This window comes from Arachis hypogaea, chromosome 6 (assembly GCF_003086295.3).
Source record: "Arachis hypogaea cultivar Tifrunner chromosome 6, arahy.Tifrunner.gnm2.J5K5, whole genome shotgun sequence".
Classification (NCBI taxonomy): domain Eukaryota; kingdom Viridiplantae; phylum Streptophyta; class Magnoliopsida; order Fabales; family Fabaceae; genus Arachis; species Arachis hypogaea.
The window spans coordinates 109096090-109209312 of record NC_092041.1 but is presented as its reverse complement, the minus strand read 5'-3'; the positions used below and the strand labels follow the sequence as shown (position 1 = coordinate 109209312).

Here is a 113223-nt window from a genome sequence, read left to right as displayed (position 1 = left end):
GCGAATGCCACAACAGTAGGGCCAACCTCAGATTCTGTGGTGAGTAGGGCTGGCAATATATACCTTACCCGCGGGTACTCAACCTGGACCAACCTGTTCGGGTAGGGTTGTCTACCCTACCCGTTGTGAGTAGGGTAGGGTAGGGTACGAATTTGCCTGTGGATAGGGTAGGGTACGGGTTTAGGGTGTGTGTGTGTGTGATAATCATATATGTTAGATTTCTTTAAAATTTTATTGTTTTTAATTTAATTTGAACTTAGTTTTTTATTTTCTACGTTATATGTTTAAAATTTGGAATGGTTGAATTTTATATTTGCTTAAAAAAAATTTATTTTTTTGCGGGTAGGGTAGGGTAGGGTAGGGTTTAGAACTTTAGGGTGCGGGTAGGGTTAGGGTTGAGAGATTCTCAACCCGCGGGTAGGGTAGGGTTAGGGTAGAGTCCAAACCCTACTCTACCCTACCCATTGCCAGCCCTAGTGGTGAGTCTATGGTTTAGGTTTATATGTTACACTAATTTTCTTGCTTGCTTTCTATAATATATTTATTTTTGTCATAGAGTAAGGTGAGAATAGCTAAGAAGAAACTACCCAAAAAGTCAATCAAAATTGGCACATCGACCCAAAATCAAAGAGAAGAAATTTTAGTATCACAATTTGCACCACCAGCTAAGAAGATCATTTTTTTATTTTTCCAAAAAACAAAACCTATTTTATACAAGAAATTATTACATTTCAATCCCTTAAAATTTTCATTCATATAACTGTTAAACCTACCTTGTTACAGGTTGTAGAAGAAAACTCCAATGACAACCCTACACCATTTAAGGAGAAGCACCAGATTATTAGGCCTCCAACTCCATGTTTCGTGCTTCCAACCATACCAGCACCGGAGCCAACATTATGGTTCAAATCTCAACCTTCCCAAGTACCAAACCTTATGCCTCACACCTCACAACTCCAATCAAATGATTCAATAGCTAGAAAGACTACTCCAGGAACTAGTCATGATGCAATTTCTAAAGAGACGATGGTAGCTGCAAATTTAACTACTGCATCAAGACTTTTGAAATTTGTGCCAACACCCAGTTACAGGCCTTTAGGACTCAGGCCTCCTAAGCAGGGGTAATAGTGCTAATAGAGATTTGGATATATGATACTGTTACTTTGGTATTTTGACAGTTTAATTTGAAAGATATAATTATTTCAACAAATGTCTAATTATTCTTTTGGTATTTTGGTATTTACAAATATGTAACTTTTATTTAGGGCCATGTTGCCTCTGTAATGATATTATGACTGTGAACATATGAATTACATGCTTTTTGACAATATAAATATAATGGTATGAATTGCTATGCTTTACAAGGTTTACTTCAATCCATGTTACATACATAAATATTTGCTGCACTAATTTGCATTAAGTTCAGGTAACAAACTTTAAACAATCATAATAATAATTCATCTTCATATAATTTATATTCACAATGTTTACATATACAATTTCATCTTACCACATAATTCTTGGATACCCTAAAATTATTCATTAGGTTGCATACATAATTGTCCTAAATAAACAAGCAATCATAACCCCAATAAAAAATGTAAAAATACTACAACCTAACCCCAAGCATCTACTTTCACCCATTTTTTTCTGCTCTTTTTCAATTGATTTTCTAATCTAATCAACCTAATTTCTAACTCTTCCACTTTGTCATCCATCGCATCGCTAAGGCCTTCAAATCGATGCTGGTTCTGCGACAATACCCCCTTTGATATTGTCTTCGAAACATGCTCATTAAAGGAAGAAATATAATCATCTAGCCATACAAAAAAAGAGTAACATCCTTCTACAGTCTACATATAGACAAATTCAAAAAGGTTAAAACCATGAACATACCTTGAAGTAAGTATAGAATCGAACACAATCAACACAATTTTTTTATGAACATACCTTGAACTTATTAGGGCAACGTAAGAATAACCTATCCGGATTATTTTTGTTTCAAGACATGAGCAGAATAGCATCAGACCCGCATTAACATTTTGGGGAGACCCATCTCTTCTTCCTTCTACCTACAATACTCTCATTAGAGTTCATATTATAACTCCAACTATCGCTAGCTCGCAGGTGATGGGAGGATGAGCAACGTTCTCCACTTCCAATCATAGTCCCCTAGGGTTTCGTTATTGTTTAGAATATGAATAGTTTGTGCAGATCGAGGTTGGGGAACAAGAAGATAAAGTAAATGTTTCCTTCTTCTTAACTTAGAAACAGCGTCATTTTTGAATGTGGTAAGGGGACAAATCGACCCTTGTCCATTCCCCCTCATCCACATTGGCACTTAACTCTGGACTAACTGCCAGATCAGCGCCGGTAAGTGCCAGATCAGACTTTTCCGTCAATTATGGACGGGGGATACAAAGGAGGGGGCGCGATGAGTTATTTTATGCACGGACAGGGACTGACGTGGGTTACTTTTTTGGTGAGGGATCGCCTTGTCCTAATTTAAAATAGATAGGAATCGGATTGGGTGTTTACTCAAAGAAAAAAGTATTATTTTCTCCTCAAAATTTGGGTTAAATCTTAATTTAGTTCTTAACGTTTTAAATATTTTAAAGTTGTCCTACTATTAAATTTACACAAATAGTTAACAAAATAATTGATGTAGATGTTAACAACATTATTATTAAATCATCTTATAATATTTTCTCTTTTTGATCTTCTCGTAAAAAAAATTATAAATAATTTTATCAATCAATCATCAACGCTTTAGAATAAAAAAATTATATTAGAGATCATTAATAGATCGATTTTAGTTACGTATTGAATTCAAATGTTATTGATTCTTAATAAATATCCTAATTATTCGTATCAAATTTAACCGTACAAATATTAAATCGTTTAAAATTTTTTGCTGCTAAAACAAAATATTTGAGCTTTTTTTTTTGGAGATTAAAACAAAATATTTAAAACGCTAGGAACTAAATTATAATTTGACAAGGCCAAATTAATATTTTATAAAAATAAAAAAGAAAGAAAGAGAGATAATATATCCATGCTTTTTCCTCCACCGTGGTGCAGCTAAAGTTATGTGCAAAAGTTTTGAGCTTAGAGGGTAAGTCAAATATAAGTTATTACCAGCAAAAGGATCATTCACAACTCAACTCGCAAGAACGATTAATATTTGAAATTATTAGTCTTAGAAGGAATTTTAGTTCGATACTGTTGTTTCTAATAAATTTTAATTATTAAATTGGTTTCTAATTTTTTATTACGTTAGATAAATAAATTTTTATGTTAGAGTCTCTTGTTAGAGGTTAATATATATATATATTCTTATGCAATTGAATATCTTATATAGTAACATACCAAACACTATATAATATTTAAATTTGATCAAATTGTATAAAATCATATCAAGTGTGATACACATTGCTTGAATTCCAATTGATAGATAAATTTCATCCTTCATTTTAGAGAGGAAACATGCCACTAAGATTGATCTAATAATAGTGAATATGTATAAGTTTACCAAGTATTAGGTTTAAATTTCATATTTTCATTGGCGTCAAAAATAAAATAAAATGTTGAAACAAGTCCTAGCTTGATGGACGCCAATTGTTATCGTAAGTAAAGTATTGTTTTAGTCTCTAATATTTGTGTTAAATATTAATTTTTGTTCTTAATATTTAAAATATTTTATTTTTATTCTAAATGTTTTATTTCATTTTACTTTTATTATGTAGTCAAAGTTAAAATTATTTCGTCAATGAACTATAACTCAAATGGTATAGTCTCTTTATATTCACTTAGAGATTGCGAGTTTGAGTCTTTCTATCTTTGATAAAAAAAATTAAAATTATTTCTTTCAAAAATATTATTTTGCCTATTTTAATTTTCTTTATGTAACGGTAAAAAATATAATTGTAGTAATTATAATAATAGAGAAAAGTGATATTTTTAGAGAAAAAATTTAAATTTTAACTAGAGGATAAAAATATTACAAAATAAAATATTAAAAAATATTTTAAATATTAAAAATAAAATTAAGACTTAACTAAAATGTTAGGCGTCAATATTCAAAGAAAAAATTTTGAGGTTAAAACCAACACTTAAAAAAAACATTTTATAAAATTTTGGGCTTTTCTATCATAATAGATACATAGCTTTTGTGTGATAGTCCTCCAAAAGTTTTGTAGTTTATTATATTGATGTTTTCGATTCATTAAGAGTTGGTATATTATGAGTTTCAAAATGCTAATATCTGAAAAGAGTCTCATATCAAGACATCAACATTTAAAAGAGAATCTTATAAAATCTTAGACTCTTCATTCTTTGGTATTTTTTTTTAGTATTATGATATCTTATAAAATAAGTCTTTGGTATTATTATATTGTTTTTTCTTCTTCTTATTTTTAGTTCATTGTTCATTTAATTTTTTTTTAAAAGGAAAAAGAACCTTAAACGAATCTATATAATCCTATCCCATTCCATTGTGGGATAGCTAGCGCATTATGCACGATCTTACTCACACAACTCACAATTGAGCAAATATATAGGAGTATTTTGCTAACACCATTGCTGTTATCCACTAAGATCTTAATTAGGCTTTATTTAGGGGAAAAAACCCTAATTTGCATTGATGAATAATCTTTTGGTGGGGGAGTGTAATCCACTAATTAAAGCTAATTTTTGTTCCCTCTAATCTTTTAGTGTTAATAAAATGAAGTCAATTGGAGTGTGGCTCATTAAGGGAAGTAATCCATTATTTCTAGCGAGCTTTTGCTTGACATTTGGCGAACATTTATTGGTGGGGCGGTTTGCTTATTTAGCATTCACTTTAATTGCTATGGTCATGGCCTTATTAATTAAATAATTAGTTTGAAATTCATTTCATATCTGAAAATATATAAAAAATCTAATTCAATCAAATAAAAAAAATAAAAATAAAATAAAAAGCTAATTTGTTGTATGGCGAAGTTATAAGTTTGTTTTTTGGAGTTTAACCATCAATCAAGGTCTATTATTAAAAAAAAATTAATTTTGATACACAGTCACTGTCAGTGTAAAATAGTTTTATACGTATATCTAATTACATAATGTCATATTAATAAAAATAACTATATTTTACATTGACTACGTGAATAGTCATCTAACAAAAGGATGTAATTATTGTACATCAATTATATAAAACAGTAAATCAAAACTAAACTCTTAATAAAAATTTCACAAATTTAATTTGAATAGTTGTGACAATTTTTTTCTGACATAATTTTTCCTTCTTTTAAAATTGACACTTAAAACAGTTGAAAAAATAGATAAACTTATATATCACTTTACTAACCTATTTTTTAATAAAATTGTGATTGCATTACCTTTTTCTCCCCTACAATTATTTGCAATTCCATGATTTAACAATAATATATACAATTTAAAACTGTGGGAGTAAATAGTTTGAAATCCACAGGATACTATATATTCTCATCACGTATATCTTGTTGGCTGTTGAAATTGGTTAATATTATCACTTTCGTATGCTTTTGCTACCCAACTTTTCCTAACCCTTTTTTAGTTATTTTAATTTTTTTTTCTATCCGTAAACTTTTTTGATATCTTATCCAAAAAGATTTTGCTCTCTCTAATAAATAAAATGTAAGATTAGTCCGATCCATTATAAAGTGGTGACCATGATTAATTTGAAGATCAATTAGGAGAGTAGTAGCTCAATAATTTAAGTGTCCAACATATTATAATTTGCATTAAAAATAAAAATAAAAAATAAAAGTGCAAACCAAACAATGCTGCCTTAAATTTCCATTCTATAGAATGACCATAATATGTATAATTTCAACAATTAAAATTATAAAAATATTATGTGCATATTAAAATTAATTATTAAAATTAGTTATTATATATTTTTATGTAAATATATTTATAGTTTAACTTATTTTTAATGTAAATTTTATATTTTAATATATATATATTTTATATTAAAAAATTATTTTAGTGATTAATTATAATATATACTTAATATAATTATAAAATTATGACGATATTTACAACCGTAATTACAATTTAAAACTTAGCTAGCTGCATAATTGGACACTAGTTTCATTACATTTTTCCTTTGAAGAAAGTAGAATGATGAGAATCAGCTTTATTGGATGTATATCATATAACATCATTTTGTGTGTGTATAATATAATAATGATTGAGAAATAATAAAAAATTAGTTCAAACAATTTAAAATTATTTTATTTAATATTTATTAATTATTATTAAAATAATTATATAATTTTAAATATAATAGATATATAATTATAGATATTATGTATATAAAATTATAAATATTATGTTTTTTTTTTAAGTCAAAACAAACTCAATATACTAGGTGGATTATACAAATAGGAAATAGACACGTAGTAACTTTTATGTCAATTCTGACATAGCCATCAACAATGAGTTTGTTTCGCACTATTCTTTAGAGTTACAAAACGATCTAGCAATATATTTTACTATGATCGTTGTCTTATTCTAAAAAATAAGTTCATTTTTACATAATCAGATATTTCATATCACAGAGAAAAATTTCACTAATAACCATGTTTTACGCTTCTCTTTTTTCAAAAGCATTGTCTTCCAACTCTCAAAGTGTTTTCTGATGGATCTTTGGGATGCACCAAACCCGACCTACATGAATAATCCATGCGCACCATACCTGCCAAGCATACTCACACGTAACAAACAAATATTGCACAGATTCAAGTTCTTTGTTGTACATCACACAAACATTATCATTCTGATCAATAATGCCGAATTTACTCAAACGATTCTTTGTATTAACTCGACCTATTAACATAAATCAAGTAAACAATTCAATTGGAGGGAGTACTAGTCTTTTCCAGATTCTATTTGTATACCTGTATCTAAAGATATCATCCGTCAAAGTATGTTTCTACAAGACCTGCACAAATGAGTTAGTAGTATAAATGCTTTTCTTGTTAAATTTTCACACCACTCTATCTTGTATACCTAGTATGAATCTCATAGCATACAAGATATTAAGCATTTAATTTAAGCTATCAATTTTCTATTGACATAATTTTCTCCTCTATTAAAAGTTTCACATTCATTTTATCCCATTTTAAAATACACCGTCTTTAATTACAAATCTTTTGTTATTTAAAATTAAAAAAAATTATAAAAAAGAATCTTTCAACTTTTGTTTATTGTAGCCATGTATCTTCCTAAAATTTGATTAATCTATTAGAGAATTGTCTTTTTAGTATTATCCGGATAATATATATCCGAACCAGAGACTGAAGATTAAAACTGATTGGTTTATTATTATTATCCAAACTACATATACTATTTGTGAAAAAAGATTCTTCTAATTGATCTAATGTTTACCAAACTTAGCAATATTCATTATTTGTATTCAACTTTCATTTATTGGATTGATCATCATTTGTGTCATGAACACTAGTTTTTGTATGTAAAGTAGTTGAGGTTAATAGGGGAACCGGATAATGAGAAATGACTCATAAATGAGTATTTAAACTAATTGGTTTTTAATAATCATCATCCAAAATTTTAATTAATGTCGGTTTGAAAGGAGGATTATTCTTTCAATTGGTCTAATCTTTATCAAACAGACAAATGTTTTTCGAAAATATTTATATTTTATCAGATGTCACGTCTTGAAAAAAAAAAGTTTATAAATTCATCACCTAACACTAAATCTTTTCTAAAAAATTTATGAAAATAAGATTAATGGTACAGTAGTTCAACTTATCCTTCCTTTTTTTTTTTTAAGTGGAACTTACATTTAAAATTTCAACATGATGCTTGTAAACAAATTAATTAATTGAGTATTGCATTAATTTATTAATATCTAAAAGAATTTCAGAAAATTGATGCTTTAAATCATGAAAAAGTTGGCACCCCACGCCTGTCTAATAAAATCTTTGAGAGTTTATGTATGTTTAGTTGAGAAGTGGAGAACATGCCCCATGCCTCATGCTGATGTTGCTCCATACAATATAATGGGTGGAAGCAATGATTTTGCTCAAAGTCACATCCATGCCTCTCGATTAGTTTCAATATTTATTGTACAAAATTAGTAAGTTTTTCTAACAAAATAAAAATAGTAAATGCTTATTGTTCATCAGTTCGTTGAGTCGATTGGTTAAGTAAATGGTTGATGGTGAGTAGCGAGATTTGAAAACGCTCAATACAGAAAAGAATGATAACTATGAATGTCAGTAGGTCGACGGGTGAGGTCACATGTAAACACATACTAAAATTAAATAAGTATTCATATGAAAAGATGACTAATTAGGGTAAGTGTGTGCCGTACCTTGAGGTACATAGAATGTGTTGATTTTAAAAGGTAAAAAATTCGCCGAATTAAAAATAAGTCGAATGAATCACCGATACTTATTAAACTCAACCAGAACACTTATTAATAAATAATAAAATATTTCGGCTTTTAATTTTTTTTCTTCAAAAAATTAAGCATTCTCTCACCTTTCAAAAATATAATAGATTGAATCCTAAACTCCTAATCAATATAAACCTTAGACAAATTAGTTTTTAACAACCGAAAATTAACAGAAACTTATTGACACATGTTAGTTAATGGGGCTATATATAAATTGTTCACTACTTTTGGGATAAATTATTCCCTACAATATTATGAGACTACTACTTCGTTTTGCAGAGATTAATTTGTCTCAAAGATTATAAACTATTTACACGTAACCCCGTTATGTTGTGTCTAACGTTTGTGTTGGTTTCTGACCAATTTGTCATTTTCAAAATATTGAGAGCATTTAGTCCGTTTAAAAAAAAAGGGGTTAAAGATTGCAATAATGTACATTTATTCAAGACCAAAAAAAATATATTATTTTAAAATTTAATTTTAATACATTGTTAATGTAAAACAATTTTGATGAAAATTTATAATTTTAAATACAATTATTTTTAAATAAAATTGATAATTGAAAGTTACTATATAATAATTTAATTAAATATATCAAATTATTTAATATTTTTAACTAAGAATTTTATATAAAGAGAATTACATGTAAGATTTTATATTTTTATAGGTATATTTAATTATATAAATGCATAATATTATATCGTTAAAAATAATTATTATTTATATTAATTGTGTGAATAGTCATTTTAAAGAATAAATATAATTAGATAATTATATGAAATATTTTATTTTATTAGTACATCAAAATAAAATATTATTATTTAATTATGTAAAAATTAATATTAATTTGACATTTACTATAAAATTTATTTTTGGTATTAAATTGCAAACGTCACCAAATCTAATATAAAATATTATTTATACACTAAAATTATCCATTAAAATCAATTACTAATGTATTTGTGTATAAATATATGTATAATTTAATTTATTTTTAATATATATTTATATTTTAACATATTATATCAATGACTGATTTTAGTAGCTGATTTTAATTTAGCATCACTCAATCCAATGATATTGCGGTGGAAATATTGACAAGAGATAAAATATTTAAAAAAAAAAAACGATTTTCCTTTCTATAGTTAACCGCTCATGGGTGCTGCCTTTGCTTAATTGCATGAGATTTTCTGTGTGTTTCTTTTTAGGTTTGACACTTTTTGCAGTTCTTGGATTTTTCCACATTTCCATATGAAAATGTCTTTATCATAGAGATACATGCATCATATTCATGTGTGCACAATCATATCTGATGGAATATAAAGTGTGTTTGCTCTTTCCTCTCTGAAAAGTGCCACTAATTAACGGCAACTCTGTTCTCATCAGATGAAGAGTGCGTGTGTGAACTTATATCATTTGATTTTACACATATTTTCCAAAAATGACTGATTATCTCTATTTGACAAAATGCATTAAATATATATATAGAAGACATATTCTAAAAAGAAATTTATATATTTTGATATAATTATTTAAAAATTTGCTTAAAAATGAGATATATATTCTCATTTAATTTCGAAATTTTGAAATTTTACAGCAAATGAATTTTTTTTTCTTTAACAATATTTGTTATGCGAATAGCCAAAATTCCGGAGAAAATGAAAAATGGGTCTAAAGATCAAAATTTTTTATAAATTATTTTTTATACTTTTTGAATAATGATTCAAATATTTTTAAAAAATAGATCAACATGATTCTTTTGTCACTTATGAAAAAAAAAAGCACACTTATATCAAATTAAGATAATCTTTTTGGGAGTCCAATTAGATGTTTTTTTTTGTTGGTATGTGTGTAAAAATTAGTTTTTTTGAATTAAAAATAGTAGTTTCCTCATCTCGCTAAGATATAATTAAACACTTGTGACACATTGCGCGTGTCTAATCTTATTTGCAAAGTTTTATTTTTTTAATAAAAAAACACAACTAAATACATTAATTTTTTTTGTTGCATACAATTTTTTAGTTCAATAGTCCAATGATGAGTTTATTATTAATTAATGAATTGCTGTATACAAAAGATAAAATTCGAATTTTTGATACTTGTTTAAGCAAACGAGTAAGTTGATCACTCGACCAAACTAAATTGCTTAAATACGTTAAAATTAAATACGCATTTTTTCTGAAAAATGCATGTATTAATGTCTATAATATATCTAACACTTAAATTAAATAGGTCATTATTAACTCAAGAAATAGTCCAAACTTCTTAGACTCATTATCCCTTCATCAACAAATCCAGGGCTACATTTGACTCTGAGAACCATTCTCATCACTCATGCCTATGGATGATGATTACCACTCATCAATACCATTGACACCAAAGGCACACTAGTAGGTACAAGACATAGGAGCAAATTCAAAAGGATCACTAATGGAATCTTGTGCTTGATGTCCCTTTAGGAACATCCAATAAAGTTGGAAAAATATATATAATTTTATATCTTGTGATCGACTTTTCCTAAGAATAATATAATACCTTAAATTTTTAACAAAGATATATAGTACTCGATTATTAAGATGTATATATGACTAAATAATGGGGTTCAAAATTTCAATTATAAGAAACCTATGTACATTATTCTGTTGATCATACTTTAAGATTTAGCTTGAAATGGAGTGTAAATATATAATAATAAAAAGAGTATTTACTCATTTTAGCCGTCAAAGAATTTTAGATTAGACACTTTAATTTTTAATTAAAAATTAATTACTCGATTGGTCCCTAACAATTAATTTCGTTAGTCACTTAGGTCTTTGGCTCCATCAATTCTAACAGAAAACAAAATGATCTATGACAACTCTAACAACGGACAAAATGATCCCTGACCCCTTTGTTCGAAAACGATATTGTTCTTTCCCAATTTTCATTATATCTCGCATAACCCTAACATTCATGCTCTCCTTCTTTATCTTTACAGTCTTCTTTTTCATATTTTCCTTCCTCCTCTTTGGTTCCAAGATCAAGCCATAGTGTAACTGCCACGCATGTCGCACCTACCTCAATATGTCATGGACTACATACTTACTAAATCTTTGTGACCGATACAGTCATCTCCTCCGCACTTCACCCACCAGAAGCATCCACTTCCACGTCCTCGATAACAGCATCACCTCCAACCCCGACAACGTCCACCACATATTCAAGACCAAGTTCCACAACTATCCCAAGAGCACGCTTTTTTCCACTCTCTCCGGCAAACAATATAGTTTATTGGACATTAGGACATCGTGAGAAGATTATTCTTCGATATCATATGCAAACTTCTCATTTGAAATGGACCTCGAGTGCTTCATTCCTTCTCTTCTGGAGTCTAAGATGGCAGACAGCTTCAACCTCACATCCAAGCTATCAGTACAATGATCAATGTCGCCGTTGCCATTCATATGAAAACTGAAGCGATTACTGAATATTAGTTCGGAGAAGAAGTTGAAGGAAACGATTAGAGTGGTGGACAATGTGGTCATGGAGATGATAGGATAGAGGAGGAGGGAGATGGCGACAACAACGACGGGTCTTAACAAATTAAATCAGACTTGCTGTATAACTTCATGGGATCCATCGAAGATGACAAGTACTTGAGAGACATAGTCATTAGTTTCCTGAGTATGAATTGGTTGAGAACAAGTTGATGATTTTTCATCTTGTGAACTTTGAAGTTGCAGAGAGTACATTGTGTAGCTTGAAGTTATAGTGTTAAACTGTTAGTGTTATGCGAGATATGATGAAAATTGGAAAAAAACAGTGTCGTTTCCGAACAAAGGAGGTCAGGAACCATTTTGTCCCCTGTTAGAGTTGTCAGGGACTATTTTGTCTTCCGGTAGAGTTGACAGCACAAAGGACCTAAGTGACTGACGAAATTAATTGTTAGGAACCAATCAAATAATTAATTTTAGTTAGAGACTAAAGTATCTAATTCAAAATTCTTTGAGAACCAAAATGGATAAATACACTAATAAAAATCCATCTCATGGAATAATAATAATTCCATCTCTTTCTCAGGTGGTGTGCAATCTGTTAAAACTTCAAAGTGAAGCTATTACTTTAACTTCGTATTTAATTAAATTTATACATTTTGAGATGCTTGTCATGCTAAATATGTCGTCTTGTAACTTGGGATATTAAATTAAACAATTCAAGTGCTTATCAGAACTTTTTTGAGTACTTCCAAAAGCCACCTATGTCTCTGCTTAGTTATTATTTATTTATTTATTTAATTTCTTTTTGCACATGTCCCCATTCAATTCTATGATGATTAGATTTAATTTTGTTATTACGCATTTAGTAGAGAAAAAACTATTAACATATTAAGGGTGTGATTTTATAGGATGATTTCATAATGCTTTCGGTTTTGTTAGATGCGTAATCAAAGTAAATGCACAAAAATGTCAACCCAAAAACCAATTTTATAATTACTTAAAAAAGCTTAAATAAAGTACTACTATGTGCACGCGAGTATGAGTTTTTCTATACCTATAATTATTGACATAATTACTTGTTTCACCACTTAAATTAGCACTTAACCACCATGTTATTTTATTTCTCTTTCTCCTTTTGGTTCAAGTTTCACCACTTAATGACACATGCATGCTGATATTAGGTTTTTAGGGTGGGTGTAAGTGCATGTAATCAATCCACTACTACTATGCTCATTTCCCTTTTGATTTCAACTCTCACCTTAATAACGATATGATTGGCCCATTAAGATGTTAATTAGGCTTGCAAGTGGATTTTGTACACTAGCTAGCCTATAAGGCTAAACATATAAAATCACTCATAATCCCTAGTTTTTGCACTTTTAAATTTGTAATTTTACAACTAATATTCTCAATATTAGGATAGCAAGAGTGTAAACTCTCAAAAAAAAAATGAAAATATTGTCTATTTTAATATTCTGAATTTCAAAATTTTATTTTTATGGTAGAGACATAGTAAAACTTGACACTCATCTATTAAAATGTGTTGACAAAACAAAACTCTTTAAATTAATTTGGTTAGCCTAGTGGTTATCTCACTAATTTGTTTAAGTTAGTATATATTATGATTTGAATTTTGTTTTTGTGCATGCAGCAGCAACAATTCATTGTGCATTTACCAACTATAAACTCTTAAATGGAGCTGTGGTTTATTTGCGACAAATTAGTTTTGTGTGCTAGACTAAAAGGGCTGCGTTTATTTATGAGAACAAGATAAGATAAGACATTGAGAATAAAACATAAAGGACAGAGATACAAAATTTTGTGTTCTTTGTATTTTATTTGGTGATAAAATAGAACAAATTATAAAAATTTAATTTATTCTTATTTTTTTCATTCAAAAAATTTGAGACGAAAAATATAATAATAAAAAATATAATTATAAAAAATTAACAAAAATAATAAAAAATAAGTTGTGTCCCTTATTAGTATTTCTGTTTTCTATCAAGATGAACACAAAACACACTAATTCAGTATCTCTGAATACATTATCTCTATCAAACTCAGCCAAAAATACCATTAAAAAAAGTATTCACATTTTTATAAAATATGTTTTGTTCCTTCTTCAACCAATATAAAATTTTCCATTTAATTATGGATATCTTTAAATTAGGCGTTTGGCCACGCAGGGTTTGAGAATTAGGGGTGGAAAAAGGTCAAGCGGCCTGTTAGGGGCCTGCAGCCTGGCTTGTGTTTGGCCTGGTCTGTTATAAAATAGGTACCTCTTTTAAAAGTTTTAATACATTAATAGGCCAGGTCCAGGCTTACTAATTAGCCTTATAGGCCTGTCAGGCCTGCCTGGACTTGTTAAAATATAATTAAATATATAAATAATTATTTATTATTAATAAAATTATGAGATATTTTAAATTTATTATATTTTATTATAAATATTTTGTATATTTTAAATATGTTAAAAGTTTAAAATTTTTATAAATATTAAATATATGACATATTATATATAACTATTTTTATTAAAAAATAATTTTTTAAATAATATTTTTATTTTTGTAAAAAAAATGATCAGGCTTTTTAACAGGCTTCAGGTCAGGCCAGACTGAATAACAGGCCAGACCTAGTACTTTATAAAGAGCCTATAACAGGCTACAGACCAGGCTCAGGCCAATCAACTGTATGACAGACCAGACCTGTTAAGAACAAAGCCTGACCTAACCTAACTTGTTTCCACCCCTATTGAGAATATCTTTGAAAAATCCTTATAATTAGTGATCATAATAATACCACGAGGCCAGGATTATTTTATATATGTGGCTTGTTATTACATCATATTCTAATTAGTATTCCTTCTTATAATGAAGCTTACATATACTTATATTACTATCTTTAGGGGCCCTAATAGTCAGATTAACATGATTCAACTAAGGAATTATCTCACACAAAAGTAATAATATTTTGACTTAACCATTTGAGGAAAAGTGATCGAGCGAGGGACAAAAGTAAATAGCAATAGTTAGTGGTAATTAATAATTAAAGACATATATGTGGGTGTGTCAATTTACCAATTAGGATTGAGTGATTGGAATGTCTATGAAGCTTCCAAGTATGTCATCATCATAAGATTTCATGTGGGCTCTATACTCTAGATATGCATTTTTTGTGATGACCTAACTAACAAGATTGCATTTAAGAATAATACAGAGGAAACTGTCTCTATGATGTAAAATGAATGGATAAATATATGGGAAATAATAAAAGTACCCACTAATTAGTTAAGACAATGGATATTGTCATTTTTATTTTAATAATATTAGTTTTTTTTTCTTTTACAAATTCATATATACATATTTACAATGCAAAAAAAATATGTGTAGAAGAGTAGTATTATCAGAAATAATGAGAGTGAATTCTATTAGTTAAATTCATTCTGATTACTGAATTTTATTATTTTTATTTTTTAGAAAATAAATAGATATAGGATTAATCTCTACATACAAGTGATTTTGTTATATAAGTCTTACAAGTCTTCTAATTGATATTACGCTCAAACGCGCTTGTTATGCACATATGTTTCACACGCTTCTAACAAATTTTTAATTTTTGAAAGGATTTCGTTTCCTTTTTCGAATTTCTTGCCTTCTCTTTTTCCTTCTTCATTTACGTGCTTTTTTCTCTCTGTTCTCTTTCTTCGTTATTCTCGATTTCCATTTTTTTTGACATCAACCTCTGAAATCATTTTCGAAGATAATGGATAATAATTCAACTTCAGATTGTCAGATGAACCAATGCGTGAACCTTGTCTGTGAAATTTGCTGTTAATTCTTCCTTATTTGAATTGAATCTAATGTACTAGTTCTGATTATTAGAATTAATATAATCTTGTCCATTTTATATCAGACGTTCGGGTGTAGATTATGAATATTTGGGTGTATTTTTATAAAAGTTTGGGTGTATTTACAGTTTATAATTTTTCATCTGACGGAGGGTGAATTGTCTTATTCTTTTAGTTGAATTGTTTTAGTTTCTGTTTAGTTATGATTCATGAATCTGGTTTTTGTTATTTTTTATGATGGTTTTATAGTTGTATTTGCATTCTATAGTTTATGCTTGCTTTAATATGGTGTATTTTGGGTGTATTTTGCAGCTCTTGCTGACCTTGGTGGCTGATTTTAGTGTACACGTAACATAACTCATTTCTGTATCTGCAGCAAATTTGGGTGTAAAACGAAGATATTTGGGTGTAATACGAAGATATTTGAATGTAAAACGAAGATATTTGGGTGTATTTTTATTCTGATGAGTTCTGCATGATTCAGAACTATTCCTCTTCCTCCTCTTCATCTTGTGCTGCTTCTTCTTCTTCATCTTCTTATTTCATATTTTCATAATTCTTTTTTGGAGGAAAAAATCAAACAAAGAAGAAAAAAATACATAATGTTGCAAAATCAAAAGAAGAAGGAGGAGAAACGCGACGATGAAGATGAAACACGCGAAGAAAAAGGAGGAAAAACACAAAGAATGAGGAGAAGAAGAAGAAAGAAGAAGAAGAGGAGGAGAAACGTGAAAAAAAATGACAGTTGTGGTTTTCATCGAGGAAGAAAAAGAAGAGTCGTTCATAATGGTGAGTAGCGCGCTTTGGAAACAAGAAGTGGTTGAGTAACGTACGTGTATTTACTCTTGAATGTGAGAGTGTAAATCGTATATATTTTGTTGGGTTTATGCTAACTTGTAAGACTTGTAAAGCAAAAAAAACTTGTATGCGATAAATATATATAATAAAAATGATGAAGATAGAACAAATAGAAGTGTACTTTATAATAATTTCAAGATTTTAAAATATGACATTTTTTTTTGTTTCAATGCCCTGTCTTTATTATTCTTACCTTTTAAGATAAAAAGCACATATATTTTTTTTTTGTTTCGAGAAAACAAATACTTCTTCTATATATACTTACTATATTATTTATGTGTCCGATATATATATATATATATATATATATATATATATATATATATATATATATATATATTGCAAGAAAAAAAATACCAAGTCATTATAACAATAGAGATAAAACTAAAATAAAAGTGTTGTCTCTATTTATGTTTCTAATTATTCGGACAAACAAAATTTATTCCAAAACAAAGTTATTTATTTATTTTTATATCTATTTTTTTGACAAAAAATTATTATATCATATAATATCTATGAATTTTTGTAGTAACACAACTACTAGGAGTCGTGATTGACTTTCGAAAAAAATATTTATTTTTTTATTTTTTAAATATTTTTTTAATTGATAAAAACTATTTCACATTTAAATAAATTTTTTATAAATATTTTTCAAATATTAAGAATATCTTTTGTTTCGACTTATTTTAAAAGTAAGGTACTATTAGTTTTTAAAAAAGATAAATAATTTGTTTTTTAACAATTTTTTTAAAAAAGATATATCTAAATATATTTAAAATTTAATAAAAATACTTTATTTTTGATAAAAAAAATAATTTTTTTACTCGAATAAACAAATTCAAATCAACACTAAATAGCTTCTAATTAAGTGGTACTAAGCCTACCAGCATATTGATAAAATTTTCCAACAAAACATTGTTTATGCTTTGGTAAAGTAGGCACATAATGATTAATCATATCATGGAATGAACCATGATAATACATGCTTGATTAGACATCCACAACTCTCCCAACCTTCTGGTGGCGAATATAATAAATTTAAGTATATCTTTAATATATAATTAAATCACTACTATACTAAGAGGCATAATTCATTCATTGCCAAAATAATACACTTCACTCTTGTACTGAAAATTCACACTCTCAGTGGAGGGGAAGAATATATATATATATATATATATATTCTAGAAGAAAATGCATATATAAGTGGGTGAATGATACCTTTATTTGGATCTGCAAATAATGCAAGAGATCATAGAAGTGGTATTTCATGCATCTAATTGGTTACTGTTATTCCTGCTTTTGTCTTGGCTTATTAGTTATTGGGTTTTTCTCTCTTTGTTGTTCTTCTATTGACGCCTTCTCAATATAAAATTAACTATGTTTAATATTGATGGTAGTGTGCCTTATATTTATTAGAAAAAATCTTTTAAAATAAAAAAACTATAAAATGATAAAGTGAAAAAATTAGTTATTATTAAATTTGTATTTTTAATCATATATAAATTTTATTATTTTAATTTTAGAATAATTAATTTCTCATATTCTTACTTTATTAACTTTTTTCGACATAAATAAAAAAAGTGAAAGACAAAAAAATTAAATAAAATAAAAATATTAAAAACAAAAAATATAATTAAATATTAAAAAATTATGAAAATTAAAGACAAAAAAATATATATTTTATCTATTTTTTCTTCTTCAAATTTTCATCTACATCATATCAAGTCACAAGAATTTTTATAGGTGAATTGCACCTAAAATTAGTGAAATTAAGGTAGAATAATTGTTATTGATTAATTTGGGCTTCGAAAATTAACTTTTCAATGGCCCCACCTCAGAATTATTGAATGACCTAGGCTTTTATTTTTGTTGTAAAAAAATGATCATTTGTTGTTTACGCATTTTTTAGTGCTACTTAATTCTTTAGAAACAAGATAAATACTACCATAAAAATTTTATAATTATTTTTATATAAAAATATTTTTTATTATTAATAATAAATTAAAAGTTCTAATTTTAATATATTATAAAAATATTATTTTTTTAAAATATAACTAAATAAATAAAATATTTTTTAATAAAAAATCTTCATAAAAATATATTTTTAACATTTTTATTTAAATAGGTACTTAGAAACAATACTAGATCAAACGAATCTGAAAATATATAGGACATAGTCACATAGGGTCATAGACTAGGTTATAGGTTCAAAGTCCAGTTCCCACTTGGGACTAAACCAAGGTTACTAAATATGGTATAAGCTTTTTTCTTTCTATTCCCATTTGACCATGATCATAGATTAAGCTTCAATATGTCGTATTCCCTCTACATTGGAGATAGGCTCTATGCCACAGCTTAATTAATTCATAATAGCTTTCGGTTTTTCACCCATTCCCCCCCCCCCCCCCCCCCTCTTTTTTTTACTAATTTGTCCTTTTGTTTTTATTAGGAACTAGCTTGTTTGCTATTCTAAATTATAAGGGACCGCTTTGCCAATTTATTTTGTTAGGAATTAAGTTATTCAAAAAAATTATTAAACACAAATTTAATATTATAATTTGTTATTTTATATGTTGTTTAATTTGTTAATATATTATATAAATTAGTTTGAATAGTATTGTACATAAATTATTAAATAATTATTTTTTTAGTTAATTATATTGATAGTTAAAACTTTTTGATAGTTTAAAAAATGAGAGGTTGATTCTATAGTTTTTTTTTTTTATTTTGAATAATAAGTTCTCATACCAGAAAATAAAATTTTACTTCTTTTAGACTACGAGAATGATTATATAAGAGATAATTTTATTTTTATCTCATAAATTATGAAAAATATAATTAGAGTAGGGAATAAGAAGATGACTCAATTATGTATTATGATTCAACTATTTTTTGTAATGCAATCGACATTTAGTCTCTACTATAATAGTGGTAAAATTTTTACTATCTTTTCAAGTATTACATACAGCAATTTTCAAAGATTCTACCCAATCCTATATCAGGGACAAACCAAACTGTAACATAAACTTGACTTAGCTAGATAACTTTCTAGACTCTTAACACATTAAGTACTCACCCAACTTAGTAAGAGATACTTCTCAGCTACATGATACAAAGAAAAAATACAATTAAAAGAAATAAGACATAAATCTTGACTTTTCTTTTCAAGTTCCTCTTTTTACCTTTTCTCTCAATGGCTCTTTCTTAATGTCTCACGTATATATCTTCTATCACTTAATAGAAATAAAGAAAGATACAACATACAAACAGAATATTCAACAATAAACTATGAAAGAGATGACATTGAACAGCTCAAACTCTATAAGATTAACCCAGTTTTTGAACTCTCAAACGTATCTATTCATCTTGACAGAATGCTCTCTTTTATGTAGGTGCAATTCTTTCAAGACTTTAAACTTTGATTTGTAAAGTTACTCTCAATTCTGATTTTGGATTCTCTTTCCTTTCTTGCAAAACAAAGTCAACTTGAATTTTGAGCTAGCTGATGACTTACTTTCTTTTTCTTCAATCAGGCCATAAAATCAAGGATTTGAAATTAGAGTTTAAGCAATGTAACTTCATTGGTAACAGATACTCAATGGATTTGATAAATCAGAACCATTAACCTTGTGCTTTGACCCAAAATTTTAATATTAGTCATTGATTCACAGTAGAAAAAAGTAGCTACCACTTTTTTCATCTTATTCGAAATGATTGCTCAGAAGGAAGGAGAAATCAGCAAGTAATTGACTTGCATGTTAATAAAAACAAGTTATTTTTTCCCTTCTGATTATGCTTAATTTATACATGTTGATTTTGATTTGACATAACTTCCTTGATTTATTTTCCTTTTCTTTTGATTTGGTGCTTAATAAAAAAAGTGAAGCACCTTTTTCTTCTTTGATGCTTAGTAAAAAAGTGAATCATTTTTTTCTTTGTGCCTTACCCAAAGTAACATAGCACCATCAGTTGCGGGTTGTTTTTTTTTTTTTTTTTTGTGAATGGCGATGGTTTGGATTACGGACTCATTTTTATTTAGTAGCCTCGGTTGCATGCGACTCTTCTAGTTAAGCTGCTTGTCTTCCTTGTTTGGGATTCACAATGAAATATAGGCCTACAACACTAAATTTTCATATAACATGGCTCTAGTCCAAAAAAATTTAGGAATTTCACTTTCATATAACATGGCTTTAGCCATTTCTTAAAAATTTCTATTTCTTCTTTTCACAACACTATTTTATTAGGGTATTTTTGGACAAGAAAAATTATGCAAAATTCCTAATTCATCACAAAATATTCAAAAATTTGATTTTCAATTTTTTTACCATGATAACTTCTAATAGAAGCGATCTTTAAATCCTTTTCATTTTAAATTCTTTTGCTAAAAACTTCAAAGATTAAAAATACATCATTTTTATGTGCAAGAAATAGAACCGAACCAAATATTGTATAATTATCCACAATTACTAAACTATAATATTACCATCTAAGCTTTGAATTATAGTTGGATCAAAGTGGTCAATATGTAGCCATTCAAGAGGTCTTTTAGTAGAAATATCTTTCTTTGATTTAAAAGAACTTTTTGTTTGTTTACTCATTTGACAAGCATCACAAATGATGTCTTTGTCAAACTTGATATTAAAAAGACCTTTCACTAATTTTCTTCTTACAATCTTATTAATTTAAAACCTGCTAGCATAGCCCAATCTTTTGTGATATAACAATTTTTTAAAATTCTTTGAATGAAAACAAACTACATTTTGATTCCTAAGTTAATCTAAAGTGAGGCCATACACGTTAACACAATATTTTGTCAAAAATAACATTTCATTCGATTTTTCATTCACAACAATACATTTTAATCTTTTAAGAATTACCAAATAACCAAGATCATATAATTTGCTAATACTCAAAAGATTGTATTTCAACCCATCAACCAGTAAAATATTTTCAATGAAAGAAGAGAGATCATTACCAAATTTTTCAAAGTGAATGCTATGGTACCTATCACTTTGTACCTAAGTTACTAAAAAAATAAATAAATAATATTTAATAAATTTTATATGATTTACTTTTTACTTTAAACATTTTATTTTTTACTTTAAAAAGGAAGTTAGGTAATTTAGGCACAATAACAAAAACACCATAGAACTCATCATTTTTCAATAGTAATTATTTTACTTTTACCGTCATTTTCGGAAGTCACAAATCCTCCATCATACATGTTGAATTTGACAAAGAATGTTAATTTTTTTGTCATGTATCTAAGAGCATTCGCTATTTAAGTACCACATGTCTTTTTTCTATTTGAATGTTAGAAAAATCTGCACACATTTTCAAATAATTTTAAGTTTTCAAACTAATTTGGATCATTTGAAGTTAATCCATCTTAATTGTCAAACAGCATTGAAATTATAAACAATCTTATAAATTGTGTTTCCACAATTCTTTTGACAATAAAGTATTGATAGGAGGAATGACCCAATTTATTGCAATAGAGTAATAATTTCTGTGTACATAATGTTAAAAGTGATTAAAAATTTTGAATTTTTTAGTTTTTGGATTAGATGCATTTCTTTTGATAAACTAATTTTTAGCAACAGCACCATTTTTTGCTACACAGCTAAGACCAAAATTTTTTGATAAAGGATTAGTTCTTGACGATGATACATTTGTATTCAAATATGAATTTTCAAAAGTAGCATCATTGTTGGTGAAATAACATAGACCAAATTTTTCAAATAAAGATTTTGTTCTTGAGGTTGATGCTTTAGTTTTAGTAAATAATTTTTTAAAAATTGCATTATTTTTTGTTATAGAATTCATACCAGATTTTTTAAATAATTATCTTTGATTAGCAAGCAAGTTGTCCAAGTTATTGAAATTATGTGCAGATTTTGTTAAATCATTATTCAAACTTTTAATCATTTCATTTAATCTTTCATTGTTAGCAATGAGTTTTTGTGAAGCATCAACTAAGTGCTTTCTTTAGAATTTCTCAATTTCAAATTTTAAAAATTTATTTTCTTTAACAAGATCAACACCACATTGAATTTTTTTCACTTTTTCTTTCAAACAATTATTTTCAACTTTCAAAACTTTATTTTTAGACTTGAATTTATTATATTTATTCAGTAATTTTTTAGAATAATGAGTGAGATCATCAATAATAACATGTAAATTTTTAATGGATAAGTCAAAGTAATTTACCTCATTTAATTGACCATGACTAGTCATTAGATAGATTTGTGCTTCATATTCAGAATCTTCATCTTCATCAGAATCATTTTCTAACTCCTCACTCTTCTCATGAGGCCATAAGTACTTTCTTCTTTTCTTTCTTTGTCTTGTCCTCTCTCTTGAGTTTAACACAGTTAAACTTGAAGTGTCATATCTCCTTATAGTGATGACAAATGACTTTGTTTAGATTCCTCTTTTGCTCTTTTGAACTCGAATCTTTATTTTTTCCTTTACTCCTCATTAGCCTTCTCAATTTTCTAACAAAAAAAAATAATTTTATTATCTGAAAAACTATCATTGGAATCATCATTTAAAGACTTAAACTTTTGATTTTAGAATAACTCTTTTTCTCTTTGTATCTTGGCTAGTGTCTCTGGTTTCATAAGCTATAAATTTTTTTCTCAACTCATCATAGGTTAAAGGACTCAGGTTATTACTCTCGGTTAAAACAGTAGCTTTTGTTTCTCACTCTTTTATAAGAATTCTAAGGCCTTTTCTCACAAGAGTTTGTTCAGTGTGGGTTATACACATAGCATCCAAACTATTTATAATGATTGAGAATCTCTCCAACATCTCATCAATGATTTTTTCATCTTTCATGAAAAATATTTCATACTCTTTTTGTAGTATATCAATCCTTATTTCTTTGACTAATTTGGTACTTTCGTGTGTAACTTGGGGTTTATCCCAAATTTCTTTTGCCGTCTTGCATCTAAATACCTTCTGATATTTTTCGACGCTGATAGCACAGTGTATCAAGTTGATGGCTTTGACACTTAACTCCACCTTCTTCTTGTCTTTATCATTCCATTCGGCGTCTTCCTTTAGAGTCACTACTTCTTTAGCACTTGTCTTGGTAGGAACTTGAGGACCATTCACAACAATCTTCTATATGTTGTAGTCAATGGATTGAACAAAGATCCACATTATTTTCTTCCAGTATGTATAATTCTTCCCATTAAAGAAATGAAGCATATTGTTTGACTAACCCTCAATTAAAGTGTAGGCCACAATATTTGCACCCAAGTTGTTAGTCATTGGACTTTTTCTCCAAGCTGTGAAACTTGATCCTTGAGGACTAAATTTTGATACTAATTAGGTTCTTGATGGCCTAAAGAAGAAAGGATTGAATATATGACCTCCTTTTAATCTTGAATAATGAGTCCACAAAGCAAAAAATAAAATTTTGCTTCTGTTTAGACTGCGATAATGATTATGCAGGAGACAATTTTATTTTGTCTCATAAATTAATGAAAAATAAAATCAGAGAAGGGAATAAGAAGATGACTAAGCCATGTATCCTGGTTCATCTATCTTGTGCAATGCAACCTACATCCAGTCTCTACCACAACAGTAGTGAAATTCTCACTATCTTTTTAAGTATTACATACACAAATTCTCAAGGATTCTACCTAATGTTATCAGGGACAAACCAAGTAACATAAGCTTGAGTTGGTTAGGTAACTTTCTAGAATCTCAACACACTAAGTGTTCACCCAACTTAGTAAGAGATACCTCTCAAGTACATGATACAAAATAGAACTACAATCAAAAGAGATAAGACATCAATTTTGGCTTTTCTCTCCAAATTCTTCTTTTTGTCTTTTCTCTCAATGACTCTTTCTTAATGCCTCACTTATATACCTTTTACCACTGAATAGAAATAAAAAAAAATTCAACATACAAACAGAATATTCAATAATAAACCATGAAGGAGATGACGCTAAATAACTCAAACTCTATATATAAGATTAACCCAGTTTCTGAATTCTTAAACATAGCTATTTATCTTGGCGGAGTGTTTCATTTTGTGTAAGTGCAATGCTTCCAAGACTTCAAGTTTTGATTTGTGAGGCTTCTCTCAATTCTAATTTTGGGTTCTCTTTTTTTTTTGTGAAATTGAAGTGATTTTTTATGGAGTTCTGTAGCCAACTCTAGGATTTACAAAACAAAGTCAACTTCTTGAATCTTGAACTATCTGATGATTTTCTTTCTATTTCTTCAATCAGACCATAAAATCAGCAATTTAAAATTAGAGTTTAAGCAATGCAGCTTCATTGGTAATAGATCCTCAATGAATTTGTTAAATCAAAATTATTAACCTTGTATTTTGACCAAAGTTTTAATATTAGCCATTGATTCACAGCAGAAAAAAGTAACTACCACTTTTTTTTCATATTACTCGAAATGATTGGTCAGAAAAAAAGAGAAATCAGTAAGTAATTGACTTGCATGTTAATACAAATAATTTATCTTTTCTCTTCTGATTATACTTAATTTGTACATGTTAATTTTGATTTGATCTAACTTCCTTGATTTGTTTTCTTTTTTACTTAATGAAAAAGTGAAGCACCTTTTTCTTCTTTGATACTTAATGAAAAAGTGAACTTTTTTGTGTGCCTTATCCGAAGTAACATAGCACCACCAGTTGTGCGTTATTTTTTTTCGTGAATAGCAATGGGTTGAATTATGGACTCATTTTTATTTAGTAGCCTTGGTTGCATTTGGTTCTTCTAGTTGTACTGCTTGTCTTTTTTGTTTGGGCTTCACAATGAAATACAGACCTATAACACTTACACTATGTTTGGTTTAGGAGAAAATAAGAGGAAAAAAAATGATGGAAAAAAAATGAGTAAAAATTTTCATTTTTCTTTGTTTGGATGTCAAGAAAAATGGAAAGAAAAGAAAATTTTAGTGTGGGTCCCACTAAAAAAATTTTCCATCCATTACAAACAAGAAAACAAAAAAAATGTTATTTTTTGATTTATTTACAATGTTACCCCTAATCTATTATTATTAATAATTATCAATATAAATTTAATTTTAATAGTTTTAATACATTATTATAATAGAGATTCACATTTAAACATTATATGTGTATTAGATAAATAATTTATAAAATTATAATATTTTATAATATCTATAAAATACAATAAAATATAAATAAATAAAAATATTTATACTTTATTTTATTATAAGGGTATTAATGTAATTTTATACTATTATCATTTTCTTTCTTTTCACTTTTCGTTTCATTCAAATAAAAGAAAATTTTTTCTCTATTTTCTTTCTATTCATTTTCTCTTCATCCAAACAACATACATATAATTCTACTTTTTTCTCTATTTTTTTCTTCTCATTTTTTTTCCTCTTATTTTCTTTTCTTCTATTTTCTTTTTTACATCCAAACAAAGCCTAAACTCAATTAGACTTTTAACCCAACCACTAACATATTTGTCATTAACATTAATTTTAGTGTTTTCTAAACTCAACAGATAGGTAATTAATTTTTTATTAAAAAATAATTAGTAAATGATATGAGTCGGTAATTTTGATTATCAAAATATTTTATGTTTATCTGAATTGGTAATTGAAAAATAAAAAATTATAAATTTAGATAAAAATTAATTTACTATTGCTAAAAATATTTAGATTGCTGTTTTAATGAAATTACTAACATTTAAAACAAAGCATAAATTTTAAAATAAATTCATTTAGAATGGACCAAAATAAAATTGACCAAAATAAATTAAATTTGAGTATATTTAAAAATAGGATAAATTATACACCCTTTTCTAGAGTAAATAACATACAGAGAGAGAGAGAGAGAGAGAGAGAGAGAGAGAGAGAGAGAGAGAGAGAGAGAGAGAGAGAGAGAGAGAGAGAGAGAGAGAGAGAGAGAGAGAGAGATGTTAGCATCATATGTATAAGGGAGGTCAAACTTTCATATTACAAATATATAGGGATGCATACATACATAGAACAAAAATAGCATGTTTACATAAAAAAAAATCAATTATCAAATAAGCTATATCGTAAATATATAGAAATATTTCGTATGTTTGTATTTGTAGTGCTTAAAAGTTAAAAATATTTTTAAAGATCTTAAAGATAATTTTTTAAAAATCAACTGTATTTATTAAAAATAAGTCTAATATTATATGTAATAAATATCTAAATTTATTATTATATTTAAATTTATTTTATTAATATAATTGATATTATTTATATTTATGAATTTTTTAATTTAATTTACTAAACATAAATATTATTACTTTTAACCAATTATCCTTCAAAAGTCAACTTTAATTAAAAAAAAATTATGAACCCAACCCTAAATATCCCACCAATGTAGGTGACATGTTGGACACAATTCTTTGGTTCCACTAGGACCAAGTTGAGCCGCACCACATTGTCCAATGTCGAGTACAGTGATCATCACCACCGCCTATATTTTTCTGCAAATAAATTACATCCGCTTGCTAATTTAATCATTATTACAAATCAAAGTATAATCTTTCTATATTCATTAAGAAAATTTGAATTCGAATTTCACTCTTAATTCTAAAAAAAAATATATATGCGTTTATTTGCAACACCATCCAACAGTCAAACTAGTAGTAATCTCCTCTCATACGATAGTAACTGCTGCATGTTGGTGGTTTTCACATGTACGAATTCTATGGAATTTTTTCGTGATTATTTATATATGTGCGTTTAACATATAGCTAGGTATATATTGTTTTATAATAATAGTTACAACAAAAATCCAATAATTAAAAGTTATTGTGGTGTGAGCACACAATACTATTCAGTTTACTAAAATTAAGGTATACGATTAATTTCATTTTTTTTAAACAATTCAATACCTCAATTTCTCTCCAAATAAAAAAAAATCTAAGTAATAACTAACACTTTTTCTTTTATACAAAATATTATTGACTCCGGACATTCTCAAGTTAAGTTTTTTATTATTACCTGCAACAACTCGTAATTTGTCGCTTCTAATTTTACCACTTGCTTCTGCTCATATAAGTATATTTCATTGAAGCCATAGGAATATAAATATAGAGAGATGTCACCATCCTTCTCATACTCTCTTTTCTCTTTAATTAGTTACATACTTTTCACTTACACTTAACCCAACGCAACATAAATTCTCAGTTTCTCAATTCACTCACTACCTGTACGTGCAAAATAAAGCACAAGCAATTTGAAGGTATCGTTGATGGATTATTGTGAAAGAGAGCAAGAAGGGAAGCGGTTACACGATCCCTTAATAAGTGGGAAGAAGGCGGAGCGATGCGTGTGGGTGCCGGGTCCAGTGATAGTGGGAGCAGGGCCGTCGGGACTAGCAGCAGCAGCGTGTCTGAAGGAAAAAGGCGTGGCAAGCGTGATTCTAGAAAGATCGAATTGCATAGCTTCTTTATGGCAGCTAAACACCTACGACCGACTTCGCCTTCATCTTCCAAAACAATTCTGCCAGCTTCCTCTCATGGGATTCCCCTCTAACTTCCCCACTTACCCTACCAAGCAGCAGTTCATCCGCTATCTTGAATCCTACGCCGAGCACTTCGCCATTCAGCCCAGGTTCAACGAGGCTGTGAAGGAAGCGGAGTTCGATTCCTCCTTGGGGTTGTGGCGAGTGAAGACAACGACGGCGACGGAGTTTGTGTGCCGGTGGGTTATAGTGGCGACAGGGGAGAATGCGGAGGCTGTGGTGCCTGAGATTGAGGGGAGGGGGGAGTTTGGCGGTACTATAAAGCACACAAGCTTGTATAAGAGTGGGGGAGAGTTCAAAGGGAAGAAGGTTTTGGTGGTTGGGTGTGGAAATTCGGGTATGGAAGTTTGTTTGGATCTTTGCAACCATAATGCCACTCCTTCTCTTGTCGTCAGAGATACGGTAACAAACTAACAATTCTTTCCCCTTTTTTATTTTTTTTTATTAATATCCATTTAATTGAAGTTAATAACTGAAAACTGTTAGATAATTTGACTAATTTGACTAAATTTTTATTTAATAACGATCAGATATTAACTTTACGTACAGTTGATTTCGCCTGAATTTTCACCTTATTAATTGTTCAAGAAAAAAATATGTTTTTACTTGTGAAAATTAAATTGTCAATTTTACATTTTAATGCCTAAAATAGTAATCTAGTATATTTTCTTTTTGGCTTCTTTTTCTATTCTTCTAAAATTATCTAAATAAAAAATCTTTAAAATTAACAGTTTTTAGTAATTTTAGTTAATATTTAAATATTAAATTATTTTTAATAAATAAATTTTATTAATTTATATTAATTATATATATAAATTCTGATAAATATAAATGTAAATTATATTTAAATTTATACGTGTTAATAATATATTTTTTGTTTATAAATTTCTGTGAATATAAATATAAATTATTAATTTAAAATAACAATATTTGCTGATGATGTATCGTTGTTGGTATCTGAAAGTGAAAATAGGTATATATATATATGGCAAGAAAGATTGTTTAAGTTATTTTGGTTAAAAAAAGTTTACATACATTTTCCTTCGGTTTTGGAAGTTAGAAGATTGCTAATTTAAGTAGCAACAAGACACTCCACTTTTCTTTTGAGTGTCTGTGTACGTGTCTTTTTTTATATAAAAACTGGTAGCTAGTATGATATAATTTGTCAAAATCACTAATTACTAATAATTCTTAATCAGAAACATGAAATTTGCAATCCTACTTGTGCTCATTCAAATGTTTAGCCCTCATCTTTTGTTATGTTTTTGTTGTTGTTTTTCCTTTTTTTTTAATAAAAAAATGAAAAACTTTTCTGGCAAATTACTAAACCCACGTTTCAGTTATCTTATTCTCTATTTGTGGCTTCAAATACCAATGGATTGATCAATAAGGTGACTCATCAGGAAGCTTTCATTTTTTTTCTTTTTTTTAAATATTAAGCATTATTATAATATTAATTTTGAGGGCAGCATAAGTAGTAGTATACTAGTATATAAGAATAATAATGTTATTGAAACATTGATATTTCACTTTCTTGATATTCTCATCACGCACGCGCAGCATGGGTTCGAAGCATACATAAGATAGCAAGTGATTTATAAAACCTTAAGATACTTTTTCCCCACTTCCCACGATTTTATTAGCAAAAGTGACACTCATTCAATTCCATAATGTATATAGAGAAAGAGAGCGTGGCCTGAAAAAATTTAAGGCCTACCAATAAGTTCCATAATCCTCACACATCATAAGCTCCTATAACACCTTTTACTCCTTTTCTCTTTCCACTTTCTTTTTCATCAAGTGAAGCACCTGTCTTCACTTTTATAATTTAATGAATTTCTGAGCTGTGATGATGGAGAAACACTTGGATGTTCTCTCAAATCAGAATGTTCGGGAAAAAAAAAATTGTTTCCGTTTTCTATATATATATTTTATAGAATCCTACAAATAAACACATGAAAAGTGAAAATAAATGAAACTTATAAAATTATATATAAGGTTTTTTTTTCGTGGATCCTAAGCTATTGAATTGATGAGTTTGACACCATTTAATTATCTTATGTAATTTAATATTTATAATTTTATGCATTTAATATTCATAATTTTATGCATGTAATATTTATAATTATATATTTATTTATTTAATATTTAATTATTTTAGAGATTATTAATGAATGTAAAATATGATAAAAATATTAACTAAGGAATAAAAGATAAGATAACTTTTGATTGCTTTGGACTAATTTTTTATTATTTTTAAAATATTTTTTTAAAATATAGGGCTTTCGTTATGAGTAATTTAAAAACATTTTTGTTATTGGTTAATTTTTAAGTTTATAAAGTATAACATGAAAACAAAAGCTTAATATGAAAAATAATAACTTTTAAAACATCAGCAAGTATTATCAAGGGTTCATTTTTAACTACTTCTTAGTAAGTAATAAGTATTATATTATTTGTAACTAAATAAATTTTAACTCTTTATTTATTATATTTTATATCAATATTTTATATTTAAAATTTAAAATCTAAAATTTAAAAAGTTAGAATATTTTATTTTTTATTTTTTTTTACCTTTAATATATAATAAGTTAATTATAGAAAGTATTGTACTTCTTGCTTTCTATATAGCTCATTAGTAGTTATTAAGATACTCATGAGTAAAAATTCAAAGAAATAAAAATAAGAAAATTTCTCCATATCATTATGATGATACTTTTTTTTATTTCTACTTTGTTGAAGGTACACATCCTACCAAGAGAGATGCTGGGAAAATCAACTTTTGGGTTGTCCATGTGGCTGCTCAAGTGGCTGCCCATACAACTTGTTGATCGCCTCCTCCTGATCGTGTCATGGCTGATGCTCGGCAACACTTCGCGGTTTGGATTGGATCGGCCTCCTTTGGGTCCCCTTCAACTCAAGAACCTGTCCGGAAAGACACCAGTGCTTGATGTGGGTACCCTTGCCAAGATTAAAAGTGGACATATTATGGTACTTTTTCCTTGCTTCCTTTTTTATCATCAAATTACATTCAATCTTAACTCCCCATCATTATTGCTCTCATCTTATGCATTTTAATTTGGATATGATTGAACTAATAACTGTAATATAAGAGATTTTGCTAGCTAGCTAGGTTTTATCAAGTTTAATTACCAATCAATAAAATTTATAGTTTTTGGTTATCATTTTTTGTCATTAATTTAATTTGTTTAGTCTAAATAATATGATCAAATATTATTAGCCAACACTTTTAAATATTAATAACTAACTACTAATAAAAAATAATAAATTTTACTAACATTCTAACATTTCTCTTAATTATATTCTCATATATATGCATGAAGTATGCAAATTATTATATTGTTAGTTTAATTTATTGTTAAATTTATATTAACCAGTGAAATTTATTGATACATAAGTGTCTATTAATTAAAAACTTCAACGCAAAAAGGCCTATTTGGGGGGGGGGGGGGGTTAATGGTCGTTTATGTTTATTAGATGCGATGAATCAGTGAATTTCAAAATAAAAATATTAATTTATTTTTTTTCTTTTATTTAAAATTTTTAAAATAGCAAAAATAACTAAACGTAGATATAACTTAAGTGCTTTTTTTTTTCCTAATAGTATTTATTTTCTAAATATCATACAAAAATATATATAAATATGATAGGCTTAAAAATTATAATTGAATATTCTAATTAGATATATCGTGTGGCCATCTAAACTTAGATCTAGAGTTTTTTGTATAACTAGTTTTTTTTTTTTTAAGTTAGAAGTGAGATTCGAATTCGAGACCTCTAAATAAAGATGGTATAACTATTTTTTTTTAAGTTAGAAGTGAGATTTGAATTCGAAACCTCTAAATAAAGATAAAAAAAATTAAATTATTTGAGTTATAATTTATTGGTTTCTAGTTTCGTATAACTAATCTTAATAGCATTGCTTTTTTATTATTATATTTCTTTTTTGAATCTCAACTGATGAACTAACATTTTGAGAATATCTGGTCCATAATTTCAATGAAATGACATCTCTATTTATTCAGTTTTCCACCTGCACTTTTAAAATTTGCATCATTGTGCTGTGTTTTCAATCAAATCATGCACATGGTTTTAAGGATCTCCAAGATTTTTCACTATTAGAAAAGTAAATCGAAGGAACCATCATTATGTCAATCATGTCTGGTGCGCGTAATTATGTTCCTTAGTTTTTTTTGTCTGATCTCTGCAGTCCACTTAGTACCTTTCCATATTGGTTGTATACATGAAGATAGTTAAAATTATTTCATATTACAATTTACATAAATATATTGCTTTATTTTTAAGGACTGATTTATTTGAATCAAACCAAATCAATAATTTTTATTATAAGATAGTTTACAAATAATTAAAGTATAAAATGAATTAATCAAAATAACAAGTGAAATTAAACTTTGGGTGCAGATACGTCCGGGAATCAAGCGACTAAGACGTCATACAGTGGAATTCGTTGATGGAAGGATAGAGAAGTTTGATGCAATTATATTTGCAACTGGTTACAAAAGCAATGTGCCCTATTGGCTAAAGGTATGTCACTACAATGTTTTCTCCTTTAACTTTTCCCTCTTTTCTTTTTAACCAACCATTCAAAACGAAATTCTGTGGTAATATTATTTAGATTCTACATCTAAATTGGTTACAAAGAATTTTAGCTTGACATTTTAGTTTTTAACACATTTTTATTTTTTAGAAGTCTTTAAAATTTCTCTTGTCCAACAGATTAATTTTTTCTTTGTTCTCGATTACTTGAGTAAGAAATTTCTAATAAATTTATTATTAGATAATTAGATCTTCAAAAATACTTTCTAATAAAATCATTCTAATGGAATAATCTCAAAATTTTGTAGTAAATAAAAATTTGTTTGCGACCTCAGGATCAGAAATTATTTTTAATATGGAGATAAAAATAGTGTTTTGTTTGAATATTGATATTTAAAGTATATTATAGTATTGTAAATATATAAAAAAGAGTGTTCAACACGCATCATGCTTATTATCAAGATGTTAACACATATCCAATACGTATCTTGTGTGTTGCCTGGATATTGACACATATCCAACAACACGTATTCTGTAATTACACTAAATAATTTTATTTTTAACAAAAATACTAATATTTTTTTTATATAAAAAAATTAGCCCCAAAGGATTCCATTTAAAATTTTTTGGAGATTAATTTAGATATTTATTCTATTATTTAATAAAAACAATTATGTTCAGGAAGGGGATATGTTCTCAAAGGAAGATGGGTACCCTAAGAAGCCATTCCCAAATGGATGGAAGGGAGAAAATGGTCTTTATGCAGTTGGTTTTACCAAAAGAGGTCTACTTGGAGCATCCATGGATGCCAAGAACATAGCAAAAGACATTGAAAGATGTTGGAAAGCTGAGGCAAAGCATAGTACTTTTTCTCTCTCACTTTTGCCACAATCAGTTTCATGAGGAGAGGGTGGTAATTAAAGTTAATTCATTACACATGTTGGACATGGAGGATTTTGTTTTGGTGCATCACACATACATGTGCACTATGTTACAAAAAAAAATTAAAGTGGTGCTCCTCCAATCCATATATGTAATTAAAAGTGGCCCAACAAAAAAGAAAGGAAGGAAAATGGTGGGAAACTAAGCTTAACTTTCATGGATTTAACTGTCAACTTGGCTTTGAGAATGAGACGTTGAATTGCAGTTGAAGCAAAGAAATTAAAGGCCTTTTTCTTTTTGGAAAACAGCTATATGGACATCTTGCACAGTGCAATTAAGGGAAACAAAATGATGAAGGAGGGTGGTGACGGCGGCGGCGGTGGTTAAAGAGGAAATTTTCCATAAAAATTGTTTTGTTAATATGTTTGAGAAATATGTGATTGTTGATTAACCTTTTTTTTATGGGATTTTACTTTTTTTGGTAGTAGGGTATAAACTTTTTCTGTAACTTTTAAATTATGTGTTTTGTCCGACTTTAATTTGAGTTTAAGTTTATTTGTAAAAGTATTACATAATCAGAAACATATATAATCAAAATTTTAATTAAAAGTTAATAATAATAATTTAATTTAATAATAACAAGTAATCATGAGATCCACTTCTTCATCTATTGACCGAAAACAATGTCAAAGCATTTTGGAAATGAATTTAACTAACATATATGTTTACATACTAAAATTATTATTGTTATTATACATTTTTAAATTTTGTACTTTAATAAATAAATAAATAATAAATACATAAAAAATTTAAATTTTATCTACACAAACTTTTTTAATAGGTGATCTTAATATTGATAAAAATAACAAAAATATTTTTTTTCATAAGTAGTAAATAATTTTTATATTTAACAATCAACTTGTGCATTTAATTCAATTGATAAGTTTTTGTAAAAATATTTAATGATTTAGAAGATGCACAAATAAAATCAAAGTAAAATTCAATCTCTAATTTTTTTTTTAAATAAATTTCGATCATTCACGAAAAATAAATTCATCACTTGGCGTAAAATCACAAAAAAAATAATTATTTTATCAAAGATGTCCCTACCTAAATAATTCTCTTCCTTCAGCTAAACTAATATTCACGAAAATAAAATATTTTTCTGGCATCAGTTCTCTGTCCTTGGGATCCTCTTATTTGGCCATAAAAAGGAGAGAAATTGATAAAAAAAAAAAAAAAAACAACTTCGAACTCATCTTCTCTAAGTGATCTTCCCGCATTTGAACAAAGTTATTGTTCTTTCCAAATCAAAATAAAAACAATAGTATTATTGCTCTTCCATCGTCATTTTAAATTGTTCTTGAAATTTAGAGCTATAAAATAAATTATACATAAAGTTATAACCTTTTATTCACATAGTATTTCATTGTTTTATTTACAATACATATGTAATTGAGTTGAAGTCAACTAGTGTATAGCACAAGCATTCCAAACCTTTCTACTCCTCTGCAAAATTTCATCCTTTTCGGGCTTGAGGTTTGGAATTGTGACGACATATTTGGACATGTCAACATATTTTTTGTATTGTTGTCATGTTTGATATTTTGTTAATTATTTAACTTTAATTTCACAGTGGGACTATATTGGAACTAAATAAATTTTTTTTGAATTTAAATAAGACACTTTAAACTTTAAAGATCAAAACAAGATTACGCCGAAACGTAAATGACCAATTTAATACTTTACTCTATTAAATATATGCAAGTTTGTTTCAACAATATTTTTTTTAAAAAAAAACACTAACTAATACATAGCTAAGTCATCTTCTTTTCTTTTTCTATAGTTTGTTTCATAATTTACCTAGATTTAGGAAATATCATGCATAACTAGAAAAACTTAATAGATATTTAGAATTCAGTTAAATATAATTTTAGTCTACTTACAGATACTCGATCTGTTGGGTACTTAATTCGCATCTAAAAGTGACCCGCGTGCTATCTCATGACTTATTGAGAACCTAGCCAGCTAGCGAAAATTTTTAAACGGACAGGTCTAAGAGAAAGGACCCACTTAAATATAGAGTATAAATAAGGAAGAGTACGTCACATTTTTATCCTAATTAGCCGTCTTGTCGTATGAACACTGACTTTAGTATTGAAGTGTCCTTACAAGTGATTCCACTCGTTGATCTACCAACAACTTAGACGATTATCCTACTCACGAAACTCAGACTCGGGTCCAAATCATCCATCTCAACTAGTTGCTCCAACTCCCATACCATCCGAACCACCATTCACTCAAACAACCGTACAGATTCAATCTCCCTCCTCCTTCTCAAGACTTACTAAACCGTTATTAATGTTCTTTTGTTTGTTATGTAGAATGAATTTTCGCTGTTACAATTTGCTATTGTAAACCGTTATTATTAATGGTTTTTTTTTTCTTTGAAACGCACTTAACACAATAGGTTGTGTGAATTTACACAAGCCACCCGGTGTACATCTTGAAAAAAAAAATAAAAAATAAAAATATTATATCCGCATAAAATATTAGTTATTATATATTTTTATTTAATATTTATTTTTAATATATATTTATACAATACATGATTTAGTAATTAATTTTTTTAGGAGCATGAGTATAAATAATAAAATACTCCCTTCATCCAATCTATGCAAAAATCAAAAGCAAAGCTAGATTAATTATTTAGGAGACCATAATTCAAATATTCAAATAAATTTTTATAATTAAAAATATACTTAATAAAAAATATAAATTACAATCTATAATCTTTATGAAATATAAAAATTATATTTTAATTCAAAATAAAATATTTAAAATTTAGAACAATAATATTAGTATTATAACATCAATAATACAAAATTATAATTAAATAGTTAAATAACAAAAAAAACTAAATAAACAAAATAACGTATAATTACAAACATAAAATTAATTTATATAGGTAAATTAAGTAAACAATCAAATATATAAAAAATATAAAAAAAAGCAATTAAACAAGACTAACAGACAAATAAAAGTAATTTGTTTAAATCAAAGAAAAAATTAAAATATACTTTATCTATTCTATTACCTATATATAATATATGACTATATGTCTTAGTTGTTGGTTTAATAGTATTGTTGCAGAAAAAAAAAGGTAAAAATAACATCTTTTTTTTTTTTAAATAGAGAATCACTCATTGAGTTAGAATTTTTTTTTAATTTTCAGAAAAAAAACAAGAATCAAAATCTCAAAGAATAAAAGATAAAAAAAATTAAAGAGATAAAAGAAAAAAATAAAAAATTTCTTTGAGTAGATGAGTGTAATGGGAAGATAATAAAATTTATATTTTACTTTTTAAATAAGTTAGCCTATAATATTTTCTTAACACAATACAAAAATATTTGAACTTTATGTTTATGTTTTCCACTAAATTATTAATGAATTATATTTATAATTAAAAAAAAAAGCTGATTTTTTTATGAAAAAGGAGGTGTATAATATAATTTAAAGGACTATTTGATCTCTATAAAAATTAATTTTTTCATTAACAAAAATTATAGGATTTATTTTACTATAAAATAAAAAAAACTTTTATTTTTCGAAAAAAATAATCACAACTTTAATTTCTAGGATACATTTTTTTTTTGTATTTGAAGCAAGTTAGCCGTATCCCAATGAACTCTAAGTTATTTATAGAGTTTGCCATATTCCGGCGAACTTCACATTGAGTTCACCCAAATATAAAAGTCGTGGGAGAACCACTTCATTTTTCACGTTTTTATTTTTTTTTTCAACTCTTTTCACTCTCATCCTTCTTTCTCTTGAATTGTTGAAGTTTATGGTCTCTTCAGTTGGCCAAATTCAGATAATTCTGTTATTCTATTTTATTTTTATGTTTGATTTGTTGTTGTTCTGTTTTTCATGTTTCACGTTTTCATTTTACCTTTTCACTCTATTCGCTCTCATTCTCTCTCATCTTCGAAGGTGATTTTTTTGATATCGTTGAAGTTACTGATTTTTTTAGTAGTTTTAAATAATTCTATTATAATGTTTGCCTTTTTTTTTATTTGTTGTTATTTATTATTTGAATATGTTTTTTTAGCAAGTTAGATTAAGTTATTAGTTATGTTAATTAGTTTGATTAGCGGACGATACATTTAGTTACATGATTTTGTATGTGTTATTTGTTTAGAATATGTAAAATGATAATGTGGTTATGAATAGATGTTAGGTTAAAAAAAAATTATTTTGATTATTGTTTCGTTTGAACTAACTAGGGTTAATTTTGATAATTTCATTTTTCTTTTCTTTCTTTCATTTGATTATTGCCAAATATGATTAGTAATTTAATATAATTAATTTTAAATTATGTTATTTTATCTAGATAATTGTTTACGTCCAATTGATTATGTTATTTAGATTTATTTTAAACATATCTCATAAAAATTTAGTTAATTTAAAATTATTTTATTTTAATTTATTCTATTAGAGTGTAATTTCATGGAGCAAGAATTATTGGATACGAGGATACCCTTTATAGACTGGATTAAGTTGATCATATTGTAGGCAGACTTGACCGAGTATTACACATTATAACTCATGTCTTTTATGTATGTGAAATTTGAATTTGTGTTATTACTTGTTGAGTCTTTTTTGTTTCGCTAATTTATTTTAATTGGTAGGTGCCTCGGGTCTTGTGTATCAGAAGAAATTTATTAAGATGTTCGCTCGAGCAAATTAGGCCACATCTTAGATGAGCAGGATTCGAGCATCTTACCTGCATGGTAGAGTGGGAGCATGACTAGCCATAGGTCTCAGTGCTGATCGAGAGATGGCGACCCGAGTCCTATACGTTTCACCTGCGGGGAGATGACTATCAACTTGCATAACGTGGCCTACCAATTAGGACTCGTCATTGATAGAAATCCAGTCAGTGGCTGCATCGGCGAGTGGGAGCAGTTCTACCAGGAAAGGTCCATTGAGGACCTGTGTCAGCAGCTATTGGGTGTTGTTTTGGGCCCCAATGATAGACAATTACAGACCAAATGGATTGTCAAGCTAACTTGGTCAGAATACTATTTGCGAGAAGTTAGAAGAGCGCCTACTGCATTATACCAGAGGATATATTATGCAGATAATCGGGGGCATTCTGTTTCCGGATACCTCTGACTCTCGGGGTGCACATTAAGTGAACGTGGTCCTCGACTAATCAAACTGATAAACATTCAGAGTATTAACGTGCTTCGAGTTGAACTCTATGTCCTTCATCAACATATGTGAGAATTCAGTACTAACTTGAAACTGTGCCTAAGTCTTTGAACTTTTCTTTCCAAAAAGTTCATCCAAACGGAAGTAGGTTGACTTAACAAGAGCCGTGATGGCTAGATTATGAGAATCCTTCATGATAGCGTTGATACACTCTGAGATGTTTGTTGTCATGTGTCCAAACTGATGATCTTCATCTGTATATTATGTCCACTAGAAACGAGGCATTTCTTCAAACCAACTTGTGTTTGCGACATTCTCGCCCCTCAAATGACCAAAATAATGATCGAACTCCCGGTGTGACTTTGAATATGCTGCATTGAACTTTTTTCAAATCCTTGTTCTTGAAGCGAGTCATGAAGTTGGCAGCAATATGTCATGTACAAAATGCCTAGAAGACATGTCGCGGTTTCCATAAACTTCCATCGATGTTCAAAGCAGCAGCAATCAATTTGTACCTTTCTGAAATTACTAACATGTCTGGTTAGGGTGTAACATGCTGCTTCAGATACGAAAGAAAAAATGATCGAGCCTCCTTCGTCTCATCCTCGACAACTGCAAATGTAATAGGCAATATGTTTGAATTGCCATCTTGAGCAATAGCCGTCAGCAACGTGCCTCCATATTTACCATACAAGTGGATGCCATCAATAGAAATAAGTGGTTTACAGTGCTCAAAAGTCTCAACACACAGGAAAAACGTCCAAAACACCCGATGAAACATCACAGTATCAGCTGAAGCAGGCCAAGGTTGTATTACAACTTGAACCCAAGTACCTAAATAACCCCAGATGTTATAATACAAGAGAACTGACTACGTTAAGCATACATAACTAAAGACAATATGATGAATCTTACCAGATAAGTACATCTGTATAGCGAATAACCAACGAGAAAGATTGTTGTATGACTCCTCACAGTCTCCATATATCATACTATGGACTATTTTCTTTGCAAGTCAAACCTTTCGGTAGGACACCTTGTAACCGAAGTAATTCTCCACACCTCTTTACAAAACCCTTATGCTGATGGTTGGATCTGCTTTGATCCTCGTGAATATGTGCTGAGCAATCACCTTTGATTTCAACCTTCGATGGTCTTGGCTCACCAATGTTTGCATGCAAGTGTGAGGACCATTGTATCTCCTCACCTCCTATTTTTCTTGTTTTCGACGATAAGATATGCGTATGTTCGATTCACAACTGGACCCAAATTGGATACATTGTATAACATAATTTAACTGGTCACTCTCTATTATTTTATATTCCACAGCCCTCCTGATGCTGTAAGTAGGGATGGAAATAGGCCAGGCCAGGCCAGACTTTACTCTTAACAGGCCAGGCCTGTAATAGAGTATATTGGCCTTAGTCTGGCCTGTAGCCTGGTATGGGCTTTTTAATGAGTACTGAGTCTGGCCTGTTGTTAAATCTGACCTGACCTGAAGCCTCTCAATAGGCCTATTTTTTTTAATAATAATTAAATTTAAGATATAATTTAATTTTTAAAATTATAAAATAAAAAATAATAAATTTATGAATAATATTGATACAAAATACACATATATAATTAAAGAGATAAATAGTTGAGTGGATAAAGGTATTATTATAAGATAGAAGACCCAAGTTCAAATCTTTCTAATAGCATTTTTACTAGTATAATAAAATTCTCTATATATATTTGCAGGCTCAGGCCGGTCTGACAGGCCCAACAGGCTATTTCAAAAGCCTAGGCCTGGCCTTTTAAAGAATATAGGCTTTTTTAATAGCCTGAAACTAGACCTATTTTCTATCAGGCCAGGCTAGGCCAGGCTGTAGGCCCCTGGCAGGCCGCCTGACCTATTTCCACCCCTAGCTGTAAGTCTTAACGTCCAACATGACTTCCTCCTTGTTTTCAAATTGTTGTCCAATCTTAAACTCATTGATGGAATCCTTTTAGGGGCCTCCATGACTAAATAAACAATCTGAAGTCATTGCCTCGAGATTCAAAGTGAAAAAGTGATTCGACCGGTAGTATGATCGAGAAATGGCAGACTGTGTCACCGCGATTTGTGTGTCACCGTAGTAGTTTATCTCTTTCTCCTCTTCCTCATCCTTATCAAAAATTTTCGTTGGTTCAGCCTCAACTTCTTCACCATCATCGGGATTAACCTAATAGAAATCCGTTATCGGGTTTCTAATCGCAAAACTCTCATGACTTTCAACATCAGATTGCATCATACCATCATTAGAGTGTTCAACGTTTGACCCCTCTTGACTATCTTCAGGTGGCATATTTAGGACAACCATCGTCCTTTTAATATTTTTTCTGACTGCTCCACTTAAAGGGGTATCATCCACCTAACTCAACTAAGAAAACAAATAATTCCAACAGATGAATATTTGTCTACCAGTTGTGCCATACCTTTATAAGACATATATCCTCATCATCACGTAATCGATATCTAAACAAAAAAACATCAAATATTCTCAAAAACTAAACTCTAATCAAAATAACAAAAAAAGAAAAAAAAAACACAACATCTATGATATACTTTTTGTAAAACAAAATGTTATCTACTTCCGAATGATAACTGGAATAAATTTTTTCATTCTTTTTGTGTGTTGTTGGTCAATGAAATACAGTATTAAATTCTTTAATGCTGTCAAACTGTTGATTTTGAGTACTAAGTATGCAATCACTAGTTGAGCAACCTTAAATACGATAGAATATTTTCTATCATACACTATTTCATCATCATAATGAATAGATAAAAATGGAATTCCAAACATTGTAAAGACTAAATTAGAAAGGAGAGCAATATCAAAAAGAAGAATGAACTATTAGTATTGAGTTTCATCCTCAAATAATGCTATTTATGGAGGAATTGGGTGGAAGTTTGCTGAAAATACGGCGAATTCTATAAATAACTTAGAATTCGTCGGAGGTATGACGAATTTATTTCGAATGCCAAAAAAAATTGTATCCCAAAAATTAAACTTGGAATAATTTTTTTTCGAAAAATAAATATTTTTTTTAATAGTAGAAAAAAATCCAAAATTATAATTTGGTAGCCATCTTTTTTGTAGAGGGGCTTCGCCCCTGCCAAGAATTGCACAGAACTTAATGTGTAAACCGTAAAAAGTTACCGAAGTTAGTTAGTTAGTTGGCTCCATCTGTGGATTTTACAAAAAAAAATTTCTATTTTTTTTAAATATATATTTGTCTCCATTTTCAAAAGATTTTACTTCTATTTTTCCTTTTAGTTGATAAGAAGAATATCTTCTTTGATTTTCTTTCCATTGGATGTCATAACGCCACCTGTACTTTCAACTCTGCTACACCACTCTCATAAACCACTCTAATCTCTAATTTCGTGCCACTCTGCCTGCACATTCAGCGGGTAATAAAATCTAATATCCATTCTTTTCTTTTTTTTTTTTTTCATTCTTCTGTATTACGGTTTTAAACTTCATTTCAACTGTTCCTGTTTGTTAAAGAACCTTGGTTATGCGGAATGAGAAAGAGAGAGAGAGTAATTGATCGTAAGTTTCTTTAGAGAAAAAAAAAGGATATTCAGATTTCTTGCAATCTAATTTGACGTTCGATTTCTCAAATTTCATGAATTTTTCAGTTATGATCTTCTCTGAACTGAAATCGTAGGAGTGGCAACGGTTCTTGTTCTATAATGAAGTGATTCGAAATTCACATTGAGGAACAGCATTTAGAGGAGAATAATGAAGAAACCTGAAAACGATGATACAGTTTCTGCAACTGGCAGAAGAAATGATAATCAATCTGCAAATTCCAACATGAAGAAAGGATCGTTTCAATCAAATAGCGTCAAGGTACTAAGCTTAATTATGCAAATTGATTATCTTGAAGTGCTGTCATTTGAGTGCTTTTTGGAGTTTTGATTATGTTGTGGCTTAGTTGGATCTATATCAAAGAACCTTCAATATATATGGTTGATTGAGCCTTAGGTATGGAAAAATTTGGTGTCCGGAGAGGCATGCCAACTGAAGAGGATACCTATGGTTCCGACGAAGAAAATAGTTGCCTATCATTGCAAGATTCACATTTTGATTTCTAAGTTGTAACACTAGTTTTCTTTATAGATGGTAATTCTTTCTTGCTTTTGGAGATGTTTACTTGCTAGTAAGGATTTATGTTCTTATCGCTCAAAATCTAGTTTACATCCAGTTCATAAGAAGCTATTACTGATCAAAATTGATTATCTTTTGTCATATAATATGGTAGGGGAATCGTTCTGATGGCAAGACTCAAATGAATAACATTGTTAAGATTTTAAATTCCAGCAGCCAACCCAGCTGCGCGTTCTGCATTAATAAAAAAAGTTGCCGAGTGGTACGCTCGAAAACAAAGCTAATGAATTTTCTGATAGAGAGAGGAAAATCTCAGGAAGCTATTCCCATGTTTGAAAATCTGATTGTAGAAGGGCACCAACCATCTCTAGTAACGTACACGACCCTTTTAAATGCCTTGACCAATCAAAAGTGCTTCAAGCCTATACATTCTATCGTCTCACAAGTGGAAGCCAAACACATGAAGCCCGACCCGGTATTTTATAATGCACTTATAAATGCATTTGCTGAATCCGGTAACATGGATGATGCCATGAAAACTGTCCAAAAGATGAAAGAAAGTGGACTAAGACCAACCACTAGCACTTATAACACATTGATAAAAGGGTATGGTATTATAGGTAAGCCTGATGAATCGACGAAGTTGCTAGATCTGATGTTGGAAGATGCAAGGTTGAAACCAAATCTCAACACATATAACATGCTTATCAGAGCATGGTGTAAGCTGGAGAATATATCAGAGGCCTGGAATGTGATAAATAAGATGACTTGTTCGGGAATGCAACCAGATGTTGTTACTTTCAATACTATAGCAACAGCTTATGCTAACATAGGACAGACTGCTCAGGCCGAAGCGATGATTTTAGAGATGCAGAGGTATGGTTTGGAACCAAATGAGAGAACTTGCACAATCATCATAACCGGATACTGTAGACAAGGCAAAATAAAGGAAGCAATTAGGATTATGTATAAGATGAAGGATCTGGGCCTGCAGCCAAATCTTATTGAATTCAACTCCCTGATTAATGGCTTTGCGAGTGTGATGGATAGAGATGGTGTTGATGAGGTACGTTTGAACTTGTGGTTGTGGTCTGAAATTTCTTTCTTGACGAAAAATTGCTTTGAACCTGTCTATGATAAATGATACTCTAGACACATTCCGTATAGAACCAACTTGCATATTCTCTTGATGCTAGAAGACGATTAGCAATTGGCAATGATGTTTAAATTAAGCAATTGGGCGGGGTGGATCAAAGTTCTACATAAGGGAAAGATGAAACAACCTCTATAAGTTATTTTCTTTGTGCTGTGTACATCTAAGTTATTTTCTTCTAAAGAGAAATTAATAATTTGGATGTATTGGGCATCTGTATCTGAAACATTTTGTTCTGAATCAGTTGTTTGCCTTTAAGCAATTAAGATGTCTAACTAACTAATTCAGTTAACGAGGGAAGAATAATGAAGCTCTCACTTTTATTTTGCTTGGCATGGTGGATTGACTCTTAATTTCTTATACATATGCGTTCATCTTGTAACTCATTCTGAATATCCATTGACAGGTTTTAAAGTTGATGGAGGAATTTCATGTTCGGCCAGATGTGGTTACATATAGTACAGTAATGAATGTATGGAGCCAAGCTGGATTCTTAGAGAAATGCAAACAAGTTTACGATGACATGTTGAAATCTGGTATAAAACCAGATATACATGCTTATAGCATTCTTGCTAAAGCTTATGTTCGAGCGCAAGAAGCAGGAAAGGCAGAAGAACTGCTGAATGCGATGGTCGAATCAGGCATCCAACCAAATGTTGTTTTGTTAACAACTATCATAAGTGGATGGTGCAGTTCTAAAAGAATGGACAATGCTGTCAGAGTCTTTGACAAGATGCGTGAGTTCGGTATTTCGCCAAATCTTAAGACCTTTGAGACGCTTATCTCAGGATATGCTGAAGCAACACAGCCATGGAATGCAGAAGGAATGCTCCAAATAATGGAAGATTTTCACATTCCACCCAAGAAATCCACAATCATGCTTGTTGCCGATGCTTGGCGAGTGGCTGGATTAAGAGAAGAGGAAAATAGGTTGCTAAGTACCATAAAAAGACTGAAAACCAAGAAGATGCCGAATTCGACAGAGGAAGATGACAATATACCAGTTGAAAGCTTGGATAAAATTTACCAAAAGCCATTTACTAGTGTTCCCTTCTGTGGTCTCTTACAGAACCCATCTATAGGTTTCAATGATCACAAAGCTTCGGCTTTCGCGACTAGAAGGAACCGAAGGCTTCTTAGAGATGGTGAATTGGAGACTTCACTTCTCACAGCAAGGTTTAAGCGTCATTCTCAAATGTATAGATTGGGAGAAGGATTTTCCATCATGTGCCAAAAGCAGTTTCAATGTCAACATGGTACATACCAACTTGCAAATTCATGTACAGCAGTATTCTACTAAAACAATTGGTGAGGTTCAGGGTGAACATTTTTTTTTCTTTCTTCCTTTTTTTTTTAAATTTTCAATGTAATTACATTCTTACGCTCACGCAGCAAAAGTTGTGTTGTTAAACAAACTACTCCTTACATTTTTGTTAATCAAAATTGCTTGTTTTTCATTCTTCAACTTTAATTCTTTAGGTTCTACGAGTCAATTGCCATTTGATTCTCCCTTATCCAATATTAAGTGTGTGTGAGAGAGAGGAATGGGTACTGAGCAAAGATTTTCACTCCACTTTTTTTTTGTAATTTTTATTACACAATGTAAAGGAAATGATATACGGAGAAAAATTTTGCTACAGAAAATGAACATGTTTTGTTTTTTAAAAATGCAATTTTCTTTTATTAACCTAGGAAAAGAAATGCCCCTAGCAACAATTGTGAATTACTAAAAAGAATGTAAGAATGCAATGTTCAAGTTTTTGGCTCATTAGAATAACACACGGATGAATCAACATTCCATTTTATGTATGTAAGGGCGTTCGAATAAAGTATTCGTCAATTTCAAGGAATTTGAATTATAATGAAATTTAATTAATTAGTTCACCTGAATTCACTTTATTTTTATTTCATTTCGATAAAATAATTATGTTATGTTCCTTCATTTACAGCATTTCCGTTTGGATAATGATCTTATATTTTCTCCTAGGGCAGCTAGCACTAGACAACACTTTTACAATTTAATGCATTCCTGTTACATAGATGATCAATATCCCACAGCAACAGAAGTAGTAAACAAAACCTAGACTCTGACTTGAAATATTAGCTGAGCGAAGTCACATTTGTAGTTTGGCCAGTTTTGTTGTGCAAACTATATTATGGTTCTGAGGGATCAGCAGGGACTTTGCTTAGGAGCCAAACCAAGAGCACACCAACAAGAGCACCAGAAAGATGAGCAATATGATTGACATTCTGCAATGCGTAGCCTCCGCGAAAGGTTCCTGATAATGAAGTTGAAGCTTGGGCTGCTTCCATCACCTAAAACAGTCACAGATAACAGATCTATACTCAAACATGGATTAATTCATTAGCGAGAAATCTATGAGATACAACTTTTATTTTTTCAAAAAATTCAAATTCAAATGATCATTAAAGAACATGCAGGATATCATAGTACACTGGAAGCAGCTCTACAAATTATGATAATGGACACACATAGCCTCATGCAATAATTACTTGAATAGTATGTTCACTATATTAACATTTTGAGAGGATGAAAACAGTCTAAATCGATAACGATTTGCAGTTATTTTACACAATAAGAGGGGGAAAATATGTCCATGCTCACCTTCTCTATTACAAACTGACCCAAAATTAGAACTTCAAGGATCTTCCTCCAATCCCAGGACATCTACATCCAGATATAAGTTATAATAAATGTAAGAACATGAAAGGATGATTAGAGACTAACAAATGAACAAATAAATTGGAATACAATTCCAGGTACCTTTACAAGGACGCTGATAGTAAACAACCCGAAAACAGCACCAGAAGCTCCAACAGAAACTGTATTTCTTGGTAAAACCAACCATGAAACAAGGTTTGCTCCAACACCAGTAAGAATGTAAGAAAGCCACAAAGCAAAGTTCCCTTCCTCTTCTTCAACAAGTTTTCCTGTTGCAAGAACAATAAGATGAAAACTGCTCAAGCAGTCTTACAATTCACTTGATCAAAAGAAGAAAATCCACCTTACCGAAAATGTACAAGAAGAAAAGGTTGCTAGAAAGATGCTTCCTGTAAGAGTTAAAAACAGTAGTAAGATTGTAAAATGAGATAAATGACAAAGTAATACATCAGAATTAAAAAAAAAAAAAATACTATATCCTATGAAAATTTAACTACAAACAATTTTTTTCTTAAAAAAAAAAAAGAAATTAGAGAGGACTGACCAATTAGCATGGCAAAATGTTGCTGTGACAAATTGGTACCAAGCAGGCCAGTTGTGGTACAGGTACAGAGATTTGATGCCATTAACCTAGTTGAGATCATTCATATTAAACAATAGAAACTAATACAAATTATGAAGATGATATCAGCAACTGCATACATGCTTTCATTAACTTATTGAAGGATTATACTTATATATAATAATGCGATGGCTGCATATCTAGTGTGCTTACTAGGGAAAACAATAGTACCCATTTTTTTACAGGGACAAAATTGGGAGTTAACTAAAAAATAACTTTACACCTTGATCTAACAATGCCGAACTCAGCATTCTGGACAAAGCTAATTATAAGTTGAATCTGAATTCATGAATTCCACTTTTTTTTTTCAAAATAATTCCTCCAAAAAGTAAACTTTTCTACTTAATTCTATCAAATTTAAAGCAATTTTCCTATAAGAGTATAAGTTAAACCAAACAGAAACTAAGACAAAACGAGGCAGACCTGAAATAAATGGTCAGCAACGAATATGCCAATGTTGAGTAGTATGATCCAGAATATTCCATTGACTCGCTTCTCGGGTTTCTTGATTGGCTCCGGTTTCCCAATCTCAAGCTGCGAAATCATGTCTAGAACAAGAGAGTATATTTCAAGTTTTAAAAAATGTTGCAGCACAAGTGTTTGAGAAAATGCCCCAAAGGGAAGTTAAGAGTAAAAAACAGCAAGAAAGGGTATACCTGATTTTTGCGTGGTGCATGGTGTCCGAAAACGGGAAGGGAGGATGTGAGTGAGAGTAGGAGGGTGGGAAGGAGAGAGACGAAGAGGTGTGAGAGTGAGAGAGGGTTTGGCGTTGAAGGCGGGAAAGGGAGGAAGAGAGAAGAAGGATATGGTGTGTGTGAATCTGCGTGAGTGTAACTTCAAAGGCTCAAGTGCAGTTGCAGAGGCTTGAGACATTTGCTTTTCTGCTCTGCTTGCGCTTTCAAATCAAACTTGTTTTCTGCGCATAACAAAATTAACAAAGCGGTTTATAACTGTTCTTTCCATATTGATTTTTTGAGACAATACGGTATACAACCAACCAGATGCAGTCAACTAATAAATTTGTTTTTTAGAAATTTTGTTTGAAAGAATATAAATTTAAATTATCACGAGAAATATATAAATTTTAAATTAAAAAAAAAAAACTGATACTAAATAATAATAAATATCTAAAATTATTATAAAATTATTTTAAAAATTTATTTTAGAAGAGTTGACGGTGGAGAACCAGCAGTTGCTGGTGGCGGAAGAGGACGTGTGGCCAGCTGCCGGTGGCGGGAGCAGGCATAGGGGTCTTTGACGTCAGTGAAACATACGTAAAGGGAAAGGATTTTGTAGTTATTTTATTTTTTTATTGTAAATAAGAGTGAATGTGGGATTAAGATTACTCTTAATTTATGATTTTTTTTTTTCTACTTATTGGGCTTCTTTTGCAGGTTATACACTAGTTGGTTGCAGTTGACTAATATCCTAATTAAATTACCTAAGGAGATTGTTTTGTTTTCATCTAAAACCACATTATCTTAAAAAATTAAATAGTTGATTTGATACTCTTCACCCAAGCAAAGCCAATATTATTTTGTTTCGTTAAATGTGTGATCCTTTCAAAAATGAATGAGTCAAGTTTGATATATATATATATTTTTTAATAACAAGCGAAAATTCAAAAACAAAATTACATACAAACTGTTTTAGAGAAAAATATTCCTAAAAAATTTACTGTAAAAAGAAAATCATAAACAATTAAATAAAAAATTTAGATGTGGTTAACTTTAATTAATTCATTTGCACAATTATTTCTGAACATGTGACTAAGTGTTATGTTTCACTTAGTTAACAAAGTTTGGAAAGTTGTTACAAGCGAAAAAATGCATATAACCTTTTATTCACATAGAATATTTCATTATTTTATTTACAATATATATGTTATTGAGTTGAAATCAACTAGTGTGTAGCACAAGCATTCCAAACATTTTTACTCCTCTGCAGAATTTCGTCCTTTTTGGGCATGAGGTTTGGAAGTGTGGCAACATATTTGGACATGTCGTCATAACACTGCTTTCCCACAACATTTACAAGGTTGGAACAACACTTTACAGTAACTGTTTGATTGCCATAAACTACACTCGAATGAATCTCGTCGCGACAGTCTTGCGCTACTTTTTGTGAACAGCGGCTCAAATAGGTTTCGTACATTGCAAGTGGTGATGGCGCCAAATTAGATGCACTTGAAATGTGGAATGAAACTACGATGAACAATACACAAATGTTAAGGAGTGTTGCCATGGTTCAATGCTCGATTATCAATGCCTCTTGTTATGTCAAATTCTTTGTTGATCATGATGATTTGTAAAGCCGGCTTTATAAGGGACGAACATATAACTCTCTTATTGACATGATTTAGTTCAATTAATTATTTAATTATGACACGAAAACTTACAAATGAATATGAGTTTTCCATAACTTATGTTTGTTTCAACAATATTTTAAACAAAAAAAAAAAAACTAACTAATACATGGTTAAATCATCTTCTTTCCAGAAACGAAACTAAAAAAACTTAGAAAATATTTGGAGTTCAATTAAACGCAAATTTAACTCAACCTTCCTTCGCAAGACTTAATTACTAAACCGTTATGATTATTAATGTTCTTTTGATAACCCTTGTGTTCGGGTTTTGTTTTTCTTTCTGTTTATTTATTGTTCCACTTTAGTGTGTTGAATTTTTTTTTATTTCAAAAAATTTAATATTGTTTTGTTTGTCATGTAGAATGAATTTTCGCTACTACACTTTTGTTATTGTAAACAAATATGTTGATTGGTGCATTGAGAATATATTTTTTTGTTTGGCTGGTACTTTAATTGGTTATCTAACGAAATTATTTTATCTGAAACCACATTAATTATCTTAAAAAATTAAATAGCCGTTACTCTTCACCAAAGCATAGCCAATATTATTTGGTTTTGTTAAGAAATGTGTGCTCCTTTGAAATACGAGAATGAACATGAGTCAAGTTTGATATTCTTTTTTTTTTTAAACAACGGACAAAAATTCAGAATACAAAATTACATATAAATTGTTCTAGAGAAAGATATTTCTAAAAAGGTTACTCTAAAAACGCAATCATAAACAATTAAATAAGAAATTTAGGTGTGATTAACTTTAATTAATCCATTTGCACAACTATTTTTATTCGAGAACATGTGATTAAGTGTTATGTTTCACTCCTTAGTTAAATTGTGTAAATAGTTGATCCATTCGCTTTCGCTACCAGGTTGAATTTAGTTAGAATTTTAAACGTATCAACTAAGTTAAATGTCCGTCTAATTGATGTTAGTAAATAAGCTCGTACAACATATGTCATGCATATACTTGTATTTGACGAGAATTTTTATTCTTTTTCATAGCCATTTCAAATATAAATTGAATAGAGTAAAGTGATAGTTTAGTTTTGAGAAATATCGCATTAGACAAATTAGTCTTTTAATAGCACTTTATATTGTCCTTTAGGCTGCGTTTATTTACAAAGATAGGATACTGAGACAGAAACACTGAAATACAAAATCGTGTTCAACAGAGAAGACATAGTCAGAGACAATGTGTCGAGAGATACTAAATTAGTATATTTTGTGTTCATTCTGATAGGAAGGACACAGAGACACTAACAAGAGACACAACTTATTTTTTATTTTTTTTTATTATTCTTGTTAATTTTTTATAATTATATTTTTTATTGTTATATTTTTCATCTCAAAATTTTTGAATGAAAAAAATGAGAATAAATTAAATTTTTATAATTTGTTCTAGTTTATCACAAAATAGAATACTAGAATACAAAATTTTGTGTTTCTATCTATCAGTGTCTTGTTCTGTCTGTTATCAGTGTCTTGTCCTGTCCTATTCTTAGAAACAAAACAACCTTAAAAAACACAAACATTTTGTACGACTTGAAAATTTAACAGTATTTACAAAAAGACCACAGGTGTTCGAAAAAAGTTAATTTCAAGAACTAATTTAATATTTTAATTATTCAGAAATTAATTTGTCTAATGCAATAGTTTTTTAGGGACTAAATTATCACTTTATTCTTGAATAAAATATCAATAGTAATATTAAAAATGGTCAACATTAGTAATTATGATATTAGTAGCAGAGAATAGATAAATTGGCATTTGCAAATAGTTGCATATTATATAAATATATGTATGCTTAACGCATGTTTGTATTCTATATTTTTTAAAATTTGGTGATAAAGGTTTTTATTTGGAGAATATTTTGGGTAAAGAAGAAAATTGAATACAAAATAAAGATTCTCACTAAATTAATAAAAATATGTATATAATTTTTTTATTGATCTTATTCTGATAAAAAGAATCATTTTTTTAGTTAAAAATACTATTGATCGTAATATTATTCGGTGTTTTATGAGGTACTTATATCTTTATTTATGTTTCACTTTCGTGAATCATTAATCAAATTTTATTTTTTTATTCGGACTAAATAAGTAAATATTAACATAATTATCATAATCGAATCAATAAGACTATTAAATTAATAGGTTATTGAATTATTACTGCAATTGATGGGTCATAGATTGAACCAATTAATCAAGCCATAATTAAATAATTATATAAAATTTAATTTAATTTATTTCTTTTCATAATAAATATTTTTTTTGTTTTATTTATATTTAATTAATTATTATTTTTAAATTTTAATAACTCATCAATTAGTTTATATTTATTATATTTTTTAAATATTTATAAATTATATTTATTATACTTTTTAAGTATTTATAGAAAAAAATAAAAATAACAATCATTGAGATAAAAATATGATTTAATTTTATTTACATAATACATGTAATAGAAAAAACATGCATAAAAAATATAATATTTTTTAATTTAATCAAATTTAACAGAATTTGATGAATAAAATTAAACTAATTTTAAATATATTTAATTATATTTTATTAGATTTAATTAAATTTGACCAAATTAAAAGTATTTAATCAATTTTAATGATGATTTAATCTGAATTAATGATTGAGCGACAAGTTTCAACTTTCAACGGCTACAGGGTAAACTAAAATCTAAAAAGGGTAATATTGACTGACGTGGCAATTTGAAGGCATTTGATTGGCTTACACACCTCTACCTACGCGGAGGAGAAGCTAAATCCGCTTTCATCCTCGTAACCGCGTGATCTACAATTTAATTAGATGTTTTAGAAATTAAAACAAATCAATATCAAAATATTAAAACGACCTAAAATTGAATCCATTGATTTCATTTTTGATAAAAACCATAGTCTTATTTTATTTTTTCGTTCCTGGCCTCTCCGATCTGCAAAGTCTGCGACTGTGCCTAGTGTTGTCGCTGCAAGAGGTTTCATTTCATTTCATTTCCGAGATCCTTTTTAAAAGATAATTTTGGGAAATTCATTTCTGAAATTGAACAATGATGAACTTCTCATTTCTGAATTCTGAAGTTCTCGTCGTTTTGTGATCGCAGGGGGAGGCCCATATTCGGAAGATTATACTTCAGAGGATCTATTTTTTTTTTCTACTTGTAAGGTAGATTTTTGGAACATGAAAAGCACCGAGAAAATTGCCAATTTGGCTTTAGCAGGTTAGTGGAAAGTTTCTCTTCAATGTTACTAATTGATCGTTTCTTTTTTTTTTTTAATAATTTTGCTTTGTTAATTTTTGTTTTGGAAGTAAACTTTCTGAGTAAATTGGAAATGGGTGAAAATGAAGACTAGTCTTTGGTTTCCCTGAAATTACCTTTAAGAATTCTAGGATAATTCAGTTGATGTTTATCTCTCCTCCTGCTACTGATTAACATAGATGGCTTGGAATGTAAATTCACTAAGCTGTAGGGTTGAATGAGTGATAAAGTGATTGTGGTTTAGAATTCTTAATAGGTTCTTGAATTCAGATGGTTGTGCTATTATCCATTTGGATTGTCCATGAGAGGACTTAAAATCAAGATATGTGTAGGCCTTTCAAGTTCCTTTCTCTCCAATTTTACATGCATAGGGAGCCAAAAAGCGCTTCTCTTTTTCTTTTCTCTTTTTTTCATTTTGTTTTTTGCTTTTTTTTTTTTGAGATAATTTTTTGTTAATTAGTTAGTTTCTATCTTTTGTGGCAGGTTTAACCTTTGCACCTCTTGTAATTAAAGTAGAACCAAATGTAAATGTTATCTTGACTGCTTGCCTCACTGTGTTTGTGGGATGTTATCGTTCCGTCAAACCAACTCCGCCTTCTGTGAGTAGTACCTTTCATGCTCAGTTACTTCATATGTTGCTCTTTGTTCATCTTGAGAACTGACTTCTCTGAAATGTGGCATGTGTATAATAATGCAGGAAACAATGTCTAATGAACATGCCATGCGTTTTCCCTTTGTTGGGAGTGCAATGTTGCTATCACTTTTCTTACTCTTCAAATTTCTATCAAAGGACTTGGTGAATGCTGTATTGACAGCCTACTTCATTTTACTTGGGATTATTGCGCTTTCGTATGTTCTTTACCTAGGGCCATTATGTCCCATGTAGATTCTTTCCCCTTCATATTTGCCATCTTTCAAACATTTATTCTTTCTCTTTTTACAGGGCGACCGTATTACCACTTATCAAACGGTATTTACCAAAGCACTGGAACGAGGACATCATTGTCTGGCGCTTCCCATATTTCCGTTGTATGTGAGACATGCTTGCCTCCTTCTTTCGCCCTACTCTCTCTGTGAACTCTGTAACTGGGGTATCAACCCTGAAGTTATATATAACCAGTCATCTTTTAGTCAGTGATGATATTCTTCAACTTGTTTCACTTGCTTCTGCTGACTACGGCAGCTAGTTTTGAGATGTACGTGTGAAGTATAACTTCCTGAGAATTTTTTCCTTGCCAAGTATACTTTCTTTTTCTTGTTTAGTTAATGACTATATTTGAAGCAAACACGTACATAAAAGTTATATGAACAAAATACCTACTGGGGACATTTATAGCGACAAAGTGTTTGTATTTTGCATTTTTTTGGCTGTTTGCATTTGGTCTAGTTGACAGTAACTTGCTTCCATCATGCAGAATGATATTTTTCATTATACCTTTCTTACACAGCTTTGGAGATTGAGTTTACAAAGTCACAGATAATTGCTGCAATCCCTGGAACTTTTTTCTGTGCTTGGTATGCTAGGCAGAAGCATTGGCTGGCAAATAATATATTGGGGCTTTCTTTTTGTATTCAGGTTTGATCCTTAATGTGTTGTTCCTTAAACTCATTCATTTTACTTACATTTCTCTTGCCTGAAAAAGGTATCTTTTAGAACTGTAAGGTTAGCATTCTTTGTTTCTCTTTATTGTTGTGCTTTTGTACATATTATGAGCAACTGAATTGCATGCAGCAAATAATAAATATATTCTTTCATATCATAAATGTTGAAAGTTTGATAATTATACTCTGAAGAGCAAGGGTTTAGAAACTAACTGATAATACCTCGTTTGTGTAAATCACATTTGAATTAGTAACTAGTGGAGTGACAACATTGGCTTAATCTTTAATCTTCGCAGGGAATTGAAATGCTTTCTCTTGGATCTTTCAAGACTGGTGCTATTCTCTTGGTAAGAATATTTTCTTCAATTATCTTCATTGTTAATGGTGTTTTTAGAACCGTTTTGTATTAATTTTAATTTTACTGAGTTTTAATTACCGTTTTCCCCACTGGATCACCTGTCATTTGTCTGCAACTAAATCAAGCTGCTCAAAATTGTGTTCTTCATTTGAGAAAATTTAGATAAGCTCTTTTTGTTCTGAAAGAAAAAAAAAGAAAACAAAGTTTTGGAGAAGCAATTCCTCATTTTTTAATATCTTGACTTTGTTGATTTCCAATCTTTTTTACCGAGACTAGTATTTAAACAAAGTTTCTACTACACTTTTATTTAGTGTTTCCTGTTAGTTGATGTGTGTATCTTTTCTATTCATGTGTGCAGACTGGACTATTTGTATATGACATTTTCTGGGTTTTCTTCACTCCAGTGATGGTTAGCGTTGCTAAATCATTTGATGCTCCAATAAAGGTTAAAGTCTTATCTAAGTGAATTGAGTTTATTTTCTCCTCCTTTATATGAAGTTAAATAATATACATTATACAATATCTTCCTAATATTGATCATTCCAATTATTTTTCAGCTTTTGTTCCCCACAGCAGATTCTGCCCGGCCATTTTCAATGCTTGGCCTTGGTGACATTGTCATCCCTGGTAGGTTGACTTGTTTATTGATGTATTTTCTTGCAAATGTATCCGGCTTTTTGTAGCAATAAGATTAGTGTAGAACTTCTTAATTTATATTTGGTATTGGATTCTGATATATTGTAGGAAAAGAGTTGTTCGTTAATGAGTGAGTAGGGAGGTTAAATTTTTAAGTGGCTCAACTTGAGGAATGTTAAAATGCAAGTTTTTAAAACAAAGGTAATGCATTTCACCACATTATCTGTCAATTTATAGGGACACAAAAGTGAGTTTCATGTGGAATGAGGAGGAATGGTTCCTCTCACCTTTGGCTTCATGAAACCTCAAAAGCTATTGGTAGAGCAACAAACAGCAACAAAATAAAATACCAAATGTTATCTCCCTAATTACACCTTATATAACAAAAAAGTTAAATGTAAATTCTTGTGGTAGTGTCATCCTCTACTAACCAGAACTTCTTAGATCTTCACCTAGTTTAAGTCTGTAAAATTCTCCTTTGAGATTATTCTGATCTTCAATTTTGTTTCACCTATGGTTAACCACATATTTAGTTAATGACTATTTTATAGAGGCTGTATGGTAGTTTCAATTCCATCCATGTTGCACTACTTGACCATTGTTCTCTATGTGACCATTTGAATAGGGAACTTTTCCTATCTCATTTCTGTTATGAAACATGTTTCATATTTTCTTATATGCTTCACATTGTGAAATTAGTCATGAAAAGATTATATCCTTTTTTTTATTGTATTCCCTGTATATACTGCAGAATTTTATGCGGTTTTCATCTTTCATATTTTCATACTTATGTGCATTTTGGGGTGAAGAGTCAGTGACTTCTAAGTCATAATTTTGTTATTTCATTTTTTTTATAAAATTCCCTCAGGTATCTTCATAGCATTGGCTTTGCGGTTTGATGTGTCTAGAGGAAAACAGCCTCAGTATTTCAAAAGCTCATTTTTAGGATATACTATTGGCTTGGTGCTTACAATTTTTGTGATGAATTGGTTTCAAGCTGCTCAGGTGACTGGATCTGAGTACTTATTTTTTCTTTTACTTCCCTCTTCTGTTCTTGGCTCTCACTCATGATGTCATGGTAGTTTAAGATGGAAAGTATTTGAAGATCATACTGACACATATGGCTGATCAACCATGTGAAAATATCATGTTTCTTTGACAATTTTGTGAATAATCTGATGAAATGTGCATCCGACTGACAAAATTAAGGCCATGTAGTGTGCTGGGCCAGCCTGCAGTTTGAAAACACCTACAAAATTAAGTACTAAAGTTGCAAAGTTCCTCCCGTTTGCATGTTTACTCAAATATCATTAAAATATTCATCCATTATAAATGAACTTTGAAGTCTTAGTACATTTAGTAGAAAAGAGTACTATTGAAATTAGCTTTTTTAGATTCAGGTGATATATATATATAGGAAATGCATTCTCTTCTAACATGGATTGATTGGATTCCCCCCTCCCCCCACCTTCTTTCCTTTTATCTTTGTTTCAGCCTGCTCTTTTATACATTGTACCTGCTGTAATTGGATCTTTGGCTGTTCATTGCTTATGGAATGCTGATGTTAAACAGGTTCGTTTGACTTACTAATTTTACCTTTGATCCGTTCATTGTTACGTTCTTGCTAATTTTTTATGAGGGCAGTACATACCCAATAGGGTACTTTGCAAAAACAAATTACTTGCAAGTTGCAACAGTGTAATGGCAATAAAAGTTTCAAGCATTTTCTTTTTGGAATAAAAATACCTAATGGTTCATTGATAGTGGATCAAAAGTTAAATTCTATTTTGAATATTAATTGAATGTTTGAAACCACTAGAAAGTGTGTGAGTTTTAATTTTGGTTTGAAACTATAACATTGTCTAGAGTAAGTAAGAAAATGTCTAATTATTGTGGTAACTAAATTTTCTTCTACGGTAAGGTTTTAACTGTTTTTCAAAAAAAAAAAACTGCATCATGTTACAAATGTAAATTGACCTAAAGTTTTCTGTTAATAACAATCCTTATGAACCGAGTTATAGTTTGAGGAAGACTAGCTAAATGTAAGTTTAACTAATTTAGACCTGTAGAATTTATGCATAACAACTTTTTGACTTTGTTTCAAATCAGTTATTGGAGTTTGACGAGTCGAAGATAGCCAACTCATCTCAAGAAGAGAGTGATCCCAAATCTAGCAAAAAGGTGGAATAAACTTGCATAACCTAACTCTTTGGAGTTGAAATATTGGAGTTGAAGAAGAAATAGTCATTTTCTAGGAGCCCCATTTACCTGTAATGCTAGCTTATTCAGCAGCATATATTTGTAAAAGATTTGTGATTGAGAAATATATCACTAATCCCATTTTTCAGCTCAAGCATTTTTCTATCACTTAACCGATTTTCTTTTATCTCCTTTCATTCTTTCTTATCGTTTTGTTGGTTCCAAATTCGTTTTCACTCAAGTTTACCCGAGTACACATAGTTTTGACAAGTTTGCAAAAGGAAGCCTTCTTTGTTCAATGACATTTTTAATTAGGATAAAATATATTTTTTATCCTTAAAATTTATTAAAAGTTTTAAAAATACTCATAAATTTTATTTTATTTTAATTTTGTCTAAAAATTTTTTGAATTGTATCAAATATATCTATGAGAGCTGATTTCTTAAAAAAAATAGAACTAATTTAGCAATAATTTCATAAGTACAATTTTTAACACAAGCAAATATATTATTGAATTAGTTGTTATGTATTATTATTGAATTAGTCATAATTTTTTTAAAAATTTAGCTATTAGCGATATATTTGATACAAATCGAAAATTTCAAGAACAAAAAATATATTTTACATTTTTAATTATTAGAATTAAGATATAAATTTTGAATTTTTATTTAAATTCAAATAAAAAATATTTCTGTATATATATATTTATGTTTTAAAGTTAATAAATAATAAATTAAACAAAGATAGTACTTAGTAGCTTAAAATTAAAAAGCGAAATGTAAATAAACTTTTAAATTGCTATAAAACTATTTGATTAATGAGAGGTGAATGCTAGGAGATTAATTATTTTTAATGAAAAAAAGAATGCGTTTTTAATGGATAAAAGAATGAAGATTTAACTAATATAATCTCAAATACAAGAAAAAATTAATTATTTAACATTGAATTTTATAGATCCTTAAAAATTCTTGCAAAGAGTATTTGTATACATTATACAATATTTCTGCAACCTAACAATCCCTATACTATAGTATTTACTATTTAGTATTTACCCAATTCCTATTTGCCTGCGAAAGCGCGGTTATAGCGTTAAGGGAAGGGAGCGCGCTATTGCGTTGCGAGCTGCGGTGCGCTCTTTAGTTCGGAAGTACTGCTTCCCACGAAATGTAGCTCATGCAGTTATGCGGAACCTATTACTCCTCAACCACCAACTAGCAGCTCTTGATAGAGAAGCTCTGTAAGGGCTATTTTTTTTTTATCCCTAATTTGATAATTTCATTAAAATACTTCAATTACCCTTCCTTTTTAAACCCTAAAACTAACCGCTAAGTGCAAGGCTCGAAAGGTTCAAAGCCTACGTGATGGAGAAGAAAATAAAACTTATTGGCGACATCATTTAAGCACCAAATATTGAGAAGATGATCTTTCTTGAGATGATTCCTCCTAGCAATGTCGCACCAAGAAGAACTCGCTAGATTATATGTTGATGTAGAGGTCATATTCCACTTCTTCAGAACCTGATCATGGCACACCTCACCTGACGGTTCTATCAGCCCTACTTTCATCCCAATCAGCCGCCCCTTTCCATCCCGAGCCTCAAGAATCCTCATAATCTCTGTGTCTTTCTGTGCCAAGAACTTGCACTCCTCGTTTATCTGCTTCTCCGGCATCGCTAACCGACTGTTATTAGGCTCCAAGTCTGTCTTTGTTAACTTTCTCTGCATCACAAAAGTTACATCAAATCCTTTCAGTGAAGCGATAATCGCCTTGAAATTTTCCGGAAGCTCTGGAATATCAGTCTTTGTTGTTGATGTAGATGCTAATGTGGATCCTGTTGAAGGCGATGTAGATGCCAATATGGATCCTGTTGAAGGCGATGATGCAGTATTCTTCTCATTCAGCGTTCTCTTGCCTTGATTCTCTTTCATGCGTGCCTTTCCAAGAGAGTGGTGCTGCTTCAACGCTTTGGATAATCTCTCGAGTACCGCATAGTCCTCTTTGCAGTAGAGACTCTTATTTGCCTTCATTGCTGCCCGGTTTACTTTGCAATACTCCGGATCCTGCAGGGACACTACGACATCAATTCTTGTAAGGCGAAAAGGATTCGGAGCCATAGCTTCTATTGTTTTCAAATCCAGCTTCAACAAGTCCTTCAAATTTTTCTTGCTTCTCATCTTGGCAACCATGATGACACTAGAAACACTTTCCAAAAACAGGTTAGACTTTTTTTCACACGAGTGTGAGACTCATGAATCAGAATTTATAAGATGTGCTTTATTTAGAGTTTAAGCTATGATAGAATTAAATACTTTCTGTTTTTAAAAATCAATTACGGAAGATTTTGATTCATTTTAATTTGTGTAAGTTTAGTTTAAGATATGATATGATATGATAAGATACTGTTTCAAAATAATTATGACTTCGTTTATGTTGTTTCCAAATTTGTTTTCGTTCAAGTTTAAGTAGCAGTGGATACACACAGTTTTAACTTTTAATTGAATGTTAGATATGATTTTAATTTTGATTTGAAAATTTTTCTTCCGTAAGGTTTTAACTGATTTTTCAACCCAAGCATTTTTTTATCACTTACCTGATTTTTTTTCTAAGTAAAAAAAGAAACGGATTTTCTTTTATTTCCCTTTTTTGGTTCTCTCGTCTTTTTGTTGTTTCCAAGTTGGTTTTCATTCAAGTTTAACTGGATGTTCGATAGTTTTTATTTTGACTTTTGACAGGTTTGCAACTCCAGAGGAAGCCATGTCTGTTTTAATGACTCGGTAGTTTGAACTAAAACTTAAAATTTGAATTTATATTTTATAGTATATTTTATTTAAATTTAAATTAAGATAATTCTGTATTTATATTTGTGTTGTAAAATTAATAAATGATAAAATAAATAAAAATTGTGTTCTTCATTTGAGAAAATTTAGATAAGCTCTTAGTTTTGGAGAAGCAATTCCTCATTTTTTAATATCTTGACTTTGTTGATTTCCAATCTTTTATACCGAGACTAGTATTTAAACAAAGTTTCTACTACACTTTTTTTTTTAGTGTTTCCTGTTAGTTGATGTGTGTATCATTTCTATTCGTGTGTTGTGCAGACTGGACTATTTGTATATGACATTTTCTGGGTTTTCTTCACTCCAGTGAAAGGCAGATGCTAGGAGAATGAGATTAGCGTTTTTAACGGGAAAAAATGAAAATTTGAGTCATGTAAACCAAATACAAGGCAAAAAAAAATATAAAAAAGAGATTATGTAACATTTAATTTTATAAAAAATTCAATGTACATTGTATATGTTTTTTTTTTTGGTCATAAATGTATATTGTATATGGTTGAAAGTTCTTAGAAAGAGTATTTGTGTACAATGTTTTTGAAACCTAAATTTGGACTGGCCTCTAGGCATTGCCATCAGGATCCTAACCAAGAATCAATGAAATAACCTAACAATATCTAATACAGTATATTTTTGCACAAAAAACGTAAATAATAGATCTTTTAATTTTTTTAATAATATTACTCTAGTTAATTTTTTTTTTTAATATTTGTAATAGTTGCTGGTTGAATTTTGAAAGCTAAGCGAAAAAGAGGGAGAGCGCTCTTTTCGCCATTTAACAACCTTCACCACTCTGCAAAAAAATTTGTGATCGTTAATCTTCTCTCTTTCCTTCTTTTTCATCCTTTAATTTCCAAATAACAGTTTATTTCTTCATTTTTTCCCTCGCTTATTACTTTCTGTTTTTATCATTCTTCTCAACAGTACAATGTTTTAGTTTCATCCTTTCACCACCAAAAAAAGAAAGAAAGAAAGTAAGATTATATGTAATTTTGGAGAACATTTTTCAGAAAAAAAATAATAATAATAATAGAAGAAGTGAGAGTTACTTAGAAGAAAAAGAAAAACAATGGGTTCAATTCGGACGATGATGATGATAATGTTATACTTTTCATCGGTTTTCATGTTAGTTTCGGGAGATAGAATTTTCATGAAGCTGGAAGGGTCAAGATTCAATGATACAAAGGATTATGGTTATGAACAGAATTTAGTTACCAATATTGTAGAGTTCTTATGGCAACCGGGAGAATCAGGTTATCAACATGTCTGGCCGGTAAGCAAGCTCTTCAATAATGCAATGAAATGCATAAATCTAATTTTTGTTATATTAATTAGACACTCTGCCTACGTTAATGTAGTCACACATGTATAATATATAGGATTTGGATGTTATTTATATAGGTTATGCTAGGTAACCAATGATTTTCTTGAACAACATGAATAATGGATTTTAAAATTGACCCAATTCAAGTAAAATACACTACATTCCAAATTACTTACCTAAATCTTACTATCAGAATAATCATCCGTATACCTAATAAATTGAACATCCAATATATTCATTATTCACATTATTTGATATTTTTATTGTTTACCTATATTTTTTCTATTTATATATTAGTGTTATCATTAATTATGAACTATTATTAATAAGCAGGATATGAAACTTGGGTGGCAAATAGTTGTGGGCACAATAATAGGTTTCTGTGGAGCAGCATTTGGAAGTGTAGGAGGTGTTGGTGGTGGTGGCATATACGTTCCTATGCTTACTCTCATTATTGGGTTTGATCAAAAATCATCTACAGCTATCTCAAAATGTAAGAGCTACAAATAACAATAATAGTGCATCTTCATTATTTATACAATATTTAAGGTTAATTGCACGTTATACAGGTTTAAATATTTTAGGTTATGTATGTAGTCTTTAGATTTTAAAAAATATGCAAAATTATTTTTTTATTTTTTTAAAATGTGAAAATAGCTAGACCTTTTAATTAATTTTTTAAAATGTTTATTTTAATTAAAATAAGTGTGTAAATTATGCATACATTTTTTTTCTAATTTTTCTTAAATATGCCACTTTAACAAATGATATAAAAAGACACCTATATATATATATATATATATATATATATAACTAGGTTCACAAACATCACTACCTCATGTATGTTAGTTGTTGTTTGTCTTAGGTATGATAATGGGTGCAGCATTGTCAAGTGTTCACTATAACCTTAAACTGAGGCATCCTACAATGAATGCTCCTATGATTGACTATGATTTGGCACTTCTCATTCAACCAATGCTCATGCTTGGCATAAGCATTGGAGTGATTTTTAATGTTATATTTCCTGAATGGATAGTCACCATTTTGCTTCTTGTTCTTTTCTTAGGTAATGATTTGCTTGTTTATTTCTAAATATTAAAAATATTAGATAAATATAATTAGTTTGTTATAGTGGTTACACCGTTAAGGTTAAATAAAAAATCAAACTTGATTTTAGTTAACTTAAAAATTAGTTTAGATTAATAAACTAACTTGGTTTTAAGTTGAAAATTTGGTTATTAACCAGTTATAAAAGTAAAAAAAAAAAAAAATCAATTTTAGAAACAAAAACCAATTAAAAAATAGCCAGTTTTTTTTATTTGAAAATCATTTTTTTTAATTTAAAACCCGATTTTTTTCGTAAAGACTTTTTTTTTCATTTAGAAACCGGTTTTAACACTTTCAAAAATTAATTTAGCCGTTTTTTTTTCCTAATATAAAGTAAGTTTAAATCTATAACACATTTATATTAGAAAAATTAACTTTAAAAATTCAAAACCATTAAACCGGTTATGATTTGACTAACCGATTTACAAATTGGTTTTTAGCTTTTTACTTATTTGATTAACCACTTTTTTAAACTAGTTATAATTTATAAACTATTTTAAAAACCCAGTTATTTAAATTTTAGTTAAAAATTTTTAACCGACTAATCGGTTTTTAGTTTTGTCATGTGCAGTCCTAATTTTTAACAATGAGGGAAATGCTAGGAACATTATAATTTATTATTTTTTGTTATTATTTAAATTAATTTAATAATTTAATCACATATTTTATTCTATATTTTTAAATATTAATAATTAATTGATTATCAAAAATAATAAATTCTGATAATGTTTTATCATTTATTTTTAATAATTATACATGATAACTACAAAGTGAATCTCCTATAAAAATACAGATTTTTCCACTTATAGTGTAGTGTGTAATTATCATGTTATAATTGTCAAAATCAATTATTCTTTTAATTATGAATTGGTGAAAACTTACTGGGGTCGACTTTACATGAAGTTGATAGTTGAGAGTCGTTAGATGAAAATTTAGTGAAATCAGTCAAATCATCTAACGGCTCTCAATTATCAACTTCACGTGAAGTCAAGTACACATAAGTTTCTACCTTATGAATTTAGTTAGTCATTATGTTTCTGTTCCGATTCCTTTGATTGATCTTGCTAGTTTTCAGGAACATCAACAAAAGCATTCCTTAAGGGTGTTGAAACATGGAAAAAGGAAACAATAATGAAAAAGGTCTCATTATTCTTCAATAATACTATACACACACAAATTGTTTACTTTTCATAGTAATTCATGACGTTCACTTTTTTATTTCTTTATGTACTTACCAAATATTATTGAGGGATAATCAGTATAAATATGATAAATTAATGGATACCAAGAATAGTAATAAGAACAAATTCAAAGAGATCTCTATATATTATCTATCCAAATATTAAATATTATGTTGTTATTAACATTGAAATTTTAATTTGAAATGAATTCAAGAACTAGATTATTTTCAAGCTAATGTATTTAATTATAGGTGAGGTTTTGTTCAAGATATAATTAAAGAAGTATATTATTATTCAACAAAAATGTTTGGAAGTCTATTTTGAGAACCATATGATGGAGTCATAATTTATTTTTTTTTTAGGTTTTTTAATGTATTCATTTTTTTGTTTGTATTCCTTAATTATATTATTACTGAAATAAATTGATCATTTTAAAAATACTAAATATATCATTATAAATATTAACCTAAATAAAATAAATTTATGCTATTTTTTTCTATAGATAGTCTTATTTAATTTGCTTTATGTTTGATTCCAGGAAGCTATGAGGAGACTAGAGTCAAACGGTAAGTTGAGAATCTATTCATTCACTTTATGATTAGGTATTTAGGTCTGAATAATTTATTTTCTTTCTTCTTAATTAGCTTTCGGAATATATACCCTTTTTATTTATTTATTTATTTATTTACTTATTTATTTTTCCTTTTGATATAGGCGCTGCGTCTGAAGTAGAATACAGACCAATTCCTACTGGCCCTGATGCCATTAAACACATCGAGAAGCATGAGGTCAGCATACTCTGATTAAATACTTCCATGAAATATTCTTATATACATATATACTTATAACAATATTTTATACTGATAATTTATCAAAATTAAATTTATATATATGTATAACAATAATTATTTTATACTAATACTACATTAAAATAATTAAATTCATATATACATATAACAATAATCATATATACATATAGTAACCAAAAACTTATCTCATATATATATATATATGGCTATGATTACGGCACTTTAAGATGTGTTGCTAAAAATTAAAGCAATATTTTTTATTATTTAATAATATTTTTAAATTTAAAAAATGAAAAATTATCAAAATATAACAAAATATGTCTTTAGTTTTAACAACATTTATATAACTATAGCAACCGTCAAAGTATCTTATTATATATATAAGAATTATATATATCTAACTGATTTTGATTTACCCATTGTGCAGGTGACTCTTATTGAAAACGTATGTTGGAATGAATTTGGACTTCTTGTTCTAGTTTGGATTTTATTCCTTGCAATACAAATTACCAAGGCATGTATGCTAATTTTCTTTCCTATATATATGTAGTCTCATATCTTCAATAGAATCCATAACTAACATGATTGCACAATCTCCTACTCTTGGCAACAGAACTACTATACAACCACTTGTTCAACATCATATTGGGTATTGGAAGGGTTACAGGTAAATTATATATTCATGCATTGTCTCATTGCTATAGTAAAGGAATATTTAATTTGTGGATTGAGCTTTTTTTAATTCTTAATTAGGAAGTAATTGGTATGTAAAGGTGCATCAATTAATATTCAATATTCTCAGAGATGAATATTAAATTCATTTCATCATATCCAGTACAAGACCCTTAGAGCTTAATTAATTAGTAGCTCTTAGAAGTTAGAAGCCATACATGTTAGTTTAACAATAGAGTTTTATTAAGAAGTATTTTTTGGTTTAATTCTTCTATTGGTTCTTATAGTTTCATGAAATTTTTAATTAGGTCTTTATACTTTTTTTTCTTTTTAATTGGTTCCTGCACTAATTTTTTTCAATTAAGTCCCTCTTAGTAGTAATTAGCTTAATTTTATAGGAATCCAACTAAAAAAAAAGAATTGGTATAGGAACTTAAATAAAAGGAAAAAATTGTATAGGGACTCAATTAAAAAAATTTTGGTGCAAGAACTCAATTAAAAGAAAAAAAAGTATAGGGACCTAATTGAAAATTTTGCGAAACTATAGGGACCAACAGAGTAATTAAACATACTTTTTTTTAGTTAATATTAATTTTTTAAAATGATTTTTTTATTCTAAATTTTAAATCATAAATTTTGAATTCTAAATCTTAGTCCTAAATTCTAAACTTTTAAAAAAATAATTTTATAATAACAAAAAAAATTGTTAATATTAACTAATTAAAAATTAAAAAAATATTTAAAAAAACACAAAAAATTAGCTCAAAGTAGTCCAAAATTATTGTCACATTTATATTTTTTATTATCATTGAAATAATTGAGTAATGTTAAATATAAAAATGTATAATTATAAATGTACATATATAAAAGATATTAAATTAAATAAGATCATTTTAAATTATCATTTCTATAATATTATTGTAAAAAATAATTGTCTATATTTAATTTTATTAATGTAGATTCCAGTTGCATTAGGGGTGTGTGTATATGAGGCGGTTTCATTGTATAAGGGAAGGAGAACACTTTCATCGATAGGAGAAAGAGGAACAAATTTCACTGTGTTCCAACTAATCACATATTGTTTCTTTGGAGTGGTTGCTGGAGTGGTTGGTGGCTTGCTGGGTCTTGGTGGAGGATTCATAATGGGACCACTCTTTCTTGAGTTGGGGGTCCCACCTCAGGTTTCAAGTGCCACTGCCACATTTGCCATGACCTTTTCCTCTTCTATGTCTGTCGTACAGTACTACCTCTTGAAACGGTTTCCGGTTCCTTATGGTTAGTTTCTTTTTCTTGTCATTTGATAGGTTTTCAATTGACTTTTTTTTAATTTTTAATTTATAAAAAATTATAACATTAATATTTAGTATAATTTTTAAAATTAAATTATAATTTTTTAAAAAATTATTTAAATATTTATAAAAAATTAAAAAAATAATATTATAAAATTAAATACAAAATAATTTATTTATAAATTATTTTTAATATAAATATTTATTATTTAATTTTTTAAAAAAAAATTAAATTAAGCGGATTATTCAAACTCGGTCGTTTATAGTTGATTTCTACTTTATATATCTTAGCTTCTTATTAGATAGGTTTGGGAAAAGAGTAAATCAATAATACTTAAGTAGTGTTTGTTTTGAGGTATTAAAACAGAAACTGAGATTTAATATTATATTTATTGGCTTAGAGATTGATATTAAAATTTTAGTTTCTGTTGCTAAAATTTCAGTATCTCCAAAAAATGAGAACATATGGGACTAAAATCTGTAGGGACGACAACTGAAACTTTAATAATATTTTATACCTAAAATACTCCCATTTCAATTAAAGCAATGCTAGGGACCAGCAATATTTGTGATTAGTAACCATCAACTAGCCATCAATAATGATTTGATGGTGTGAGATTTCATCCAATGGCTCACCTTTCTCTGTTGGTTATATGCTGGCCAAAATGCAATAAAATTGCTGGCTCCCTAGACTTTTCCTTCAATTAATTAGGTCTAACTTTATCCTTTGTACAAATTAAATTAGAGTTTCATTTTTATTTCAATATCTATCTCCCACTTTATACCAAATACAATATTAAAACTTATTTTAGTCTTTGTTTCTCAATCTCTATCTCTCTTTCAAACACTACATTAGCATTTTTAATTGCGATTCATCATTTTGATTTCAGCTTCAATATTATTATGAGGTGACTATTCACATAATTTTTTAACAAAAATAATAGTTAAAATTTAATAAATAATTTAATATATTTAGTTAAATTATTATCTAATAGAATTAGATTGATAAATAATTTAATATATTTGACTAAATTATTATTTAACAATTTTCAACGATTATCTTATTACATAAAGATAATTAAATTTATATAAACAGTCACCTTATAATAATTGTGGCCTTTATTGCATCAATATTTGCATTTAGGGTCATTACTTAAATTAGCCATGAATATATAATATTGGACACTTTAATTTTTTAAATTTTAAAATATATAAAAATATTTTTAAAATACAGTTTTTTTCTAATTTGATTTTAAGAGTGAAGTATAAAACAATTTTTGAATAATTTAAAAAATTTTAAAAATTTTAAAATAGTAATTTCAATTAAATGAATCAAATTAAAGAAGAATTGTATTGTCTAATAGAAATAAATATTAAAAATTATTTTATGTATTTTAAAACTTATAAAATTAAAATATCCAATAATAAACTTTTGATATTGATTTGGGTAATTACTTATGGTTGAAAAACTAATATCACTACATTCTGGCCAAATTATGCACATCTATGATACAATTAATAATTTGCATTTTTGGATTTTTGTGGCAGCTTTATACTTCACTTTGGTTGCTACAATTGCAGCCGTTGTAGGACAACATATTGTGAGAAGGCTTATTGACATATTTGGAAGAGCCTCTCTCATCATCTTTATATTAGCATCTACAATATTTATTAGTGCAGTTACACTAGGTAATTAATTTTCTCTTAATAATTTGATTTTCTTATCTTCACATTTTAAAATGATTTAAATTATTATTAGATATACATGCATGACCAAAAAGTTTGAAGCATTTTTCGTTGATTATTTTTCTTAATAGGTGGAGTCGGCATCTTAACTATGATTGAAAAGTTCAAAAGTCATGAATATATGGGATTTGATAATCTCTGCAAGTATGGTATATAATTTTCAATGGAAGAAGATTATTTTCTGATACGTACTTACATCATCCAATAGGGGACAATGAAATTGAATTAGATTCTAAATTTCTAATTAATGTTCTTTATGTTCTAGCTCTTGTTGTATCGGTTATATTCCTTTAATTTTTCTTTTAATGAAAAGAATTGTATAGTCTATATAGGTAGAACATTTTAGCAACATATATATTTGGATTTTGTATGTTTTTAGAGATTATGGATCTCCAAGTAATTGTATATATCAACTATTTCTTATAGTCATAGTTATTATATGCTTGCGATTAGTGACATTACGAAAAGAACTTAATTTTTATATATTTAGAAGTGTAAAGTAATTTTAATTCGTGTATGCAATTATATAACATCGTGTGAATAAAAATAATTCTATTTTATATTGATTATGAAATAGTTATTAAAAAAATAATGTGATTAATAAAAATATAAAATATTTTATACTGTTAATATATTAAATTTGATTTTTTTTATCAAAATAAGTGAGAATTTCTATTCTCGTAAATAAATAAATACCCACTAATGTCATAAGCAATTAGACTCTTCTAAAGCATAGTTACGCGGATTTTGCTTGATAAGAGAGTAAGGCGTGCATTCAAATATATGGAAAATTAATAGTTTAGTGATGTGGTAGGTACAAGTATTTTTTTAATAAAATCTAATGAAGTTGGCATAAGTTTAATAAAAAAAAATATACGTATGTATTATCATTTTTTTTTATGTTTTTTTAGTATAAAAATTTTTGTTGGAGAGTACAAAAATTTATTGACATACATAAAATTTTTTATATATAATACACAAATTAATACACATACCATAAATTTATGGATATAATATAAAAATTTTGTCTATAGCACAAAATTTTGCTCTGAACATATTTTATTAGTTGAGTGAGCTAATTATGGTCTTTTAAAAATTTATGTATTGTGCATAAAAAATTTTATACTGGACATAAAAAATATTTGTGTTATGCACTAAAATTTTTGTATTATATATATTTGGTTGATTAATTATCAATATTTTAGACATAGAATCTTTAAAAGATTTATGTGTTGCATACCAAAATTTTTATGCTATAGACCAAAATTTTTATAATATGTATCAAGATTTTGTGCTATACATAATTTGTTGGATTGGGAGTTAATATTTTGGATATGTAATTTTTTTAAAAGTTTTGTGTTTTAAATCAAAATTTTTGTGTTATAGTTCTCTGATCTTAACATATATAAAAGAAGAAGAAGACAATAATAATGGCGATGATAATAATAAAAAATGATGAAAAAAAAGATAAATTAAATAAAGAAAAGAAAACGATAATATTAAAGATAAAAAAAAAAGACGACAATAACATTGTTAAAGAATGTTAAACTTAGTTTGAAAATAACTCCCTAACTTTCTTGTTAATAATTTTAGGTTATATAATTTTTAATATTTTTATTTTAAGAATTTTGTAAAAAAAAAATATTATTTTCACAAATAGAAACAAAAGCATATAAACCAAACTGGCTAATATTTCAAATGATGTTAAAGTGCTTCTACCTGCATTTAAAACAAAGTCAAATCCTATGATAGTAACATATAAGTAAATGAGCTTAATTTTAATACAACAATAATATATATTTTTTAATATTATTGTCTAACGAAATTCAGTTACCTATATAATTTTTCAAATATTGACTTTGAAAAGTATTATTTAGTTTATAATATGTTGATATGTGATTGGATTGTTGTATGAAACTTTTATATATTAGTATAGATATTAAAATCTTTTTTTTTTAATTTAAAAAAACCTTGAACACTTAATAGGAGTATTACAAAAAAAATATATAATAAAAATAAATTTTTTAAATTAATTTATAAAATGACATCTCAATAGTCAATATATGAAATAAAATTGGCCGTTAAATATTTGAAAAAGCACACATAAGCATAACGCTTTTCCGACGTGTCAAAATCACGACCGTCCAAAGCCACAAGCACGTTACAGATTTAAAACGCATATACGGTTCGAAACTCATTCACTCGAGTCCGCCTCTTCAGTTTGATTTCCTTGTTTGAATACAAAACATTTTCCAACGTTCTATTTTTCTCTCTCTAATCTGAACCGTTTCCTTTCGTGTTGCGATCCTTGCACTTTCACTGCAATTTTCGTACTTCTCGTTTCTGCGTTTCTCATCTGGCTCTGCAATTGGATCCCTTTGTCTTCTGGTATCTTCAATTCGAACTTGATTTCGTTCGTGTTCTTTTTGTTTTCATATTTTTGGTTTTGATTTGATATCTTTTTGTTTAGATTAAATCATCAAAGTGAAGTACCCGTTGCACTGTGGATTCGTAATTTTAGAGCAATTGGATTTACATCAATAGTGAAAGAACTGTGAAGGTAAGTGTTGAAGTTTTTGTGTTGTGATTCGGATGATTGGGGATTCGCATATTCATTTTCTTTGGTTGAATTGTTTGTCGATGACGATTTCATTGATTTTTTGTTTTCTACCTGTTTCTATGTTTGTGTTTGTAAAGGAGTTGAGTGCTGCTGCTCCTTTAAGGGGGGAGTAGAATGATTTGTGATCGAGCAGGAATCGCCGCATTCTTTGTGCCATGAAACAATGAATGGTGACGGGAAAATCCCTGTTGCTCCATCGGAGGAACACATTGATGGTGCTCAGAAGAATAGAGCATTGCATGGGTAATTCAAAAACTTTGATTCTTTTTCCTTTTTTTTATTTGACTGTGCCTTCAGCATCACTCTGGATATGGAACTTATCCACCATTTATTCGAATTACAGGAGGACTACTGGTCCAACAAGGCGTTCTACAAAAGGGAATTGGACACCTGAACAGGTGAAACTTTGCATACTTGAACATGTTTACCCTTTCTTAAATTTGGTAACTTTGTTTTTGTCAGTGCTAATGCATGGTATGACTTATTTTTTTCTATGTAGTGATTGGGAATGTTATGTTTGCACTCTAAATCATGCAACTTTAACACATTATATTTGCTTTTTTATTTTTTACCCTTCTATGAGTTTTTATCATAAAAAATATATTCTACCGTGACCCATTTTCATCCAATGTGTTAGTATCATGAAGTATATTTAGGCTTCAGAATTTTGGATTTAACAAATTTTACTTGAATAGATTATAAAGTCTTTTTTAGTTTGGTTGCAATTATGAGTAAAAAAGTGTTACAACTTCCATGTTATGAAGTTCTGTCTTGTTTATTAACATTTATTCCCCTCGTCATCAGGATGAGATCTTGCGGAAGGCTGTTCAGCATTTCAAAGGAAAGAATTGGAAAAAAATAGGTATTGTAACGTTGTCAATTTGTTCTTATACTTTATGAAATTATTCATAACCTTCTTAGATTGTTCTCTCACTTGTCTAATTGCCATGTATGTCTGTTTCTAGCGGAGTGTTTCAAGGATAGAACTGATGTACAATGCCTACATAGGTGGCAGAAAGTCTTAAATCCTGATCTTGTCAAGGGCCCATGGTCTAAGGAGGTGATCTCGAGTTCTAATTTCTTGTTTGTGTTGGTCTTAATTCTTACTAATTTCAAATATGAAAATACCTGATTAATTCAAATGCAAACAGGAAGATGAAGTAATTATTGAATTGGTGAATAAATATGGACCTAAAAAATGGTCTACTATTGCTCATCATTTACCAGGACGCATTGGTAAGCAATGTCGAGAAAGGTATGGCTGTTGAAATCTACTTGTTCTTCTAATATCATTATACTATCTTTCTACTGTTCATGGGCAAAAAAAAGTAAGTTTTCTATTCAGATTATTTAGTGGATATAGCCTCATGTATGATTATATTGAACCGCTAAAAATTTATTAGGTGGCATAATCATCTTAATCCTGGTATAAACAAGGAAGCATGGACACAGGAAGAGGAGTTGACCTTAATCCGTGCTCATCAAATTTATGGAAACAAATGGGCTGAATTAACGAAGTTCTTGCCTGGGAGGTAAACATCTATTTTCCTCCCTATTGTTATTAAGCAGGTTGAAACTGAGTGAGGGATTTGGATACCCAAAGTAGTACTTGTAGGTTCTGGTATGAGGAAGAGACATAAAAATAAAGTAAACTTTACAATAAGTCAAACTTTTTCTCTTACAGGATCGCTGCAGCAATTATTAGGGAATAAATTCTGGTTTTTTGATGAGCAATAGTTAGTTGATTCTTAATCTTCTTATTTTTGTGTTATACTTTTGCTTCTGTGGAAACAGGACAGATAATTCTATTAAGAACCATTGGCACAGTTCTGTCAAAAAGAAATTGGATTCTTACTTGGCATCAGGGTTGCTTGCTCAGTTTCAATCTGCACCACTTGCTGGAAATCCTGATCAACAGATGGTTTTAACTTCAGAGATGCACTCCGTTGGAGATGGTAATGGTCCTAAGAGGACTGATAGAGAGGATGTTTCAGAGTGTAGCCAAGAATCAGCTGATTCTGCTGGATTGACTAGTAATCTTGATCTACAAACTCGAGAGGTGTATAAGCCAGAGGAAGAATCTATTCTAGGAAAGGATCATAATCTGACTCAAGCATCCTGTCCACAGCATTACTACATATCTCTTGATGATGTGGATATCTGCATCCCAGAAGTTGCTTGCCAAGATGCTTCCTCTTCTCAATTTGCTGAGCAGATATGCTCACACCAATCTGGAAATGCCCTAACTGGGGATTACCAGTTTAATTGTGTGGATAATAGTGAAATGTGTAACATGGTAAATGTTCCCTTTCAGACTGAGGGGTTAGGTATTTCAACTTTGATGAGACCTGCATCTATGGATCCTGCTAAGCCAAATAACATGTCAATATCTGAGGATGAATGTTGCAGATTCCTATTTTCGGAGGCAGTTAGTGATGGATGCTTTTCTCCCAGAGTTTATATTAAAGATGTGGACATGGTTGATTTTTCTGGATGCAATATGTTTTTATGTCAATCATGTCATATCCAGATACCTTCTCCTCGTGAATCATCTTCGACTTCACAGCTTACTTGTCCAAAGTGTTCTAACAACTTTAAAGGAAGTTCATCTTCTCAATCTTTCCCACCAGTATTTTCTGCTAGTGTTTCTAGATTCGTTTATGCTGCTGAAGACAACAAGTTATTAGGGAAAGAGGATCATCAAATTGTCTCTGGTGGACCTGATAATGTCATTTCTTCTAATGGCACATCCAGTTCTCCTTGTGTTGACAATATAGATAGTGAAGTAAAGCAAGAGCCACCAGAAACTCCAAAGGATTCTTCAAAATTGGTCCCTGTAAATAGTTTTGGTTATGGATCAAACTCTAAGGTAACTTGTTATGCAAAATATGAGAAGTTGAATGAGCATTCAAAAAAGGAAGATACAGGAACTTTATGCTACCAACCGCCCTGTTTTCCAAGCTTGGATATTCCTTTCCTAAGCTGTGATCTTGCACAATCTGAGCCTGATATGCAGCAAGAATTTAGTCCCCTTGGTATCCGCCAGCTTCTGATGTCTCCTGTGAGCTGTCTAACTCCTTTCAGGTTGTGGGACTCACCCTCTGGTGGTGATAATCTAGATGCCTTGTTTAAAAGTGCAGCCAAAACTTTTACTGGTACACCATCCATATTAAGTAAACGACACCGAGATTTGTTATCACCACTTTCAGATAAAAGAACTGACAAGAAACTTGTGACAGACATGCCATCCAGCTTGATAAAAAGCTTTTCCAGCTTGGACTTTATGTTTGATGACAATGAGAATCGGGAGGCAGATATGATTTCTCCAACTTCATTACAAAAATGGAGCATTGCTGTGTCTGTTGATGATGATAAAGAAAATTGTGGTCAAACTGTTAAAGATAAACAAGTAGAAGAGAAAAATAATTCTGCCAATTTGGACGAAAATAACAGAGAAAATGGGACTGTAAAAAATAGCTCTCAGGATAGCCTTAAGCATCAAGTTGATTCAAAGATGAAGAAGATTGATATTGACACTGATAATGATGATGATAACGATAATGATAATGTAAGTACTAAGTAGTATGTTCTATTCCTGAAAGCAAAATGTGTTTATATCTGAACTGTGCTTCTCTCTTTCAGTTGATAAATTACTCCTTTATTCTGCTTATTAGGTTGAACAGCCTTCTGGAATTTTGATTGAACGTAATATGAATGACATAGCACCAAATTCTCCTGGATTAGACACAGTTCTAGGTTCAAGTGCTCGAACTCCCAAGAACTTGAGCAATAGGAGGTTGGAAGCAGTTCCGAATCAGCGCAGTCCATGCTCAAGGGTCAAGTGTGTCCGGGCAAAGGAGCATGAAAAGCTTTCAGTTGATGTCACTTGTGTAGGGGCGACTTCAGGGAAACAAGCCAAAAATGATGGTGGTTTTGAAACAAGTAGCATGTAATCTTTAAATTACTTGTCAATTTGTCTTTTGCTATTTTTACATGTTCACTTCTTTTAGTTTTTCAGCAATTTTATGGTTAGTGATGCTGAATTATATTTTGATAACCTTCAACGACAGTAAATAACGGCTAATTGGTTTATTCTTTGTCCTTGGAGAATGCTTCTCTCTGTTGAATTTCTTTCTAAAACTCCGTTATTATGATATTAACAATGAACAAATATTGCACTTGAATTCTCATTTCTCAGTTTGTCCCCTTTTCTGATTGCCTGCTTTTTGATGCAAGATTTGGTGACACTCCTTTTATGAAAAGCATTAAATCACCTTCTGCATGGAAATCTCCATGGTTCATCAACGCAACATTTCTGTGCAGCCCCAGGATTGCTACTGAAATTGCAATTGAGGTAATGTAGGATATGTTCGATTAACTGCTCTGTGATCTTGAACTAGATTAACTACTGAAACCTTCTGCCTTGCGAAAAACAATTGAAAAACATCTACAGGATTATGGGTACTTAATGAGCTCAGGCAATAGAAGCTATGACGCCATCGGTTTGATGAAACAGATCAGTGAAAAAACTGCTGCTACATGTGCTAATGCTCAAGAAGTTTTGGAAAATAAAACTCCTAAAGCTTTGCCTAAAAATGCATCTTTAAATGACAAAGAAGGTGGTCAGGAAGATAATGATCTGCAGAAACAGCCTGCTAAGCATTCTCAGGTAGCTTCAAATGCATTGGCAAAACTGTTTTTTCCTTCCCCACTTCTCATTGCAATCCACATTTTATGGTACACAACTACACATTGCCCTGAATTGCAATGAAGATGTGTGGTTCAAATCAAATTTAGATATGCTTGTGTGTCTCTTAAGCCAAATTCTTTTTCTTAACTTGGCCAATTCTTGCATTTTCTTGATTTACCTTTAGCTTATGATGGCCGAATTGAATTTTGTTGGTTCTTCAGATGGAACGACGCATACTTGACTTTAGTGAATGTGAAACAACACCAAGCAAAGGTGATAACAGCAAATCCTCACCTGTGAACTTCTCAAGCCCTTCTTCATATTTGTTGAAGGGTTGTAGATAAGATTCATCGCCAATGGCTTAAAGGTCACCGGTTGCAAATGCTCTGAATATTTATAAAAATACATATACATATCTCTATATATAATATTTGTATTTTTTGGCATTGGCGTTTATACATTGATAAGACTTCATTAGTAATTGAAATAAAACTGTTGCCATTTTTTGCCTGTGATTCTTTTTAGTTCACCAATGCGGCAAACAAGCTAAAATGACAGAAAGATTTATGCATTGAATTGAATTTCCACTCTCCTCTAAAGCAGAGGAAATGTGTGTAGCAGTTACAATGAAAACTCTGGTGCAGAGTTTGAATGTAGCAGCGCTAGAAATGCATGTACTACTCCTTTGTCCTTCGTTTGAAAAAATGAAATCGGTACATACATCGTACATACATCGTACGCTGTTGAAGCAAATCAGTGAAGACTGAGAATGAAGATTTTTTTGATATTTTGAGAAGTAGATTTAAAACTCCATTTAATTCATGTAATTTATTAAAATGAAATTCAATTAAATCCAAATTAATGGAATTTTAATCAGTTTTCTATTTAAAATAAATTAAAGTATTGGTTTTATTTAAAATAAATCAAACTGTTGATTCTATTTAACACTCCTAGGCTGAGTTTCTGTTCTCCCTTTCAAAGGAAAACTTAGATAATGCAGCTAAAAATTCTTGTCAGGTATTTATTGAGGTGGATACTACAATGAAGAATTTATAATTGTCTTCATGTAAATTTTTATTTTTATCTTTGGATAATGATTGTATAATTAGATTTTAATATGATATAAAAGTATTGTCTTTATTTAAAATGTGGCTAAATAAATAAATCACATTTTTAAACAAAGCATTTTCATGAGAAGATATTTTTACCATTTTTATTTAAGTAGTTGTCATTTGTTGATGATTTCACTGGTAAATTGACAAGTATGCCCCTTAATTAGTTGTTTTTTGTGACAATGGCCAATGAGCCGGTACTATTCTTTAGTGAATGAGTAATGTCTAGGAAAAGACAAATAATATTATTTTAGGTCAATAATAATTTATACTTATATTTATATTTATTAAGAATTTATTCATATGAATTAATATAATTTATATTTATATTTATAAATTAGAGTAAAAAACCCAAATGAGCCAAGGGGAGCTTAGTTTAACGCAAATCAGCCAAATGAAAGTTCGTTACCTCAATCCACCAGAACTAATTTTTATATAATTCGAATCAATAAGTTTCGAATTAAATTTAAACGTAATTCGAATTGACTCAATTCGAACTAGTTTGAAAAAGAACTCATGGTAATTCGAATCAATTGGCAACGAATTATGCATGCAATGTACCTAGTAATTCGAAACGAGTAAAATCGAATTACACAAGGGTAGTTCGAAACGTATTGATTCGAATTAGTAGGAGAAGGGCAGAAGAGAGGGGTTCGAATCAAATTGATTCGAATTAGGCTCATTTGGATTTACGAAGTAAATCGTATCAAGTTGATTCGAATTACAAGGGTTTCGGCTATATAAGGAGTTCGAACCAAGTTCATTTGAATCACTTTGTCATTCTCCAACCCCACCAAATCCCAGAGAAAACGATCAACATTCGGGACGAGTAAGACCATAGCGGCTTTTTCAGGCAATGGGTGAGGATCCGGGGCGGCTTTATCGTTTGGATGGAGTTACTCATATCGCCGGGGTGATCAACGACGAGGTTAGTGGTTTATGATGTTGCGCTTTTGATGGTGGTTTTTGTTAGTGGTTAATGGTAGTGGTTTAGGATAGTGGTTTTTGTTAATGGTATTTGTTAATGGTTTTTGATAATGGTATTTGTTAATGGTTTTTGATAATGGTTTATGTTACTGTTAGTGGTTTAGGATAGTGGTTTAGGCTAGTGGTTTTTGTTAATGGTTTTCTATAGCGGTTTATGTTAGTGTTAGCGGTTTAAGCAAGTGGTTTAGGTCAGTGGTTTTTGTTAGTGGTTTTTGTAATTTACTTTTGTAAGCGGTTTTTGTTAATGGTTTTGTATAGTGGTTTTAGTGAGGGGCAGTGGTTTATGATAGAGGTATATGGTAGCGGTTTTTGTTAACGGTTTTACTTGTTAGTGATTGTTGTATTTGTTAATGGTTTTTGGACGTGGTTTGAGTTAGCGGTTTGTGTATACAATGTTGGTCGCTTGTTTCATATATGTAGCACGATTTATTTTTTGGTTGCTTATTAAATATATCGTATATGTTAGAGGTTTGTGCATCTGTTCTAATTATGCGGTTTATGTGCTGGCCAGCCTCGGCGTTGCATATCCAGCGTTAGGCGGCAGCAGGGGATGATTCTTGATGAGAGGTACGTTCCGTACTTGCAGATGGCCGGATTGTACCATCTCGCGAGACTGAACGACAGATGGTTCCGACTAGACGAGCCCCTAGTCAGCGCATTCGTCGAGAGGTGGCGGCCTGAGACGCACACCTTCCACATGCCGTTCGGAGAGTACACCATCACGCTTCAGGACGTCGCATACCATCTGGGGTTGCCAGTGGATGGAGATTACATCAGTGGTTGCCTGACAGACTTCCACCTTTACATTGAGGGTGGGAGGCCAGCTTGGCAGTGGTTCCGTGAGTTGCTTGGTGTTTTACCTCCCGAGAACCAGGTGCAGAAATTCGCAGTCAACTGCACGTGGTTCCAAGAGACATTTGGAGAGTGTCCAGACGGGGCTGATGAGGAGACAGTTAGGCGCTTTGCCCGTGCCTATATCATGATGTTATTGGGGACGCAGCTCTTTGCCGACAAGTCCGGTAACCGTATACACATCAAATGGCTACCCTATGTTGCTCGGCTTGAGGAGATGGGTCGCTACAATTGGGGATCGGCGGCACTAGCATGGTTGTACCGGTGCATGTGCCGGGTCGCCAACAGACATGTCGTGAAGTTAGCTGGCCCTTTATAGTTACTGCAGTCTTGGATCTTCTGGAGGTTTCCTTCTTTTAGGCCGACTGGGTATGATGAGCTTAGCTAGCCCCTTGCGTCGAGGTACCGTTATTGTTTTGTATTATGTATTCTTATTGTATTTATTTTCGATTATGAAAGCAATTTCATTGTAGAGTGAGTCATGAACACATTAGAATGTTTAACCTCTTACGCAGATGGTCTGGTTACAATCCTAGGATTAGCAACAAGGGACCTCGGGTACAAATGGCTCGCCTGAAGATCGACTTGTTACAGCCTCGGGATGTAAGTACGCTGAGCCCGTATCTATATGCAGTCGTTCTTTCAGTTTATATTGTCTAACAGAACTCATAATATGGTTTTATCTGGTTTTTTTCAGTTCGTTTGGATGCCCTATAGCGCACTCGACGTCATCCAGGTTGTCCATCCAGAGGTATTGGAGCCTCGGCATACGATGTTATGGCGGTGTAGGACGTCCCTGATTTATTTTGCGGTGGTCGAGTGGCATCAGGTTGATAGAGTTTTACCACAGTTTGGGGGAGTCCAGCCCCTACCGCGTCCCGCCCTGAACATCGACTTTTTTATGTCGAAGGACGGGAGAGGAGGTGACCGTTGGTTCCCGGCGCACTTAGCTGAGTGGCATCTTCACTGGCAGGAGCGTGTGGAGCACATTTTACAGTTCGACATCGTGCCCGACCCCGGTCCCTCGCATGATTTCTTGACATGGTGGTATCAGCACGGAAAGAGATTCCTGTCGCCGGAGATGTTATTGGGGGATCCTAGAGGTATTCCTATTCCGGATGAGGCGACGCAGAGAGGGGTGCAGGTTGAGTACCAGATATGGACTGAGTCGACGATGTTCCTGACAGACGTCGTATTGAGAGGAGAGCACGAGTCGGGACACGTCGTAGCCAGCGTAAGTGGAATTGGGTGGATCATGCTATGGATGATGTCCAGGACGCAGTTAGGGGTGGTGTGAGACAGCGTGGTCGTGGAGGCAGGAGGAGGGTGCCTGCTGCTAGAGAGGGTGCCCATCAGGCTGGGGGGTGCAGCTAGAGGAGGTGATGTTGCGGGGGTTGATAGGGCCCATCAGGGCGGGCATGATGGTGAGTGTCATGGATCTGGTATGGGAGATCCCACGACTGACACTGGGGCTTGGGGGTGGACCTCTTGGAGATTATTTCGTAGGTGTTCCCGGTCACGATCAGACCCTTCAGGAGAGTACTCCATGGGTGAGTCCGGGCTCGATGTTTCCAGACTTCATGACTAGTGAGGGCATTGTGGCCGAGTTCGGTGGACCGCATTTCCTTGAGGATATCCGGACCATCATGCAGGAGGATGAGGCTGCACCAGAACGGGTTCACATGACAGGGACACAGGCACCGCTAGATGTAGATCTGAACGAGCCTGCCACGGTGCCTCCTGCGCATACTTTTGCCATGGGTGGGACACCAGCATCGGCCCATACTTTGGGGTCACATTCAGTTGCTGGCCCGTCATCATCCAGACCGGTGCATGTTCCGCCCAGGACCCCGACACACCCAGTTCCGGAGGACAACGACGACTCGATTGATGATCAGGAGCCACTTATACGTAGGGGTTACAGGACACGGGTGCCACGCCGTTGTGGCACGGGGTCACACCTATTTAGATGATTTATGGATTGTGGTGTATGTCGTGTTGTTATGTTTCTATTATGTACCTTCATTGTTGGTTATCAGTGTTATCTATGGTTTCCTTAATGTTTTTGTTCATCAAACAGTTACTTTGATGTTATGTTATGTTTTATCAGTCATCCCATCAGATAGTGTAGTTAGTTTTGGTAACTAAATTCCATAATTATAAAGACATTCAACATACATACGTGGTACGAATTACAAGTTCCATCACTTATAGAATACAACTTAGTTTAACATACAACAATGGTTGCTAACTGAAATAAAATACATGTGCTGATGGTAAAAGAAATAAAAACAGACAAACCAACTCTCCCATTAATTCCCAGCAGTCACGCTGGGTCCTCCGGCGTGTGGACAACTACGACGAGTGTGTCCTGGCTGCCTGCAGAGGCCATATCTCTTTGGCTGGTTCGGATCTGCATCATCCATGTTGGTGCGAATGCGTGTGGATCTTGGACGACCCTCCCTCGCACGCCTCATGTTCGGATCCGGTATAACGGTTGGCCCGGCATAAGGTGGCCAGAAACCCTCCGAAATGGGTGGTGTAAATCCCATCTGATAGACACCGAAAACGGAACTAAGGCGATAGACCTGGTGGACGTAAGGCTGCCATGTAAGACGTGAATAAGCACAGCAGGCCAGTGCGTGAGGACACGGGAAATGAAGTGCTTGGAAGTATCCACAATCACAAGTCTTAGACCCTAGTGAAACCCTGTACGTACCAAGTGAGAATGAACCTGTCGGAGTCGTCTCAGCCACAGTGTACTCCGAGTTATCCCTGTCATAAACAGTCACCGTGAAGCACCTGGCTGTCTTCAGGTTGGCCTCGATACACTTTACTAAGTATTGACTGAATTGTTGTCCAGTACCCATCTGTGCCTCGGCCTCCCTACCTTTACGGACAAATAGCTCAGCCAGCCTTCCGTATGTGGCCTTCACCAGCGAGCAAACAGGGAGGTTTCTTACCCCCTTAAGGATTGAATTGACACACTCCGAGATATTCGTCGTCATGTGCCCGAATCTCCGACCCTCGTCACAGTACTGTGTCCACAACGAATACTCAATTCGGTTCGCCCAGTCACACATTGCCGGATTCTCAGAGCACAGAATGTGAAACCAGTAGTCGAACTCCAATTCAGTCTTCGCATACGCGGCGTTAACAAGAAGCCTCCGGGCGTCTTTTCCCTTGAAGGTCAGGGCGAAATTCGTTGCCACGTGTCGAATACAGAAAGCCCTGTATGCAGCCGGAGGTAGCCATCCCCCATCGGGAGCCTCGAGGGCTGCCTTGATGCCGTTATGCCTATCTGAAATAACTAACAAACCCGGTTGAGGTGTCACGTGCTCACGGAGGTGGGAAAGAAAGAAAGACCATGACTCAGCATTCTCACCCTCAACTAGTGCAAATCCCACGGGGAGTATGTTGGAGTTTCCGTCCTGTGCAATCGCGACTAGCAACGTTCCCCCATACTTGCCATATAGATGGGTGCCGTCAATACTCACCAACGGCTTGCAATGACGGAATGCCTCGATACAAGGGGGGAAAGTCCAGAACAGCCTATGAAAATAAGCCTGAGACTCATCATGCTGTCCCCCAACTCGAACAGGGCAAGTCCTTAGGACGGCTACAGTGCCAGGCATCGTCAGCTGAACTCCTAACACCCACTGAGGGAGCTCGTTGTACGACTCATCCCAGTCCCCATATATCACGGCAACGGCCTTCTGCTTCGCCATCCATACCCTCCTGTACGTTGGCCTGAACCCAAAGTGTGCGGCCGTGGCATTTTGAAGCACCTTGATGTTGACGGCGGCATCAGCCCTTACCATCGGCATAATGAAGGTCGCTATCACATGGTAGTCCAGACTCCTATGGTCGCTAGAGATGGAGGTGGCGAGACAGGTATGCGGTCCGTTGTACCGCTTCACTTCCCAGATGCCCTTCCGCTGTCGGAGGCTCAACCGAATCAACCATGTGCACCCATTCCCAAACTCATAACACTTTCCCACATACTTGCGGTAGTCAGACTCAACGACCTTATACTGGACCCCTCGACGGATGCTATAAGTCTTCACACTCAACAGCGCCTCATCTTTATCCTGAAATTGTTGGCCAACCTGGAACTCCGTCATACCGGCAGACCCTTCCGTATCTCTGGCGCCAAATCCATAGGCCTGCAAAGGATTTTTGACCTGCCTCATGGCATCCATGTCCAACGATGAAAAATGGGGCGGGTACTGCTGTGTGCCAGAACTAGATCCACCTGTAGCCCTTCTCGGATCAGTAGTTCTAAGATCATCGCCGCTGTCATCAGCGATCATATCCGGCTCGACGTCATCGTCATCTGCATCATCAAACAAACCCTCACCAACACCAGCCGGTGTAGGACAATGCACTTCGGTGGGAACATGTTCCGCATATCGAGCCTCGTCTCCAATAGTGCCGCTCAGATCAACGGCAAACGAAGGGGAGGCAACAGGCTGCATCGCTGGCTCAGACACAGGAACAGAGGATGAAGCAACCGCAGGTCTCGAGCTCGAGCCCGCAACCGCGGCTATAGTATTGGCATTCCGGTTCGAACCACCCGAGCTAGATACCACATCAACCAACTTTGCCAACAACTCTGGTGTCCTTACCTTGGGAAAATGCCTACGACAGAGAAACATAACCTGCAAGTCCTCATCACTCCCGATCGTGAAACAATCATACTTCACAGTATCATGAAGCACCGCCGTTGGAATGCGATAGAAAAACTTCTTAACCCTTTTAACTCCTTCGAGACCAAGCTTCTCCAGCACAGAGCTAACAAGAGCATCGTAGGTGGTTGTCGGCATCACGATAATACATAGGGGATCCTTATCAGTAAACTTCACGCCAGACCGAGTTTTCCTCTTAATCGACCCTCTGTGATGTACCAGCACTAGGAAACTATCCTCACTACCCATCTCACCTCTTTGTTGAGAGCAATGTGAGTTCACAGCATATATATACAGCTCCGGTTCATTGTAATTCAAATCAACTAATTTCGCACTATATATATATAATTCGAATCAATTGGATTCGAATTACAATTCCTACATAATTCGAAACAATATGTTTCGAATTACTTGCTTGTTCGGCCTAACCTAGTAATTCGAATTAAGTTAAATCGAATTACTCTACTATAATTCGAAACAATATGTTTCGAATTACATTATTCTGTTGCATGCATGTAATTCGAGTTGACTCATTTCGAACTACATGAGAGTTTAATTCGAAACGATTAGATTCGAATTATATAGTAATTTGGTTCTGGTTGATTGCTGTCTAGGAATTCTGTTTGGTTGATTTCCGTTAATATTTCACTCCCATGGCTTAAACACGTTTTTTGCCCTATAAATTAATAAAATTTATTTATTAAAAATAGTTTAATATTTATACTGACCAAATAATTAACATACCAAAAAATGTGATGTGAACCAATTAATTTTTTTTAATATTTAAAAAAAAAAGTAGTGTAATATTGATAAATTATGATTTGGTGTATAATATCAAATTATAAGATGTTATTTTGAATTTAATGAAATCGTAAGTAACCCTTTAAATCAAATCATTATTAACAATTTCATTGTTACAAAAATTATCCTAACATCGTTAGATTTAAGATTTATAAAGCACGGACATTTGGTTGAGCTGTCGGACACATTTTGAATACGATACTCATCGACACTCGTTCGACATATGTGTCCAACTGTGTCTTAATAAAAAATAAAATTTTTTTTCCAAACACACTTGGACACACTTAAATACCATCACATGTCAACATGTTCAGCCTTATTTTTAACATGTATTCTTAAAATGAGTTTAAAAATTATATATATTATTATTTATTAAAACAAAAAATATTTTAGATACTTTTATATAATTAAAAGAAGACATTAAAGACAGTTAAAAAATTATTTTATATTTTAATACCGATAAAATATAAAAATTTCATTGTGATTAATCTAAAAAAGACTTTATATTCTATATATATATATTGTGTTTTTATATCTTATAAAATTTTAAAATTCGTATATATATGTGTTCTGTATTGTATCGTGTCCTATATCTGTATCAATATCCATACATTATAGATCAATGGTAGAAAGAAACATGACACAGATGGTTAATAACGATTTGTAGAATGACGGCATATATTCTCTCTTTACGTATACAATTTATAAAAATAAAATTAAAACATCCATCTTTTTTCAGTTTTTTTTTATTATTATCAACTACAAAATCAAAAGCACAAATACTTCTAAACAAAACCTAACCAAACGGCCGCATACCTTTTTTTATAATTTTATCGGATTTGAATTCTCTAAATTTTGAATTTTATTTTAAATAATAAAGTGTAATTTTTTATCATTTATTTTATAAGTGAAATTAAGAAAAAATATGAGAAAAAAATTATTTAAGAATTAGAGATCACACTTTATCTTTTAAAATAAAAATTTAAAATTTAAAAAATTCAAATTCAATTTTATCACATCATGTAATCTTTCATATAATCTAAGTAAATAAAATAGATTTTATATTCTTAATTAAATTATAAAAATATAATGAATGTTCATATAAACTAATGAATGTTCATATAATGAATATTCATATTAAGTACGATTTTTTTTTTGTGAACAAAGAGTTAAAAGTCTAATCTACACATAAACTATATTAGGAGGATGAACCATCCCAGAAACATCATTAAATAACAAAAATTCTATCCCAATTGAAGGAAAGTTTTAGTATTGAGTGAAAAAGTGTTGCTTAAAACTAAGGTGAAATATAATTTTGGTCTTTAAAATATAGGTTAAAATACTTAATTTTTATTCTTTTTTTTTTTCCATAACAGCAACATCTTTTCTTCTTTTTTTTCTTGTTCATTACAGCACCAGCAACAACAATAATAAAATTAAAAACAAAATTAATATAATACATAAAAAATAGAAATATAAACAGAACTAAAAAATAAATCTATATTTCAAATATCAAAGAATCAAAACACTAAAAATCAGAAAAACAATAAAATCAGAAGCACAACAACAATAAAATCAAAGTGATGGTTTCAGTGGCTAAGAGAAGGGGGGGTTGAATCTTAGCCCCATTTTTTCCGGTGCTAACACTTGCTGAACTTCAGAGAAGACTTTTCTGTTTTTGCTCGTCACTTGACACGAGCAACTTTGTTTTGTCTCGTCCCTTGCCACGAGACTTTTTGTTTTGTCTCGTCACTTGGCACGAGATAATTCGGGTTTTTGCTCCTGTGTAGTAGAAAACAGAAATGGAGTAGAAAGATAAGAAGATTGCACTCAGATATATCCTGGTTCGGCTGCTAAGTGCAGTGCAGCCTACATCCAGTCTCCATCACAAACATGATGGAATTTCACTATAATCAATCTGATTACAACTTGTAAAGTGCTAACCCAACTTACAAGGGGATTCCCACAGAATCATGATACACAACATAGATGAACAAAGGAACTCTAAGACATCTATGACTTTTCTTTTAATTTTGCACTCTCTGCCTTTTTCCGCTCTATGGCTTTTTCATACAAACCTCACTGTTTGCCTTTTTTCCATGAGACTCAAGACATGACAAAATTAAACAGAAAAATACTAAACAGAATACATTGAAGGAGAAGAGAAAACTGTTAGCTCAGGTAGCTCTGAGAACTCTGTGCCTTGCACTCTCAAATTTTCTCCTTGCCTCAAACAGTGGTTGTTCCCCCTTTTTAAAGAAGGGGAAAGCCTCCACACTTGAAGCCAAAACCGAACCAACTTCTTCCTCCTTCAACAAACACAGAACCGGTTCGGCCACTAAGAGAGAGAAGAGATAACCATGCATTAACCAACATGCAATTACCTCTAGTCCTTTCTTGATCATCACCCTTCATCAATCCGGGCTCTCCATCCTTGGCTTCCTCTCCAAGATGGATTTCTGGCCCTTGATGCCTCATGATGATAATGACTTCATCTGCTTCAATCTCTGCCTTCAACCATCACTTCGCCACTCTAGCTACTCCCTGTGGTGGTTGAGCAGAATCAAAGACAAGCCATGCTTCAAGAATCTCCTCTAGCTGGCCGAATCTTCTTCTTCTATTTTTGAGCATAAAAGGCTCAAGATAGCCTCACCAAATCTAACCGCATTTGGTGAATATCTTAGCCACAGCTCACTTTTCTTTTTCTTTTTCGTGCCATCATCATGATGGTCTTGTAGCTTGTTCTCCCTTCCTTTCGGTAGCTTACATTTGCTTCCATGGCTGCCAATATTTTCTGTGCAATAACCGAAGAGAGAAAGAGATGAGAGAAAAATAAAGAATCTGAAGAAAAGCAATGTAGAGTGGTTAAACACATTAAGAGCTTGCTTTTACTTCCCTTAGAGTGGCGTGCATAGTCATAATAGCCATCAAATCAATCTTCTCTCTCTTTCTTGTGTTTCCAATGCATTAAATCAAATTTGAATTCCATCCAAAGTGAGAAATGGAATCCGTTGGAGGCAATGAACCAATTTTCTTTGCTTCTTGGGTTCGGTCATGCATGGAAACATTCATCAAAATTGAATTTGGGCTTTGTGACATTATAATCAAAGCTGGCCCATTTAGATAACATTTGCTTTCCTGATAAAGTTGATTTCGGATCAAGCATGGAAAGCACACAAGAAAGCATTTGTTTGGGCTTGCAACACTAATATTTATTCTGACCCAATTATAACTAGCTTTAATTGCAACAGTTGGGCTTTGTTAATTTTCTTTTGTTTCGGCCCAGCACAAAATCTGCACAACAAAATTATTAATTAAGCATATATGAATTAGGATTAAATTAATAATTTTGTATTTAAATATTTTAATAATGTTTGTTCATCATCAAAATTAAATAAGAGTTTTCCAAACTCATCAATCTCCCCCTTGATGACAAACATTATTAAAATTGAAATGGAAAGAAATTTAAAGATTGAGTAAGGAATACTCCCTTTGATTTTGAATTTCTCCCCTTTTCAAAATGTCACATGGCTCCCCCTTAATATATGCTATTTTACCAAGGGAAGCACTAACCTGTAACATTTAAATCAAGCTTCAAGTAACAATGTTATTTAGCAAATTTTATAATGCTAAATGCTTGATTTATGAGCAGTTTTAATTGATAATCAAAACTCATTTGATATCATAAACTGATTTACTGCTCAAACTCAAAAGGTATCCAAATATTTTTCAAACATTTTCCTGTTTTAGGATATCAGAGCAAAACAACATGATGAAAAAATATTTGAAGAACAAAACAAGGCAGTTTTGATATTTTACACAAATTAAAGAAACTGCCAAAAATAAATTTTTAATCCAACAAGTTTATCAATGATGAATCAATCAGCCAGGCATCAAAATAAATCAATCATTATAAACCAAATGACAATTAAACTAATCATGATAAACCAAAAAATGCAGTGCAGTTCAAACAATAATGATCAATGCAATAACAACATGCAGTAAAACTAATGCATTAACAACATGCATTCTTTGAACAAGGGTGATCATGAATTTTCAAATGAAAATTTCAACCCCTGTTGCCCTGTTTTTCCAGCTCCTGTTTCGTTCCAATTTCAATTTTGGAACCTAAAATTCCTCCCCCTTTTGTCATCAAAGGGGCACCTGCACAAATCATGATTAACATAACTAAAAGTTCAAAATAGCAAAAGTGTATCATAGTATCGATACAATCAATTAGAAGGTCAAACATGAACCAAATAACATCAGAATTCACATAAGACATCAGATAGATTGTACTCCTGATTCAGAATCAGCATTCTTGTTACCATCTCCTTCTCCCTTTATGAATGAAACCTTATTCTCAACATCTTCATTTGTTAGATCGACTCTAAAATATTCAAAGATGCAGGTGAGAAACATCCCATATGGAAGATTAGGCCTTTTTGAACTCTTGACAGATTTCCACATGTGCCGTATCATAAGGTATGCAAATGATATTTGAGATGAAGTAACAAGAGCAAAAAGGACAAGAAAGTCAGACACTGTTACCCGATGGCGTGGAACACTTTGTGGTATGAGAACATGAGATATGATCTTATAAAGAAGAATTGTCTTATCTGGACCAAGTTCTCTGAGAGTTGGTGCCGTACCATCCATTTTGGAGAGACCTTCGCAGGTGTGATTTAAGGCCATCTGGTAGGTGATTCCAACCTGTAAATCCCATTTCTTAGACATGTATGTTCTTGGTCCTTCTTCTTTGTAACCTAGAGCCATCCCAATGGTTCCAGTATCAAGAGTGATATGACGCTTCTTCACATATGAGTGGATTGTGCCATCAATAAATCTCATGTTGGCGTAGAACTCACGGACTAAACATGGGTAAACTGGCTTCCGGATGTGAAGCAGAGGAGTCCATTGAAGATTATCAAACAGAGAGGAGACATTGATCCTTTTGTTGGAGAGTGAGTCTAGGCTGACTAGATATGTAGCACAGAGTTCGCGTTCTTTCAAAACTTCATTGTGGAATTCATGGGAAGCACATGAGTCGAACCTAGATGGATCATAGTGAGAATGTGGCTTATGAAACCTTTTCTTGAAATCCCATGACTCTAAATTTGCTGGCTCCTTGGTGTCATTCAAAGCAATCCCTTTAAACTTCTGAATGCTTTTTTCGGGTGTGTCCTTTTTGTTCATGATAATGAGAGTAAAAGGGTAGAAGATGAGAGAGTGAATTGAACCTAATTGTGTGAGAGAGGATGGATGGAATAAATGTTGAATGAAAGGAGAATATGAGATAGTTAATGCACAAGGTGGGTGATTAATGACCAGGGTGGTTTCCAAAAAGATGGTTTTCTTATATCAAGGGATTTGTTGAAAAAGAGGGATTTGATTTGACCTATGCTTCTTCCAAAAGATATGATAAGACAATCAAGAGATTTTGTGGATTTATTTTTCAAACAAAATGGGAAACTAGCAAAACTGTCATGGTGGGGTCAAGAAATTTTGGAGGGGCCCATAAAATTTGAACTCTGCGTTGCCTCCCCCTTGACCACAGCTCTTCCATTATGCCATTTATTTTCATCTCGTCCAAACCTACGAGCAAAACTAAACAGAGTCAAAAAATCACAGATTTTCAATAAAACTTAAATCAAACATTCCCAAACTTTTTCTCAATGTACAGAATCTGTCTTCACAAAGAGGTTTTGTAAAAATATCAGCAATTTGGTCTTCAGATTTTACAAATTGAATATCAATAGTACCCTTTTGCACATGTTCCCTAATAAAGTGATATTTTATCTCAATGTGCTTAGTTCTTGAGTGCAGAACAGGATTTTTTGAAATGTTTATAGCACTCATATTATCACAAAATAAGGGTATACTATTGATTTTTAATTTGTAATCTTCCAATTGTATTTTTAACCAAATTAATTGTGAGCAACAAGCAGATGCGGAAACATATTCGGCTTCAGCAGTGGATAGAGCCACTGTGGCTTGTTTCTTGCTTGACCACATGTTGAGTGAACTTCCAAGGAAGCAACACATGCCGGAGGTGCTCCTCCTATCCACTCGATCTCCCGCATAATCTGCATCACAAAAACCTACTGCACAAAAGTCATCAGATTTAGGATACCATAATCCATAATTACAAGTTCCCTTAATGTATCTAATGATGCGTTTAACAGCCGTAAGGTGTGATTCTTTTGGATGTGATTGAAACCTTGAACATACACCCACACTTTGGACTATATCCGGTCTAGAGGAGGTAAGGTACATGAGTGAACCTATCATTCCTCTATACCTTGTTTCATCCACATCTTGGCCATCATCATCTTTTTCAAGTTTAGTATTGGGATGCATAGGAGTGCCCATTGATTTGGAATTTTCTAGGCCAAACTTTTTGATAAGTTCTTTTGCATACTTTCCTTGGTGAATAAAAATACCACTAGGAGTTTGCTTAATTTGGAGGCCAAGAAAGAAAGTAAGCTCTCCCATTAAGCTCATCTCAAACTCACTAGTCATGAGTTTTCCAAACTCTTCACACAAGGAAACATTGGCCGAACCAAATACAATGTCATCAACATAAACTTGAACAAGAAGGATATCATCATTAGATGCTTTAATGAATAAGGTAGTGTCGGTGGTTCCCCTTTGAAAATGATTTTCCAACAAGAAGGCACTAAGCTTTTCATACCAAGCTCTTGGAGCTTGTCTAAGACCATAAAGAGCATTAGTTAATTTAAAAACATGATTTGGAAATTCTTTATGTTCAAAACCGGGGGGTTGAGCCACATACACTCCCCTATCAATAAAACCATTAAGGAAGGCACACTTAACATCCATTTGAAACATTTTGAAACCCTTATGGGCAGCATAGGCAAGAAGCAACCTAATTGCTTCCATTCTAGCTACCGGAGCAAAAGACTCATCAAAATCAATACCCTCTTCTTGATCGTAACCTTGGGCCACTAATCTAGCCTTGTTACGAATAACTTGTCCATCCTCACCAAGTTTATTTTTAAAAACCCACTTAGTACCCGTTACCTTCTTACCATCCGGATGAGGTACTAGTGTCCAAACCTTATTCTTGTCAAATTGAGCAAGCTCCTCTTGCATTGCTTTGACCCATGATGGATCCTCAAGAGCTTGTTTGACATTGTTGGGCTCTATTTGAGACAAGAGAGCAAGATTGCTAGGTTCGGTTGGCCTTTTGGTGGATGATCTTGTTATTACTCCTTGAGAGGGATCACCAATGATGAAGTCATGAGGATAGCCCTTCATAGACTTCCATTCTCTAGGCTTTCGGACAGGTGTTGAGTTTTGATGAACTTCTGGTGGTCTCACTGTTTCAGTTTCTCGTCCCTGCTTAGGAGACATATCGGAAGTTTCTCCTTCAATCTGACGAGACAAAATTGGACTGGCAGATTCTTCATTCTGGACAGATTTGGGATTTTCTTTGCTTGTTCTGGCTCCTTCTCCATCTAAATCATTATCTATCACAGTACTGGGAATTAAGTTAGAATCACAGAAAGTAACATGTATGGATTCCTCTATTGTCCTATGCTCCTTGAGATAAACTCTATAAGCCTTGCTTGTGGTGGAATATCCAACAAACATTCCTTCATAGGATTTTAGATCAAATTTTCCAAGGTTTTCCTTATTGTTAAGTACAAAGCATTTGCATCCAAAAATATGAAAGTACTTAAGATTTGGAGGGGTTCCTTTCCATAGCTCATAAGGAGTTTTCTTTAACCCTTTTCTAATGATTGTTCTATTCAAAATATAGCATGCTGTGTTCACAGCTTCAGCCCATAAAAATTTAGGAATTTCATTCTCACATAGCATGGCCCTAGTCATTTCTTGAAGGCTTCGATTCCTTCTTTCAACCACCCCATTTTGTTGAGGTGTTCTAGGGCATGAGAAATTATGAGAAATCCCTAAGTCATCACAGAATTTTTCAAAATCTTGATTTTCAAATTCTCTTCCATGATCACTTCTCAAATTGGCTATTTTCAAATCCTTTTCATTTTGAATTTTCTTGCAAAAGGTGGAAAAAGCATAAAACGCATCATTCTTATGAGCAAGGAAAAGTACCCAACCAAATCTAGAGTAATCATCAACCACAACAAGACCATAATATTTACCTCCTAAACTTTGAGTTCTAGTAGGACCAAAAAGATCAATATGTAACATTTCCAAAGGCCTTTTGGTTGAGATTCCATCTTTTAATTTAAAAGAGGATTTTACTTGTTTGCCCAATTGGCAAGCATCACAAGTAAGATCCTTATCAAACTTGATGTTTGGAATTCCTCTAACCAAATTCTTTTTGACTAGCTTAGAAATTTGGTACATGCTAGCATGTCCCAACTTTCTATGCCAAAGCCATTTTTCAAATTCAAAAGATGTAAAGCATGTTACATTTTGTTCCTTTAAATCCTCAAGAGTTAATCCATACACATTGTTGCATCTCTTGGCTTCAAATAAAATATCCCCAGTTTTCTCACAAACAACCAAACAAACAAACTTCTTAAAGATAACATCAAAACCTAAATCACACAATTGACTAACACTAAGTAAGTTATGTTTCAAACCATTTACAAGAAGCACATCATTTATACAAGAAGAAAAGTTTTTACCAACTTTCCCAACAGCCACTATTTTTCCTTTTGCATCATCACCAAAGGTAACAAGTCCTCCATCATATTTATCAAGCTTTATGAAGAAGGTTGTCTTTCCGGTCATATGCCTAGAACATCCGCTATCTATGTACCACATATTTTCCTTTTTCTTGGATGCTAGACAGATCTACAAAATAAACTCAAGTGACCTTAGGTATCCAAATTTTCTTGGATCCTTTCACGTTAAACCATCTCTTGTGTCCCAGATCATTATAATAAAAAACAACCTTGTAAACTTTATCACCTATCATTCTTTCTCCAAAGAAACATTGAACTGGAAAATGACCACTTCGGTTACATAGTCTACAAAATCTTGGAGTTCCTGTTTTGTTAAAGGAAGTTGGGTCTTGATACTTAACATCATTTGAAGATGAAGCAATGTTTTCAAAATGTGATTTTTCAGATTTATAAAAACCCAACCCAGCTTTATCATAAAGAGGTTTTTGACTAGCCAAGATTTGATTCAAATTTTCAGAACTTTGGGTGAACTTGGCTAAGTCTTCCTTAAGTCTTTTAACCTCTTTAAGCAACTCTTCATTTTGCTTAAAACAATTCACATATGCAAGAACAGAATGGTCACTTTCACAGCTTCTAACTTGGGCTTTTAACTGCTTATTCTCTTCTACAAGATCACAAGCAGTTTCGGCCTCTCTTAGTTTTTCTTTGAGAAAATCATTTTCAGCTTTAAGAATGAAATTTTGTTGTTCAAGATCTTGATTCTCAGTTAGAAAGCATCTTATTTTTCCAGAAAGATGGTCTATCATAAGATGAAGGTCTTCAGTGTCAGAGTTTTGAAATGATACCTGATCTATCTCATTTGCCATGAGACAGGACTGTGATTTAGTCTCAGACTCTTCATCATCCTCATCTGAGTCATTTTCCAAATCTTGCCATGTAGCCATCAGTCCCTTCTTCTTCACCTTTTTCGGCTTCTCTTCCTTTTTCAACTTGGGACAATCAGATTTGAAATGACCCATTTCCTTGCAATTGTAACAAGTTACTTTGCTAAGGTCTTTCTTCATCCTTCTTGAGCTGCTGCCTTTGCCTTTGAGTTTTGCCATTTTTCTGAATTTTTTTGCAAACAACACAAACTCATTTTCAGAAGAGTTATCACTGGATTCATCATCCAGAGGGTTAGTCACAGAAGAAAAAGCAATTCCTTTCTTTTTTGAATCTTTTTTCAAATAGGAGTTTTCAAAAGCAAGAAGATTTCCTCTCAAATCATCAAGTGTCATGGAATCTAAGTTACTACTCTCAGAAATAATTAAAGCTTTTGTTTCCCACTCTTTTGTGAGACATCTCAACACTCTTCTCACTAGCACAGATTCTGAATGTGTGATTCCAAGAGCATCTAAGCCAACAGTAATGATATTGAACCGTTCGAACAGTTCATCAATGGACTCTCCTTCCTTCATTGCAAACATTTCATATTCCCTGTTTAACATGTCTGTCCGAGTCTTCTTTACAATGGTAGTTCCTTCATGAGTGATTTGCAACTTGTCCCAGATTTCCTTTGCCGTTGTGCATCGTGATACTCGTCGGTATTCCTCAAAGCTGATAGCACAGTTGAGCAGATTGGTTGCCTTGGCATTTAACTCCACCGTCTTCCTATCTTCCTCGGTCCAGCTTACTTCTGGTTTAAGAGAGACTACTCCTTGAGCATTTGTGGTAGTTGGAAATTTAGGGCCCTCCAAGATGATTTTCCAAAGTCTGTAATCCACGGCTTGTACAAATATCTTCATACTCTCCTTCCAATAGGTATAATTTTTCCCATTGAAGAGGGGATGTCTGTTGCTTGATTGACCTTCAGCCAGATTGTATGATAACACACTTGCGCCACTATTTTCTGCCATGAGGATCTTTACTCCAAGCTGCAAAGCTTGATCTCTTTGAGACCAAGCTCTGATACCAATTGATGGTTTCAGTGGCTAAGAGAAGGAGGGTTGAATCTTAGCCCGCTTTTTTCCGGTGCTGACACTTGCTGAACTTCAGAGAAGACTTTTCTGTTTTTGCTCGTCACTTGATACGAGCAACTTTGTTTTGTCTCGTCCCTTGCCACGAGACTTTTTGTTTTGTCTCGTCACTTGGCACGAGATAATTCGGGTTTTTGCTCCTGTGTAGTAGAAAACAGAAATGGAGTAGAAAGATAAGAAGATTGCACTCAGATATATCCTGGTTCGGCTGCTAAGTGCAGTGCAGCCTACATCCAGTCTCCATCACAAACATGATGGAATTTCACTATAATCAATCTGATTACAACTTGTAAAGTGCTAACCCAACTTACAAGGGGATTCCCACAGAATCATGATACACAACATAGATGAACAAAGGAACTCTAAGACATCTATGGCTTTTCTTTTAATTTTGCACTCTCTGCCTTTTTCCGCTCTATGGCTTTTTCATACAAACCTCACTGTTTGCCTTTTTTCCATGAGACTCAAGACATGACAAAATTAAACAGAAAAATACTAAACAGAATACATTGAAGGAGAAGAGAAAACTGTTAGCTCAGGTAGCTCTGAGAACTCTCTGCCTTGCACTCTCAAATTTTCTCCTTGCCTCAAACAGTGGTTGTTCCCCCTTTTTAAAGAAGGGGAAAGCCTCCACACTTGAAGCCAAAACCGAACCAACTTCTTCCTCCTTCAACAAACACAGAACCGGTTCGGCCACTAAGAGAGAGAAGAGATAACCATGCATTAACCAACATGCAATTACCTCTAGTCCTTTCTTGATCATCACCCTTCATCAATCCGGGCTCTCCATCCTTGGCTTCCTCTCCAAGATGGATTTCTGGCCCTTGATGCCTCATGATGATAATGACTTCATCTGCTTCAATCTCTGCCTTCAACCATCACTTCGCCACTCTAGCTACTCCCTGTGGTGGTTGAGCAGAATCAAAGACAAGCCATGCTTCAAGAATCTCCTCTAGCTGGCCGAATCTTCTTCTTCCATTTTTGAGCATGAAAGGCTCAAGATAGCCTCACCAAATCTAACCGTATTTGGTGAATATCTTAGCCACAGCTCACTTTTCTTTTTCTTTTTCGTGCCATCATCATGATGGTCTTGTAGCTTGTTCTCCCTTCCTTTCGGTAGCTTACATTTGCTTCCATGGCTGCCAATATTTTCTGTGCAATAACCGAAGAGAGAAAGAGATGAGAGAAAAATAAAGAATCTGAAGAAAAGCAATGTAGAGTGGTTAAACACATTAAGAGCTTGCTTTTACTTCCCTTAGAGTGGCGTGCATAGTCATAATAGCCATCAAATCAATCTTCTCTCTCTTTCTTGTGTTTCCAATGCATTAAATCAAATTTGAATTCCATCCAAAGTGAGAAATGGAATCCGTTGGAGGCAATGAACCAATTTTCTTTGCTTCTTGGTTCGGTCATGCATGGAAACATTCATCAAAATTGAATTTGGGATTTGTGACATTATAATCAAAGCTGGCCCATTTAGATAACATTTGCTTTCCTGATAAAGTTGATTTCGGATCAAGCATGGAAAGCACACAAGAAAGCATTTGTTTGGGCTTGCAACACTAATATTTATTCTGGCCTAATTATAACTAGCTTTAATTGCAACAGTTGGGCTTTGTTAATTTTCTTTTGTTTCGGCCCAGCACAAAATCTGCACAACAAAATTATTAATTAAGCATATATGAATTAGGATTAAATTAATAATTTTGTATTTAAATATTTTAATAATGTTTGTTCATCATCAAAATTAAATAAGAGTTTTCCAAACTCATCACAAAGAAACAGAATCAGAATCAAAGGCAAAAGAACAATGAAATCAGAATCAAAGGTACAAGAACAATAAAATCAAAATCAAAATCAGAAGTAGAAACAGAACAAATCAAAACCCTAAGGAGGACTAGCAGCAAGTAGCGGCGACGACGCGAAGCGACAACGAGGTCAGTAGCACCGGTTTGCAGTGGTGGCAATGACGGCAGTAGTGGAGCATGACAGCGACGAGACACCTATCTTCCTCTCCCTAGTCGTGCGTTTTCTCTCTCTCTCTCTTCACGAGCTCGTCGACGGCGACAAAGCTCATGTCTCCTCTCTTCCTCGCAAATTCTCTCTTTTTGATTTTGATTTTCAACGACAACGGTGTCTCCAAGCCAACTCAGTCTTTCATAGTAGGTGTAAATATATGAAACTATACTTACATTTTATAAGAGAGTTAGTGAATCAAAAAAATTTGTATGTTACTCATATACTTATATAAAATTAGATAGCAGATATATTAATAAAACTAATGTCTAATAGACTCTTTGATAGGTCTAGGCACAAACTTAAGATATGTAATCACTCGTCCAAGTCTAAGGAGGTATTAGGGAGTTAATTAATTTAGTAAAGTTAGTTATGTAGTAGTTGTTAGTGTGAGTTAGTTGTGGTTGTTAATCACCTCTTCTTGATCTTCTTAATATATATATATATATATATATATATATATATATATATATATATATATATATGGCGTTTGATTCAATGTTCCTTAAAGTTTTGGAGTATCAAAATTCTTTTTAAAGAGTTAAACAAAAATTAACACTTAACGTTTATATTTTTTTTGTCCTTTTTATTTAAAATCTGTTTGGACTAAGATTATTATTTTAATTTAGACTATTTTAAGCTCATTATATTTTGGATTAATATTATTCATATTAAACAATTATAACATTTAAAAAAAAGATTATTATAACATTTTATATATATATATATATATATATATATATATATATATATATATATATATAATATGGCGTTTGATTCAATGCTCCTTAAAGCTTTGAAGTATCAAAATTCTTTTTAAAGAGTTAAACAAAAGTTAACACTTAACGTTTATATTTTTTTTGTCCTTTTTATTTAAAATCTGTTTGGATTAAGATTATTATTTTAATTTAGACTATTTTAAGCTCATTATATTTTGGATTAATATTATTCATATTAAACAATTATAACATTTAAAAAAAGATTATTATAACATTATTATAAAAGATTTAAAAATCAAACGTGTATTAATATTAAACGAATAAATAAGACGTTTTCAATTTTAAAAGACTACAAGTTTTTTAAAACTAAAGTTATTTAATTTGAATTAAAAATTTAATTTAATTTTAAAAAAATAAAAAATTATATTTAAATTTAAAAAAGATAAAATTATTATCTTTTTTAAAAATTAATTTAAAAATTATAAAATATTTATTTAGATATTAATAAAAAGACAAAAATATCTTTTTGGTATTAACGTTATTTACATGAAAAAAAATAAAAATTTAAACGATAAAATTTATTTTAGGATTAAATTTGTTTCAATGAATTAAAAAATAAAATTTTAAATTTTAGTTTATCAAATATTCTCATAGATAAATTTATAAAGATAAAAAAACCCTTATAAAAATTAACACCAACTTACAAGCTCAAATAACCAATCTAACAACAAATTATATAATTTTTATCTAACCCTAATTTTACTTTAATTATCATTCACTTTTTTTATTTATATTTTTCTTCATTGCAGAAATTTTTTTCTTTTATTTAAAAATCAAATTCTAATTTGGATTGATATCATTTAATAAAGAGTAAAGTATCATTTTTGTCATCAACGTTTTTAGGGTAAGTCCTAAAATTGTCCATAACATTTAAATCGTCCTATTTAAGTCCCTAACATTTTAAAACTGGCTCAATGTTGTCCTGCCATTAGGAATTTATTAACAGAATTGACGGCGGGACAAAATTGAGACGATTTTGAAATGTTAGGAACTTAAATAACAAGAAAATGTTGGGGCAAAAAACGATACATAAAAATAAATTTTAATTTTATCTTTCAATAATATCAATTTTTTACGATACATCGTTATTCAATTATTTTTTTAACCACATCTAAGTAAATTAAATTTAATCACATTACTTTTATTCTAAATAAATTTATTTTTTATAATTTTACTCTTAAAGATTTTTACCCATCATGAAATTTTTGAAAAATGACTAGTACAAAAGAAAAAAAATGATACATATACAATAAAGTATAAATTGTACCTTTTGTCTCTAATGTGTCGAAATTCTTTAATGTTTAAGAGTAAAAATATTTAAAATTAAAATTATAAAAAATAAATTTATTTAGAATGAAAGTAATGTAATTAAGTGTAATTTACTTAGATGTGATTAAAAAATATTAAATAACTATGTACCATAAAAAATTGATATTATTGAAGGATAAAATTAAAATTTACTTCTATCTATTATTTTTGTCCCAACATTTTCGTCCTATTTATGTCCCTAACATTTTAGAATAGTCTCAATTTTGTCTCGTCGTCAATTCTGTTAACAGATCCCTAACAACAAGACAATATTGAGCCAATTTTAAAATATTAGGGACTTAAATAAGACGACTTAAACATTAGGATAACTTTGAGACTTATCCCAAATGTTGGGGACAAAAACAGTAATTTACTCTTTAATAAATTTATAGTGTTAAAATTTAAATTTGATTTTAAAAGACTAAAATTCACTTTTCATATAATTTTAAATGATAAAAATACTCTTTAAATAGTTAAAGTTGTTTTATTAAATTAAAAAATAAAAAATTGAATTTGAATTTTTTATCTTTGATAAATAAAAGAAACAACACAGGGATGTGAATTTGAATTTAATTAATTGAATCAAATATATTATTTAGTATTAAGTTTAAATATTAATATGTTCTTTTAGGATTATATTACTTAAATGAGTTAGAAAATAAAATTTTGAATTATAATTTAAAATATTAAAATAGGAGCAAAAATAAAAAACCAGAACAATTAAAATAGAGACAAAAATTGAAGACAATTTCAAAACATATCTAGAATAGAAGAACAGAAAAATTAAAATAAAGGGTAAAAATTTTAAAATATCCTAAAAATATTCTATTTGCAACAAAAATTTAAAGAATAGGAACAAGAACATATCTACAATAAAAGAAGAGATCCAAAATATATGAATTGATCCAAGATAGACTAAACAGAGCAACCAAAAGAGTAACCACGATGAAGAGAAGACAATTACGACGCGAGTACGGTTGCAGCTTGCGAAACACTAAGCCAGTAAGACGAAGCGGCTCCGAGAGGGTGACGCGACAATAGAAATGATAAAAGAGATGTAAAGCAGAGGTTAAATAAATATAAAAAAATATAAATTTTAACTGCAAAAAACTAATTTAAAAATAAAAATATATGGAGTATTAATTTATTAAATAATTAAAGATTTTATACACTGTTAATTCACCAAACTATTAAGGAGTATTGTAAACGTAATCGTATTAAAAATAATATGAGTATATTACTTTTTTAATTTATAATTAACGATTTTAAATAGTTACTTTTTTTAAATCGAATAAATATAATTAATCATATAAGTATAATAATACGAATACATTTATTTTTATCAAATTAAATCAAGTTATTAATTAAATTATATTTATTTAAATTTAAATTTTAAAATTTTATAATTTAAAATTTTAAATTATGTGAATAAAATTAGATTAAATAAAAATAAAAATATACCAATACGATTTAGATCGTATTGTAATGAGTTTATGAAATTCTAAAATAAAATAAATTTTAAAAAATAAAAATAAAAAATTGTTATGAAAAACAATAATTTTTTATTTTATTTCAATAAAAAAAGTAACACTAATAAAATACTAATTAAAAAAAATGTTGTTTAATAAGTAAAGATGGGAGATTAATATTTTATGATTATTTTATAGTTTTTATTTAAAAGTATAATTTTATGTTAGTATTAATTTTTTCAATATTAACTTTTTTAAAAAATATAATTTGTTGGCATTAATTGTTTGATGATATTATCAATATATAATAAAAGCTCTATTAATAGAATATCTGATAAAAAATTGTGCCAACACACATTACAATATTAATAACGTAGAAGAGTTTCAAAACTCCAAACATAAAAGGAGTATTGTAATATCCATCCTCGTCGTATCTTTGATCTCAAAAATAGCATAGATAATATAATTAGAAATTCCAAAGCTCCCGCAGGACATGAAAGTGGGCGCCTGATTCAATGCTCCTTAAAGTTTTGAAGTATCAAAACTCAATTTAAAGAGTTAAACAAAAGTTAACACTTAACGTTTATATTTTTTTTGTCCTTTTTATTTAAAATTTGTTTGGACTAAGATTATTATTTTAATTTGGACCATTTTAAGCCCATTATATTTCGGATTAATATTATTCATATTAAACAATTATAACATTTAAAAAAAGATTGTTATAACATTATTATAAAAGATTTAAAAATCAAGCGTGTATTAATATTAAACGAATAAATAAGACGTTTTTAATTTTAAAAGACTAAGTTTTTTAAAATTAAAGTTATTTAATTTGAATTAAAAATTTAATTTAATTTTAAAAAGAATAAAAATAAAAAATTATATTTAAATTTAAAAAGATAAAATTATCTTTTTTAAAAATTAATTTAAAAATTATAAAATATTTATTTAGATATTAATAAAAAGATAAAAATATCTTTTTTGGTATTGACGTTATTTACATGCATAAAAAAACTAGAAATCTAAACAATAAAAATTATTTTAGGATTAAATTTGTTTAAATGAATTAAAAAATAAAATTTTAAATTTTAATTTATCAAATATTCTCATAGATAATTTTATAAAGACAAAAATACTCTTATAAAAATTAACACCTACTTACAAATTCAAACAATCAATCTAACAATAAATTATATAATTTTTATCTAACCCTAATCTCACTTTAATTATCATTCACCTTTTTTATTTATATTTTTTTTCATTGCAAATTTTTTTTTCTTTTATTTAAAATTCAAATTCAAATTTGGATTGATATCATTTAATAAAGAGTAAAGTATTATTTTTGTCATCAACGTTTAGGGTAAGTCCTAAAATTGTTCATAACATTTAAATCGTTCTATTTAAGTCCCTAACATTTTAAAACTGACTCAATGTTGTCCTACAATTAGGGATTTGTTAACAGAATTGACGGCGGGACAAAATTAAGACGATTTTGAAACGTTAGGAACTTAAATAAGACGAAAATGTTGTGGACAAAAATGATACCTAAAAATAAATTTTAATTTTATCTTTCAATAATATCAATTTTTTACGGTACATCGTTATTCAATTATTTTTTTAACCATATCTAAGTAAATTAAATTTAATCACATTACTTTTATTCTAATTAAATTTATTTTTTTATAATTTTACTTTTAAAAATTTTTACTCATCATAAAATTTTTGTAAAATGACTAGTACATAAACTTGCAAAAAAGAAAAAAAAAGATACATATACAATAAAATATAAATTGTACCTTTTGTCTCTAATGTGTCGAAATTTTTTAATGTTTAAGAGTAAAAATATTTAAAAGTAAAATTATAAAAAATAAATTTATTTAAAACGAAAGTAATGTAATTAAGTGTAATTTACTTAGATGTAATTAAAAAATAATTAAATAACTATGTACCATAAAAAATTGATATTATTAAAGGATAAAAATAAAATTTACTTCTATCTATTATTTTTGTCCCAACGTTTTCGTCCTATTTATGTCTCTAACATTTTAGAATAGTCTCAATTCTGTCTGGTGCGTCAATTCTATGAACAGATCCCTAACAACAGGACAATATTGAGCCAATTTTAAAATGTTAGGGACTTAAATAAGACGATTTAAATATTAGGGATAACTTTGAGATTTATCCCAAATGTTGAGGACAAAAATAGTACTTTACTCTTTAATAAATTTATAATGTTAAAATTTAAATTTGATTTTAAAAGACTAAAATACATTTTTCATATAATTTTAAATGATAAAAATACTCTTTAAATAGTTAAAGTTGTTTTATTAAATTAAAAAATAAAAATTTGAATTTGAATTTTTTATCTTTGGTAAATAAAAGAAACAAGGGGATGTGAATTTGAATTTAATTAATAGAATCAATATATTATTTAGTATTAAGTTTAAATATTAATATGTTCTTTTAGGATTATATTACTTAAATGAGTTAGAAAATAAAATTTTGAATTATAATTTAAAATATTAAAATAGGAGCAAAAATAAAAAACCAGAACAATTAAAATAGACGCAAAAATTGAAGACAATTTCAAAACATATTTAGAATAGAAGAACAAAAAAATTAAAATAAGGGGTAAAAATTCTAAAATATCCTAAAAATATTCTATTTGCAACAAAAATTTGAAGAATAGGAACAAGAACATATCCACAATAAAAGAACAGATCCAGAATATATGAATTGATCTAAGATAGACTAAACAGAGCAACCAAAAGAGTAACCATGATGAAGAGAAGACAACTACGACGCAGGTACGGTTGCAGCCTACGAAACACTAAGCCAGTAAGACGAAGCGGCTCCGAGACGGTGACGCGACAATAGAAATGATGAAAGAGATGTAAAGCAGAAGAGGTAAAATAAATATAAAAAAATAGAAATTTTAACTGCAAAAAACTAATTTAAAAATAAAAATATATGGAGTATTAATTTATTAAATAATTAAAGACTTTATACTAAGTTAATTCACCAAACTATTAAGGAGTATTATAAACGTAGTCGTATTAAAAATAATGAGTATATTACTTTTTTAATTTATAATTAACGATTTTAAATAGTTACTTTTTTTTAAATCGAATAAATATAATTAATCATATAAGTATAATAATACGAATACGCTTATTTTTATCAAATTAAATTAAGTTATTAATTAAATTATATTTATTTAAATTTAAATTTTAAAATTTTATAATTTAAAATTTTAAATGATGTGAATAAAATTAGATTAAATAAAAATAAAAATATACCAATACGATTTAGATCGTATTGTAATGAGTTTATGAAATTTTAAAACAAAATAAAATTTAAAAGATAAAAATAAAAAATTGTTATGGGAAACAATAATTTTTTTTATTTTATTTCAATAAAAAAATTAACACCAATAAAATACTAATTAAAAGATGGAAGATTAATATTTTATGATTATTTTATGATTTTTATTTAAAAGTATAATTTTATGTTAGTATTAATTTTTTTAATATTAACTTTTTTAAAAAATATAATTTGTTGGCATTAATTATTTGACGATGTTATCAATATATAATAAAAACTCTATTAATAGAATATTCTATAAAAAATTATACCAACACACATTATAATATTAATAATATAGAGGAGTTTCAAAATTTCAAACATAAAGAGAATATTGTAACCTCCACCAACGGCTTCAGCTTTTGTTGTGGAACCGGGGCGGATCTCTCTAAACCGTTTTCTTCTAAAGGCCTTTGGCTCAGACCAAAAAAAAAAAAACTTCATTACGTGGATTCACCCAATGAAAGAGCCCTTTTGACATCATTGACCTTTCTTATATTATCCACACTCTAATCAAACATATAATTATACTTTTTCTTTTTTCTAATGGAACTCACAAATTATTTATATTCTCTACACCTATCATACAGAGACATAGTCAGCTTGTTACGTTCAAAGCAGAAAAGCGAAACGAAAACCGCTGAGCCATGACTTCTCTCCGGCTCCAATTCCTTCCAGAAAATCCCGTTCCGTTATTCTCCAATTCCACTCTTCATTACGCTCCGCGAACTCTCTCGTTTTCGAAAGTGGAACACCGCCAACGCCGTTTCTTCCCAATAACAACTTCTCTGACGGATTCTAACTACTCCGGAGTCGGAGTCGGAGGCGGAGGTGGAGGCTTGTTTGGTATGTCACTAACTACACAAAATTTGTTCGTTTAAATTGCAGATGCTTTCTGGATTCTGCAAATAAGAAAACATACGGTTAATGGTTATTGATGATTTGATTAAAGGAGTGAGTGCCTTGACTTTGCAGGTGCTACTTCTCAAGTATTTGATGTTCCACTTTTATCTTGCAATGAGGTCTAACATTTTTTCTTTTGACTTCAACTCTTTCCCTGTAATCATTTCTTTGTGAATTATTGGATTATTCACTTTAGCAATAGTTTAAATCAAAACACCTAAAGGAAAAGAAACAAGTGCAAATTTGTTGTAACTCTTTAACAATAGATTTGGGAACTGGAAGAAGAGGTGTTGGAAGTTTCTTATTGTGACCTAATTCTAATTATTCATCAATGTTTGATGGACACATTAGATTAGAAGAAAAACACATACAAAGATGGTCCTCTCTTTTGAACGATATATTCAGTTTTCCTATTACTGATAAAAACTAACTGAAAATATTTATTTATTTATTTCATGTATAAGGCTATTGAAAGGTTGAAAACATTCAGAGAAACAATAAAAGGCAAGCAACAATACCTTGCCATGTATTCAAGCATTTTTGGTGGGGTAACCACAGACCCTGCTGTTATGGTTATTCCTATGGACGACCACATGGTACACAGGGGCCATGGTGTCTTCGATACTGCGGCAATAATGGACGGGTCAGTAATTTCCAACCCATGAATGCGGCCCTTTAATTTTGGAGTTTGCATTTGTACTATTTGAGGATAGAGGCTGGGTTTCTCCAATTTTACATGTGGATGTTATATGATCAATCTCTTCAGATACTCTTCCTTGAATGTAGCTTTCATTGTATTCCAAGCCGACATACTACCTAACCACCATTGGATGGGTTTTGAGTCACATTGCTACCGGGTGGTATGTTGACAAGCAGAGTACAATTCTTGGCTAATGAAAGATATTCACTTCCTCGCTTTTGCATGTCTCCATCAACTAAAAAAGGATCTAGTAGTTAAAAAAAGATGTTTCCACTTTCCAAGTGATGTATTTTGTGCATGACAGGTACCTATATGAGCTAGATCAACACCTTGATCGCTTTTTGAGGTCAGCATCCATGTCTAAGATAGATCCTCCATTCGATCGCGAAAGCATAAGAAGAATCCTCATACAAACTGTAAGTGCTTCCAAATGTCGAAAAGGATCACTAAGATACTGGCTCTCATCAGGACCCGGTGATTTTCAGCTATCCCCTGCAGGGTGCCACCAATCTTCTCTATACGCAATTGTAATACAGGATCTGTCATTGGCATCAACTAGTTCCAGGGGAGTTAAAGTTGTTACTTCATCAATACCCATTAAACCGCCACAGTTTGCAACAACTAAGAGTGTAAATTACCTCCCAAATGTGCTCTCGAAGATGGAAGCCGAAGAAGCTGGTGCCTTTGCCGGCATTTGGCTTGATCACGAGGGATTTGTTGCTGAGGGGCCTAATATGAATGTGGCTTTTGTGACTAAAGAGAAGGAGCTTATAATGCCCCACTTCGATAAAATTCTTAGTGGCTGCACAGCTAAGAGGGTTTTGACGCTTGCCGAGAAGTTGTTGAGCAAGGGTAAGCTTCGCGGGATAAGGATGAAACATGTGACTGTTGAGGAAGGAAAGAGTGCCGCTGAAATGATGCTTATTGGCAGTGGCGTTCTTGTTTGCCCTGTAGTGCAGTGGGACGAGCAAGTTATTGGAGATGGTGAGTTCTTTCATTACTTCCTCCAAAAATGATATGAATTTCTTGTGAATATATATATATATATATTAACAGAGACAATTTGTTATAAGAATTTAGGTGGATTATGCGGGAGTTCCTTCAATGGCTTGTTATTGTGTTTCTTTGAAAATTGCCATCTATTCTTTCTATGGTAGTATCTTGTTCTTGTTACTACTGGTTTGTTGAAACTACAACTACTGATGTAAACAAATAAGTATAGGATATAGTTTCAGGAAAATGTGGGCTCCTTCCTTGCTAGGATAAAGAAAAAACTCAAATTTTCTTGCCCTCATATTTGGTGGTGTAAATAGCTTGATCATGCCAAAGAATCCTTTTTTTTTCTCATTCTTATAATTTTTTTCCTGTACGTTGTAACTAACTGCCAGAAGTGTATATTCTCAGTTATATGGAGCTTAACATTTTATGCAGGACAATTTTGGTTTATTGTTTGGTTAGTTTTTGAAATGCCATATCCTAATAATAATTTAACAGATTTGATGTAGCTTAATTATACTTTATATATTGATAGTTCCCATTGTGCATTTCTTGTAATAATTAGCAGATTGAATGTCATACTTTCATCTTCATGAAATGATCTATATATTTATTATTTGTTGGAATTTCAAGTGAGTTGTGATCACATGGAAACACCCATAAACTCACTTCTTTAAAGTTTCAGATTAAGATGAAGTGTCTAAGTCGTTTTTGTTATCACTTATCACATTAATCTGTTAACTTGAATCTCCGCCCCAATCGATCGGGTTCTGGACTCTCCCCTAATCCTGTTGAACCAAAATTTGTTTATGTATTCCTTGCAGGGAAAGAAGGCCGTATAACGAAGGCTCTCTTCAATCTTATTGTTGAAGACATGGAGTCAGCACCCCCTCCAGTTCGTATACCTGTACCATATTAATAATTGTATTTCTTGTGTACATTTTTTTTCCTTATGTGCAGCTTCATGAAACAGAATGTGACAAATAATGGAGATCTTGAAACCCCTATTCACCTTTGTATCTTAATTTCTCATTGCTTTGTAAAGGTTGTATTGTTGTAAAAGAATCTGCTGTATATGTGCACGAGTCAAGTTAGTCTCTAAGAATTTCAAAAAACTTTGACTTATGACATTTGTTATCGAAAGGGAATACTTTGACTTATTTAAATTTAGGGGTCTTATTTCTAGAATGGGAAAGTATATGGCAATTAATTATATTTGGATATTTTAGTTGCAAAATAGGTTTAAGATAATCTATTATATTTAAAATGTATAAAAAATGTTATTCGTAAATGATATAACTACAATTATTGGTAACTAAATTCTACTCATAAGCATAACTCTCGTATCATTGAATCTTGACCCTTCCAGCTTCATGAAAATTCTATCTCCCGAAACTAACATGAAAACCGATGAAAAGTATAACATTATCATCATCATCGTCTGAATCGAACCCATTGTTTTTCTTTTTCTTCTAAGTAACTCTCACTTCTTCTATTATTATTATTATTTTTTCTGAAAAATGTTCTCCAAAATTACATATTATCTTTCTTTCTTTCTTTCTTTTTTTGGTGGTGAAAGGATGAAACTAAAACATTGTACTGTTGAGAAGAATGATAAAAATGGAAAGTAATAAGCGAGGGAAAAAAATGAAGAAATAAACGGTTATTTGGAAATTAAAGGATGAAAAAGAAGGAAAGGGAGAAGATTAAAAAGAATGAGTAATAATGATTAACGATCACAAATCTTTTGCAGAGTGATGAAGGTGGCTAAATGGCGAAAAGAGCGCTCTCCCTCTTTTTTGCTTTCAAAATCCAACTAGCAACTATTACGAATATTAAAAAAAAAGTTAACTAGAGTAATATTATTAAAAAAAATTAAAAGATCTATTATTTACGTTTTTTGTGCAAGAATATACCGTATTAGATATTGTTAGGTTATTTCATTGATTCTGGGTTAGGATCTTGATGGCAATGCCTAGAAGTCAGTTCAAATTTAGGTTTTAAAAACATTGCATACAAATACTCTTTTTAAAAACTTTCAACCATATACAACAAACATTGAATTTTTTATAAAATTAAATGTCACACACACACACACATATATATATATATATATATATATATATATATATATATATATATTGTCTTGTATTTGGTTTACATTACTCAAATTTTCATTTTTTCCGTTAAAAACGCAAATCTCGTTCTCCTAGCATCTACCCTTCATCAACTCAAAAGTTTTAGAGTAATTTAACATTTTATTTACATTTTGCTTTTCAATTTTAAGTTGCTATTTTTATTTATTTTATCATTTATTAACTTTAAAACATAAATATAAATACATAATTATCTTTATTTAAAATTAAATAAAATATAAAATATAAATTCAAATTTTAAGAACAAACTACTAAAAGAGCCATTAAAACAGACAAGGCTTTCTCTTGGTCTTCTAAACGTGCCAAAAGTCAAAGTCAAAACTACGAACTTGGAAACAACAAAAAGACAAGAGAGGAAAAAAAAGAAAAAGAAAAGAAAATCCGAAGATAGTTAGTTTTAAATCAAAATTGAAATCGTATCTAACATTCAATTAAAACTATGTGTATCCACTATCTAGTTAAACTTGAACGAAAGCGAATTTGAAAACAACATAAATGAAGTCGAGTGAAAACTTTTGCTGTGTCCAGTTATACCTGTCAATTGAGATATTAAAGACTAAGATCATATTAGATAATTATTTTGAAACAGTATCTTATCATATTATATCTTAAATTAAACTTACACAAATTAAAATGAATAAAAATCTTCCGTAATTGATTTTTAAAAACAGAAAGTATTTAATTCTATCATAACTTAAAACTCTAAATAAAGCACATCCTATAAATTCTGATTCATGAGTCTCACATTCTTGTGAAAAAAAGTCTAACCTGTTTTTGGAAAGTGTTTCTAGTGTCATCATGGTTGCCAAAGATCCAATCACAGCAGGTACAATGTATAAAAGAGCAGGCTGAAACAACGATAAAAGGAAAGAAGGAGAGGGGTGAAGGGGGAATCCAATCAATCCATGTTAAAAGAGAATGCATTTCCTAAAATGTACTAAGACTTCAAAGTTCATTTATAATAGATAAATATTTTAATGATATTTGAGTAAACATAAAAAAGGGAGGAACTTTGCAACTTTAGTACTTAATTTTGTAGCTGTTTTCAAACTGCAGGCTGGCCCAGCACTACATGGCCTTAATTTTGTCAGCCGGATGCACATTTCATCAGATTATTCACAAAATTGTCAAAGAAACATGATATTTTCACATGCTTGATCAGCCATATGTGTCAATATGATCTTCAAATACTTTCCATCTTAAACTACCATGACATCATGAGCGAAAGCCAAGAACAGAAGGGGGAAGTAAAAGAAGAAATAAGTACTTAGATCCAGTCTTCTGAGCAGCTTGAAACCAATTCATCACAAAAATTGTAAGCGCCAAGCCAATAGTATATCCTAAAAATGAGCTTTTGAAATATTGAGCCTGTTTTCCTCTAGACACATCAAGTCGCAATGCCAATGCTATGAAGATACCTGAGGGTATTTTATCAAAAAAATGAAATAACAAAATTATGACATAGAAGTCACTGCATAAATGGAAAAAAAAGTATATAATCTTTTCATGACTAATTCCACAATGTGAAGCATATAAGAAAATATGAAACATGTTTCATAACAGAAATGAGATAGGAAAAGATCCCTATTTAAATGGTCACATAGAGAACAATGATTAAAACAACCATACAGCCTCTATAAAATAGTCATTGACTAAATATGTGGTTAACCATAGATGAAACAAAATTGAAGATCAGAATAATCTCAAAGAAGATTTTTACAGACTTAAATTAGGTGAAGATCTTAGAAGTTCTGGTTAGTAGAGGATGACACTACCACAAGAATTTACATTTAACTTTTTTGTTATATTAGGTGTAATTAGGGAGATAACATTTAGTATTTTATTTTGTTGCTCTACCAATGGCTTTTGAGGTTTCATGAAGCCAAAGGTGAGAGGAACCATTCCTCCTCATTCCACATGAAACTCACTTTTGTGTCCCTATAAATTGACAGAAAATGTGGTGAAATGCATTTCAAAAACTTGCATTTTAACATTCCTCAAGTTGAGCCACTTAAAAATTTAACCTCCCTACTCACTCATTAATGAACAACTCTTTTCCTACAATATATCAGAATCCAATACCAGATATAAATTAAGAAGTTCTACACTAATCTTACTGCTACAAAAAGCCGGATACATTTACAAGAAAATACATCAATAAACAAGTCAGGCTACCAGGGATGACAATGTCACCAAGGCCAAGCATTGAAAATGGCCGGGTAGAATCTGCTGTGGGGGACAAAAGCGGAAAAATAATTGGAATGATAATATTAGGAAGATATTGTATAAGGTATATTATTTAACTTCATATAAAGGAGGAGAAAATAAACTCAATTCACTCAGATAAGACTTTAACCTTTATCGGAGCATCAAATGATTTGGCAGCGCTAACCATCACTGGAGTGAAGAAAACCCAGAAAATGTCATATACAAATAGTCCAGTCTGCACAACACACGAATAGAAATGATACACACATCAAGTAACAGGAAACACTAAAAAAAAAGTGTAGTAGAAACTTTGTTTAAATACTAGTCTCGGTATAAAAGATTGGAAATCAACAAAGTCAAGATATTAAAAAATGAGGAATTGCTTCTCCAAAACTTTTTTTTTTCTTTTTAGAAAAAATGAAGAGCTTATCTAAAATTTCTCAAATGAAGAACACAATTTTTATTTGTTTTATCATTTATTAATTTTAAAACACAAATATGAATACAGAATTATCTTAATTTAAATTTAAATAAAATATACTATAAAATATAATTTCAAATTTTAAGTTTTAGTTCAAAATACTAAAAGAGTCATTAAAACAGACATGGCTTCCTCTGGTCTTGCAAACTGATGCTTATCATATCATTTGATTCTCTTAATTTGGAATTTCAAACAAACAAACAAAAAGAAAAGCTTTTTTCTTTCTTCTCCTTTACCAAATCAAGTTGCAGATCATGAATCATAAGTTAAATTGTTTCTTTTTCCCTTAAATCTTTTCTCAATATCCAAGATCAAACATATAAGAATCTAAGCATATTAACTAAGAAAAAAAAAAAGCAAACCTGGAATGTGATCTTCTGCTGCTCATTCACTGGAACGAGACAAAAAAAAAAGAAAGAATCTTTATCAATTAGAGATCATGGAAGTAAAACAAGAATGCAAGATGCGACTGATTTATTTATTTATTTTGAAGGTTGTGAAGAACACACCATTTTCCATCATGGATTGCAACTGCTTGATTGCGTCCTGGTTGCAAATACCCATCTTCAACTGAAACAAGGACAAATCTGCAACTGGGTTCTTGAAAAAGTGTGACCTTTAACACTAGCACAGGAAGATTCTACCCATTAAAGAAAGAGAAACTAAAATTGATTGATTCAGGTTCCCCAATGGGTTAGAGAAGAAGGTGAGGGTTGCTAATGCTTCTCCACCATGAAAAGTCAAAATCAAAACTACGAACATCCATCCAGTTAAACTTGAATGAAAACCAACTTGGAGACAACAAAAAGACGAGAGAACAAAAAAAGGGAAATAAAAGAAAATCCGTTTCTTTTTTTTTTTTACGTGAAAAAAAAATCAGTTAAGTGATAGAAAAATGCTTGGGTTGAAAAATCAGTTAAAACCTTACAGAAGAAAAATTTTCAAATCAAAATTAAAAATCATATCTAACATTCAATTAAAAGTTAAAACTGTGTGTATCCACTATCCAGTTAAACTTGAACGAAAACAAATTTGGAAACAACATAAACGAAAGTCGAGTGAAAACTTGTGTTGTGTTAAACCTGTCAATTGAGATATTAAAGACTAAGATCATATCAGATAATTATTTTGAAACAGTATCTTATCATATCATGTCATATCTTAAATTAAACTTACACAGGTTAAAATTAATCAAAATCTTCCGTAATTGATTTTTAAAAAACAGAAAGTATTTAATTCTATCATAGCTTAAACTCTAAATAAAGCACATCCTATAAATTCTGATTCATGAGTCTCACATTCTTGTGAAAAAAAAAAGTCTAACCTGTTTTTGGAAAGTGTTTCTAGTGTCATCAATGGTTACCGAGATGAGAAGCAAGAAAACTTTGAAGGAGTTGCTGAAGCTGGATTTGAAAACACTAGAAGCTATGGCTCCGAAGCCATTCCACCTTACAAGAATTGACGTCATAGTGTCCCTGCAGGATCCGGAGTACTGCAAAGTGAACCTGGCAGCAATGAAGGCAAATAAGAGTCTCTACTGCAAAGAGGACTATGCGGTACTCGAGAGGTTATCCAAAGCTTTGAAGCTGCACCACTCTCTTGGAAAGGCACGCATGAAAGAGAATAAAGGCAAGAGA

At 30.7% G+C, this 113223-nt stretch overlaps 10 protein-coding genes across 14 annotated transcripts; 7 read left to right on the top strand and 3 right to left on the bottom strand.

Annotated features, from left to right (window-relative positions):
- Positions 1-27609: 27609 nt before the first annotated feature.
- On the top strand, positions 27610-34254 carry LOC112755591 (indole-3-pyruvate monooxygenase YUCCA6). Its single transcript, XM_025803778.3, has 4 exons — positions 27610-28550; positions 30891-31139; positions 32592-32714; positions 33408-34254. Exons 1-4 carry the CDS (start codon positions 27876-27878, stop codon positions 33627-33629), a joined length of 1269 nt encoding a protein of 422 aa, XP_025659563.1. The 5' UTR covers positions 27610-27875; the 3' UTR covers positions 33630-34254.
- A 5113-nt stretch (positions 34255-39367) lies between these two features.
- On the bottom strand, positions 39368-39817 carry LOC112757774 (uncharacterized). Its single transcript, XM_025806331.1, has 2 exons — positions 39742-39817; positions 39368-39660 (listed from the first exon to the last, which is right to left on the bottom strand). Exons 1-2 carry the CDS (start codon positions 39815-39817, stop codon positions 39368-39370), a joined length of 369 nt encoding a protein of 122 aa, XP_025662116.1.
- A 2296-nt stretch (positions 39818-42113) lies between these two features.
- On the top strand, positions 42114-45583 carry LOC112755589 (uncharacterized). 4 transcript variants are annotated; one of them, XM_025803770.3, is made up of 4 exons: positions 42114-42262; positions 42494-42707; positions 43120-44031; positions 44525-45583. In XM_025803770.3, exons 2-4 carry the CDS (start codon positions 42597-42599, stop codon positions 45416-45418), a joined length of 1917 nt encoding a protein of 638 aa, XP_025659555.1. In that variant the 5' UTR covers positions 42114-42262; positions 42494-42596; the 3' UTR covers positions 45419-45583. The 4 variants fall into 4 exon arrangements, with proteins under 4 accessions (XP_025659555.1, XP_072053699.1, XP_025659557.1 ...); XM_072197598.1 differs by having other exon boundaries at positions 42151-42262; positions 42523-42707; XM_025803772.3 differs by having other exon boundaries at positions 42238-42404; positions 42523-42707.
- A 411-nt stretch (positions 45584-45994) lies between these two features.
- Positions 45995-48473, bottom strand: LOC112755588 (rhomboid-like protein 11, chloroplastic). The gene is made up of 7 exons (XM_025803769.3): positions 48080-48473; positions 47847-47971; positions 47346-47431; positions 47150-47190; positions 46904-47070; positions 46745-46807; positions 45995-46434 (listed from the first exon to the last, which is right to left on the bottom strand). The coding sequence occupies exons 1-7, from the start codon at positions 48294-48296 to the stop codon at positions 46273-46275; spliced, it is 861 nt and encodes a 286-aa protein (XP_025659554.1). The 5' UTR covers positions 48297-48473; the 3' UTR covers positions 45995-46272.
- An 852-nt stretch (positions 48474-49325) lies between these two features.
- Positions 49326-49667, bottom strand: LOC112757773 (protein DOWN-REGULATED IN DIF1 11-like). The gene has a single exon (XM_025806330.1). It carries the CDS (start codon positions 49665-49667, stop codon positions 49326-49328), a length of 342 nt encoding a protein of 113 aa, XP_025662115.1.
- Positions 49668-52506: 2839 nt separating this feature from the next.
- LOC112755587 (signal peptide peptidase) lies at positions 52507-57998 on the top strand. The gene is made up of 12 exons (XM_025803768.3): positions 52507-52767; positions 52894-53010; positions 53533-53648; positions 53747-53898; positions 53993-54078; positions 54498-54625; positions 54948-54998; positions 55368-55454; positions 55567-55636; positions 56514-56650; positions 57140-57217; positions 57755-57998. Exons 2-12 carry the CDS (start codon positions 52971-52973, stop codon positions 57833-57835), a joined length of 1026 nt encoding a protein of 341 aa, XP_025659553.1. The 5' UTR covers positions 52507-52767; positions 52894-52970; the 3' UTR covers positions 57836-57998.
- Positions 57999-62875: 4877 nt separating this feature from the next.
- LOC112757771 (sulfite exporter TauE/SafE family protein 3) lies at positions 62876-69160 on the top strand. Its single transcript, XM_072198332.1, has 9 exons — positions 62876-63004; positions 64178-64249; positions 64829-64856; positions 65005-65078; positions 65527-65613; positions 65713-65766; positions 66731-67046; positions 68609-68749; positions 68878-69160. Exons 1-9 carry the CDS (start codon positions 62876-62878, stop codon positions 68961-68963), a joined length of 987 nt encoding a protein of 328 aa, XP_072054433.1. The 3' UTR covers positions 68964-69160.
- Positions 69161-71006: 1846 nt separating this feature from the next.
- Positions 71007-76631, top strand: LOC112755586 (transcription factor MYB3R-1). The gene is made up of 13 exons (XM_025803766.2): positions 71007-71194; positions 71277-71366; positions 71504-71669; positions 71770-71824; positions 72231-72288; positions 72392-72486; positions 72578-72681; positions 72830-72958; positions 73221-74994; positions 75101-75375; positions 75663-75780; positions 75880-76095; positions 76338-76631. Exons 3-13 carry the CDS (start codon positions 71590-71592, stop codon positions 76458-76460), a joined length of 3027 nt encoding a protein of 1008 aa, XP_025659551.1. The 5' UTR covers positions 71007-71194; positions 71277-71366; positions 71504-71589; the 3' UTR covers positions 76461-76631.
- Positions 76632-78084: 1453 nt separating this feature from the next.
- Positions 78085-80441, top strand: LOC112757770 (protein MAIN-LIKE 1-like). Its single transcript, XM_025806327.1, has 5 exons — positions 78085-78156; positions 78727-79367; positions 79583-79670; positions 79765-80301; positions 80343-80441. The coding sequence occupies exons 1-5, from the start codon at positions 78085-78087 to the stop codon at positions 80439-80441; spliced, it is 1437 nt and encodes a 478-aa protein (XP_025662112.1).
- Positions 80442-104577: 24136 nt separating this feature from the next.
- On the top strand, positions 104578-107907 carry LOC112755585 (D-amino-acid transaminase, chloroplastic). Of its 2 annotated transcripts, XM_025803763.2 has the most exons (5): positions 104664-104988; positions 105118-105164; positions 105510-105688; positions 106050-106729; positions 107566-107907. In XM_025803763.2, the coding sequence occupies exons 1-5, from the start codon at positions 104790-104792 to the stop codon at positions 107658-107660; spliced, it is 1200 nt and encodes a 399-aa protein (XP_025659548.1). In that variant the 5' UTR covers positions 104664-104789; the 3' UTR covers positions 107661-107907. The 2 variants fall into 2 exon arrangements, with proteins under 2 accessions (XP_025659550.1, XP_025659548.1); XM_025803765.3 differs by lacking the exon at positions 105118-105164 and having other exon boundaries at positions 104578-104988.
- Positions 107908-113223: the final 5316 nt, after the last annotated feature.

Excerpts from the sequence above, each read along its gene's own strand:
- LOC112757771 (XM_072198332.1), top strand. The coding sequence starts at position 62,876 with ATGGGTGCAGCATTGTCAAGTGTTCACTATAACCTTAAACTGAGGCAT. Across the intron at positions 64,250-64,828 it reads AGGAAACAATAATGAAAAAG|GAAGCTATGAGGAGACTAGA; the intron begins GTCTCATTATTC and ends GTTTGATTCCAG. Across the intron at positions 68,750-68,877 it reads TATTAGTGCAGTTACACTAG|GTGGAGTCGGCATCTTAACT; the intron begins GTAATTAATTTT and ends TTTTCTTAATAG.
- LOC112755587 (XM_025803768.3), top strand. The coding sequence starts at position 52,971 with ATGAAAAGCACCGAGAAAATTGCCAATTTGGCTTTAGCAG. Across the intron at positions 53,011-53,532 it reads TGCCAATTTGGCTTTAGCAG|GTTTAACCTTTGCACCTCTT; the intron begins GTTAGTGGAAAG and ends CTTTTGTGGCAG. Across the intron at positions 54,079-54,497 it reads GCGCTTCCCATATTTCCGTT|CTTTGGAGATTGAGTTTACA; the intron begins GTATGTGAGACA and ends TTTCTTACACAG.
- LOC112755586 (XM_025803766.2), top strand. The coding sequence starts at position 71,590 with ATGAATGGTGACGGGAAAATCCCTGTTGCTCCATCGGAGGAACACATT. Across the intron at positions 71,825-72,230 it reads GGAATTGGACACCTGAACAG|GATGAGATCTTGCGGAAGGC; the intron begins GTGAAACTTTGC and ends CCTCGTCATCAG. Across the intron at positions 72,959-73,220 it reads ACGAAGTTCTTGCCTGGGAG|GACAGATAATTCTATTAAGA; the intron begins GTAAACATCTAT and ends CTGTGGAAACAG.
- LOC112755589 (XM_025803770.3), top strand. The coding sequence starts at position 42,597 with ATGAAGAAACCTGAAAACGATGATACAGTTTCTGCAACTGGCAGAAGA. Across the intron at positions 42,708-43,119 it reads TTCAATCAAATAGCGTCAAG|GGGAATCGTTCTGATGGCAA; the intron begins GTACTAAGCTTA and ends ATAATATGGTAG. Across the intron at positions 44,032-44,524 it reads ATAGAGATGGTGTTGATGAG|GTTTTAAAGTTGATGGAGGA; the intron begins GTACGTTTGAAC and ends ATCCATTGACAG.
- LOC112757773 (XM_025806330.1), bottom strand. The coding sequence starts at position 49,667 with ATGGCAACACTCCTTAACATTTGTGTATTGTTCATCGTAGTTTCATTC.
- LOC112755588 (XM_025803769.3), bottom strand. The coding sequence starts at position 48,296 with ATGTCTCAAGCCTCTGCAACTGCACTTGAGCCTTTGAAGTTACACTCA. Across the intron at positions 47,191-47,345 it reads ACATTTTGCCATGCTAATTG|GAAGCATCTTTCTAGCAACC; the intron begins GTCAGTCCTCTC and ends TAACTCTTACAG. Across the intron at positions 46,808-46,903 it reads CTATCAGCGTCCTTGTAAAG|ATGTCCTGGGATTGGAGGAA; the intron begins GTACCTGGAATT and ends ATCTGGATGTAG.
- LOC112755585 (XM_025803763.2), top strand. The coding sequence starts at position 104,790 with ATGACTTCTCTCCGGCTCCAATTCCTTCCAGAAAATCCCGTTCCGTTA. Across the intron at positions 104,989-105,117 it reads CGGAGGTGGAGGCTTGTTTG|GTGCTACTTCTCAAGTATTT; the intron begins GTATGTCACTAA and ends TTGACTTTGCAG. Across the intron at positions 105,689-106,049 it reads ACTGCGGCAATAATGGACGG|GTACCTATATGAGCTAGATC; the intron begins GTCAGTAATTTC and ends TGTGCATGACAG.
- LOC112757770 (XM_025806327.1), top strand. The coding sequence starts at position 78,085 with ATGGGTGAGGATCCGGGGCGGCTTTATCGTTTGGATGGAGTTACTCAT. Across the intron at positions 79,671-79,764 it reads ACTTGTTACAGCCTCGGGAT|TTCGTTTGGATGCCCTATAG; the intron begins GTAAGTACGCTG and ends GGTTTTTTTCAG. Across the intron at positions 80,302-80,342 it reads CGGGACACGTCGTAGCCAGC|GACGCAGTTAGGGGTGGTGT; the intron begins GTAAGTGGAATT and ends GATGATGTCCAG.
- LOC112755591 (XM_025803778.3), top strand. The coding sequence starts at position 27,876 with ATGGATTATTGTGAAAGAGAGCAAGAAGGGAAGCGGTTACACGATCCC. Across the intron at positions 31,140-32,591 it reads TTAAAAGTGGACATATTATG|ATACGTCCGGGAATCAAGCG; the intron begins GTACTTTTTCCT and ends CTTTGGGTGCAG. Across the intron at positions 32,715-33,407 it reads ATGTGCCCTATTGGCTAAAG|GAAGGGGATATGTTCTCAAA; the intron begins GTATGTCACTAC and ends AATTATGTTCAG.
- LOC112757774 (XM_025806331.1), bottom strand. The coding sequence starts at position 39,817 with ATGATATATGGAGACTGTGAGGAGTCATACAACAATCTTTCTCGTTGG. Across the intron at positions 39,661-39,741 it reads TATACAGATGTACTTATCTG|GTACTTGGGTTCAAGTTGTA; the intron begins GTAAGATTCATC and ends GGGGTTATTTAG.